This window comes from Pipra filicauda, unplaced genomic scaffold, assembly GCF_003945595.2.
Source record: "Pipra filicauda isolate LSUMZ 115617 unplaced genomic scaffold, ASM394559v2 scaffold390_size662804_pilon, whole genome shotgun sequence".
NCBI classification, from domain to species: Eukaryota; Metazoa; Chordata; class Aves; order Passeriformes; family Pipridae; genus Pipra; species Pipra filicauda.
This window is the reverse complement of record NW_024104521.1, coordinates 1-121,100: the sequence shown is the minus strand read 5'-3', so window position 1 is coordinate 121,100 and position 121,100 is coordinate 1. Positions and strand designations below refer to the sequence as shown.

Genomic DNA, 121,100 nt, shown 5'->3' with positions numbered 1-121,100 from the left:
GTCTTCCCTTGCACTGGGGCTGTGCTTTGAATTCTGCTGCAAGCAACACTACTAAAACACACCTGGTTCAGGAGCAGTGGCCACAAGACCCAGCTGGGGATGTGTTGGGAGCAGAGCCTCCATAACTTTCAGCTTCTCAGTGTCCCCCAGAGATCTCGCACAGGCGGGCTGCCCACATCTGTCATGCCCGGGCAGCTCAGCTCGTGCTGGGAAGCCAGGCTGCCTTTGTCCTGCCAGACACACTCAGCTTTGGAGAGTGAGGCATTGTGTGGGAGCGGGCCAGCGTGTCAGCCCCGTTAGGGCACCTGTTGGACTCGTGCAGTACGACAATGCCCCTGATGGGTTTATTATAGAGTGGTGCGGGCAGCTGAGGCCACTGGGATCACAGTAAATCTCTCCTGGTTAGCAGCAGCAGCAGGCAGGGCTGGGATGTGTTTTTTCCTGTATCTCTCCAGGCACAAGTCCTACCTCACAGGCAAACAGCAAAAGCGTTGCCCTGCAAAAATAGCATCACTCTGTGAATGTGGCCAGCATTGCTCTGCAAACTGCCAGCACCGCCCTGCAAGCATGGTCAGCATCACCCTCTAGACACTACCAACATCACCCTGCCAGTGTTGCCCTAGGAACACCACCGGCATCACTCTGCAAACATGGCCAGCATTGCTCTGCCAATGTGGCTGCAGGAGTGGGGCACCTCTGCTGCCTGGGGACCTTCACCACTGGGACCAAGTGAAAGGAACAGCATCCACTGGGTGCTGTGTGATGATGCAGGAGATGCCAAGGTTCCCAAGCAGGTGGATTTGGCCCCAGCCTAACATAAAAGGGACTGTCCAGGTGGGGGGAGCACAGCCTGTCTCACTGCCTTGAACAATTGCAGAACAGCAGGAGGGAGACTGCAGCAAGTCAGCAAGGCACTGCATCCCTGCTTTGTAGCATGGCTGAGCGGAGGGGCTGAGCCCTGCAGCCTGGGCTCCTAAAACCAGCTCTATCCCACAAGGAAAACATTGGCGCCAAGCAGCCCAGATACAGATGGGGAGATGCTGTTCCCGGCACGGCTGGACACACCAACCGCCTGGGAGCTCTGCGGCGCAGTGCAAGCTGGTTTGAATAAACCACACGCGAGGAGGTGTTTGTGAAGTGCCTTGCACATGGAAATGCTATTGTTGGTGTAGCGTGGGATCAGGGGCTCCAGGGTCTCCAGATGCAGCAATTGTTCCACATCCGCACTGTGCATACACACACTCTTTCCCACTCACTCTGCCTGCAGCCACTCATTAACCCTCCTCAATGAAGATGCATTGGAGGGATAATTTACTGTTTAATAGACTAACTTTCCATTTGCTGTTGCCAAGCGCATCCGACATATTTCTCCATGGTGCCATAAACTGCAGCTCTTCTGCCATAATACCCTGCCTCCCAGAAGGAGCAGGTGGGTTTTCAGGATTCAGCTGATGACCTTGGCCATGGGGTAAGCAGAGACACTGGGCTCTGTTGTTAGAGAAACAGGGCTTGTTCCCACCAAACCCTTTCATATATTGAAATCCCCACTACACTGACGTTCCTGAACTGGGAAAACATCTAACCTGAGAAATAAGGAGTGCTTCAGCCTGATGGATGAGGGAGGCAGTGTCTCTGTCCTCATTTTGTTAATGAAGATGCCCTGGGTGCAGACAAGCTTGCCTCTGCTCCATATTTATGGCTAGCTGGCGGCTGGTCCCACACTGGGATGTAATCAATAATCTGTGTGCCCACTTGGGCTCATTGTGCTTCCACAGTTGCAGGTGGCCTTTCTGAATCTTTTCAGTCCCAAAATTGTACACATGTGTCTCTGTGTCCTCTCTCCTTCTCCCCAGCCCTTACAGAGTCACAAGCTAATAGAGGCTGAAAGAAAGTCAGATTCTGGACAATGTGTGATAAGGGAGCTGCTTCCACCAGACCCACTTTGCCTCCATCATCCAACTTTCCACACTGTAGAAGAGGCACTTTCAGGGTGCAGGTTCTGCAGAAGGACCAGCAGGAATGAGCAGAGGAACAAATCTGATTGACTGGCTACCAGGGTCTGGCTCTGGAGGACGCAAGAAGATGCCAGTAGCTAAAATAACTTGAAAAGGAGATAAAAAGTGTTTAAGCTTGCCTTGTGAGAGCTCTAATTGGCCCTGGATGTGGGCAGGGACTCTCCTTAGAGCTGGAGGACCATGCTAGGGGCTAATTTTTGATTTTGAGGACATCCCTCCCCAGCTTCTTTCCCCAGACTTTCTTTTCTCAGTGCTCTTTATGTTTTTCTTCACTTTATTTATAGTCCCAGCTTCCCATCTCCACCATCCCTCAGATGTAACCAGGGAGGAAGAATCAGGCGTCTCCAAGCCTGCCCCTCAGGCACATCTGGGGGGCCCCCAGTGCCTGGGGCAGGCAGGGGGGCCCGTCCCGCAGCGTGTGCTGTCAGCCCCCTCTTGCGCTGCCGCTGCAGAATGGCCTGGGAGAGGCACAATGGAGCCAGAGGCTTTTGTGCAGGAGGTTGCTGAGATCCTGCTCCGCAGGGGAGCAAGGCCCAGGCTTTGTAAGCGAAAAGAAGATTGGAAGAAATAAACCCTAGAAAGACCGCAGGCTGACACAGACACCCCCACATCATAGACCTGTGCACGCACCCAGTTACACACAGCCACGGTGGCCAAGGCAGGTTTGCACCTCCATTCATCACAATCTCCAGCAGCACAGGAGCTTCAGCCAAAAGCAGAGGATCAAGTGGGACACAGTTCTCTCTGAAAAATCACATAAGGCACTGCATGGGAGGGCTGGGTGGTGGATTTGAAAATCTTCCCAAGAGCAAGGCATAGGAGGCTGTTTTAGCCTGGGAGAGGTAGAACTGTGGAGGGGGCCACAGTAATGCCCATTCCAGTTGGGACTCAGCAGGGAAAGCAAAGCTTAGCCCCCTCTGAGCCAGACCAAAAACAGCACCTCAAAGGCTGGTGCTGGGAAATATCTGAACTTGCAATATGTGGCTGGGGACAGCTTCTCCTTGCATCAAGGCTCCTTGCACAGGAGCCCAGAAACAACCCTATCACATTCCTCATGTGTAGGCACTTCCCAGGAACAAAGCTGGACTGGAGCAGGATGAGGCCAGAGCGCTGGTACCAGTTCAGATCGCACTCTGGTCTATAGCACAAGTGGAAGGTCAGTGTGGGACCCAGCATGGAGATTTTGGCATCTACATGCCTGCATAGTTTATGAGCTTCAACACAAAACCCTCACTGGAGGGATGAGCAAACAGAACTAAACATGGTAATTTATTCGCTCCATGAAAAAATATTAGTTAATCCAAGCCAATGAGATTGTAAAGCCTGATAACTGGTCTGGCTGGTGCCAACATCTATCGCTAGCACTACTCATGTTTTTTGCCTACACTGTTACCCTAGGCAGTGAGATGCAGCAGCAACATGACAGCTCCCAGCCACACATGATAATTTAAGAGAGAAAGAATATCTTATTTCAACTCTGAAACAGGCCAGAACAGTTTATAAAAAAAAAAAAAAAAATCAAAACAACTTGCAAAAAATGATTTAGATAGCAGTGACACTCTGCAGAACTTATTTGCAAGTCTGTGCTGTGCAATTTGAGATAAAAACTGTTTAATGAAATGAAGGTGAGCACTGCTTGTTTGTTTTGCAACACCACTGCTGTGCAGGAATACTAAAGGCCAAAGCAAACACTGAGAGCTGAGTGATCCCCCTCTAAATATGTACCTTCACCCAGTGTTTGGTCCCAGTGGGTGCTGGCCTTTCACTTGCAGTAGAGCATAAGTGCTTGGCTTGTGGCTTCAGGAGCCAAAAACTATTCCTTTTTTAAATTATATGAGCCAGATAAAGCTGCTACTTTGAATCACAGCTTATCAGGGGGACGATATTTGGATTTGCAGTATTGAAAATAGCTGTTGTGAGTTTTTGCATTCCTTTGTTCAGCATGTTCAAGAAGAGAAATGTCTCTCTGGACTCTCATGACCACTTTGAAGTGCACAGAGGCCCATCGCCTCCCGCTCCCTGAGCTCCAGGGAGATGGGGTTCACCAGTCCCATGACACCCAATTGCAGCCCCGGAGGAGAAGGGGGCCCACTCAGAGCTCACCCTGCAGGAAGGCAGCGCTGGTTTCAAACAGACCGTGCTGCTTGCTTCTCCTGCTTGTTTTTCAATTGCATGGCAAGGATGTTAATGAGTGTCTGAGCCATGGCAGGCAAGCCCAGGGCATTTCAAACGTGGAAGAACTTCACAGAGAAATAATCTGCATAAAATCTGAGACGCCATTATTAAGAAGGAGGAAAAGAAAATGCAAGCAGAAAGCATCCTCTCTCAGCAGCCAAGAGTGGCAAGAGAATAATGGTTCTACAGAGAAAAATTTATTCATTTGATCCATTATTTATATAAAGTGTTCTTTGTAAACCTGATTTCCCATCTCCCTGGATGACAGCAGGGGGAAGACAGGAAAAGAAGAGGTCCAATTTTATACCTCTGAGAGAAAGACAGCCTGTCTGGGCACCCTATATCATGCTAGTATCCCAGAGGGAATGAGCCCTAGTGCCATGGGAGGCCAGTGCCATCAATGCAGGTGGGCAGTGCCTCACCAAGCACCCCCACACTTGTAGCTCTGGGCTTCTGAGCAAACGTTTCCTTCCTTTTAAAGGTGGATACACCACCAAGTTCTTGCTATCCCAATGAAACTGCTTAAGCCATCAAGCAAAAATCACTAAAAATAAAAGCATTTAATGTGGGGTTTTCATATGAACACACAGAAAGGCAACAGTCTGCAACAGTACTTACATAGCATATATAAATAAAGACAAAGATTAAAAATACTTTGGAAATGACAGACTCTGGGAACAGTTAGCGGCTGCTCTGGGAAGAAGCATCCTTATGAGTCATTGCACAGGGCAGACAAATGAGACACATTCAAGCATGACTAAAACTCTCCTGTGCCTGGGAGACAGTGTGAACGCATTAGGACTGCAACAGCCAAAGTCCTAAAGGCCAAATCTGTTACCCACCACCATCCTCAGCATAGGGAGCACAGCACCACAGGCTACAGCCAAAGGCACCAAACCCCTCCTGGGACTGCCCTGTCTGTAGACAGCATCCACCATCCCTTTGGCAGGTAAGGCATCTGACACATGCAGAATGCCTGGACGATGCGCCATAGGTAATTTTTCTCAGAGCTAAACAAATTTCAGCTGTGCCAGGAGCCAGACATCAGTAAGGGGGGACAGTAGGAAGTTATATTCCTCTCATCCATGTGGGAGAAGGGTATTTAGTCTTAGGAACAAGACTACCTTGCCAAGCAGACACCCATAGAGAGAGATATGCCCAAGTAAGTTAGGGACAATAGGAAGAGGAATGAACAAACACTTCACCCAGCAACTGCTACTGATGCAAATAAGAGCAGAGGTAGCAGAACCAGACCCAGCTCTCCTTGTACTGCCACTTGACTTTTGGCTGTGCCTCTTCTCTGTTCAGAGGCAAAGCCAAGATCCCCAGGTCTCTGCTAACAGTGGGTTGCAGGGACAGGGCAGAGGTGCAGTCAGCAAAACACACAGTGCCCTTTGGAGAAAAACACATAGACAGCTTCATCCCCTGGAGGGAATGATTACAGACACATTCAAAAAGCACATACTACTGCCACAGCAAACAGCCTCTGCTCTTCCTCACAGCATCCTTGCCAGCCTGGTCCCTGAAGAACCGCAGCTCTTTCTTTGCTGTGACAGAGGCTCCTAACACCAGCAACTCACATGTCGGTAGTTCCACTACCCCCTACATTTTCAAGGTTCCAGCCTGGGGTCAGACTGGGGACAGGCCCCCTCAATAAAGGACCAGAAATCTCCCTTTATACAGAACAGCAAAAGCTTTGTATCTAAAAAAAATAAATTTAAAAAATCAGAATTAAAGAAAGTGACAAATTCCAGCTAAGCCACACAGGTCTCCGATGCCTTGTTCTGACAGCTCCAGCCAGTTGGACTGAACTTTCTGCTCCTATCCCAATATTCACACCTCCTGTCACCAGATGTTTCAAAAAGCTGTCAAGAACAGAGCTCTAACTCCTGCTAGCTGCTGGTTCTTAAAGATTAGAAGACAAGTATAATTGGATTCCAGAGATTATTTGCTTTGCTGAGAAGGGCTGAGAAGTGTTTAGATGGTTCCCCAGCTGATTAAATCTTTATTTCACAGTAGTGACCCTATGTGTATCCTACCTCAGAGTGCCTGCAGACACGTTCTTGGCAAGATCGGCTTACTGGAGTACTTTAGCTTAACAAGACCACTGCCACTGGCCAGCTGTGATGGGGGTTTATCTAGATGGTTTAATCTCATTTCTGCAGCTCAGACCAAAGAGCTGAATCCACCTTCAGCCCTTTCCCCCAGTTTAATGACTAATGAGCCAGTTGCCTTACCAGCCGTCCAGATATCTTGAGCCAAAGCCTTTGGCACAATTTGCAGATGATCACAAGTGGCTGGAGCCTTCTCTCACCTCTCACGCTGCTCACACTGTTTTCATGCTTCGCACACAGCCACAAGACTCTGCCTGCTCCAGGCACCGTTACTTCCAAAGACTAGGTTGTTCTGCCCCAGACAGCTTTTGCCAGCCTCCTGCTCTGCTCAGCTTAGCCTCCCTGGGTGAATGCACAGCAGAGATACTCCTTGCTCAGAGTTGTGTCACTGAGATATGAAGGCAGTGAGCAAGGGCTGCCTCCAGCTCTAGCTAAAACAGAGGGATGAGTTTATTGGGGATGCTGCTTTGCCCACTTGAGATGATGGCATCCAGAGCCTCTCCCCTCCCCCCAGGCCCATCCTGTGCTATGTACCATTTGTGCACTCCAGCCCTTTGCAAACAGCAGAGCAAAATGGAGCCCAGAAGAAGTAGAGAAGGGCCTGGCTCCAGAGGAGGACTGGAGGCAAGCTGTCAGGGTGCAGGGTAAAGGTTGCAGTCCAATGTTCTCACTGCTAGCAGAGGGGAGGAAGCAAAAACAAGGCAATGTGTTAAAAACTCAGAGCAGAAAAGCAAAAAATTACAGCCTAGCAACATTGCAGAGAAAGCTGGGAGTGCACGCAGGGCTCTGCAATGAACAGGGCTCTCCTTGTAAGCAAGCACTCCAGCTCTTCCCAGAGTCAGCAGGTCAGACATGCTGCACAAGTTTTGGTTAGATAGTGGTTTGCCCCATAGTAGAATGAAATATAATTTATATACAGAAAGAAACAAGTCCCTGCAGTCTTTGCAAAGGTCCAGTTTCAAGAGTGCTGCCGTGTTGCTGAGGGTGCCGTGAGCCTGCAGCACTCCCCTCTCAGTGCAGCGCGTTATTTATTCACAGCTTGCGAGGCTGGGCAATCCCCACCCATGCGTTGGTGCGAGGCGATTCAGAGGGATGATGAATCCTTGGAAAGCAGGAGGGTTCGCATGCGTCTACAGGATTCCTGTAGCAGAGAATTAGAGCAATTGATTGCTTGAGACACAGAATGCTATGCAAGAAAAGGTTGACATTCTCCTCCTGCAAGGACCCTCCCTGGTATCCACCTGCAACACCTTTTATTAAAGCAGAGGTGAGGCAGTGAGCAGACAGGAACAAACACAACAGTCCATCTTGGGCTGCACCAAGCTCTTGTCCCACTGCTACCCTGACAGGCTGTTAGCAGTACCCTGTGCTGCCAGCTTCCCTCTGCTTCCTGTAAGTGCCAGCCTGCCAACTCACAGGTAGAAGGGCTGTATCCACCTGCTGGGTGAAACCCTTCAGGGTCTGGCTTCCAGAATGCCACCTGCCTGCAGCTCAGCACAGAGCAGACTGCTGTGAGCTGGGGCACTGCAGCTGTCATAGAGCCTCGAGTGTGTGCTGTCACCTCTGCAGGTGTCAGAGCCCAGCACATCAGGTTCCCCACAGGAAGAACTGGGGGGAGAGGGAGTGTCTCACCTCTTTCCGGCCCTCCAGAGTTTTCAGCTTCGCTTGAGACACGTGAGCTGGAGAGCCACATTTCTGTAACTGGACAAGAGAGGGCAATAGGAGTAAAGAGCTGGTGAATGAAGTGGCATCCACACCCTTCCCCAGGAGCAGCCTGTACCACCAAAGGGCATCTATCACCCAAATATACTCTTAGTTTGTCCAAGCCATGGGACAGCCTTACTGTATGCAAGCAACAGGTTCTGTACAACTTGTGGAGGAGGATGAGAGAGAGGGAAGGGGGCACAAGCCAATGCCCTAGGGCAGAACACAGCCAGAAGGACAAAACTGGAGTAGAGGCCCAGTGCTGCTACCCCTGCCCTGATGCTGCCCTTGCCATCTGCTCTGCTCTTCTCTCCTTTCCTCAGAGCAGCTTCCCAGGACCTTATTTTGTCATACAAAAGAAAGTTGGAAACCTCTTGAGCACAGAACAGCAAACAGTTCCCCAAGGATTGATGAAATGAGTGCCCAAGTTGCACTCAAACTCCCCTCACACACTTCCCTACCAACAGCTTCAGCAGTGCTGAGAGAAGTTTCTTACCAGTTGGACATTCTCTTTGCTGACCCGTGCAGGCTCTGGTGTGGTATCCCTGCTCTTCCTCTCCAGGATAACTGGGGTTCCCAAAACTTTCCGCTGTTGTAAGAAGAGAGGGCTGTTGGCTAGTGCTTTGAGTGCAAAGTGAAAAAGAAAGAGAAGGAGCAGGATGCATTGCTGGTAAGCAGTTGGATGCTGGGAAAGAAAAAAGGAAGCCAAGCTGGGACAAAGATTGCAAAGCAGAACCACCTGAAATACCACGTCATTAGGCTGGGCCTGCCTGACTGTAAAGGGTTTGGGAGCTGACCTGAGGCCCGGCCAGGAGCCCAGCCTGTCAGAAGCAGGTACATGCTGCTGTGGAGCAGCCCATCATGTGCTAAAACCTGTGCTAACATGCTAGATTACATGACCAGCTTCCTGTCAATTCTCATCTCATCTCAGGAAGCAATCAATTCTCCAGAAAGATGCACAGATCCTACAGCCATGTGTTTCAAGATAATTACACTTTATACTAACAAGACATTGTCACTGTGATGCCTTTTCTGCCCCAGTAGATCTATGTTGTTTGGCAGACAATACTTTGAACAGTCCCTGCCTTTGAGGGTCTCATTCAAGGCAGGACAAGGCAGAAGCAGAGAGCAACATCAGAAACTCACAGCAGAGAGCATGGGTAAGAGGCTGCTTTTACCTTAATGAGGCCGCTGAAGGAGCGCGAGCGGGCACGTCGTGGTGCTGGGGATGTGGGTACATCAGAGCCAGGAGTGAGAGCTGTAGGATGCTTATTAAACTAGGAGGAAACATGAGGGCAGTATGTTAGCACAGTTACACCAGTCTCTTACTGCTGTGTGCTGCTCTACCTGCTGTCCCAGAACTCAGTTTGTCTCTTTCACATCCCAGAATAGAGGAGCAGCTCAGAGCCGCAGGGATAAGAAAGCAAAGGAAGGCCATATTTCCCACCCAGCATTACAGGGAGTTTGGGTGCGAAGCTGCTTTGTGCTGGCTACTAGATTAACCAAAAGCAGCAGGTGTTGGAGTAGAAAGGGGGCTGGGCAGCAGCTGGAGGCTGGCAGCCATGACTGGTGCTGACCATATCAAACAGTCTGTCTGGAGCAGCAAGTTGTCTTGGGACCAAGAGGAGACCAGTTTGTCCACTCCCTGGAGGCAAGAGGGGACAAGACTTTTCCTTTTCTGAAGGAGGAAGCTCAACAAGGCCATGATCAGGACTGGAAAACTGCTTGAAAAACAGAAAGCCTAAAGCACAGCCTGATGCAGCAAGCTCCAGTATCAGTCACATCCAGACATATCCTCCTTCCCTGTCTTCTTACAGCTCTGCCCCTTACACAGCCCAAAGTCCACAGTCCACTCTCCCCAGCCCTCCCAGGATTAGGAGCAGCTCTCAAGAAGGCGCTGCCTTTAACCCCGTGCCCAGGATTGTGCTGACAAGCACACCCCAAAGATATCTTTTTTTCCCCACGCTACCTGCCGGATAAGCTTCTTCTTCTTTGCCGAGTCAGGCATATTGTGGACATGGCGGAAGAGCTCCTTCAGTGCCTCCTCTGTGCGCTGCTGGGTCTCCTCCTGATGGCAAGAGTCCAGCCGGCTTCGCTTTTGAGACTTGAGGGGCTGCAGCTCCTTGGAGCCAGAAGACGTCAGCAAATCCAGGTCATCCTGGGAAAGCGGAGACAGCAGTCGCTTGCCATGCTTTAATCCCAATGAGCCACCCATCTAAGCCAGGCTAGGAAGAGTCTCGTGAGCTGCCTCAACACTAGTGAATGCACAGGGCTGTGTTTTCCCTATCCTTCTGCAGCAGCACTGCACCAGCAGGCCCCGTGCCAGGAAAAGGTGACAACAATACAAAGGTGACCCCATTGCTTCTTCCTTCCCCTCCCAGATGCCAGCTGCAGAAGCCCTTCCAGGTTTGAGAAGGATCAGTGCAGCTCCTCACAATGCATCTTCTCTCTTCTGCAGCTAAATGAGGCAGGGAAGTATTTGCTAGCAAGACACAATTGTCCCAGTGGCAGCAAGTAGCCTTTATCCCAGCACCTCTTCCAAGCAACCTGGCCATGGCAGCAGGCATGTCTGTCTGTTTGGAAGGCACAAACCCATCAAAGGAGCAGGTGCTGCATGAACTGGACACACGGAGCAGGTTTGCTCTAAACAGGGGCCGGTGGCTTTCTTTCCCTGTGCTTTTGATTAACAGATGCTGCAACTCTGTCCAATTTCCCTAATGCAGCCACCTGCACCAGCACACCATATGCTTCCCTCGCTCCTGGCTTCTGACAGATCCTCTTTTGTGACTTGGTTTGTTTGCAGCTTCTATCACTCACAAGGATCCCTTCATAGCATCACAGCCTCTGCCCTTTAATGGAGGGCACTGCATTTGCTGGCCTTACCTTTGATGTGTGGGCTCTGGATCCCAGATAGTGCAGCCTGGCACACTCCCGGATGTACACTGGAGCCTGTGACGATGAGCAGAGAACAGGCCAAATATATGTTTAGCATGTTTGGCCTTGGGGCAAGAGTGGCCACAGCAAGAGCTGCTTTTCAACCATACCACACAAGCTACTTGTATCAAGACTCAGCTACTTAGGGAAGACAAAGCCATGGAATTTCACGTCCCCAGTGCAGTCCCTGTTCACAGCTTCCTTTACATGCAGGCAAACAGCAGAAGTGAAACTCACAGTAGGAAAAAGTTCCTGTGGAACCCTGCTCTAAATGATTCCCCTAGCTCTGAGCTGGCCAAGCAGGGGCCTGACAAAAAGGGCAGAAGGGGAACTTTCTATGGGAGGACTTTCTGCAGAGAGCAGATACCTACAGTGACCAGGAAGGTCCTGAGAAGTCAAGAGACTGCCTGTTGTAGAAACATTTCCTGACTGCTCTACAGCACCCTGCTCAGAGCTAGTCAGTGCCCGTAACAGTGGGCTGACTACCATTTGCAGAGAAGTTCACAACAAAACAATGCACTGTATTAGGTATTCGGCTCGTGGCAACACTCAGCCAGGACAAGTCCCTTTCCTTATCCTGCGAGAACCCTAGTGCAGCCCGGTGAGTACCTGCCCCAGGAGCCACGCTTCCAGCTGGGCAGCAGGTGCTGGTGTCCAGCAGAGGGGAGCGTTACACTGCACCGTGCTGCTGACCTGCCCAGGCAAAGCCATCTCTGGGGCTGCCTGCCCAGCAAAGACCTCCCTAGTCACTAAAGGAACAGTTTCTTGTAGAAATCCTCCTTCCTGCAGAAGAGAGCCCCTAGAATATGCACTTGACCCCTGGAATCTTTCTGGACAAGGGGCATTCAGTCTCCTGCTGACAGAAGCAGGGAGAGCAAGACCCCAAAGCACACTTACCTTGAAGAGTTTCTGAGAATGTTTGATCATGAAGGTCACTCCATTGTTCAGCTTTGTGATATTTTCCTGAAGGTCATTTGCTGTCACCTGGCAAGAGGACACAGTCAAAAGTGCATCCATTAGAAGGGGAGGAGGAAGGATCTCTGCTGCCCTTGCTGTTTCTGGGACATAGACACACAGTGCAGCAGCAGGAGACCTGCTCTGAGGTGACAGGCAGGCAGGGTTCACAGCACACCAACAAGCAGAGCTCACAGAGCCAAAGCTGCTCTGAGAGGAGAATCTGACAACTCTGGGGCCAAACAGTTCACCAGCAGCACAGAAGCTGGAGCTGACTTTCTTAAAAGAAGCATGACTGTACTGTGCTTTCAATTTTACTGAAAAAGATGATGCCTAAATTGCAAATGAGACCTATGGCAGGCCTGGACTGAACACTAGGACTGAATCCTGCCAGGAAGCTTCACCTCTCCATCGCAGTCTCCAACCCTCACATCCCTGTGTCAATACTTAACCTTCCCATCTTGGTTCTTCCCCTACCAAGGAGACCTGCCAAGCCTCTGCTGTCTATATTGCAATATCCCACCCACAGACACCGAGGCACTGCTCACATTTCTGGGCCATAGGATGTGGGGTGCAAACATGAGGGCAAGATTGTGGGCAGACATCTTGTTCTTGTCCTGCTTCTTGGCGGTCTGGTAGAGCAAGTCCAGGAGCAGTTTGAGCAGACTGCGGTTGGGAGCGGGAAGGATCAAAAACAGCAGCTGGAGGGCTTCAATTTGGCGCTCTTTGTCTGGAGTGCTGGTCTTATTCCCCTTCTCATCAAACAGTGTCAAGTCTGCCAAATCAGAAGGCAGAATGTGAAGGACACACATTACCTTTCCTAACAGCAGTCTGTGGCAACCAGTTATCCTTCCCTCTTCATATTCAGATCTCCTACAATCCCCTACACAATTCTTGGCCCTCCATCTCTTTTCCCCCCAGCTCCCAAGCTCCCCACTTAATGTATTAATCTGTGCTACTCCTCCCACAGAACAACAGAGCTGCTAAGAGCTGTGATGGCTTGAAGGCAATATGGAGGAAGTTCACATAAGGTAGTTCAATAACAGTTATTAAGTACACAGAAACCACAACTTGCTCAGGAGAACCCCAGACACAAAACAGATGGAGACCCAGGTTACCAATGTGGGCTTTACTCCTGAGTTATCTGAGAGAAGACTAGCTAGACAGACTTGGTCTGATTCCTTAGGATTTTCAGCTCCAGTCTTTCCACCATCACACTGAGATGGCAGGAAGATTCCTTCTTATCCTGCCTTTAAGGAGTACCCTTCTGCAGCCTAGAGTGCTTTCTAGGAGGCTTGTTCCAGTCCTTCTGCTCATCACTGCCTCTTGCTGCTCACTCACCTGCAATTTTGAGGTGGGCATGGAAGTGCTTGTGTGTCAGCAGTGGCTCTGGTAATTCCCCCAGGAACATCTTAAGCAGGGTAGCCACATCATTGGAATGAAACTCCCCAGAGTCCAGGTCAATATCTGTACCACTGTTCAGAGCATCCTTTAGGATCTGTTGCCTGATGCTGTTGCCAGGCACTCGAAACAAGCCTTCTGCTCTCAGATCTGCTTGGCAGAGGGGAGAAAAAAGGGCACTGAGTAATCAGAGGCTGATTCCCATCTTCTTACTAAAGCAGTTCCCTCCTCTTTCCAGAGCTTGACAGCAAACCTCAGTGAACTGCATTCAGATATGAAGCTATGACTTCAAGCTAGCTCTCATCAGTAGAAAAAGTCCTTGTACAGAGGGAAATAAACTAACATATCTGCTAGGCAATTCTGGGGAGTAGTGCAGTGCAGTTCTGCAGTGCCGAACTCCTGATGCTGGAGAGATCATAGCTTTTCACTCTGCACCAGAGACCTGAGGTGGGCCAGTCAGATACCCATTGGGATGGGAAGACAGCAAGACAGAGCCACTTACTTTTGTGCAGATACTCGATTAGCTGAGAAACCTGTGCAATGCCTTCTTCTGTCAGTGGTGAGCCAAACACCACCCCTTTCTCTGCAGAACAGAAGACAACATGTTCAGGCAGCTCAGAGCCCAACAGCCACAGAAATTAATGTTTCCCAAAGAACAGGATTTCAGCATGCAAAGACCAGTGCCCCAAAATGCTAAGGGTGAAGGTCACAAGGACACCCATACACGTGAGATATCACAAGCACTCCAAAATAAGACACTTTATCTCACCATGCTGTACTTACATGGGCTTGATCATCCTGCTTCTTACCTCAGTTTAATTACACTTTTATCAGCTAAAGCAAACATTCTCTAGCCCTTTAAAAGAAAACAACACCAAAACAGATGCTTCAATTTTAAATGGCACAGAATCTGCATGCCTGAACTTTATGGGAACAGCTAAGTGGGAAGGGCAGATGTGAGAGCCTGGACTGCCCAGGCGCCTTCCACATTGGCACTCTCCACACCCAAGAAGGAAAGTCCAGATTCATCCTCACTGTGGCTTGACATGAAGTGGAGCAGAAAGAAGAGGTGCAGCTACTAGTTTATGGGAGAGGAGAACGTGCACTTCTGGGGAGATCAGACATGATCTGACTGTCTCACACTGGCCTCCTTTACAGGGATGGGTAATCCCTGGAATTCCCTCATCCCAGTGAATCTCTCTTCCATGTCAGCTGCTCTAGCCTAAGTATGAAAGTATGAAGACTGAACAAGGAAGAACTCAAAAAAAAAAAAAAAAAAAAAAAAGGAGAGTAGGGAAGGAATGAGCTGGGTCCTTCTCCATAGGGAGCACTGGCAGGTCCTCTCACTCTTGGAGTCTGCTCCCATGTCATGGGGTTGTTACAGATTGAACATCAGCTGTCAGCTCCAGAACTCCACTAAATAACACAGGCTGCAGCCCCAAAACGTGGAAGCAACTGAGCTGAAAGGAAGGAGATCCCTGCATAGAAGAAAACATTAGATGAGAAGCCCATTTAACTGAAGGGCATTTGTTGAACCAGTGCAGAAAACTGTTCTTATCCAGAGAGGGACTTCGCAGGTAAGACAGTGATTATCCAGGAGGACAGTGTTGTCTAATAAATGCAGCCTTGATAGTGAATGGATTTTTCTGTCAAACACACACACAGCCAGCATGCTCTGCCCCTCAGAAAGCTGAGACAACTCCCAGGGGCTTCACTGACAGCAACCAGAACTCTGAGCACCACACTTCTTCCCTCAGATGCACGTAGGTTTGGACTGCAGCTGTAGACGAGATACTGGATAGACCGTACCACAACATGCTGACTGGGACTGAGAACTGGAACCAGGTACAAAACTGATTTGTCCTACCCTTGCACTCAGGCTTCAAAGAGCAAACAGATTTAAGAAAAGAATATTCCTCTCTTCTCCATGACCTGACTAACAGGAGCATGGATCACTTATGAGGGCAGGCTGGACATTTGCACCATTTGCACTGAGGATTTCCCTCCTTATTGTTACAGGTGATAGCCCATCAAGAAGTGCATTGGCTGGTCTGATAAAAGTTATCTCTGCTGCAAGCTTTGTCTTGCCTCTTCTTTTTCCCCTGCCACAGCACATTTTGATTTTACTAGCTTTTGGTCTGTTGTACTACAGATCTTACTACTCTGTGGTGTTGATGCTCACAGCATGTGGGAGAGACCTGGTTAACCCTATGCTCTTCTCTAGCAGCCTTCCTGTGCAACTAAATTTATTCCGCCTCAAGAATGTTCTGCTTTCTTCCAGGACTTCTAAAATACATGGTAAGCCACCAGGAACTCCAGCCTCCTGTTAAATCAAGAACTTTCTGACCTCACTCTGATAAAGCACATGCTTCAGTCTTGCAGGAGAAAGGAGGCAAATGTGAGCTCTTGATCCACGTGAAAGATCTGAAAGGTTTGAGTGCAAAGGGAGAGAATGGTTGGCAAAGATTCTTGTCCTTGAAGAAAACTAAACTCATTAGACATTCAACAGATAGAATCAACAGTGGCCAGGAATAGAAGAGGAAAATACATCTTCTTGAGACATGCAGGGCCTGACAAATTTGATTTAGTTTTGAAGTCAGAAGCTGGTATCTGAATGAGAATTTGATTCTCAAAGAAACTTGAAAGACGTGTCTGGAGAACGGATGCTGCGTTACAAAGGCTTAGATGTTATTGTATGACTGCTTCTGAAACTAAGCAGCAGCATGAGATTGAGTTTCCTATGCTCAAAGAAGTTGTATTTGCAGTTTGATCAGCTCTGAGCTCTGCGGTCCTTGGCCTCTGGCTTTGAAGAAATAAAACCTGTTTGTTCTATCTGGTCTATAACATGAAGAAAAACAAACGATGGCTCCAAGATGAAACACACAGTACACAAAACTGATTTTCTCTGTAGGCACAAACTTCTTTTTCTCAGAGTTTGGCCAAGGAGTTCACAGACAGTGCCTGTCAATGCTGGGAGACACTGCCATTGCAGCCTGGGAGTGCAGCCAGCAGACTTGGAAACATCTGCTAGCTGTAGCTGTAGTGAGACACACGGCCATGGAGACATCTGAATGGGGGAAGACAGAGCTCTCGGGGGAAGAGAACGAGTCGGAGATGTCAGGTCTGCTAAGAGCAGTGCTCCAGCAGAGTATAGATAATTAAAAAAAAAATTAGCTAGATAGAGAAGGCTCACCAGCCCCTGCTGGAAGGTTTTGACAAGAACATGGAGGTTTCCAAACACACTAAGAAAACACTTCCAGCTTGGTTACTCACTTGTTTCTGTTTGTCAAGTGGCAAGTGTTTGAATTTAAGGTGTCCTGCTACTCTCTGGGAACTGAGGCAGGAGCAATAACAGGTATGAGCACAGTCTAACTGCAGGTTAGGGGCAGCACAAAGACCTGTTATTATGGAGCAGCAAGGTAAGTCATGGCAATATTAAGTAATTCTCATCTGAGGATGCTAAAAGACCTGATTTGCAGTATTTTATTTTCCCAGGGTGTGTGTATCTATCAGGATTCCTGCTGAGTGAACCAGAAGTGGAGGGCTGAAGCTGGCACCTGAAAATTCTGTCTGAGCAGTGAGACTGCAAAGCTTGTCCTTATGAAATACAACAGAAGAATAAGTTTGGTAAAATCAGAAGCACTTAGAGACACTATATAAAGGTTGGAGACAGAAAAAAGCCACTCAGACACAGCAATAACTCCCTTCTCAGAGGTACTCACAGTAGCAGAACTGCTCAAAGGAAGGGGAAGACTAATCAGAAGTGTTCAACTTTAGGCTGCCAACATCTGAAGGCAGCTCCTTACAGCTTCTCTGCCAGCAGCCTGCCAGTCTAAGCTAGGAAACCAGAGCTGAGGAGGGATGTGAGGTGCCCAGATGGAGTCAACTTCTGTCTAGATAAGTGAGGAAGTTTAACTGAACTTATCAGGAGAACCACGTTCCCCTTGAGTGTGGGCAGAGGTGGAAGAATGCACACCCACTGTAGCCACCCTGCCCCGAAAACACCTTTTTAGTTACAACAAAACAGAGTGGTAAATGCCAGCCATTGAAGAGGAGAGGATCTAAACGTAACAGTGCTCAAAAGCAGATCTCAAACTTCTAAGAAGGGCCTAGGGCTAATGTTTCATAATTAAGACAGCTGAACTTGAAAGAGAAGATAAGAATAGTCAGTTTACCAGAAGAAAACTCCAGCTGAATCCTTGTCTAAGAGAAAAAGAAATATGTCACCTCCCAGGGTTGAATCTGAGCTTAATCAGAGTCAGTTTGCAGAGCTTTGTCACTGGATTGGGATGTGGATCTGAGCAGCACTAGCATTTGGATGGGAGATGCTTACAGATTTCTGAGCTGCACAGTGGGCAGCTGACCCACTGAAGCCAACCTAACATACACCACAGCAATAATCCCCAGAAAAAGATACTCTCAAAGTGCAGGGCATTTATAGGATCAATCCTATGGCCTGTTTCGCTCCTTTCTAGAGGTTACATTCCCAATGTAATCAGAGATTACAAACGTATAATATTAAGCATTCCACACAAGCTCAAAGCAACAGGCTGAAAGTTTTGTAAACTACATGTAAAAGATGATTACAGCATCACCCTAAAGGTGGGCACCAGACATCATGCCATACTCACCCTTGCGCTTCAGAGACATCAGAGAACGAAAAAATCCAGAGGCTGTGCTGTTTGCCCCAGGCAGCTTTGGGTCCTCTTCTCCCATTAGCTGGGCCAGCTCTGCCCCAGGCAAGTCAATGAGCCTGGTAATATTGCTGACAACCAGCTCTGTGAACACCTCTGGTTTTTCATGGCGCAGCTTTTCCACAAAGAAGTCAGGATTGAAGATGATCGGTTGGCTGCGGAAGGAGGAGTCATTGCAGATGACAAAATTGCAGATGGCATCACTGGGAAAAAGGGAAAGAGGAAAAAAAATACTCTTCATCACTTTGTTTTTTTACAGCCAGCTGGTCTGCCCTGAAGGAGACATCTGCTGACACAGGAGCTACCAGTCTACACCAACAGCACTGTCTGACTGGTGAATGTTCAGCACAGCACAGTTACATTTCCCTATGGAGCAAAAACATTTCTGGACTGTTTGTACAGCACAGTCCAAGACTAGCACCTCCATAGCATGATGATGACATATGCAACACATTGCAACATCCAACTAAAACTTCAACTACATCTACATGTCTACTACTAGTTTCACTGAATCTACTTCCTACTAGCTCAGGCAGATATGACACCCAATATTTTACAATAACTTACCACTCTAAGTCACGAAGAAGTTTGGTTCTATCTCCCTTCCTCCCCAGAAATTCATTCCCAGTGGCCTGAAAGTCTGAAACACAACCTAAACTTTTTCATGGCCAGCCTACACTCATCAGTTCCCACTATTGTTACCTCATCCCTACCTCCCTATCAACAAATAGAGAGTTCCCACATCCTGGGACTTTGTTTTTGAGATCATAAACATGCAATAACATGAACCCTCAGTTTTGCTGCAGGTGTGGTCAAATGTTCCCAGGTGACACGTTGCCACCTCTTTGGTTACTGCCCTCTGCCAGCTCTGCACTCTGAGTCTGGAGTGAAAAATCATTGGCATGCATCATGCAAGATCAGTCCTTGAGGAACCCCTGGTAGCCTTTCTCCTAGAATATCTCTTTTTGGCTCATCCAGTTCTTGCCTCTTCTTCATGCTGTCCTTTATCCAACCTCCCTATTCTCTAGTGACACCTACTTTCTCCATTTCATAGTTTCTCACGTGGCATGGGAAAAGAGATGCACCTGAAACAGTGCTCTGCTAAGGGTTATTTATAACAGGTACATAGCCCAACCAGAGGATAGGTACATTTACCATGTCAAAAGTCAAATTAAGGAGTTATCAAAGAGATACCTCACTTTAATCAGAGCTCTTAATGCTCACACTTAACTCTTAGCCCAATTTCCATCTACTTCTAGGTCCACCATTACCATCTTCCCACCACTATTTCAAACACCTTTCTGCTTCTGATGTCAAGCCCACAGGCTAGAGTTGCCTAGCTTGCTTCTCCCACCACTCTTTTACTTAAAGGTGAGGGTTAGTATCATTCTTCAGTCACGAGCTACTGCCCTGAAGTCATACTTGGCTATAAAGTGCTAGCCTGGCCCTGGTAATGCGTGTGTCTGTTCTTTCAGGGCTCTGGGTGTAGGCTGCCTACCCACCCGTTTACATACTACGTGCTTTCACCATCTGACATTCCCAATCCTTTAATCACCCTTGGCCTCTTATATAAATTCCTTTCCACTCTTTCTACGTCCATCCTCATCTGTGAGCTCTCGTTGGACACCATTTTCCAATGGCAGCTGCCACAAGTGCAAAGGTAATAAGAGATCCTGTGCTCATGCACTGGGGATCACACTAGTCCCTTAGGTATGGTGTGGAACTTGGGCCACAGAGCACGTGCTCTGCCGAACACCCCCAAGCCCACCAAAGGCTTTCCCTTCAAAACAAGCTTTTCCATACAAGATCGGAGCACCTTAACCTTACTCTCCTCTCTGCTGAAGGGTGGAGACCATGTCAGCATGTTTGGGCCATGCTGGGTATATCCATGCTCACTGTCCAACACGCCTGCCACCGAATGCATTTGCAAACCACTGAATGTTATGTCCATTGGCTCAAGCAACAGAACACTTCAGCTACTAGTTCAGAGATCTCAGCAACCTCCTGTTCTGATGTAAATCGACCGTAGCTCACGATGGGGAGGACATCAAAGCTCGTACTGCCAAGTCACCTGAACCCTAGCCCACCTCCATGCAGCATCTGCGAACCCAAAAGTTATCTGAGCTACTGCTGTACATCTTTGACCTGAAAGACTATCTCCAGGATTTTCGGGATGCATGATCAGAATATGAGAATAAAAGCTGTGACTCAGGCTCCACAAGGAGAAAGATACTTGCTGAAACAAGAAGAAACCAGGCTCTCAAGTAGCACTTGCATCGTGAGAATCCATACAAAGCCCTCTCCCCTTGCCACTGCTCTCCATGGATGTCAAAGATGCCTTCAAGAGGATGGAAAGGAAGAAGGTCTGCAAGGCAGACTGCAAGGCAATCTGCCAGGTCCTCTAAAATTTTAGAAAGCTCTCAAAGGCTCCCAGCTGCATGGCTCAGAGTGGCCTAGCAAGCACGCTGCTGACTCCAAATGGGGGCCATATTTTTCTGAGCACCTCCCAGCCTGTTTTTCAGCAGTTTGTTCTCTGCAATAAATCAAGACCAGAATGCAACAACTTGGTATCAGCTGAAAAAAGCAATTGCCAATTGATCTGATCATATTCGCATTTCATTGCACACGGCTAGAATGCACAAACAAGTGCCAGCTCTGCCCATAATGTGGAGCAAGCCCTTTGCCTGAAACCCATGACAACTCATTCTGTCGCATTACAGATCCTGAGAAGGGTTAATAGCAAGTGTATAGGCCCAGTGACCCTGCCTGCAATGATCCGTTCACTCTTATTCACTCACTAGCAGTTTTGTTTCCCCACAGAGAAGATATGCAAATACTTTGCAGCAGTTACATCAAGCATCACAGATTATCTGTTCCGTCTGACAATTAGATATCTAGATTCAGAGAAAGAAAATTAAACAATTTTGTCAACTAGAACTGACATGACTTCTCTGCACAGCCTGTATTACAAGTTGCACAAAGTTTAACAACATTTAATGCAAAAATAAATAGAAAAAAGTAAATTTCTTACATGAGTGCTGAGAGCTTTTGAAGAGGCATTAGGAAGCAGAGACAGGGAAAAGAACTTGCTCCTTGTTTCCAGCAACAAAAGAAACCTGCCTGTCCCAGCACAGCCTATGCAAATTCCACGCATGCTACAAGACACAAGGGCGCATTATTGGGTCTGAAAGGCCCCCTTGGCACACACTGGGCATCAGCCTTCACACAGAGACAAAACAGAAAAGAAAAGCTGGACAAATTGATTCATGTCTCTTGCCAAAGGCTGCGTAGCTGGAGTTTAACGGCAAATAATTCCTACATAGAAACCGGGGTTTTGAATTAGGACCAGCGTGGTATTAAGTGCTCTCCACCTGTATCCAAGAAGAATCCACAAAATAGCTCCAAATCTACCCTGTGTTTACCATGAGTAAAGCCATGCAAACACATTCCCAACAGCAACCAAGCACAACCAATGTTATGGCACTGGCAGGACAATAGCTGAGAGCCTTAACTGCACAACCCCATGCCCAGAAACCTTGCTAGAAACACTCTCTGCTCCTGCCTTTCACATTTTCAGATCCTTTCAAAGACAAAGCACATAAATCGGCCCCTCCAGAGCTGGAAAACAGCACCTGGCCATTGCTCCTTGCTACCATTACTGTGCCACCATGGGCTGTTCATCCACTCCAGGATACCCCATTCCATGTTTCTCTGGATTCCCATCCAGTTTCCCTGCCTGCTGCAGCTGGGACCAGCCTTGTATACTCTTATTGTGGTATGGCACTTCAATGAGCTACTTAATTTTCAAAGGTCACTTTATTAGCAGCACTTCCTCGCACAGAAAATTTGCCTTTGTATCATTATTGCTAATCAAAATGGAAATGTGAAGCAAACCCCTATTTCTGAGCAAAGATAAAGCCCCCACTGGCTTCACACATAATAACCCTGCCAATCCTCACTGCTGCACACCATAACCTTCATAAAGAGCCATGTGCCCCATCTGCTGTTTTCATGTCAAAAAAGGGAGATGGATGTACTCTACCTACACTCACAGTTTATATAACAGCAGAAGAGTGGAGACAAACGTATTCAGGGAGTTTCTTGCCTTTTTTTTTGCTTTGCTTGCAATTACAGTTACATTTTCTATATGCTGTGATCTCAGATTGCTTTATGACACGTCAAAAGACAGTAAAATAAAGGAATAAATAGCTTCTTCTCCAATCCCAATGAATAATAAAATCTCAATGAATAATAAAACCTTGTAGTAATAGGGTTGTGATTAAGACAGCAGATTAAAAAAAATGGGTCTTATATTGTGCTGAGATTCTTGCCATTCTAGTATCTTTCAGAGCCAAAGCCTGTGATCCCAGCCAAGTCACAAAGAAAGCTGTCTGTCACACACAACGTTTTTGCTTCAGGCATGACAGCCCCATCATTTCATGGGGAGTGGATGGTGCAGGAGGTCAAAATCATGATGGATCAATTAATCCCTAAGGTAACTAGATCCAGGCCAGGGAAATGCCTTGGAAACCCAGACAAAAATGAGACTTTAACTGCCAAAACCTGATGAAACCTGTGGTGCAAGAGCTCTGCAAGCAGGCAGATCACCTCATGTGACAGCAAGCTTGCATTTGGATAGGTGAGACTGAGCGGTTTAGTAGCTTTCACAGATCTGACATTGTTCTAAGTCCACCCATGTGAAGGAAGAAAGAGGTTCAAGCAACATGAAATAGAGCATAAGGAGAACACAAGTAAGCCAAGAAAAAAGAAAAGGAAGTGATACCTTTGGGGCAAGGCATTAGTCGTGTTTGTCTAACTGGGAAAAGTAGATACACTGGAAGCTGCAGATTTCAGAGGAGCCTGATTTACCTAATTCAGGGGGCAAAATCCATCTCCGGTGCCATTTTGCACACTTGGTATGTCATCACTAGGGCACCTGCACTTCAGACACAGCACAGTAGACAAGTTTTACCATACAGGAGTAAAAGGATTAAGAAGCTTTTGAAAATAAGGCAGATAATTAAAAAAAAAAAATCTCCCTCTATAATAACAAAATCTTTAGATTATAAGAAAGAGCCAGACTGCTACCAAATACTGAGAGCAGGGTGATAAGCAGGCAGTGCTGAAGAGCACAAAACATGAACAATTCTTTGCCTGGCTAAGCACAAAGGGAGACAGGACAGATGCGCACAGGCTTGGATTTCCCCAGGGAGGGAGAAGTAGCATCGTTTCCTATGTTGTGCCAGAGTAAGGAATCAATTAATGAGGATGTCTAAAGACAGTATTTCCAGAGTCAGATAGGAGCCATCCCAGATTTTGCAAAGAGATGAAAGAAGCATAGTGGAATTATATGGAATCATTTTAAGTACAAAAGGACTAGAAGACAAATTATTTCCTAGATTAAAAAAAAAAAAAGTAGTCTAATGGGAATGGACTGCAGAGACATTAGAAATGACTTCACAGTTAAAGTTGCTTTGAGGACTGTACTTCAGACTGACATTCTTGTAAGATGGTGTAACAAAGATCACATTCAGGCCTCACACTTGGCACCCTAACTCTTCATAGGATTACTGATTTGCCTCTGAAAAATGTCAAGAAAAACACGCAGCAATTTTTGCCTAGGGTTATACTCATAAGGTCTTCAGGGGCAGAGTCCTTTTGTGATGAGTACACAGTGAACAGCACAGTGGGTGCTGATCCTTGCCTACTGTCTCTAGCCTTGAGACAAGAAAGTCGCATGAGATAACGCTGCCTTTTAAATTTTGCTTTGCTTTCTTCACATTTAAATAGCTTACACAGAGTGATTCAGCCTTTTGGCTGTGGGAACCAGACAATTATATACAATTTAAACAGCAAGGACTTGGAGAAGAAAGCTGCTGTTAAGTGATGGTAGCCTGTGCTGGACAACCTGGAATTAACGTAACTCCTGGTTATCTTTTGGACATCAGGTAGATTGGTTATCCAAGTCACTGCTATCATCTATGAATTCAAATTCTGTCTCTGTGAAGGATTCAGACCACAGCAACATCAGCTACACATCTGTGATGTGAACCTGGATGAGATGGACCTATCTGGGAAGATAAAAGGGTTGGAAGGGGTGGGGGGACCGTGATTTGGAAAAACCTGAAAATGCAATATATTACCAGTGTCAAAGAAAACTGCAGTAGCGAGACAGCCTGATATATGTGAAACATCAAGAAATTTACGTTTCGGCATGAAATTTCTGAAGTTTGACCTGAGTGAACTCTTTGTGATATTTTTAATAATAGCCACTGAAATATTTTAGAATCAATCAAGCAGTACTTCAATCAGCCATCACCACAACATCAAATGCCTTCTAGTGCTAGGCGGAAAAGAATGGAGAGGAATTAGAGAGGAACCACACGTTCACTGTGGTGCTCTTCACCAAGTTTCCTTCCCAGTGGCACCATCACAGCTCTGGATGCTCCCACGTTCTGTGATGGCTCAGCCTCCTATCCAAAACCCTGTAAAAGATGCAGAAACGCAGCTACCACCAGAAATCCAGTAATTTTACATTACAGATAGGGAAGCTCATATGTCTGCCTTAACATCAGAATAACACAGTTGAACAGTGTTAAATAGCAATGCTGCTCTGATTCTCATGATTGTCAATGCAGTCTAAAGTTTGTGTCTCTATTTTAATATAAACCCCTACTGGGAGCAGCTATAGAAGAAGAGTCTTAGATCCAATCCTGATTTCACTGAAACCAGCACCAAAACTGAATTTTTTTAGATGGCAGCAGCTGCCTCTTCTCGTTACTGATCTACTCACTTTTATCACTGTGGCATTGGGAACCTCGGTCACAGCTGGGGACTCCACTGTGCTCGGTGCTGTACAAACAGAACAAAGGCAATACCCTGTCTTTAGAGGGCTGATAGCTAAATCTGAAATGAATGCTGGAGGGACAGAAAAGAGGAGGAATCCCAAGAGAAGAGGCAGCACTATCAGTCAGCATGACTGATATAACTGAACTCTGCCAGCTTTTCTGTAGACACTATTAAAAAGGAGGGCGAGGAAGGACAGGAAAAATAATCAGGTCACACTGCAGACATTTAGAAGAAATCCAGCTTCTGCACGAGGGGCGACATGGGACTGAGCACAAAGGAGCTGGTTTGAAAGCTATCAGGCAGGGATGGCTGGGACACAGGCTGAGGAGGCAAGAGCTGAGCTCCAGGCGCTGGCTGGGAGCCGCTGAGGAGGCAGCGACAACAAGCCAGCAGTGCCAGGTAGCTGGAGGAGCCCAGCAGCACCACAGGGCACTGAGTGCCCACATCCCAACCCTTGCCAGAGGGCAGAAGGGCTGCAGCCTGAGGAAGCCCAGCAGCCATTTCCCACCACCCAGAACATGCCAGGAAGGCATGCTGCCTTCTTTGAGAGGTCACCATAGCCTGAGGCGACTCTGTACAAAAACTACTGATGTATTTTGCCTGCCCCAGTCACATAGTTATAACCACGACAAAACAATGCATCTTTTTTGCTTTATTTTACCAATTTAAGCCATTTGCTTTGTGAATAATGTACCATAGATCTGAGGTACCCTGTGGGGCCACGTGGTATTTGCCCTCAAAGCTGTGTCCCATGTCTAGGACAGGAATTTTGGGCCTTTTCTCCCTGTGTGCTGCAAAATTACCCACCATGACCTTTGACTATGCGTCTACAAACTGTAAAGACACATCCTCTTCCCATCGACCCTAACACCTTTCTTGTGTAATCTAAAATTTTTTACTAAATATCTGTCCATGGACTCTTGCCAACTTACTGCTCTTCAACTACATCCACATCCCAGGTAGGAAGTTTCTTCCCACTTTTGCCAGCTTGGTCCTTAGCTGAGTGGACTTAGCAAAGGCCACATGTGTCTGCTGTATCCCTAGAGTGTGCTGGTGGTACTTTCCAGTTGCCAACAATGATAGCATTCCCTTACTCTCCTCATTTTAAAATGTCTTTAACTTCTTTACTTTCCCATTTTGAGTGTACTGGAAGTCAATAAGAGGCATGACCCAGTCCTACCTATCTCCTTGGCCTCTAGCACTCAGAAGTTGCTGCATGCACCTCTGACACTTGAAGATAACAGCCCTAGGGCATCCTTCAGAGGCAAGCTAAGATGCAGTTCAGAGACAAGCAAAGATACACCATGTAGGTGCTTCTCAGTCCCGTAGCTCCAAGCTAGTGTCCAGGCCAGAGCAGAATTACCATCTATAATAAGCAGTCCACAACAATCAGGTTTACTTCTGACATGAAAAAATCAAGCAATCACACAAAAACAACACAGCAAAGTTAATAAGCTATTCCCAGTCTGGGAACTCAGAGAAAACCAGCAAGGTAGGACGAGTGCTTTCCTCCAGCTCTACCACAGTTCAATATGCAAAATTGGTAGCCCTAACTGGCACCCAGGACACATTTGGGAATCCCATTCCATCAACAGTTAGTACTCGAGCAAAGCATCACAATGTGAGTACAGTGTGCTGCAGCACTCACAGTTGTTTGACTGCAGTTGTTTTTTATGGACTGAGAGGATACTAAGACCTGGGTCAGGACCCACAGCCAGCTCCCACCAGCACTGTTGGGTGAGATTTTGTGGTCACAGCCTGGCAAATAGAGGACAAAGGTACTCAGGAACCACAGCTCTTGGTTTTTTTCACTACACTTCTGTAATTCACAACGCTCTGGAGGTGCAGTGAGCAAGCTGCATGCTTGCATCTGTGTTTTGTATCACAGTGGTGTTTGGAAAGGATGACAGCACATCAAATCCCTTCTCATCAGCAATCCTCTGCAGACACCGCTGAGTATGTCAGAGGCCACATCCCTTGTTCCAGATGTGTAAACTCTCACAAGCTGGAATTGCGATGAGGAACACCTGGATGCACGCCAGCATTTAAATAAGCTGGTGACATCTGCTCAGGGCTGCCGAGGCACACAGATAAACAGGCTGGGCCCGCCACAGAGCAGCACAGCATGTGGTACCAGAGAGACAGAGATGCACAAAGCAGCCCAATTAACTCACCAAACTGAGCAGTGTGGGGGCCTAGGGCTTTTGAAGGGGATTTGGGCAGGCTAGGATGTCAAAAACTGGAATAAAGTAAACAGACACCAGAATTCATATGACAGTAACCTATACTGTCACTTTATGCAACTCTCCCACACTGATCAGATACAGCTTCTCTTCCCATCCTGCCTGACAGTTCGTCTCTGTCTGGATCCACCCAGTTTCACCGCAGACTCCAGGGAATAGTGATATATTTATATACTGCTCCAGGGGCCACTCAAGAGGATGCAGAGTGGCATGTGCATGAGGAAAGCTCCAGGAACCCCTGAGAGCTTGTGAGGATGTTCCCTAAAAGGTTTCCTGCTCTCCAAGGCACGGACAGCCTTATCATGCTTCTCTCCTGTTATATGACAGCTTGCAAACAGGGCTGTAGGAATGCCCATATGGAAGTCCCAAACCATAAAGCTATGTTTCAACCTTGAGTATAAGCTTCAGAAAAACAAAAAAGAAAACTAATACCATCTCCCCTGAGAAATTCCTGCCTCTGAAAATCAGAGCTGCCACATTACTACTCGAGAAGAAAGGATGTTTTGGCTGGACTCCAAATCATTGAGCTTTATAGGCCAAAAGCAAACACATTAAAAGTTCTTGTAAGCCAGCTGGCAGGCAATTATTTAAGCAGCTTATCACATTCCCTACTATCTACAGTTTCTGAAAATAAAATTTATGAGAAAAGTCCAGATAGCCTAATTGCAATTACCTAGCGTAGAGGGGAGAAAGGTCAAGAGTCGGGGAATGAAGGTTTTGCACCTTGGAGAAAAGAGCCCAACACTCTTCTCAGGTACCATGGTAAGTGTAGCGCATTACCTGGACAAGAGGCCAGGAACACACCAGATGTGAAGCTCTGAAATGCAGTATCAGCCGCAGCCACGGTTCCTCCCATTTCTCTGCCCGTGCTGGCTCCTAGACCCCTGTGACTTAGGAACATGGGAATACATAGTGTCAGTCCCAAGGATCACAGTGCAGGTTTAGTGACAGCCTGCACAACATCAGTACAGCAGGTCTGTGACTGCACCCAGCAGACCATAGGGCAAGGAAAGGGCTTCAGCTCCCTGTTCTTGCCTCCAGCTAAAGAACAAGTAAAAAAAGAGATCCTAACAGAAAGAGCTAAGTCCAAAACAAGTGGAAAATACAAGGCCTCAGTTGTGACCAGGAGCCCAACACAGTGTACAGAGGGACAGTATTTCCAAGAGGAACTTGACTTCAGTGCAACCATTTAATATTAGCCAACATTTCCACACTGCCCCATCTCCTTCCCATCTGTTCATGCCACTTATTAAATCAACACACAGTGAGGACTGTTGACCTTTAGGACAAGGAGTTTGGTTTCTCAGCAGTGTCCGGCACTCAGTGCTTCAGTTTCAGAGTGAACTGAGTGCCCAGGCACCTTTAAAGGTGACATTTTCACAGGCATGTAAATGTGCACACAGCAACAAGGCACTGGCCAGACTGGCAAGGAGACGCAGAGCTGCTTTAGGCTACGTGGGAAGCAACGCTCCCCCTTCATACAAACAGACAATAAACTGAAGTGTAGCAGAACAAGGATCCTGTTGTCCAAGCCCACCCCAGGCCCTGGATGAGAACAGGACAGAGTGTTACACACAAACATACAAAAATACTGCAAATGCAATACAGCCTTGGTTTTGGATCAGATGTACACCTGGCAGGACTTGGACCGAGTACAGGGTCAAACACAAGTTTAGGTCTCAAAAATTCTTATGAGGGCTGTGGAAAAGGGAATGTTTGAATAAGATTGTCTGCTGCTCCCAGGATATCTTCAGAGAAAAGTAGCCATGTGTTCAGACTTGGCCTTAACTCTGAAATCAACCATTTTTTCTGCATGACCCTCAGCAAGTCACTTTGACTTTTTGCCATTAAGTCATGTTTACAGTGAACATTTTCCTATTTACAGTAAAACACAGATGGTAATTGTGTCTCCTTTCATAACCTGTTTATGGTATGAGCTCTTGATGTCCAGTTGTGCAGTGACACTCTATCAGGCCATTTCAGGAAGATGCCTCATGGCTTTTTCTCTTCCACTCATCCCACCCCTGCCATATCAAATGGCGGACACAAGTGCCTGGCAAAGCGTTTAGGCTCTGCTTGAATCAGACCTTGTTAAAAGCATTCATTAAACAGACAGATGTTTCTCTTTTGAAATTGAGCACTGTGGCACAATGCAATCATCATTCTCAGTTATGATGAGCCAGGCAGAGGTTAGAAAGACCACAAACAGAAGAGAGGCCCACACAAATCACCTTTTGTCATGGTCAGTAACATTTGGTAAAGAGTTTAAGACAACCAGCTTTTATTTCCAGTCTTTAAGTCAGCATGCTAAAAACCACACACACAGCATGCAAGCTTTACTAGCTAACCTGCACTTCTCTCCAGATGAGAGTAAACGGGGGCAAAAGCACAATAGAAGCAAGCTTTGTGGTCTGTGTGGTGATAGAGCAACAAAGCAAGAGATCGATTTGCTAGCGCTACCTGTGGGTGACACGCAGTGCTGGAAAAAAACTTGTACTTCAGGCTTGGCTTTAACACAATCACTCGCTTGGTGTGGGGGGAGTACATCCTAAGGACAACTGCCAGCATAGAAAAAATAAATTCAGTCATTTGGGCTGATCCAGGCCACGTTTAAAATGCCTTATCCAAAAGGGCATCTTAAGTATTAGCTGCATAGAGCATACCAGGTCCAGCATTTCAGGCACTCCCTGCTCAAACACGCTGCAATGAGCACCATCTCTTCATCCCTCCTTCCAGGGCAACTCAGGCACCACAGCAGTGCCGTCAGGATGGGTCCCACTCCGCAGAGAACAGGAGAGCACCACCATGAATCAGGGTGGGTATGTATGAGGCATCAACCCTCAACTGCATTTATTTATCCACAAGAATTGCCATTCAAGTGATAGGCAGTTTGCAGCTCCGCACCACATATGCAGGGAAAAAAAAAAAGAAAAAAAGGAAGAGATGATGCAGCCTTTTATCAGTCACCCGACAACACTGTTCCAGCGAGATGCTCATGCAGTCCCCACTATTTTAACGGCAGCAGTCACAAAATGGTTATGCATCCAAAAGTACTCGCTAAAGGTGAATTACGTGAAGCTGACATCGTTTGTGTATTTGGAAAGGCAGAATAACGCACGCAGAGTGCACAAAGCAAAGGAGAAGGAGGGTCGGATGCGAAGCGAGTCTATATAGTGCCATCACCCTACCAAACCCTGCAACTGCCGAGAGCTCGGCGCCGGCTCTGCGGCTGCAGGAGGAACAAGCCGGCCCGACCACAGCACAGCGGTGCCGCGCGGCAGGGCAGAGCTGCACGGCGGGCACGGCGCCCGGCCGCCCTCCCGAGGGAACAGCCCTTGCCCGCGGCGGGCGGCTGGAGAGGGATCTCTGCCCTTGCAGCGGAGCGGGCAGCGCTTCCCTGCAATGCAGCACCGGGATGCTGCGGGGAGCCCTCCTGCTCCGCCCGGCCCGCCGGGACACGGGCACCGCGGGGACACGTGGTCCTACCGCGGCCCTCGCGGGGCTGCCCGGCGGGTCGGCCGAGCTCCGGAGCCGCCGGGGCGCCGGGCAGCGACAGCTCCGTTAAGGCGCCGGGGCCCCGCGGGCGGCGCAGCAGCGGGGACGGCGACAGCGCGGCTCGCACGGGCAGCGCCGCAATGGGCGGGCCGAGGCGCACCGGACAGGGCCTGCCCAGCGGCTGCTGCGGGACGCCCGACCCGTAACGCGGCAGCGAGGGGCCGAGGAGGGCCCGCCGCCGCCGCCGGCCCGGGAGGGTGCGAGGAGGTGCCGGTACCCGCGGTCCCGGTCCTACCTGCCGCCGCCGGGCGCCGGTGCTCCCGCCGCCATCTCATACCTGCCGCTCCGCCTGCCCATTGGCCCGCCGCACCTCCCCCTCGGCCCCGCCCCTCCTGCGGCGCGCGGAGCCATTGGCTGCGGCCCGCCACGCCCCGCCGCGATTGGCCGGTTCGAATGGGCAACTGCCGATCCGCGCGCACGGCGGGGAAAACGGCCGCCTGTGCCGCGCGCGGCGTGCTGGGAGTTGTAGGCCGGCGGTGTAAGGCCGTGAGCGCCCCGGCGCCCCGAGTCTCTCACTGAGCACCAGAGCAGAAACAACAACCCTTTTATTGCAAGGAAACTTACAATGCGGCTGACGTACCCCGAGCCTGCAGAGCCCACGCCAAGTGCTCCAAATAGCATGAGTTACACCATAACCCCCAACTTGCAACTTGCTCTTCATCGAGGAGAAATCAGAGAACACAGGTGCTAGAAGAGCAGTTTTATTCCCTCTTTTTTTTTTTCCCTTGGTGAGTTGAAGCACCTGCCTTGCCCTCAGCCAGGGGCCCTGTGACCCTGCACACTTGGTGCACCCACAGCGTTCAGGTAGCAACCATGATAACTTATAATCAAGTGAAACTGTAGATCAGAGTGCTGAGGGGACTAGGAACTAATCTGGTATTTTTTTAATTGACTAGATTTCAGCTGGAGTGGTCCCTTGGCATTTTAAACCTCCACACTTAATTATCTTGCTGCCAATCATTTCAGCTGAAACACCAAAGTTCCTTTTATACTGCTGTTCCCAGAAGGGTTTTCCCATCCCTGCACCTTGGTGTGTGACAGATCCCAACTTTGAACTGGGGAACCCCAAAAAGGTGCTGCAGTGTGCTTGGAGGAGATGGTGGTACATCTGGATGTTGCACGGGCACAGCCCCCTGGGGCACATCTGTCCCTCTGAGGGACATACCACTGTGGACAGAATCCTAGGAGACAGCTTCTAGGGTAAGGACACAGTGATGTTTTCATCTTCTTCCTCTTTTTGAGCCTTAAGACTCAGGATGGGTATCAGTAACTACCTCAGCCAGTCCAAGGGCCACCCAGCCAGCACTAGGGGAAGCCTGTTAGTCCTGCCAGCCTCTTCTCAAGGGTGCTCAGCACACCTGCAGCCCACAATGTGGAGAACTCCCAATTTGCAGCTGGTATCTACAAGGTAAGAGCTCTTTGTTACAATGTCTTGCACAAGTGTAGCTCAACACTGGTACACTGTTGGTGCCCACCGTAGCCTTTGGGAAGGAGTTGCATGATTAAATGGCATGCTGGGTGAAGAAATAGCTTCCAGCCACCTCCCAGCTTGAGCAGCAAAAGCCAAGCATCACTCTAGGTCCCCCTCTTGTGCTTCTCTGTGTGTAACTGTGAAATATTTGTGGCATGTAGTTGCTGGAGACAGGACCCACATCCCCCCTCACCCTGCCCCATAACCGAGAGCTGTGCTCAGGCTCCTGAGGGCCCCCAAGGCACAGCTCTGCTCCCTGCCAGGGATAGCTGCTAGTGGGGAGCAGGCTTGACTCGCAGCCAGCCTTCCCAGGCATGATGACATCTCGTCTCCGAGGGTTTCCATTGCATTACATGATTAATTAGCTGATTAACAAGATGTTGTTGCAGAAGAATCTGTTCTCTGGACACCAGCTCAGGCGAACACCATCCTCTGTGCTAATGAAACTCTTCTGTTCCATGCAGGCATGCACTAATTTAAGCAACAACATGCAAATGAAGAACAATACAGTGAGTAATTTGGAGCTCTTAAATGAATTAGCTACAGTCTTGCCCAGGGAGTCTCCAAGGAGAGAAGAGAAAGCAGGAAGACAGATAGCTCTGGTGGGCCTGGAGCCACAGGTCACAGGTGTGGGGGGCTCAGAAGGTGACTGCTGCCTGTCTGCTCCTGTCCTGCAGAAGAAGGGAGGGCATCAGGCCTAGGCTACAGGCACCAGAGGAAGATGGATGTAGCTCCAGCTGACTGAACATGGTCATGAGGTGCTGCTGGAGACACCTGTCCCATAGGCCAAGCTGTGAGCTCCCCTGTGGTGGGATTAGAGCAGCAGCAGCTCAGCATGGTCCTGGGGCTCAAGGGTCCAAGTGAGAGCCCTGGGTGGGAAAGCATGAAGGGTACAATACTCCTGACAAGGCAGGACCAATATCAGTACAAGAGCACCTCCTCCATCTCCAGGCTTTTAAAAGGATCTTGAAAAAAACCAAAAAGACAGCACATAAGAAAGCCACAAAACTGGATTTGCAGCCTCCAGGAAGAAGCCTGCAGTAAGAGGCTGAACAAGCACAATCCCTTTAGCTTATTAGAGAACTGAGAAGCGTTGCAATTCCAGCATGTAAGCTGCCACAAGAGGAAATTACAAAGGGTTGAAGGCTTTTTAATATGGAAGAGGAAAGGAGTTCCTTGTAGTGCAAGCAATGGGACCTGTATCCACTACCCTCAGCTCCATTCTTTTCAGCACACTTTGGCTAAATAGCATCTTCTGGATGTGCAGATCTTTTGGATCAGTGCAGATGTAGCCGGGCCAAACAAGATGCTCAGTCCAATGTGAGGGGGCTGGGCAGCTAAAAAGGTCCACGATTATTTGCGCTGCTCAGATCTAGCTGGCAGGAGGTGGTCAGAGCAGAGGAAAGGGCTTCTCTACAGGTAAGAGAAATGGCTAGACACAGAGGTTTGCTGTAGCAGTTTTCCATCCAATTTGATGAAATTTGCAGTGAACTGTTCCTGCCCCACTATCAGGCACGGCTGATATGGGAAAAGCTGAGGCAGGAGAGAAAACACTGGCAGCCAAACGGCAGACACTTTCCCCATGGCACAGATTCCCTGGCCACGGTTTTAGGCAGAAGATCCTGCCAAGACGGAGTTTGTAAAAGAAAGCTGGATGTAAAGGACTTCACCCTCTCTGGCTTCGTTGCCATGCCCTAGCCACAACGGGCATGTGTGCCAGAAGGGCACAGGGCACAGGCACTGCCTCGCTGCTCTGTGCCACAGGACTGCTTCTGGCAGCTCCCAGGCAAGCCCAGTGTGGGAGAGAGGGCCCTGGCTCCAGGTCCCAGGCTGATGCTGGTGTGAGCCCTGTGGGATTCAGTGCTGCAGCAGCAGCAGGACCCACTGCATCAAGACAGCAGGCAGAGCATGGGTGTGCACAGCTCTGAAGAGAAGGACAGGAGGAATCTGGGCTGGGTAGGAACAGTGGGTATTTATCAATATAGAGAATTCTTTACACATTACTTGCTCTCACACACACCCCCACATCTGCACCAGGCAAACCAGCACTTCCTCCAGGCACAGGAAAGCATGGCTTGGGTCATCAGTCCATAATATGCTGGAGTGGCCTCCCAGGGAGTCTTAAACAAATGCAGGTCACCTTCTGCAGAGGAGTCCTGGCTGCTCCACTCATGAATCCCCCATCCTCCAGAGGCCACAGAGTGTTGTCTGTCCCTGGGTAGGGGCAGGTCAGGCACCTGAGGCTCCTCAGGAGCGCTGGGACTTCACACGGTTCCTGCGGCCGGCTTTGGCCCCACGCTGAGCTCCCTTCATAAGGCCCTTGAACTGGCCCTGCATTTTTGCCCGCTTCCTGGAGGGAGCAAGGAGCAGGAGACTGGGTTGGTGCAGGCACTGGGCACACCTAATGCACAGGCATGCTCCAGGCTCTGCAAGGAGTGGCACAGAGAATGACAGGGAGCTCCCAAACCCACCAAAAAAACATAGCAACAAAAAGCAAACCCGTTCCCATCCCTGTGCCCTCCCTGATTAGCCTCACCTTCTGTTGAGTTTAGCTCTGTTCAGGGGGATGTAGGCATAGGGGTCGAGCTGGCCCTTCTTCTTCACGTCGCCTTTACCTTTCTGTGGGAGACAATGACATGTGAGAAGATGCAGCACCAGGGGAGATGCAAACGTCCTGTTCCGGTGCAACCCTGCCACCTGGCCATCCCAAAGACTATGATGCAGGGGGGTGCCAGCTGAGCTATCATCACTCATATGATGCTACAGACACCTGCTTTGAGCACTGAGCAGGAACTGTACACAGCAAGAGCAGTAGAGGAACTCCAAGATGGGCTGGCAATGTTCAGAGATACTGAGTGTCTCTTGCAGCTCCTCTTGCAGCAGAGATCCCCTTCCAGCCTTGGTGCTACAGAACCAGACTCCCAACAAACAAATGGTGCTTCCTGCCCCAGCAAAGCCCCAGGTATCCCCCCACCCAAACCCTGCAACCCCCTGGGTCCTTCACCTTGGATCTGTACTCTGCACCGAAGGCTGGCTCCTTGTTCAGTGGACGGTGGATCCCAGAGCCTCCAGCTAGAAAACAGAGAATGTGTTGGAAGGGGGTCTCAGGGCTCCCCCTGCTCAGTTCCAGGCTGCAGAAGGTGTTCCTGTTTTTGCCTCCAGCTCTTGGGTGTGAGGTCACCAGAGAGGGGTGGCCGTTTCCCACAAGCAAAGATCTCTGGAGAGATGGGCAGAGAACTGTCTGAGATTAACAAAGGCAAATGCAAGGTCCTGCACTTGGGGAGGAGTAACCCCCGGCACCAGTTCAGGCTCTGTAGAGAAGGACGTGGGGGTCTTGGTGGACAACAAACTGTCCATGAGCCATCAGCGTGCCTTGTGGCCAAGAAGACCAGTGGTATCCTGGGTGGTATTAGGTCGAGGGAGGTGATCCTGCCCCTCTACTCTGGCCTAGTGAGGCCTCATCTGGAGTGCTGTGTTGAGTTCTGGGCTCCTCAGTACAAGAGAGACGTGAGCTCATGGAGAGGGTCCAGCAGACGATTAAGGGACTGGAGCATCTCTCTTGTGAGGAAAGGCTGAGACAGCTGGGCCTGTTCAGCCTGGAGAAGAAATGTCTGAGAGGGGACCTCATCAGTGTCTCTAAGTATCTGAATGGAGGGTGTCAAGAGGATGGTGCCAGACTTTTCTCGGTGGTGCCAAGCAATAGGACAAGAGACAGTAGGCAGAAACTGATGGACAGAAGTTCCACCTGAATATGAGGATGAACTTCTTCACTGTGTGGGTGACTGAGCACTGGAACAGATTGCCCAGAGAGGTTGTGGAGTCTCTCTCACTGGAGATATTCCAGAACCATGTGGATGCAATCCTGTGCAATGTGCTCGAGGATGACCCTGTTTGAGCAGGGAGGTTGGACTGGATGACACACTGTGTCATCCTGTGGTCCTTTCCAACCCAACCCATTCTGTGATCTCTGCTCTAGTTGTCCTGCAGCAACACAGCAAAATGGGTCCGTGATTCTGGCCCTCTGGGCTGGACTGGGCACAGGCAGAGAACTTACCTCTGTACTGAGAGTAGGTTCCAGCCTCGGCTTCCTCATCATCTGGCTCCTCTCTGAACCGACGCTTCTGGTTTTTCTTCTGCAGAAGCAAGCAGCAGGGACCCTGCAGCTGGCTTGTCCTTACAGTTCTGCCTTCCCACATACCCCCAACCTCCTGTTTCCTCCCATGGGCACCCAGCTACCTTCCAGACAGCACATCCCTATCCCAGACAACCTCCTGCACCCCTCCAACCAGCTGATGCTTGCCTGGTGTCACCATTAGCCTCGGGCACAGCTGCAGCTGCCATGGCACAGGCAATGGTTTGGCACAGCCGAGTTCCCCAGCATCTCCTCAGGACCACAAGCCCTGTACTCACACTGCGGAGACCCACATCTTGCAGCACATCTGCCATCTCCTCGTCTGCTCCTACGGTACAGGACAAGAGGGTCAGTGCAGGATACGGGCACTGACCTGGTATCTGGGAGAGCCCCAGTACCATGCCAGCCCCTGGAGGGGGTTGCAGTAGCAGGGTCCCCTACTAAATCAGTACTGGTGGCCGTGACCCCTCCAACCCGCTCCTGATGATGGAGGGGGCTGTCTCTCCTGGGCAGTGGCCCAAAGGAGAGCCACTGGGTGTGACATGCCCTCAAAATCTCACATGCAGATGGCAGGAAGAAAACCATTCAGAAGTCCAGAACAAGTCTAGTGTAGCCCCTGACAGCCCAGGCAGTACCTTTGGCTTCATCATCATCCATCTCCTCCTCCTCTTCATGGATGATCAGGCGTCCGTCCTCAGACATCTGGAAGTCGTGGCTCACTCCTCTGGACTGCTTGGGGCCTGGTTTGGTGGCTGCTCACAGAGGGAGGGGTCAGGGCCTGGGGAAGAACCCACTCCTGGGGGCAGCTGTACCCCCAGGACCCCTGTGCATCACATCAGCCCCTGCCCCATCTATCCCACCCAAGCTCTGTTAGAAGCTTCACTCCTTACCCAGCACCCGCTGGGACACATTGGGGTCCAGGAAGTTGAGGGGCTCATCCTCTTCCCCTTCCTTCAGCCAGGCCTGGCCCTTGTGCCGTGCTTGCTTCCTCCGCTCCTTACTTCGATGCCGTTCCTCCTCTTCCTCCTCCTCATCCTCCGAGTCAGCCAGGATCTCCTCCATGCTGTCAAAACACAGAGAGGATGATGGAAACAGAACAAGCCCAGGGGTGCAGCCTGCCCCGCAACACACAGCAGCCTCAGAGATGTCTCCAGCATCTCTAGAGGCACCAGCTGAGGAGATCCAGCACCAAGCCCTCTGTGAAGGCTGCTCCTTCTTCACCCCAGCCCATCTTCACCTGTCTCCTCTGGGCTGTGCTGGTGGTGCCTCCTCCTCATCCGTATCTGCAGCCGCCCGCTTCAGGGCGCGCTGCTTGCGGTTCCGGGCTTCTGCCTTGCGGATGTTCACCAGCACCTTATGGTACTCAGGTGGCAGCAGCCCCTTCACCAGCTCGAAGCTGAGGGGCACACAGAGAGCAGTGAGCACCCACCTCCTCCTGCATCGCTTCCCAGAGAGCTTCCTCACCACCCCAGGAGACCCCAGCTTACCCGAACTTGCGGATGAACTTGATAAAGAGGTTTCGCAGCTTCATACGAAAGTGGCGTCTCATGTCATCTGAAAGGTTCCCCACGGCCTCCAGCTGCCAGGACAGAGACCCTCAAGACCCAAGCACTCTTGCCTTGGGCACTCAGCCTCCCACCCTTCACCTGCATGGCCACCTTGCTCACCCTGCTGCCATTGCCCCATGCACACTCCAGGCAGGGTCTCCCTGCTTGGCAGGGCTGGTTCACAGAAGTTCACTGACATGTTCATGCCAGCATTCAGGAGAGAAACCTCCCCACTGCCATCTCAGCCACTGAGATCAAGGTTGTTCCCTTGGTTCCCAAGCAGAAGCAGGGTGCAGCTGGAGATGCCCCCAGCTGCCCAGGGCAGCCCCAGCTCTGCCCTGCCACCCTCCTCAAGGCACCCTATATGGGATCTCACCATTGCCTGCACATGCTTGGCCAGCAGCTTGGTGTCCACCAGCAGTAGTGTGACCTTGAGGAAGCCCAGGGCCGCCTTCACCACATCCCGTGTGCGGGAGGCCAGCAGCAAGCAGATGTTCTGCAGGAGCTGCTCCACCACACTGAACTCCAGGTGATCTGCAACCATGGTGGGACTCAGCCACAGCTGGCCTCCTTCCAGCACCTGCCTTTGCCAGAGTGCTCTGCCTCGTCCCCCCAGCCCCCTGCTCACCTTTGAACTCAAAGAACAGGCGGGTCAATGCCAGCACGGTGCAGCTGATCATGGTGACTGAGCCAGTGAGCCCCACGTAGATCAGGAGCAGGAACCGCTGCATGGCCTCTGCAAGAGGGGGATGACTCAAGCTTCGATTCACTCCGTGACCAGCAGCATCCCTGGACCATTTCAGTGGGATGCTGGGCATGGGTCTGATACCCCTGGGGCCAGAGCAGCCGTGGGGCTGAGCAAGTGGAACAGGAGCTCACCTTCAGGGTTGGGCCCAAAGCGGATGAATGCATGCCCCATCTCCACAAGCAGCATGAAGGCATTCTTGCGGGCCCCCACCGAGACCTCCTTGGTGCATAGGATGACCTGCAGGCACACAGGCACGTCACACCACTACTGCCACCACCACAGCCAGAAACAGTTGGGTGCTTCCAAGGACCATGCTCACCTCTGGGACAAGGGCAGTGACAAAAGGCTCGTGCTCTGCAGAAAGCTGCTTCACGATGTGGAACAGGCATTTCAGCCGGGGCTGGGGAAAGAAACAGCCCAGCACCGTTACACCCAGGGACACACACATGGCTACCCCTACCATCCACTCCATCCCCTCCCTCCCAGCAGAGGCTGATCTCCACCGCTGCAGCCCTTGCTCTCACTCTCTTGGCTGGGGATGCTGCGCTCTTGAGCGAGTCCAGCAGTGCTGTCTGCAGGTCCTGCAGATGGGAGCGGACAAAGGCCTGGCAGGGAGCATGGGGAGCGGCGCACACCTCCTCCAGCACACGGTATGCCTTCTTCTGCACGCTGCGCTCTTTGCTCTGCAGGGACAGCCAACACGCTCCCACTGTAAAGGCAGCCCCTCACCACAGTGTCTGAAGGGACCCCTGCAGTACCCCACGCCACCCAGCAGAGACTGGCAGCTGTTCAGCCCCACAAAAAGTGAGTCCAAGCTGGCAGCAAGCAGAAGGTTCCCCACCGCACCCCCTGCACCTGTCAGGGCTGGGGGCCAACTGACCTGGAGGGAAGGCTGGATGGTGCGGTACAGGGAGTCCAGGGACTGCTCATCAGCGTAGGGTGCCATTGCCACTACCAGATCCAGGATGGAGAGTCTGCAGCAGACGAGGACACGCAGGTGATTAACTCTGGCATCACTAACACTGCCCGACCAATCTGGGACTCTGGCTCTGAGTCTCATCAAACGCACAAGAGTGGCAAAGCCCACACAGGACAGTGTCCTAGCTCTGCTCACCAGGAGCATGCCAGCAGTTTTACCCTTTAGCATCAGCCCCTGGGCGTTACCTGGCAAACTCAGAGCTCTCAGGACTGGTCAGCTTCGCACTGGCTTTCTCCAGAAACCCACACACCATCTGCAGGGCAGGCACACAGAGCAGGATCAGAACTGACCAAAGAAAGTGCTTTTACAAGAGTTTGCAACCTACCAGACAGACATCTTGCCACAGGATTTTGTGGAGACAAGAAGCATCAGCGGGTCCAAAAAGAGATGGATAAATTGCATCAGAATTTGTACATGATGCACCAGATGTGACTGCAAAATTGGGAAAACCCAGACCTCCGGCTGGAAAGGGCTCCCTTCCCATAATGGCAGGAAGGACTGCTCTCTGCTCAGTGTTTTTCTTTCTGTCCTTTCCAATAAGCCCTACCAGACTGGATCTGGCTTGGAGATGCTGGCTCGAGCCAGCACAGCTTGTCCCACTGTCCGAGGGCCCCCTCACCTGGGGGTCGGTAATGGTCAGGTAAGCACGGACAGTGTCCAGCACGGAGCGGCGCTGAGCACTGCTGCCCCCATCCTCCTCAGGCTGGCTGTACACGTTGAACAGGATGGGCAGGAAATTTTTGGCAAAGCGACCCACTTCTGCCCGCTCCGCATCTAGGGAGAGGATGACAGGGAGGTATAGATCAGCATATCCCTTCTCTGCGTCACTGCAGGGCACAGGGACCCACCAGGAGGGTTCATCTCCCCCCAACCTGTCTCGCAGCCTTTGTGGATGAGGGTGCGCAAGGCCTGGCACACGGTGGGGCGTAGGTCTGGGCGCTCGCTGATAGCCATGCCCAGGGTGCGGGCCAGCCCCTTGAAGGCCCCCAGCACATCTGTGGGGTGGGTGCAGAAGCCAGGCAGCAGAGTCCAGACCTGGAAGGCAAAGGCGGGAGACCAGCAGTCTTCACCAAGTCACAGCTACCCAGCCTGGCATGGGTACATCATAGCAGTGCTCCCTGGGCACTCGTTGTTACCTGCCACTGCAACGTGTCGTAGAGCTTGGCCTCCACACTCTTCCCAGCCTGTGTAAACTCCTGGGCTACAGAAAAGAAGGAGAGATGAGCGGAATAGCAGATGTTGCAAAGCCCTACTACACTCCAGGGAAGGGAAGGGAGGTCCCACAGAACACCCTGGCCTGCTGGGTGTGCCACTCTGCTCACCTCTGTTTTTCAGGGCAGCTGCCAAGGGCAAGAAGTAGCTGGTGAAGAAGCCGAGCCGCGTTCCCTGCACATAGTCCCGCAGCACCGGCAGGAGCCAGCTGCGGGGGAAATCCAGCGTCTCCCTGGGGAGCGAAGGCATGGGTGAGGCACAGGGCACTGCTGGCATCAGCCCCTGGACACTGGGCACTTCCACCCAGCCCCAAAGCTGGGCACAGGTAGGCTCGGCAGCCAAACACCTCCAGCACTGCATGAGGACTGAACAGGAACGTAATGAACAGCTGCAAAATTGCTACCCTGTGACTATACTCACTCCTTGCCGTCAATCTCCACGGGCACGGCTTCCAGCAGCACCTCAGGGCCCATGGTGCTCACCGCAGCCCCCACTGCCTGGTCCACTTCAGCGGTGTAGGGAAAGTGTGGGGAGAGACGCAGGTCACACAGCGACCGGAGACACTGCCGGGACAGGGCAGGACAGTCTCAGAGGAGCCATGGGAGCAGGTCTGGCATGTGTCACTCACTATGTCTTCCCAGGGGTGCCAACTGCCCTGCACGTCCCTGTGCTGAGTCCCAGAACTGTGTAAGCTCTGTCCACATACGGGCAGGACAGCAGGCACTAGCACAGCCCTGCTCCACACCTGGAGGGGGCAACACAGCCTGGACAGCAGTGCAGCCACCCCACCCTGCCTCTGTGAATGAGTCTGTGCTCTCCCAGACTGGCTCACCTTTCTCATGATGGGATGGCACTGCTTCCCACACGTCTCGAAGAAGACCTCCAGCACCCGCAGCACCTCGTCCCACGCTGCGTGGAAACGGTATGTCAGCCCTTCTTCCACTGATCTGGGGAGAAGAGAGCAGACGGTCATGCTGGTAGTGATCAGGGTGCCCACCAGGCCTGCCAGACCCCATTGGGGACCAGGCAGATACTGGTCAGAGCTCAGCCAATCTCATGGGGACAGCCCCTCCCACACCATCGCTCCTCACTTGAACATCTTGCACAAGTAGGCAGCAGGGGCTGGGGCAGATGCAGAGACAGTGCCTAGGTCCTCCATGTGGGGAGCAATACACTCACTCAGGAGGATCTGCAAGGACAAACAGGGAGAATGGGACAGCCGTGGACCATGGAGCCCTCAGCCCAGCAGACACAGAGGGGCACACCACTCCCAAACCCCTCAGCAGAGCCCCCCACAAGATACAGGGCAGCAAAATAAGCAGAGGTGCCTGCATGTGGTACCTCCAGGGTCTGTGCCGCTGCTGACACCACCTGGGAGTGTGAGGAGAGGAAGCAGTTCATGGCAGCAGAGAAGAGCCGGGGCAGGTGAGCCCAGCACAGGTCCTTCTGCAGCCTAGAGAGGAGAGACAGGGCAGGTGAGAGACCAAGCAGCTGCCTCTCCCCCTGCCCAGCCATGGCCCCTGCCCGCACCTGCCCAGGTTGATGTGTGCCCGCTCCATGGTGGACAGCCAGGTCAGCAGTGGCTGCAGGTCATTTGTGCTGGGCACGTAGTCATAGAGGGCCTGGGGAAGCAGAAGATGGGGTGGGTGGCATGGCACTGCCAGTTCTGTCCCCCCTCACACTGCCACTCCACACTCACGGTGATGATCTGGGCGTTTAGCTCGGCCGGCAGGCAGGCCACGCTGGCCTGGGCGCTGAAGAGGCTGTGGAAGGCTTGCATGGCACACGCTGTCACCAGCTGCAAAGGACATGATGTCAGGAGAGGGCCTCTGCTTTGCATCCACTGTCCCCCCACTCCAAAGCAGGCTCTGCCCTGGGAAACCCAGCACTGCTGTAACTATGACCCATGTACACAGCCTCTCTCTTCCACAGCAGTCAGGCCAGCAAATACCAGCTGCCCTGGGCTCCTCCGTGTTTGCATCCTGCATTTCCACAATCCCAGTGGGCAGCCAAGGGAGTTTGATTCCTTCCAGAGTGCAGCCAATGAGGAAACGGTCTGCCCTTGCTATCCCTGCAGCAGCAATACTCACCACATGGCTGAGGGTCATGACACGGAGCAAGGTCTCACAGCAGGTCTTGACCATGGCCGCAGGGAAGCAGGGCAGTATGTCCCGCAACAGGGCAAGGACATGCAGGGTAGTGGTGGCCTCCTTGGTACCTGCGGGAGCAGAGCAACCTCTGAGCCTGTGGCATCCCATGGCAAAGCCCCTGTGACAGCGCTGGGGCTGACTCACAGAGCCAGGGTGAACACTCCCCTGACTCCTGAGAGGAGCAGAGGTGACAACTGAATAGCTGAGGACCCTTCAAAACACTTTAGATGCCCCAGAGGTGTCTCAGACACTCCCCAGCAATCCAGGATGCTGCACCCTCCCCTCTTCCCTTCAAGTCCTTATTCTACCACAGTGGCAGAGTCCCCCAAACTCAGCTGCAAACCCCAAGCTCCAGTGCCCCACACCTCCAGCTTTTTCAATCTCCTGCACACAGAACTTGGCAGTGGAGGGTGCCGCGGGGTGATTCTCAGGGGCTGCATCGCCAAACATGAACTCGCTGCCCCTCAGAACAGAGCACACACCATACTGTGCTGCTTTCCGCACCTGGGGGAAGAAGAACCCAGGTGAGTAGAGGATATAGACCTGGGAGGCAGAGCCAGCCCCAGAAACATGATCCAAAAGCAGTGTCATCTTCTGCCAGGGGCACTGGGTGCTCACCTTGGGCTTAGTATGGACACAGAAACTCAGCAAGCCATGATAGACCTGGAGGGTGACAGGGTAGCTCCAGGCTGCCAGGTCCTGCTTCCGCAGCAGCGTGGCCAGGCAAGAGAGAACCTATGACAAGACAGCAGCAGGGGTGTTAGCATCACTCCACAGAGAAACCCCTGCTCACTGCAAGGCCCTCAAGCTGAGCATCCGGCACCACCCTACAGCAGCAGCCTTGACCCCAGCTCTCAGCAGACTCTGGGCAGAGCTGACACAGCTGGCTACCCCTTGGCTACTCACCCAACGTAGAGCAGAGGTAGAGCTGCTGCAGGCCTGTGAGGACACAATACTCATGAAGGCTTTTGAGGCGTCTGAGAACTTTTTAATAAGAACAGGGCTTGGGACCCTGCCAGGAAAAGAAGGCATGTTAGTGGGGTGAGGAGCAGACAGCTGGTGGCAGTTACATAGAGAACTGCATCACCAGCTTGCCCTGGTTGGGTCCTTTCCCCAGCCTGGAAGGGAAGACAGCACCAGTCCCTCTTTCAAGATGGGGTCTGTAGCTCTCCCCACTCCTCTGTCAGCCACTCACCGCTTTAGGACAAGGTTAAGCAGGTAGGCGACAGCAGACAGTGACTCAGGGGACTCCACTGCCTCCAGTGTGGTCATCTGGGAACAGAAGATGGGTAAGCAAGGGGGATTGATGATTCACATCAGGCCAACCCTCGGGGAGGGGGCAGAGAAACCAGGAGCAGCCAAACAGCATCTCTGCTGAAGAAAGACACTTGGGGCCTTGGTTACCAGCATAGAACCTTCCTCCACCAACCTTCCTGAGAGCCCACCCCTTGCTGCCAACAGCAGCTCCCCCCATGCCTCCTCCCCATGGCCATCACTCACCAGTGCGGCAAAGTACTCGGTCTCGCTCTCCCTGCCCCCGCGGGAGCGGATCACCTCTGTCACAGCCGCCAGCACGGCGCAGATCTGCGAGAAGCAACCGCAGCAGGTCAGTGCTCTTCGGCCTCACATCCAGGGGGCCACCCTTACCAGACACCCCCTTCCCCAGCCCAGCCCCTGCCCCTACCTCTTTGTGAGCGGCGGAGTTGGACTCCCAGAAGCGCTGCACCTTGCTGAAGGTGACGTTGGTACAGTCGCTCAGCCCACTCAGGAAGGTGCCAGAGGACTTCTCCGTGGCCACCTCTGCAGTGTCATCCCCCTCCATGTGGAGCTGAGCGCTGTCGCTTGCCCGCCCCAGGCGCAGGGACCCCGACTGCAGCTCATTGTGCAGCTTCACCGCATCCACCGTTAAGTTGCTTTTCTCTGTGGGGGTGAGACATGTCAGACCTCCAAAGTCATGTTGCTCCACACCCATCCTGAACCCCCCATGCTCCCCTCCTCTCTCCTCCCAGGCAGACTGGCTTGGCTAGAGCTCATCTCCAGCACGTGAGACACTGGTGCTCCTTCACCCCAGTGGGATAAAGCACAGTAATAATTAGAAAGAGCTTCTCGTTCCTGTGAAAACAAACCAGAGCACAGTCCAGCCGCCTCCTGTGATGGAGGAGAGCATCATATCTACACAAATATGTCCTGGTGTGCCAAGGCTTTAATGCTGAGGTGCTTCTCGTACTCTGCCCTACACATCTTTCACGTGGAGCCATGGCAATCAGACAAGCCAGAAACACACTGCATGTTCCTCATGCAGCCAGCTGCAAGAGGATAGTACATGTTGCAAGACTTGTTTCTTCATGTGTAGGAGAAAGATCTTGGCCAGCAGCAGCCAGGGCTCTCGTAGAGCCGGGCAGATTTTGGCTTGCTTTCCCCATCATGAATGGAAGTCACGTCACTCACCGCACTAGACGCCACACCAACACTTACAGGTGTGGCCAGGAGCTTTGGGGAGCCTCTTAGAGTGACAGGCGCTACAGCATACGGTGCCCCGTTCCGCTCCTCAGGCCCGGCGCCACGGTTACGGTAACGAGAACACACTTGTGTCCTCCTCTCCGGTTTGCTGCCTCCGCCTCCCCCGGAACTGTCAGCGCCTCTGGGCCCTCCGCTCCCCGCTCCGCCTCTCGAAGGACCCCATGCTCACCCCGCAGCCCCCCCGCGCCTCTGCATGCCGCCGGGGAGAGCCGGGCACAGGTGGGGAGCTCCCCGCCCCGGGGCCCTGTCGCCCCGCCCGCCCCTGTGCTCACCCGCGGGCCGGCTGTAGAAGCGGCTCCGGGCGGCCAAGCGGTGCTGACGGGTCTCGGGGTTGCAGTCGCTGCTGTGGCCCTTCCGCCACCGCTTGAGCTTGGCCGCGGCCCCCGAGCGGAGCCGCCCGCTCCGCGCCATGCTGGGCCCGGTTCCACGTGCGCCCGCTCCCTTCCCGCCCCTTCCGCTTCCGGCGCCTGCCACCATCTTGAGTGAGGGCAGCCCTAAGGGCAAACCACCTCCCAGCGGGGCGGGCGGGGGGCGGTGACGGGGCTGGGATGGGAGACCTGCCGGGCGCGGGGGCAGCCGCCGGCAAGAGCCTGTCAGACACCCTCGTGCCGGGGCCGCGCTTCTGTGGAACCGTCCAGAGCACGCCCGTAGCCGCGGACGAGCGGCCGCGACACGTTACGCATTACCGAACGTACATTACGTCACGGTGACGTCACGCCCTGAAGGTCGCACCGCCCTTCGCGGCCGCGCCATGTGCTACGTGCGCCTCCGACCGGCACCCGCTCTGCGCATGCGCTCCCCCCCGCGGCACCGCGCGGGGCGGGGCAGGGCAGCGCGGGGGCGTCATTCGCGCGTGGCAGCGGCGCGAGGAGCAACGTGCGCCGGTCCCTCAGCCCGCCATGGCCGCCGCGTACCGGCTCGTCCTCGTCCGCCACGGCGAGAGCGCCTGGAACCTCGAGAACCGCTTCAGCGGCTGGTACGACGCCGACCTCAGCCCCGCCGGGCAGCAAGAGGCGCGGCGCGGCGGTGAAGCCCTCCGAGGTACCGGTGACCGGTGAAAGGAGAGGGGGAAGGAGGGAGGGGGAGTCAGCCGAGGCGGGAATCGCGGAGGTGAGGGAGGGGTGCGTTGCGGACTGGTGCGACCGCCTCGAACGTAATGGGGCGGGTCTGAGGCTCTCCGATGCCCGGGAATGGCCTCCAGTGCGAGGTTGGCGTTTTGGTACCACGGGGAGAGCCGCCGGTACCGCAGTGTGTTAGTTCTCCGGTGCTGGTCGCGTCCTGACCGCCGCCGGTTCCTATGAGGGCGAGGGTGCGTCCGGTACCGGCGCGGCGAGGCCACCGCCCTTGGCCTTTGACCGGTTGCGTAAGGCCCGGCACTCGCCTCCCCGGTCTTCCCCCCACCCCGCCTTCCCCTGTCTTTTCTAGATGCCGGCTACGAGTTCGACATCTGCTTCACTTCGGTGCAGAAACGGGCCATCCGTACCCTCTGGACCGTCCTGGATGCCATTGATCAGATGTGGGTGCCCGTTATCCGGACCTGGCGTCTGAACGAGAGGCACTACGGGGCTCTCACGGGTTTGAACAAGGCTGAGACAGCAGCGAAGCATGGCGAGGCGCAGGTGAAGATCTGGAGGCGCTCCTACGACATCCCTCCGCCTCCCATGCAGTCTGACCACCCTTTCTACAGCACCATTGCAAAGGTAAGACTCATTGCTCTTTATGCTTTTCAGGGAGGCTCCTAAAAGTCACCTGCATTATGGTGGCCTGGCTTCCTCTATGGGGTCTCCTCTGTTTCTGCTGCAGTAGTGGGTCTGTTGTGTGTGGTGGTGGTTGGATTTGGGATGAGTTTGTCCTGCTCCCTCCTTGGGGAGTTGAACACCTGGGCATTGCATGAACAGATCCAAAGCAGAGAAGATAATACCTCTATTAATCATTAGTGCCATGACCTATTCACAGATGTTTGATCTGGTCTTTTCATCCAGAACAACCAAGGTGTGACTTTCCCCATGAAGGGGTTCACGGCCCTGACTGTGGTTCGTTGTAACTCCAGACATCAAAGGTTTTCTTATTTCCAAGCCTGGCTTCACTTACATGTAGCAGATCCTACAGGTGGAGAATTTGGGGGAGGGACAAAAGCCTTGCCACCATCTTCCTGCACTGGGCTGCAGCGTGAGTGTGGCTGTTCTCCCAGGACCGTCGCTACGCCGACCTGACGGAGGACCAGCTGCCGACATGCGAGAGCCTGAAGGACACCATTGCCCGGGCTCTGCCGTTCTGGAATGAGGAAATTGCCCCACAGATCAAAGAGGGCAAGCGAGTCCTTATTGCTGCCCACGGCAATAGCCTGCGTGGGATTGTCAAGCACCTGGAAGGTAGGTCAGCCCTGCAGAGGCATCATGGGGATCCCCCTGCTTCCCCAGCTGGCACCGCGGGCAGGGCCAGGAGTGACGGCGCTGCTGTATTCACAGGCATGTCGGAGGAGGCCATCATGGAGCTGAACCTGCCCACTGGCATCCCCATCGTCTACGAGCTGGACAAGAACCTGAAACCTGTCAAGCCCATGAAGTTCCTGGGGGATGAGGAGACCGTGCGCAAGGCCATGGAGGCTGTTGCTGCTCAGGGCAAGGTTAAGAAGTGAGGGCAGGCAGCAGGCCAGCATGTAGTAGAGCCCCCTGGCATCCCCAACCCCTCTGTTCACACCCCCCACAGTTGTAGGAACTTGGAGCTGCCGAGGATTAGGCCCATTCCCTCAGACCCGGCTCCCTTCTGCAGACAGCCTGGGGGCCAGGGGTGAGGGCTGTGTGAGTGGAGGTCTAGTGTTAAAGGGAGCCCTGGCTCTGCCAGGCAGCACCCATACACCTCTCCACGCTAAAGTCCCAGCCCTCAGATCCCGTCTGCAGGGGGGCGGGCCGAGTGATCCCTCGCCGTGCCAGGCTCTTCCTTTGCTTTGCTTCCCTGGCAGCTCGTGTCACCCGGTTATGGTAGTTTTGTCACTTGATTTAGTCCTACTGGGAGCAGTGAGGCGAGTGCAGTGCAGGCAGTGACCAAGGTGGGTACCTCGTCCCCTTGTGGGTGCATGGCACAGGGACCGGGGTGCCACTGGAAGGGTTGTGTTCTGGTGCCTGTGGTACAGCACCCCAGGGCAGTACTCGCGACTCTGGGCCCAGCTCTGCCAGCCCCTGCTTTAACTTATTGCCTTCAGACAAGGGTGAGGGAGGGAGCCTGTTGCCTGGAGGTCTGTGTCTGCCACGTACTTCCCCCAGTTGATATCCATCCTAGTCCTGCTGGTGAAGCAGGTGCTGTTGTGTCCCATCCTACACATGTGTACATGGCCTGTCACTGTGGCCTCCCCTTCTGCCAGCGCTGTGAGCCTGGGCTTGCACGGGGTCAGTGTTACTGTCCAACCATAGCAGCTGTCTTGTTCCAGTTCAATAAAGGAGTAATGCGCAATAATGAGGTGTCCATGCATCCCTGGGCCATGTGAGGCTCCATGTTCCTGGTGCACGTGTGAGGCACCAGTCACTGCTGGGTGCAGATGGGGCTGCAGAAGCTGTGCCGGGCTCGGGGAGCAAAGCACAGCTCCGCAATCCCTTCCCGAGGGTGACGCCCTCCCTGCGGGGGTTTTTCACGCTCTGGGTGTGGCACACCCTCATCCCCAGAGCAGGGCAGGGCACACGTGGCCTGGGGAGATGTTGCACTGTGGGGTTATCGTGCACAGAGACAGGCTGTGCTCCAGGTTTTAGTCCAACGTGGGAAAACTAACTGGCAAGGCAAGTGCCTGGTGCCCAAGCAGCCCAGCCACAAATGGGCTCTGTGCCATTAGCCTCACTGCAGCAAAGGCACTGGGGTGCTCCCCTTCCCCAGCAGTGAACACATGCTTGCAGTGAACACATGCTTGCAGTGAACACATGCTTGCTCCTGGCTGCAGTTCTGCAGAAACCGTTCCCTCAACAGCTCCGCTGTGGGAGCCAAAGCAGTGTGGGCATGCTGCAGGCAGCACGAGCCACCTCCCAGGCTGTACTGAGCAAAGTATGGAGCTCTCAAAAAATATTTATTATCCAGAAGTAGAAAACCCATCCTGCCAGTGAGGGCCTGGCTGGATGTGTGGAGGAGGTGGGAGCCCGGGGGCTGCTCTGGCCCCACAGGCACCAGTCCCAGTGGTGCTACGTCTGCAGGAACTGGGGCTGCACCCGGGCCACCTTACGGAACTCCTTGGTGTGTGTCCGTGGGCACTGCATTTCACACCAGCTGATGGGCACCATCTGCACCCCTAGGAACACCACGTGGTCTGGGTTTCCCCTTCCCAAAACTGCCTTCCTCCATATGGAGAGGGAAGCATCCACAGCATATGCCCCTCGGGCAGGGATGAAGCAGGACTGTCCCAGCTGGGGCCCTGCCTGTCCCATCCCTACCTGCTTCACTGCGTGCCACCACCACGCCCAGCTCGTTCTCGGCCGTGCTAAGCAGGTAGTTGGACTGCGCGTCCCCCAGGGAGATCTGGTCGGACAGGGGTTAAGGGAAAGATTTTTCCGAGGGGGCTTGAGCCAACCCACTGTCCCTGAGGGGGAAGGATACGACTTTGGCCAGGACGATGTCACTGGGGCGGAAGCTCTTGTACACTTCTACCTGCACAGGAGAGAGCAGGGAACACCGTACAGCACAGGGGCACCGTCAGCAGGAGGGACTGGGGCCCCCACCAGCAGAAAGCAAGGGCAGCTGTGGTAGAACAGTCACTGCCAGTGCCTCACTGACCTTATCCTTCTCCGTGGCTCGGATATCTTCTCTCCTGAAAATGAGACGGAGGGATCTGAGTGCAAAAGAGCAAAGGTGCCTTGACAGCCTGTGGCAGGAGCTGCCACGGCCTCCCTGGGCACTGGCCAGGACCTGCTGGACACCTGCCCAGTGCTCAGGGCAGAGCTCCAGCCAGGACACTCAGCTGCACTGCTCACAACAGCCTTTCTCTCCCATGGAGGGTGGGGGATCCCAGCCTTCTCCCTACCGTATGGTCCCTCGGAAGGTGGATTTCAGTGGCGTGGAGCCGACGTACAGGATGTGCACCTTGGCAAAGCGAGAGTTAATGCTGCAGACCTGCCCATGAGAAAAGGGGAAATCAGTGCCAGCACCCCAGTCTAGGCAGGGAAAGGGCAGGGAGCAGGCAGGATAGGGCTGCATGGGGAGCTCAGGTCTCACTCCACCTCCCTGTGACCAAGCAGTGGTGGGATACCTGGCAGTGAGTTGAGCAAGGAAGACGATACTTGGGCAACTCCAGGCACTCAAATAAGGCAGAGACCTGCTGTGACCCCAGTCCCTCTCCCTCCCATCAAGAATGTAAGGAAACTAATCCCTGGTCTGTGCCAGCCTTTCTCTAAGCTGCCCCAGGCAGTGACCTGCACACCCCCTGCCCTAGAAAGAGTTCTGGAAGGGAGAGCAAAGAAAAATCTCCCCTCAACCTCAGGGCAGGTGTCCCCCATGCCAATATCAACTTCCTTTGTGAGCGAGGGACCCAAGGGAGGCCCTGGGCTGCCTCTGCCCTGCTGGAAGTTGTATAGGGGGGACTAACGAGCCAGGGGCTCTTCATCCCACCCCATCCATATGCAGCAACAAAGCTCAACATGAGGCAGAGAGAGCCGAGGCAATTTGTCACCGCAGCGCTCCGGAGCCCCACCTTGCATGTCACGACAGCCCCCACGTTGGGCAGGAGCTGGGACTCACTGTCTCTGACCACTGACACCACGGGCAGCTGCGGGGCAAGACACGAAGTCAGAATCACCGGCCGAACCCCGTCGCAGTCCAACTCCCCGTCAGAGCCCCGTCCCCGGCGAGGTTGTGCAGCTCGGGCGCACGGCAGCCAGCCCCGGGGAGAAGCAGCTGAGCCGCGGCCGCGCTCACCCCGCTGTCCTCGCTCCTCCGCTCCAGGCAGCCGGCCAGCGAGGAGAAGATGAAGCCGTGCCGGGTGTAGGTCCCGCTGCCAGCCGTGGCCTCCTCCGTGCTGCACAGCCGCTCACCTGCGAGACCGGGGCTCAGGGGCTGCCAGGGCATCTGGGCCCCGCACCGCCGCGGGCACAGCGCCCGCTCCCAGCTGGCCCAATGCTGGACATCGCCGGGGCAGCCCCCTCCCCAGTGCCTCCGCCCGTACTCCTCGCCCGGGCCACCACGTCCCCCTCCCCGGGCAGCCCCGGCCGCGGGAGCCCGTGGCCGCACTCACCAGGGACGCAGTACCGCGAGGGGGGCGCCATGTTCACTACCGGCAGGGCCTCCCCAGAAAGCCCTCACCTCATTGGTGACTGGCGGCAAGGCCGCGCTGTAAGCGGCGCGGCTATTGGTTCTCTCTTACTCAGCACGGAGCCCGGGCGCGCTGCCTGCTGGGGGCTGTAGTCCGGCGGCGGGGGAGGGCGCTCCCGGCGTGCCGTGCGCGGGCGCTGCCCGTGGGTCGGCGGGGCCGGGCATGGAGGCGGCGGGTGGCGGGCGCCGGGCGGCGGCGGGCGCAGGTCGGCGGCACCGGGCAGGGCTGGCAGGGCCCTGCGAGGGGCTGGGGGCCCGCAGGGGCTGCGGGTGCCGAGCGGCTGGGCGGGCTGGGAGGCGGTACAGCGGTTCTGTGAGGCGGGGAGTGCGGGGGCCGGGAGGCGGCGGGGGATGCTGGGGATGCTGCGGGTGCTGCGGGGCAGGAGGTGCTGGGACGGGCCCGGGGGGCTGTGGGGGGCTATCGCCCTGGGGTTGCGGTTGGGATGGGATGCAGTGCGGGGCATGTTGCGGGCCTGGAGGTGCTGCGGGGCGAGGAGCGCCTGGTGGTGCGGTGGGGCTGAGGGATTTCTGCTGTCGGCGTGGGCATCCCTTGAGGATGGGGCGGAGTGTCGGGAGTGTCACGGCGCTGTAGAGCTGGGTGCTGCGGAACAGGGGGAGCCGGGCGCTCTGGAGCCACCGGGGGGTGCCACAGGGCTGCGCTGGACCGGGCAGGAGCCAGGGCCCCGTCTGTGCCTGGGGTAGGGCTAAAGCCACAGCTCCCACCCCTGGGCTGTGATGTTGCCCGTGGTCTTGGCTCTGCTGGTGGTTGCTGTCCCATCCCCGTGGGCTCGGTGCACCGCTGGGATGTGTGGAGGGCGATGGGGAGGGCGAGGGCCGGATGCCAGTGCCTGGCTGGGCAGAGGAAGATGTGTGGCTCTGCTGGAGCCTCCTCCCTGTGGTTGTGCTGCTGTCTGCAGAGGTGTCTGGGGACAGAGAGGGATCTTGCCCTGGAGCAGGGTGGCTGCCTCCCCTGTGGGCTCCCTGCTCAACAGCTGCTGGCTGTTATAGGTGAGGAAGCCTCTCCAAGGGACAGGGACATGCTGTATCTTTGGAGGGGAGGGCTGACCTCAGCACTTGCTGCTGGGTGCAGCATTTTGTCTCTTACCACAGTGACAACACAGGCACATGTGCCACCCAAAGGCTGCAGGGCAGGAAGTTGTTGCTCTACTTTGCACCTGATGAGTTTCAGGGAAAAGCTCTTGGCAGACTCATGAGAAAACACAGAGGAGAGGGTGGTGCTGGGATTTGTATATCCCACCTCTCCCTTGCCAGGGAACAGAAAATATGAGCAGGAGCCATACCTGGGACCTGGAGTGGGCTGCTGAGTCTGGGGTCCTCATGTCCAGCAGCTCCCAACTGTGGGATCAACCCTACACTCCTCAGGCAGGGCAGAGGAGAGCCCTGGCTCCTTTGTTAGTCCATCTGGATGGTGGAGAACCTGCCCTCGCCCTCCTTGCTGCTCCCCAGGGGCTGTGCTGGTGGGCACAGCAGTGCAGAGAGATGATCCCTGCCAGAGGGACTCTGAGCTCTGGCACCACTACCTGGCACTGCTCCAAGGCAACTGCTTGGCCCAGGCTCGAAACGTGCCTTGGCAGGACCCCGGGGCAGCCTTGCTGCTTAATATTGATGGTACTGCCCATACGGAGGCCCGGGGGCACCAGCCCTGCAGATCGTTTTCCCAGATCGGGTTCCTCGTCACTCCCAGCAGAGCTCCCGGTCAGGATGGGGGCTCAGCAGCCAAGGAAGCATCGGCCTGGGGCTGCCCCGGGGCCACTCCTTCACTGGTGCATGGCATTGTCTGAGGATCCAGGCAAGGAGAAGGAGGAAGTGTTGGGACTCTTGGAGTGGGGCTGTGAGGTTGAGAAGGGCACAGGGTGGCCTCTGCTGCTTGGTCCAGAGGCTGAGGTGAAAGGAAGTAGCATCCTACTTTTTGGGGTTATGGAGGGATTAGGGGAGGAGGGGTAATTCTGTACTGGCTTCTCCGTGTATGTCTTGTGTGGGTTCTCCTGTTCCTGAACCTATTGGGAAGTGCTGGGATCATCCCTGGAGCTGGCCCAGTATCCTGGATGCTCATGTCTTCTCTGGTTTCCTTTGAGTCAGACTCTCCGTGTCACTCCCCCGGCCCCCTCCCCGCTGGGAAAGACGAGATGGGACCAGAGAGCACCTGAGCCTAGATGCTGAGGGGCCTGTGCCCCCCGCTCTGCGCAGAGACACATCCCAGTGACACTGGCCCCACAGCCTCCCAGAGCCTGGGCTCAGCTCCTCTGGCTCTGCATCCTTGTCAGCTCAGGAAGCTGCTCAACTGGCATCAGCACATCTGGGAGGGGAGACCCTTCTCAAGGGACAGCCAGGCAGCAGGGCGGCCTGCCCACACCGAGCTCCTGTCCCCCCCAGGCGTGGTGTGGCAGGGATGAGGAGCCGGCAGCGGATGTTTGCCGCGGTGATGCGCCTGCTCCTCAAGTGCCTGCGGCTGGGCCGGCGGCGACGCTTCAAGCTGGTGCGGCAGGTGGAGCAGCTGTGGCACTACGGGCACCTCTGCCTCCGCTCCTTGCTCTACAACTCCTTCACCAACGGTGATGTGGTGCTGGACTCCCTCTTCGAGCCTGTCTACTGGCTGGTGGACCACGTCACCCGGTGGTTCGGCGTGGTGAGTCCCCTTGGCATGGTGACCACCTCTCACTGGGCAGGGCACACCCAGCACTGGGGCTACTGTGCTGCTGGGGCAACTGAGTCTCAGGAGTGCCTGTGCTCCAGGCAGGAAGAGAGCTGGGACCTCAGTGTGTACTTCATATTGGTTTCCTGTGGCCATGTCCTGCCCATGCCTCTCCCCAGGCAGTGAGGGGCAGGCACTGCCCACTCCAGTGACCCAGGCCCCTTTCCCATAGGTGTTTGTGGCACTGGTGATTGGGCTGACGAGCTCCATTGTGGCCATCGTGTACATCTGCCTGCTGCCCCTCATCCTGCAGACCTACACACCTGCCTGGATCTGCTGGCACCTGGCCTATGGACACTGGAACCTCATCATGATTGTCTTCCACTACTACATGGCCATCACCACCTCACCAGGCCACCCACCACAGGTGAGGCACTAAGTGGCAGCGTAGCCTCTCCCAGCTGGACACTGGGGACTAGCTACAGATGGTCACTGGGAACAGCCTGGTGGTGGTGTTGCAGGAGGCCTCCTCCAGATTGGAAACTAGGCTGGGCAGTGCAGAGAGGGGAGGCAGAGGGATCACAGGGGAGGTGAGGAGTGTGAGGTGCAGGGGACAGGTGCAGGGTTTAGGTGCACAAATCTCTTCTGACCTGTGCACAGGCCAAGAATGACCTTACCGGCGTCTCCATCTGCAGGAAATGCATTGCCCCCAAGCCAGCTCGCACCCACCACTGCAGCATCTGCAACAGGTAGGGCACCCTTCCTCTGCCCCTTTCCTTGCCTCCTGTCCCACAACAAGATAGGGGCCCTTCCCCTTTGCTCTGCTGGCTCATTGCCCTGTCTCTTGCAGCCCACAGAGCTGGGGGGGTGCCTGTCTCCTCCCAAACACAGCGCTTGCGCTGGCTCTGACACTGATGCTGCTCTCTTCCCTCCCAGGTGCGTGCTGAAGATGGACCACCACTGCCGTATCCTTCTGCAGTACTGACCAATGGCACTCTCCTGGGGGCAGCTGGCCCTGCTTTCCCCTTCTCTTGCTGCCCTACTCCTCTTGTGGAGAGTCAGCAAGCACAGGGATGAGTGGTCCCTGGGGTGGGTTTGAACCCATGGTTTGTCACGGTTAAGTACCTTTAACCCCAGAGGCAGCCTGGTTAAACAACTGTGTGGGACACTACAACCACCGCTACTTCTTCTCCTTCTGCCTGTTCATGACCATGGGCTGCATCTACTGCAGCATCAGTGGCTGGGAGATGTTCCGGGATGCCTATGCAGCCATCGAGGTGAGCAGGCAGGCCCCGGCCCTTACCTGCCATGCACTGAGGCTGCCTGGGCTCCCCAGGCTGAGCTTGCAGAGCAAGGCTGGGCCAGGCCCAACCATGTAGTGACTTTGCTTCCTCTCTCCCTCCTCCTGCGAGGCCCCCAGCTGCTCTGGTCCTGTGGGGGTGTGAGGGGAAGGGCCCCTGCCCCTCTCCTCTGAGACACATAACTGGTGCCGTTTTCCGTCCCCCTAGAGAATGAAACTGCTTGACAAGGAGAGACTGCAGGTGGCTGCCAACCAGGTGGGACATCCCTGCCCCCCAGCTACTCCAGGCTGTGTGGAGCAGAGCTGCTCTGCAGGCTGGGTCCTGCCTGGGGCCCTACTCTCAAGGAGTACCCCACATCAGAACCAGCCCCCATGCTCATCTCACATGTCAGAGAGCTGCAGCTGGCCAGGCAGCTCTGCTACAGACACTGCCTCCAGCAGCTTGGGGTCTGCCTCTCTGTGCACCCAGCTTCCCGGGGCTTGGGCTGGTGACAGCTGCTTGGCATGTGCTGCTCAGGCCACGGTCTCCTGGGGAAGCTGCAGCACTGGGTACACATCTCACCCTGACCGTCAGCTGCAGGGTCCTGACCAGTCCCATGGCTGCTCCCTTACTCCTTACCTCCAGCCCACTGCTCCTCATGCCTGTGCCAACTCTGGGTATCTGTCTGTCTGTCTCGTGGCTGTCTTAGGCTGCCTCTCCCTCACCCTGGCTGTTGTGTTAGTTCCAGTTGCAGTCCTTTCTTGCTGTTCAAGCTCTGCAGCAGTGAGAGGTGCAGCAGTCCCTGTCTGGCTTCAAGCCATAAAGCATTTTGGGTAATCCCCCCTCCTCTGATCCTTTTTCAGACCTACTACCAGACCCCACCACCCACCTTCTCCTTCCGCCAGCGAGCTTTCCACAAGAGCGTGGTCTACCTCTGGGTCCTGTGCAGGTGAGGGGGCCCAGGGGCTGGGGGAAACAGCATGAAGCCTGTGACACTGCTCACCCTCCATCTGCCTGCAAGCTGGCCTCGCTTGCTCTAGTGCAGACATCCCTGCCCTGCCAGCCTTCAAGCCACAGAGGAGGAGAAACAGTATCGCTCTGTCACAGGGGATTAGACAAGCCGACCCACTTATGCAGCTGTGGGTGTTGGGAGGCAGCCTCAGCTCCCGCCAGCTGCAGCACCAGGAAGGGAAGGCCTGAGGCCAACCTGCAGTCCCTTGTCATTCCCAGCTCGGTTGCACTGGCCCTGGGTGCCCTCACGCTGTGGCACGCTGCCCTCATCACCCGTGGGGAAACCAGCATCGAGCGGCACATCAACAGAAAGGAGAGGCAGAGACTGCAGAAGAAAGGCAAGGTGAGCACAGCCCATGGCTTGCGGGGCTGGCCAGTGCAGAGCCAGACATGATGTACCTCTCCCCATCCTGCAGGTCTTTAGGAACCCCTATAGTTATGGCAGCTGGGATAACTGGAAGGTGTTCCTGGGTGTGGATGTGCCAAGGTAAGAGCCCTAGGGAAGCCTCTGCCCGAGAAGGTGGTGGCTCAGCAGCTTATGGGGGTGTGGGGACAACAGGGACTTTCCTTGGGTAGCTGGGGGAGAGCAGCTCTGCACTGCTCTGGGCTTTGTAACGCACAGTAGGCCACATCTGCCCTGTGGCTCCTGAGTCTTGCCCAGTGACAAGGTGTGGCCTGCCCGGCACACCTTTGCCAAGAGAATCCCAGCTGAGGAGCTGAGCCATTGCAGCAGCTCAGGACATGGCTCACAGCCCTGGCTTGGCTCCTCAGAGCACAGAAGCACCAAGATTTCAGGTTTCGTCTGTGGCCTCACTCCTCTCCCCACAGGCACTGGCTCACCCGGGTCCTGCTGCCCTCTCCTCACCTGCCCCATGGGACAGGCCTGAGCTGGGACGTGACGGAGCAGCGCGCACCGCTCCTGGCCATCTGAGGCCCAGTGCTCCAGACGTCCCTCCCCGCAGGAGGGGAGCGCACGGGGACCCGCTCCACTGCTGCGGCTCCCTTTGGCCCAAGTGCCTGGCAGAAGGCTGGTGCTGGCACATATTGCTGACTGGGGCCAGAGCCACGGGAAACTCCATGGACAGTGTCGGTGCCTGGATGCCTGCCCTCTTGGCTCTTGGTGGCTGCAGGCAGCCCCGGGGGAAGGCAGCAGAGCTGCTGTTCCCCGCTCCAGCTGAAGGTGCTGCCCTCACTCATACAGGTACCGGCCAGCACAGGCCCAGCTCAGCTCTCCAGAGCGCTGGGCACAGAGGATGGCACCCCCGTCCCCCAAGTACTCCCCAGGGAGCCTTTTTGAGACCATCCACTAAATACTGTTTTTTTAAGAGTGTCTGGCTTTTTTTCCTTGTTGTGGGCACAGACTTCTGGGGATGAGAGGAGAGGGAGCCCCATGATTCCCCAGTGTGAAAAGAGGATAAAGGGCATATAACCAGCAGCACCTTAAGCTGCTCAACATACAGAAGGGCACTGAAGTCCCAGCCTGAGCTGCATGGAGACCCTGGGAGCATTACCAAAACAGATATATTTATTCCTCTGGCACGTGGGTTATCACACACCACATGTGTACACAGACCTGTCCTTTCCACTCACATGTGGTGGGTCTGTCCATCACTGTCCCTGGCTGCAGCAGAGGGTGGACAAGCCATGAGCAGCACAGCTCCTTCCCTGCTGTGGGTGCCGGGAAGGTGCTGCAGCGAGAGGTGTTTTCTGCTGGCCTCCATGCTTCAGCCCTGGCACTCCGGGCAGCACTGGGCTCCGAGGGTCCATGGCATCAGTTGGATGGCTTGGCAGGTTAGCAGGGCACCAGTCAGATTGTCGGTCAGCACAGGAAGGGGATGCAGGGCACTCACCTGCCTGGGCTCCCCAGCAGGAACCTGTGGGGACAGAGAAGGTGCCATCAGCTGTGTTCTGTAAACGCGGGCACCCTCCCCCTCAGCAGCTCCTGCCACACACACTCACCATTCCCCCCGTGCTGCCACTGCCTCCTTCCGCACCAGTCTCTTTTTGTCATCCAAAGGCTTGGCCAGTGCCCGGATAACTCGGGCCTTATATGGGAGTAGCTGTAGGACAGAAGGGGATCTTAGTGAGAGAACTGGGTGCTGGCTGCCCCCCAGGAGGTTTGGGAACCCCTTGCCCCTCTACATGCAGGAGCAGGCAGCAGGGCGCTGCAGGAGCACTTACCACTGGTGTGGGCAGGCAGGTGAGTGCATGGGCACAGCGCAGGGCAGCGATGCGGACAGCCTGGAACAGACAGGGCTGAGGGCAGCACAAGGGGGTGGCGGAAAATGGCACGGCAGGGAGGAAGGAGGGGGTGCACGCACCATGGTGGGGCTGGAGGTGAGGTTGAGGAACTTGGTGACCAGTGTGTCGACATGCAGGCTCATGATCTGGGGAGCTTCGAGCAGCAGCGGCTGGAGGCAGCTCAGTGTGGAGAGCTGAACCACACGGTCTGAGCAGGACAAGGCCTCAAGCAGGAGGGAAAGCAGCTGCAGAGAGGGAAGGATACAGGAGTCATGAATAACCCCAAACCATACACTCCGCAGTGTCACAGCTCCCCCTGCCTGCCGCCAAGGCTGGCTCTTACCGTGGGCAACTCTGTCACCAGCACAGGTTTGGGGAGGTGGTTGAGCACATGGGACAGGCCCTTCAGGTAATTGGCCTTCACGTCTGTGGAAAGCAGAGATGGTCACAAGCAGCCAGGAGAAGGGGGGGATGCTGGCTCAGGTCCCCTGGGTAAGGGGTCAGGGATGGTGAGGCCAGGCTAGGGGTGGCCTCTCACCGGGACCAGCCCTGTGGAAGCCCTGCACCAGCTTGGGGACGTTGTCAGTGAAGAAGCGCTGGCGGAACATGATGCGCACATCAGCATGGCAGCCCTTGTGCAGCACGTCCGGGGACTCCGCCATGAGCAGGGAGAAGCCGTCGGCCGCAGCTGGGCCCAGCTCCATGTCACCCAGCAGGCCCAGCAGCTGTGAGGGAGAGAGCCCTGAGAAGGAGTGCCCTGCTGCTGGGAGTCCGCAGCCAGATGTGGGGAGCAAGGCAGGTTTCTCAGACACTACCCAGCCCCACCACTGCCTACCTTGTCTGTCAGGCAGGAGCTCAGGGGGTGGTAGCGCAGCACCAGGGCTTTGGTCACCTGTGCAGGCAGAACAGTCAATGCCAGGCTGGCCCCTCCTGCCCCTCTGGCTCACACATCCAGGGTAGGCCTTACCCAGAGCAGCAAGGTGAGTGCCTGCGTTCGGCAGGGTCCCTCCGCAAGGCTGGGCTCCATCCTGTTCACTGCAAGCTGCAGGATCTCATCCAGCTGCTGCCCTGAGGACACAGAAGGGACAGGCTGAGCCATTCCCCCTGCCAGCAGTGGGCAGGGACCCACAGCATCTACCCCAGCTCACTTACCTGCGGGGTGCTTGTTCACCAGCCCTGCAAAGCACTTGGCAGCTGTGGTGGCTGTGAAAGGGCAGTTGCAGGAGCAGCTCAGTGCCAGCAGCTCCCGGAGCAACCATTCCTGCTGAGGAATTGCCACCTGGAAGAGACATGGATTGTTTTATGGCCCAGGGCTACAACTGCTCTCTCCTCCTGCCTGTGGACACAGGCTGGAGGGTGCTTGGGCAGGGCTCCTCTCCACCCTGCTCCCCACCAACATACATTGCGGGGCAAGGAGCAGACGAAGGCCATGAGGAGGGCGACCAGGCGTCTCTGTGCCTCCAAGCACTCCCCATCCTGTGAGGGAAGAACAGTGCCCATGTCAGAGTCCTTACTGCCAGCCTATGCCAACATCCTCATTCTCTGCCCATTCTGGTGCCCCAGCCCCAGTCACCAAACACACCCCAAAAGGCTGGAAGGAGCAAGGAAAACTGTTCTGGGGTAGGAAGGAGACCTCTCCATTCAGAAAGAGGGGGACCACATGAGACACGCTCTGGGCAGCCAGCCTAGGAGAAAAGAAATGTTGCAATGTGCTGCTCTGGGAGGGTTACCAGAGCTCCTGAGTACCTCCCAGGAGGCACAGATGGCAGCAGGGGGCACACAGCCTGCCCTCTCCCCATGATGGAGTGTCCAGCTTCCCACCCAAGCATCACTCACTCAGGGCTCAGGTGAGTGGTGGCAGCGCTGATGACAGGGACCATGGCCGCCAGCACCTCTTCCTCCAGCAGTGCCTTGCCCAGCAGCTGGTGGGTGCTCTCTGCAGGTAGTGGGAGGAAAGGAACTTGCTGGAGCCTGCTGTCCAGAGGGAGGAGGCAGGCACAACTCACTGAACCCACACTGGACTGGGGCAGGGCTCTGGGGCAGTGTGATGGAGCAGCAGGGCCCACAGTCACCCATGGGTGCCAGAGGGCATCAGCAGTAGTGCTGACTGCAGAGTCAGGGACTCCAGAGAGCCTGGGAGCTGCCTGCCCTCCCCTCTCCCACTCCAGCCCTACACTTACCTTGCATGGCTGCCTGCACAGCCATGGCCAGGAGGCATGGCACCACCGTCTGGTGGAAGTACCAGCAGCCCTCTGCATCCTGCTGGCACTGCAGGGCCACACGGTGCAGGCTCTGGCACACAGAGACCACGTCCTGGGTGTTCCCAGCCTTGCTCCCTGCAGGGCACAGTCACCATCACATCAAACAGCCTCAGCACCCAGCCCCCTGATTGGCACCAGGAACCCAGGACAAGGCAGCTCTCCTGACTCCCACGCCACTGGTGGGATTCACAGCCCAGCCCTGGGCTCCTTGCACGACTTCCAATCTGACTCTCCCAGCCATCACCAGTAACAGAGGTAGCTCCTGCCCAGACACACTCCATGGAGCTGCCTGCTGTGGCTCCTTTACCTTTCTGCACCTTCTGGAGATGTTGCAGCAGGACAGGGACAGTCTCCCTCACAATGCTGGTGTGGGTGGACACGGCTGCCAGGGCCTGCAGGCAGCGCTGCTGCAGGGAGCAGTGGCTGTGGGAGCTCTCCTCCCGCTCTGAAGAGGAAACACACCTCAGAGAGGAACTGGGGTGACCCCAGGCCGCCTCGCCCAAGGGCAGTCAGGGACCAGACCCTGCCAGGGTGGATGAGGTGAGGCAGCACAGCAGACCCAGCCTGTGCCAGGCCCAAGGCACTCTGCCTGCTGCAGCTGGGCAGCTCCTCCCCATGAGGGTGATCCTGGCCACATGGGCTGGCTGCCTGACAGCCACAGCCTTCGCTGTGCCAACACACTGGGAGTATCCCAAGGAGAGCCACCAACCTACACCGTGTGGCACAGCCCCACTGCCTGGCAGGAACTGAATGGGGACAGGACAAGCTTCACTCCAAAACCAGACATTGCTCCCTCTCAGCCCTACCTGACTGCAGCTCCTTTTCAAGCCTGGGTACCATGTGTCCAGAGAAAACATTTGGGTAGATGGGGGCCAAGGACCCAGCTGCCTCCATCGCTGCTTCACTGCCAGGATGGGAAGAGAGTGGGAAAGATGACACGAGGAATACAAACTTGGGCCTGCTTGTACACCAGCTGCACAGACCTGAATGTGCCTCCAGAAACTCATTTCTCAGCAATTTGTCTTTTTCACCCTTCTGGCAGGCAGAGCAGAGCTCCCTGATTTGACAGGCCCAGACTTTCTAATTTCCAGCCCATGAATTGCCTGGTTTATCCCACATGGTCTTTTAGTTCAGAGAGCCCCTGTGCCTTCCCCAGACTATAGCCCGTCTCTGCAGCAAAGCCAGGATTTGTTCCTCCTCCCAGAATGTGGGTGACTGCAGTGGTGCCAGCCCATCTCTCACCTGCTCTGGGAATCCTCCTCATGAAGAGCGAGACGGATGAGGTGATCCACAACCAGCTCCAGGTCAGAGGAAGACAAGAAGCCTGGAACAAGAGCCGTAGAGGAATACTGCCCTCAGCCAAAGGCAAAGATGCCGATATTCTGGCCAGCATCCTTCCCCCTCATCCAGGCTAGCAGCATCACAGCAGCATACGAAATGCCAGAGATACAAAGTACTCAGCAAAGACAGGCAAGAGAGTGACCGAGTGTCCCTAGTGCTCATGGCTTAGGTAGAAAATGCTGCGACTACTACAGGCAGCAGACAAGGACATCCCATCTCCCAGAAGAGTGTGACACCTCCCTCTGCCTCCCCAAGGGAAACAAGGCACCAACCTTGTAGGGAGCCCAGGAGAGTCAGTGCCTTGATCCCAACCAGCTGCAGCTGCACACTGGGATCCGTCAGCGCCGAGAACACCACAGAACAAACCAGGCCTTGGAGTGACAGCAGAGTGCTCTCATCTGGAGAGAGAGGCATGGTGTCACTGCACAGCCACCACCACCGCACCTGACAGACCCTTTCCGGGGCCCTGCAGTTGACACCCAACCATGCAAGGATCCCGGGAGATGGCAGGGGGTCGTACATGCAGCCACCCTTATCAGTGAACTTTCCTTGTCTGTCAACATACAGGAAAGTGAGGTCAGAACCAGCAGTCCCCGGGACACGGGTGCCTCCAGAGGAACCAGCCACCCTCACCTTCTTCCACATGTCCCCACTTCTGCTGCAACTCAAGGAAGCCCAGCAGCATTTCCAGGATTGTCCTCCTCTGGCTGCTCTACAGGGACACAAAGGCATAACCCAGATCACCCTCGCTGCTGGGACACAGCTGCATCTTGGCCCAGCGCTGAGAGGCCACAGGGTGCCCATGGGACAAGAGAAGGGCATCCACTTAGACACCCTGCTCCCACCAAGCGCTGCATAGCCGATGGATGCACTCAGCCCCACTGCCTGTGCTGGCAGAGCCCGGGTGCCCCTCACCTGCGTGTGCTTGGTGTACTGCTCCAGCAGCAGGGGCAGGACACTGTGGGTGACACGGTAGTAGGTGCGGAGGGAGGCACCTGCTGCTGCCTGCAAGAGTTTGGCACTGGGCCACACCAGCTTCATGTCAGGCTCGCACAGATGGTGCCTGCAATCTGAGATAGGCTGGGCGTCAGCTGCACCGGCGCAGAGCTCCTCTGCCTCGCGTGCAGGGAGGCAGCTGATAGCTGGGCTGGGACGTGCTGCTGGGGCGCAGCTCTGCACTGCAGCACAGCCTTCCTATCTGAGCAGCTTCCCACAGCTGCAAGCACATAGCACAGCTTTGGACACCCAATCCCAGCAGAAAGGAAAGCAGCTCAATCCCCTTCTCCTCCCTTCCTGCTGCCCACGGCTTGGACAGGGGCACTCAGTGCTGGGTCAGGAACTGGCTTGAGGGCCGGGCCCAGAGTGTGTTGGTGAACGGAGCTGCATCCAGTTGGCAGCTGGTCACCAGTGGCGTTCCCCAGGGGTCAGTGCTGGGCCCAGTCCTTTTTAACATCTTTATCGATGATTTAGATGAGGGGATTGAGTCCATCATCAGCAAATTTGCAGATGACACCAAGTTGGGAGGGAGTGTCGACCTGCTGGAAAGCAGGAGGGCTCTGCAGAGGGATCTGGATAGACTGGAGAGATGGGCTGACTCCAATGGAATGAAGTTCAACAGGGCCAAGTGCCGGGTCCTGCACTTTGGCCACAACAACCCCCTCTAATGCTACAGGCTGGGCACAGAGTGGCTGGAGAGCAGCCAGGCGGAAAGGGACCTGGGGGTGCTGATCGACAGGAGGCTGAACATGAGCCAGCAGTGTGCCCAGGTGGTCAAGAAGGCCAATGGCATCCTGGCCTGCATCAGGAACGGTGTGGCCAGCAGGAGCAGGGAAGTGATCCTTCCCCTGTACTCTGCGTTGGTGAGGCCACACCTCGAATATTGTGTTCAGTTCTGGGCCCCTCAGTTCAGGAAGGATATTGAGGTGCTGGAGCGGGTCCAGAGAAGAGCAACGAAGCTGGTGAAGGGACTTGAGCACAGGTCCTATGAGGAGATGCTGAGGGAGCTGGGGTTGTTTAGTCTGGAGAAGAGAAGGCTTAGAGGTGACCTCATCACTCTCTTCAACTACCTGAAGGGAGGTTATAGCCAGGTGGGGGTTGGTCTCTTCTCCCAGGCAACCAACAATAGGACAAGGGGACATGGGCTCAAGCTCTGCCAGGGGAGGTTTAGGTTAGATGTTAGGAAGAAATTCTTTACAGAGAAGGTAATCAGGCATTGGAACGGCCTACCCAGAGAGGTGGTGGATTCACCATCCCTGGAGGTTTTTAAAGAGATTGGACGTGGCCCTTAGTGCCATGATATAGGAATTGGAGTTGGATCAGGGGTTGGACTTGGTGATCTTGGAGGTCTTTTCCAACCCAATCTATTCTATGATTCTATGATTCAATTACCTTGGAGAAGATGAAAGTGGCTGTGAGGGCTAGAAAGAGAAGAAAGGCTTGAAAGAGAAGTGGAGGGCAGATCTCTAGCTAGGAGGATGCTTTCAGGCCTAGCTGCTCAGGACAGGGTAGGTCTCTCTGCTAGCTACCTTGCAGGATGCTGCTGAGGAAGGAATCCAGCAGATCCTCGGCATCGGAGTTGAGCACGGAGCGGGAGAGGCAGGCAGAGAGGGCATGCAGTGCAGCCAGGCATTCCGTCTCAATCTTTTCACTCGCTGTCTGGAACACCTGCAGGAGAGGCCGTGGAATGACCTGAGCTCCATCCTGATCCCAACCACAGGCTTCAGGCTTTGAACACAGGCTGAAGGGTTCAGGCTCTCGCCTCACTTCCCACGTGATTTGAACACGTGATGTGAGTGTGGCACATCCAAGCCCCAGGGACATGCTGATAGGGCTGGCCTGTCCCCTCCACTTCTCAGTTGGAGCTGTTCAAGGTCACAGGGGCAGGTTGCTGGGAGATATGGGGCCCACCTGGTCTGGCCATGAGCTCCTGCTCAACAGAAGCCCAGCTGTGGTAGAGCCCTGCAGTACTCACCTCTCTGCGCAGGGATGACCAGAGGCTGGGGAGGAATTCCTGCAGCTCCTTCTGCCCGTAGATGGCACAGCAGGCAGTCTGCAAGAAGGAGCCAGGAGAAAACATCACAGAGAAGCCAGTATCAGGAGGACACAATGCAGGGACACTGCCCATCCTGGCAGGCTCAGATTGAGCTGCACGAATCACTCAAGAGAGAGAAAAACAGGAAAGAGTGATGCAGGCCAAACCAGGACTCTGGAACTTGTGGGTCTGCAAGGGAGAGTCTCTGGCAGGCAGAGACAAGGGCTCAGAGCTGGCTGGCAGCTGCTGCTGCCACAGGCCAGCTGTAGGCTGAAGGGAGTAGGGGAGCCCTCCTTACCAGAGTCTGCAGGGAGTCAAGCTTGGCACTTTGCAGTTCTGAGTCCAACTTCTCAATAAGCAGAGGGAGAAGAAACTGCAGAGAGAGGCACTTACATTCAGTCCACCCTTTGCACCACCTCATCCATGGCCCTGCAGGACTGCAAGCTCAGCCTCTGCCAGGAGAGCAGAGGTGGAGAGGTAGCTGCAACAGGCAGATCCTTCCCAGGAGCACTCTCTCCATGCCCAGTCCTAGCAGAAGACAGAGTGCCCTACTGCAAGCTCCTGGTCCCAGTTGCCTGCATCCCACAGAGCCACAGCAGGAGCTGAAGCACTACTAAAGGCAGCCTGTGCTCAGGGAACAAGGGTGCTCAAGAACCCCCTACCTCAGCAAATTGGGGTGTAGAGGCCAGTACAGCTCGGAGACTCAGGATCAGGTCTTCTCTCTGGATGCCATGAGGATCATTGGGGGGCTGGAAAGGAAGCAGAGAGCAGGTCACCCACCAGTCAGGAAACATCCCAACCCAGCCATCAGCCGAGGCTGCATCGCCTCATCTCTAGCAAGGCAGCAGCGATGCCAGTCACTGCAGTCAGCTGTGCACCAGCCTGTCCAGCTGGGTACCACAGCTCAACACTGCCAAGACTCTTGCCCACCCTCTCCTCCCATTCCACAAAGGGGACACAACCCCCTGAGAAAACACCAGAAGGTATAGGCACAGGGCAGACTCACTCACTGGAGTAAAATCAATAGGGAAGTAGCAGGATGTAACTTCAAACAGCTCCTCCACAAAGGGACCTGCAGGGAGGAGAAGAGGGAGTGAGCAGAGATGCTGGGCAAAAAAGGCCCAGCAGCTGTGTCTAGCACCCATGACAGGCTGGCTCTGCAGCTCTTAAAGCATGTCAGGGACCACCCCGCTCTTGGCCAGACCCAAGAGCCATCCCTCTAATGGCTCAAAGAAAAGGGACACGTCTCCCAGTCAGCTCAGCAGCAGGCTCATGCTCACCCAGGGCATAGTCCTTGGTAATGAGATCACGCACGATCTGGAAGGCCACCAGCAGATTGCGGGGATCCTTCTCTCCGTCCATGACCTGGATGAAGCCAAAGGTGAAGTCGGCACCCAGGCCCTTCAGCTCTGCAGAAAGAAGGAGCATGAGCAGGTGCAGGACACCAGACCATACCAACATGGCATTAAATCAGCCCAGTTTCCCCAGCCCCACAGTCCTTTTCCAGCTCTCCCAGCCACAGAGCCCTTGGAGAAGGCAAAAGTGAGCCATTTTCCCAGTCTCAACAACCCCAGAGTGGTTCTGGCATCTACCCCCTCACCTTCCTCCCTGGTGCTCATGAAGTTGGTGATGATGCTGTAGACTGTGTGTCGGTCCAGCTGCAGCAAGGACTGGAGGGAGGAGCAGAGCAATCAAAACCAGCCTTTACACAGGGCAGCACCACTGCCCACCGGCAGCACACGCCCTTGAGGAGAAGGCAGGACCCCCAGAAGCTCAGCTGCTGCTTCCTGGCATGCAGATCCCATTTATCACATGTAAAGTGTGCACATGCCTATGCAATGGCACCTGAACATGACTGTGTCCATCACTGCATGAATGCACCATCAGTCACATCAGGGCCATGCATTACGTTCAAGGCACTGCCAGCATAAACAATCCTAAACTGGAGGAGAATTGGGCTGGGGGCACTTAAATATAGCCTGGAGAATGGAGCCAAAGGGCATAATTCCCCCAGGGCTGAGAGAAGAGAGGACAAGAGCCAACCAGGATCCTCAGCTGCTGTCTGCCTCTCGCTCTACAGTGACCCAATGCTGTCTCTAAGCTCTGCAGAAGCACTGCACTGAATGTGGCCTGTCCTCAGGGCAGGCAGGCCATCCCCAGACACACAGGGAACAGGGATCAAGGAAGATGAGAAATCACATTGCTCACCTGCACATGTACCTCCTGGAAAATGGCTTTGAGCACAGACACCGCTAGCCCTGGGGACAGCACCTCACACATGCTCTGGGAACAGGACAAAAAAAAGCAAGAATAGAAAACCATTATGGCAGCCACATAACAGAGCTCCTGCCTCCACACAGCAGCTGCCTGCAGGATCCTCTCCCATAACAGGGAGAGCTCACCACCCCCTCCCCAGACAGGACAGGACAAGATGCCCATCATCTATGCTGTTCCCCAGGGTAGCCAGGGAATCCTTGCCCCAGTACCAGAACAGGGCAGGAAATCCAGGTAGTCTCCTCTCCCTGGCTCCTCTGCAAAGGGCACAGCAAGAGCACAGAGGAGACAGGGCAGTGCTGCTAGATGGGCTGAAAGAGATGAACCCTGCTTGACATGCTGCTCCAACCTGTACCCAGGTGTTGCACCTCCCAACACCATTCTGGAGTGCATCCCTGCACTGTGGGCTGGGGAGCACAAGCTCACCAGGGCTCGGAGTCCCTGGAGCACTGATGGGATCACCAGGTGATGGTCCTGCAGCCGGCTCTCATAGAACAGGACGAGATGCAGCACTGTCAGAAAGAGACACCAACGTGTGTTAGCCACAGGAAATGCAGCTGCTGTGTGCTGCCCCCAGCTCAACTACAAGCTGACAAATTAAGAGCGAGCACATCTTGCATTGCTAAATGGGAAGAACTGCCACTGTTGGGTGCACCCACCTGGCTCCAACAACCGCGCCCTCCCCCCGTGAGCAGCCCACGCGTGACCACAGCAGGGCAGCAGCAGCCTCTGGCTGCTGCAAAGATGCTGGAGCTGCCCGAGAGGCGTTTGCCCTGGCCTGTCCAGACATGTGCGGCAACAGAGCGGCAGACGTCTGCTCAGCAGAGGCTGGAGGATATCGTCGGGTGGGGCTCAGGATTGGAGCAGGAGCTCCGGCTTCCCAGCTTCCTCGCACTTGGCTCCACAACACGTTCCCAGCCCCTGAGTCACGGCCACGGGCACCTTCACACCCCGGCCCTGGGGAGTGGTAGCAGGAAGCAAACTGGAAGAGCCGGCTAGCAGCATCCTGTGCCCACAGCTGCTGCAGAAACTCACCCCTCCAGGAGGCAGCCTGACGCAGTGCTTGAGAAATGAGCTGCGTGAGGAGGGACATGAGGCCCTAACCCAGCTCACTCCCCTTGCTCAGCTGCCTGACTCTGCCAGGCATCCCCACTGAACCTCCCCTCTTCTGGCTGCCCCTCCAGAGCACCCCAGTTCCCACCACAGTCATCACACCCGACTCCAGCTACTCCAGTAGATAAGTCTCTATGCACAGCTGCTCTTAGCCCTGCCTGGCTCATGTCTGAGCCTTACAGAGAGCCAAACGCTAAGGACTAAGCACCTTTTACTTCCATACTTCCCTTCCTCCACCTTACTTACTAGCTGGGCCCCAGTCTTGCCAGCCTGCTGGCAGAGGTTCAGCTTCCCATCTGCAAGGCTCCCAGGTCCAAGCTAAAGTCTGTCAGCATTTACTGGCCTCCCCCACTGCCAGCCAGTTGCTATGGGGCATTTAACAGAGCCAGACCTTCTCCTTGCCTCCATGAACAGGGCATCTTCCTCTCCCCACTCCGGTCCCCCACTCCACTCTCATCCTTACACTGATCTCCCCTTCTTCCCAGACCCCCGAGTTAACTGAGGTTCCCCCTGAGTTAACACGGGCAGGCTGCAGGGCTGCAGCATGACTTGCTGTGTGAAGGGCTGTTTTCCTGCACTGAATCACCACCCAAGGATTTTTGACACAGAGGTGTGTCCCCAAGGTGTCCCACGTGGCGCTGAGCACACCGGGGTATGCAACACTGTCACACTGTCAGGGGCACCCTCTGTAGCCCAGGGCTTTGGCGTGTTCAGAAAGTGACCCGAATTGCACGGTGAGGTTGGCAAAAAGGCTGCAGCGTGAAGCCTCATGCCCTCCTTGAACTTTGATTCTTGACAGATGTGTACAAAGTTGTCATGGTGCTAAATCAATCCCTTTGCCAACTGCAGGACAGAAACTTTAGTGGCACAGGCTTTACCCCCAGCCAGCCACTCGAGGGCCCAGAGCAGCCCTTACCTTCCTTCTCCTGGAGCATGGAGTAACACTGGAGCAGGACTTGTGATAACAGCTGGATGCCTCGCCCTCGCGTCCGAGGATCTGTGTTCTCCAGGCAGAACCTAGGCCAAGCAGGGAGAAAGCCCAAGGGGCCTATTGTGAGCAGGGACACCCAAGCAGGAAGTACATCCTGAGCAGACACATTACAAAAACAAAGAGGTGCCACTCTCTGGGCAGGGTGGCCCAATCCTGCCTGACTTTCCAGCAGGGTGTGAGCAGACTCCTTTGCCCCTGATGGTGCTGCATGCACCTGGCCCCAGAGCCACACAGAAAGAAATCCAGGTCCCAAAGGAGGACCAAAGAAATTGCCCTTGCATGATGCTCCGAAGATCACAGGGGTCAAAAAAGAGTAAAACCTCTTACAAGCTGGGCAAACTCACACCCCCCCCCTTGGGAGAAAAAAGGCCAGGCCATGACAGCTTGGAAACAGAAGCAAAAGCTGAGTGCCAGCCAACTCATGACACGGTGCTGTGCAGCTGTGTGCTCAGGCAGCTGCTGCTGGGGACAGCCCCAGCTGAGAAGTGCCCTGCAGCTCGCTGCCTGCCACAACACCTCCCCTCGGTCCTGGGAGAGCATCAAGAGCTGCTCCAGCTCTTCTCTTTCTCAAACAGCTCCCATGTCTAGGGAGGGTAAAACACCCTCTGCTGTGAGCAGACAACATCCTGCGCACTGTGCTGTGTCTACCAGTGCTGAAGCTCGTCCTGGATGAGCACACTTTTCCTTCTAACTGTGCCTCCTCCTGGGAATGTCCCCTGCAAGGCCCTTACCTGATGTATAACATGCATAAAGCTTTTCTTACCCCAGGGCTTCCACAAGCTGCAGCACTGTCCACTTTCCATCTTTCACCCCTGGAAAAAGGAGGTAATGAGAGTGAACCAAAGAGACTCCCAGACTATCAGGCAGGCATGGTGCTGGAGATGGATGCTGGGAAGCATCCTGGCACCATGCTGGGAAAGGCTGTTTGGTGCTGGTTCTTCACTAAGCACTGAACGAGCCATGTGCACTTAGTTGGTGGAGCTGCCTCCAGCCCTGCCTGCAAACACGTCTGAGACCGAGAGCTGCCTCGACTGGATCAGAGCTGAGAGCAGACAGCCAGGGGAGAACCTGCCTGCATTTTGCCTCTACCCTCTCCCCAGGTAGGGAGAGGGTACAGCCTGGCTGTATCCATTACCAATGTGTGGCTTCTGAGAGAAGCCTCACTGTGCTCCACTTTGCTGACACACTAAAAACCACTTGTCCAATGTGAGCAAACTGGGAGGAGACAGAGGGCAGCTCCCCAGGTGCTTCCTGAGGGAGAACTGGCCGAGCAAACAGCCCAGACAATAGTGATCACCCAGCTTCCCACTTTGGCTCCATCACCTCCACACTGTGCTGAACAACACCTGCACAAACTCCTTCCAAGATGGTGGGCAGGGAGAAAGGCAGAGGTCAGAGGAAGACAACATGCTAGGACTCCTGAAGCCTGTTTCCAGCTCTGACTCAGACACCTCATCAGGTTGCCTCATTCACCTCCTGCCTCCATATGCTTGCAACTCAACTGGGGGAAGAGTCACTCCTCAGGAGGCTTTGGTAAGGACCTGCTGCATCCTACAAGAACCTTTGCAGAAGGGCAGGTTGTCCGTTCCCACCCCCCACTGCCATTCCGTTACCTTCCCAGAAGGAAAGCGCTGTGTGTGTCCTCTGGTCTGACGTGGGGTGGGAGACAAGGGATTGCCTTACCTTCAAACCCCCTAACCTGCAGCTCAGGTGGCAAGGGACATTGCTGGGAAACAAGCAGCACCCCTCACTCGCTATGCAGATAAAACAGCACTCTGCCTCCCCCAAAAAACAACCACCTTCCAGACACCAAGACTCACTGTCTTTTCCCAGGAGTACTTCTGGGTATTCCAGAGGGCCCTGCTTATCCTTCCACCCTGTTGAATCTACATGACTGACAGGGCACACCCTCTCAGAAGCCCAAGGCTTTCCCAGGCCTTGTCCCAGCTAGTGTCTCCCACTCTTGCAAGCATTTATTGTCTCTTCCTAAGCAGTTAATTCCAGTATTAAGTCACACTGTTCATCAGAGAGCTGTCTCTGAGGATGGGATGACAGTGTTTTCTGACAGCAGGCAGCCCAGACTCCAGAGATAGAGCTTCCAATCCCACCTGATGCAGCAGGGAGAGGCAGCCTGGACTGAGGGACAGAAGAGATAAAGGGAGCTGTGCAGAAGAAGAGCCCAGCAGGTTTCAAGAGTCGACAGGCCCAGACTGAACAGGGGGTGCCTTGACTGACAGCCATAAGGTGCTGGCAAAGTTTCTTGCAGAATAACAACAGTGAAACAGCAAGCAGATGCTGTGCACCAGCTAAAGCAGAGTGGGCCACTGGGAGAGCTTGGATGGCCCCTCCACACCCAACATCCCACTCTGCAAGCTCATGAAGAGCCCTCAAGTCTCTATACCACCATGGAGAAGGTCTGAGATAAACGCTGTCTCTGCAGCCAAATGCTCTGCCTCTCTGTGTCTGCAGAGACCAAAAGCAGCTTCTACACAAAGCTGCTGGTTCCCTACACAACAGGAAAGAGTTGCAGTGTGATGATCAAATCACAGCCGGGTACTGTGAGCAGCAGCAGCGAGGTCAGCAGCCCCTTGGCTCAGCTCAGGGAGGGAGTTCACTCTGTCCTCAGGGACCTGGCTGTGACCACCTTCACCTCACGTGGCGTGGCCACCCGGCCCTGGCAGGACCTGCGAGCACAGGCTCTGCTCCCAGGCAGTGCCGTGGTGTGAGCGCAAGCACAGCTGACTGGACCTGCCTCATCAGCACAGCAGGCACATGGTGAGCCCGAGAAACTGCTGCCTCCACATCTGGCAGCAGCATGTATGTCCCCAAGGTTAATGATGCACCTTGAATCCCAGCTCTCCCTGTACCAGGAGGGGTTGCCTTCCTGCTCTGGGATTCCTGTAGTCCCAGAGGCAAAACAGAAGCGTATCAATCACCCTGTGCTAGACTGCTACTCTGAACCAACCTGTTCCCTTTCCTAACAGGTCTGTCCCCCCTTTCACACAGTGTCCTCCTAGGTATTAATCACTTCTGCAGGCCTTCCATTCTTGTCTTCCCCACACCCTCAAAACACGAGCACAGCATTCACAGGGAACGTGTGATGAATTCTGTAACAGTGGTATCCTTCTCTCCCCATCTTTTAATAAAGACAAGTTCAGTCTCCTCCTGCTACCCACTGACCTGTGCAGCCCAAGCTGCCTGTGACAGCACCAAAGCCTTTATGCCACTTGCCAATTTATGCTCCTTTTAGTCTTCAGCAATACACAGGGAAGCTCAATGTGTTTCTTCCAACAATTACACAACAGCCATGAGGTTAGAAAAAAACCTTCCCTTTTACTCAAGGTGGTGCAATTTAATCCTTTCTGATGTGTGGTTCTGTGTGAAGTCAGAAGGGCTGAAGGACACTTCCCAGCCCCCCACCCCGTTTGTCCAGGTGGGTTTGTCACAAGTGCACAGTCTGAGGAGAGCTGAGAGGGGAGGATGGGCAATTCCCTTTGTATGTCTTCCAAGAGACAAAGCTTTCTCTGGGCATTTATGTAACACAACCACAGATGACAACAGCAGTTATAAGGTTATCCTTCCCTGCATCCATCCTAAATATGCCACAGACCTTGTGCAACTCTTCTACAATTTCTTAAATGTCACACAGTTCATAGCAAGTGAATTTCTCCAAATTTCCTCAGCATTTTCTTCACTCCATGTCACACAGGCCACTGGGTCACCTTCCCGTTTTGCCAGCTCATCTCATCATCAAGATACCATGGATCAGTTCACAATCCATGAGCTTTGGGAAAGGTCTATAAGCTACCCCTCTGTATAATGCAACCTACATACTCTTTCTCTGCTCTCTCAGCTCCTTCCTGAAACATGCTAAAGCCACTGCCTAGAAACACAGACATGTCGCCTTATGCTTAGAAAGCCAAGGTCCAGAAGCTACAACTTCCCTAATGTAACAAAGTCACCAAATTGCTGCTCCAAGCAGAAAGACAAATTATCCAAAAGCCTCAAGCCCTGCTAGGAAAGGAGGAGAAACCGTAGTGAGGGCAGTCAGAGCCTGGGCCCCAGAAGCAGGGGCCAGTACAGCAGTCACCTCCCACAGCACCTCAGCCAGGCCAGGAGCTCCCTCCCCACTGGCGTATTCAATGCCACCCTCTTTTCCCTCACCACTGGAGCCCCCCGCTGCTGTCCCACTCCTGCCCCATGTGTCCCTCCCAACGCCCAGCTCGCACGGCAGCACAGCCTATTCCCTTGTGCCCTGCCCCACACAGCAGCGCAACCCACGGCCACGCTCTGACTCGCTCCGCTCCGCTCCTCCCCTCCCCTCCCCTCCCCTCCCCACCCCGCCCCACCCCACCCCGCTCCGCCCTGCCCCACGCTCCCCCTCAGAGCCCTCCCCACACCTCTACATGACCCGCCCGGCCGCACCCACGCCCGCCCCAGGCCCAGCCCGGCCCCGCCGCCGTGCTCAAGCCCAAGCCCGGCCCTGTGGCCGCACTCCGCCCGCTACCTGCCGCCACCTCCGCGGCGCGGCCGTCCTGCTGCCCGGCCACGAAATCCCGGACGGAGGCGGCGAGCGGCTCCATCCCCGCCCCGGCCCCGGCCGCCGCCATGACACCCGCGCGCAGGGCCGCGGCCTGGTGTACCCCCCGTGGTCCCGCCGTGCGCACGCGCGGGGGGGGCGGTGCCGGCGGTCACGTGTGCCGGGGGGCGGGGCGGCCCCGTGCGCACCGGGGGCCCCGCGCGCACGGGCGGGCGCAGCGCGGAGCCGGCGCGGCCCCGATGCCGAGCGCCGCCGCTTGGCCCCGCCATGGGCGGCTGCGTGGGGCGGCAGCGCCGGGAGCGGCCCGCCGGCGGCGGCAACACCCGCAAGCGAGCAGGTGAGCGGGGGCCGTCCCGCCCGGGCACCCCCGCGGTCGCGGACACTGGTAGGGGGGGCTGTCCCGTGTGCCCCTGGGGGTGGCGGGCGCGGGGGGGGGAGAGCGCGGGCTCCGGAGGGGCGCAGTCCGCAACGGGACAGCTCCCCCCGCGCCCGAACCCGGGAGCCTCTTTGTGCCTTCGGGGGTCCCCGGACAGCGGGGGTCCCAAGTGCGATGCGCGGCCCCGGGAGCGGGCAGGCACCTCGGCTCCCGTCCCAGAGGCTTTGCGGGGTCAGAGCTGGGGTGCGCGGCGCGTCCAGCCCAGCCCTTGCAGTTCCCGGCTCCTCCCGGTGAGCTGGTGTCCCGGGGAGGCTGCGGGCTGGCTGGTGTCCCCGGTTTGGGCTCGGCAGGGTCCCTTGGCACGGCGCGGTCCTGCCTGCCCAGGATCCGTGCTGCCCCTACACTAGGCTGCTGCTGGCGGTCGCGACCCCGTCCCGGCTCTCCCGGAGCTTCGGGAGGTGCGGGGCTGGCAGGGAGCGGCTGCGCCGATCCGGAGAGCAGCGGCGGTGCGGGGGCACTGGTGCAGCCCCGCGGCCCCCCGGAGTTACCGGAGCCGGATACCCAGGTGCCACGAGGCGCTTCCCCGTGATGCAGCCCTGGGGGGTCCCGGAGGCCGCGGGGACTGACAGGCAGGGCTGACTTTCGACGGAGGGGCCGTGGGCCGGCGGGATGAATCACGCCTTCCCCTCGCCGCCTCCCCGGCCGGTGCCGTCGCAGCCGGTAATTACCGTGTTTATGGCAGAGCGGTGGTGGGCGGCGGGAGAGGAGGGGCAGGAAGCGTGTGCCCGGGACGGGGCGCCCCGGCCCTCGCCCGCAGCTGAGATGCGGGAGGGAAGGGCGTTTTCCCGTGGGACGGTGCCCGCTGCTCCGGCAGCACGTGCAGAGTGCCGTGGGTGCCGGGCCCGGCTGTGCCCGTGGGCAGCCGCCCCCACCGCACGGGGCTCCAGATGTGCCAGCCTGCCCCGGGGACGTACAGCTGGTGTGGGTTGGGGTGATGCCCCCCCCCATGCAGCTGCAGCCCCCCCACCCCGGCACACTTTGCCCCCAGGGGTGCAAGTGCCTTCTTGTGGGTGTCACTGAGGCCTGAGGTCCCTGACCGACTGTTCCTTCAGCTCAGGGGGGATGTGGGGGCATTGCCTCATAAGGCTGCTGTGGCAGGGGGTGGGGTTAAATCCCAACATCTGGATCTGTGCGCTCCCCTCCTGTTGCAGGCAACAACTGACTGCAGAGCCCGTGTCTCCATCCCCATTTCTTGCCCCCTGTCAGGCTTTTCTGGGATGGATCACAGTCCCCTCCTGGTACCCCTGGCAGCTGCTGCTGCGTTCTTGCAGTGTGTCCCTTCCTGGCAGAGCAGGGCTGTCCTCGATGCCCAGGCTGGATCCCGCTATTGCTTTCATGGTGCTACCAGCCCATGGGAGCTGCTCAGCAGGTGGTGGAGGATGAAGCAAGGCTACAGCTATCCTCACCTGCAGTACAGGGACACTGCTCTGGGTCAGCAGGTCCCAGTACTCAAGGATCTGCCACGGGTGGGGAGGGGGCCTCTGCCTGCCCACCTCTGCTGCCAGAGGGGCACTGCTAAGCAGCGCATCTGCCTGGCTGGCTCCTGCCCTGGCTGGGGCTTGCTGTGACCCCCTGCGAAAGGGTCCTGTGAGGGCTCCCTGCAGCAGGTGACAGTGTTGTCCCTGGGGTGGCCAGCTTACCACAGCAGGAACAGGGGATGCTGGTGGCGTGCAGCATCCCAACCCTGCCTGGCCCAGGAAGGGACCAGCCAGCACTGCTGGAAGCGGTGTTGTGTACCATCTGGCTGGCATGTTCTCCAGGGCCTCCTCTAGGACCTGTTGGCTGGGGCTGCCTGGGGCTCCTGCTGGGCAGGGAGCAAGCCCCAGGGCAGGGGAGCCTCCTGCTTGGAGATCTGCACACCAGGGCACCATGGGGGGCCAAGCTGCGGGTACGGTGCTGCAGGCACAGGGCAGGAGGCAGGCAGGCTGCCAGCCAGATCCTGTTGGCTCGAGTCCGGGCACAGCGAGCGGACGGACCTGTCTGGTGGTGCTGCTGTGGAGGGTTGCACAAGGGGCCAGGAATAGAGCAGCGGGAGGTGATTAGAAGGTGTGGAGCCCGACTGGGTGGCAGCAATAAATAGACGAGGCTTAAGCCCCTGTCTACCTGGGCAAGGCTGCTGGGCATGCCTGTCCACACGAGGCAGCCACAGCCTGTCCCTGCTCCCTGCCATGGCTGAACCCCATGGTTCTGATCCTGCTGCCTCCCCTGGGCCAGCCTCTTTCCTTTGCTGTGAGCAGAGCTGAGGGAATGGTACTGGTTGGGAATCCTGGCTGTGAGGACACGTGCCCCAGCCAGGTGGCCACAGCAGAGTGGGGACATGATCCTGGACATGTCCTTCAGGCTGGCTGTGGCCACTTCTACACTGCCCTCCTGGGGCAGGTGCCGCCTCTGACCTTGCTCTGTCCTGTGGTGCTGCAAATCCCTCTGGCCCAGCACCGTGACTGCTGAATCGGCAGCACTGGCTGCTGCTGGCTGCCCTTGCTGCTCCAGGGATGCGGGCAGGATGCTGCCTGCCAGGGATGCTCAATGCCTAGCCCTGGAGTAGCTGAGCTCCTGTGCCCCTTGAGGATCTCTGGAGTGAATGCCACATGTGTGTCCAGCTCTGGGATGGGTTCTCACTGGGAAGAAGATGCTATGCTGGCTCCAGTGGTCTTGGGTGGGGTGGGACAGAGCTGGTACAAAAAAAAAAAAGGTCATGTAGTTCTTTGTGTCACCACACACTTGCCCCAGAACAGTTGCCTGGGGAACATGGCTCAACCCAGAGCTGGCAGTGGTGGCTGTCCCCCGTGGCTGTGGTGTGTGGCATCACCTTGCCTGGCAAGTCACTGTATGGGCACAGATATCCTTCCTGCCTGACTGGAGCCTCAGTTGCCCTGTGTCCTGTCCATGCAGGACGGGTGCTGCCTGGCCCCAGGGAGAGGGGTGACAGGAAGGAGCTGTTGTCACTCTTTGTCCCCAGCTCAGCTGGGAGTGATAACAGCTCCTTCCTGCACCATGCATCCGGCCCAGCCGTGGGGCCGATGGGACAGGGCTGTTCCCACGGGGCCACAGCCCGGTGCAGGAAGGGCATGGTGGTATTGGACTGGCATGGGAGTGGCCCAGATCCCTGAGCAGTGCTGGCTGCTGAGGGTCTCTGGGAACTTGGTTGGGGGCTGTTTTGTGGGGAACCAGCTCAGTTCAGCCTATTGCTGGGGCAGCTGTGGGCTGGCAGCCCTCCACCTTCCATGCCCTCTGCCCCCCTGATGCCCTGGACACTGTGTGCCTGCTGTCTTGCCTGCAACTGGTCCCTGTCATCCTGGGGTGGGCAGAGGAGACTGTGAAGTCCTGACCCCCCTCTGCTGCAGCTCAGCCTCCGTAATCCCCTTCTCATTCCGACTGACCAGCTTATTTCCTGGCTAATTCCCCAAGCTATAAATACTGCTCTGCCTCAAAGGGCCCTGAGGCCCCGTGGCCACCTCATGGGGCAGCAACTGGTCCCCCTAACATAGGGGCAAGAGCCCTTGTCCTTTCTGAGGGCAAAGGGTGTCACTTGCGGGAGCAACTGCTATGGGGCCAGTGAGATCTTGGGCAGGGCTAGCTCTAGCCCAGTTTGCCCGGCTGCAGTGGGGACTGTCCTTCACCAGGCAGGGTGATCCCTCAGACCCTCGCTGGGGTGTGAGGGGTCCCCAGTTATATGTGGATATGGGGAAATGGGTGGCTCAGGGCCCAAGGGAGAGCCCTGTCCCTTGGCTGAGTATCCCCCCCTCCCCAGGCCGCAATGAGCCCCTGAAGAAGGAGTGTCCCAAGTGGAAGAGCGATTACCCCATGACAGATGGGCAGCTGCGCAGCAAGCGGGACGAGTTTTGGGACACAGCACCCGCCTTTGAGGGCCGCAAGGAGATCTGGGATGCCCTGAAGGCAGCTGCCTATGCCGTGGAAGCCAATGACCACAGCCTGGCCCAGGCTATCCTCGATGGAGCCAGCATCACCCTGCCCCACGGTGAGGGTCAGCTTTGGGGGTGTGGGTGGGGTGGGTGCTGAGTGACTCATATCTGGGCACGCGAGGATCCTAGGCTGGAGTGGAGAGGGACACACAACTGCCATCCACATGGCTCAGCCCAGCCAAGGGGGCCAAGGCAGGCTTTGCCACACTGCGTGGGGTGGCCCTGTCCCTATTTGGGTGGTCCATGGGGATGACCTCCCTCAGCATATCATCCTACTGTCCCCAGGGTCCCTGACGGAGTGCTATGATGAGCTGGGCAACCGGTACCAGCTGCCTGTCTACTGCCTGGCACCTCCCGTCAACCTGATCCTGGAACGGAGTGAGGAGGAGGCCGTGGAGCCGGCTGAGCCCCTGCCCAATACCCGGCGGGAGTTCACCCTCAAGGTACGGCTCTCCACCGGCAAGGACCTGCGGCTCAGCGCCAGCATGGGCGACACCATCGGGCAGCTGAAGAAGCAGCTGCAGGCACAGGAGGGCATTGACCTGGCCTGGCAGCGCTGGTTTTTCTCAGGCAAGCTGCTCACTGACCGCACACGACTGCAGGAGACCAAGATCCAGAAGGATTTTGTTGTGCAAGTGATCGTCAACCAACCCCTGCCACCCAGGAACTGAGCCACCCCCCACTGGTTGAGGGGAGAGGGGAAGGGGCTGGGGGACAGTGGCACCTCTGGGGATGTCCCATGCTATGTTCCAGCCCTGCTGGAGGCGGAGCAGCCCCTGCTCCCCCCTGAGGCTGCCCCCTGCCAGGGGGACCCGCCAGGAAGGTTTGCATGGGGCTCTGCCACCTCAGTGGCCCCTCTTGCCTGGGAACACGGGCAGGCGCCGTGTTTTCTGCAGGAGGTTCGAGACCAAATGTTTCTGGGGCTGGGGCTCCTGCCAGGCTGTGCCGGTGGGGAGAGGCTGTGACCCACTGGGCTCTGGCTCCCCCTGGCCTGGAGACCTGTGGGATGCTGGGCTGGGTGGAGATGTCTCCCCTTTGTACATAGTCTGTATTTATCAATAAAGCCTTTTCATCCTTTCTCTGGCCTCAGGAACAGGCTGGAGGGGGCTGTCACCCACAGTGCCAGGAGGTCCCCATGCCTGTCCTATATCTGCTCTCATGTCAGGATAAGCATAGGGTGGCCGAGGGTAGCCTGGACACCCCAGCTCTGCTGCCTAGTGCTACCCTGATCCTGTCCTGCCAGCTCCAGCCCTTTGCCTGCCTGGACCCTTCCCCAGCACATCCTCCCACTGTCATCCTGGCTGCTTCTCAGTGTGGGATGACCACCTCCCTTTCCCAATGCTTCCCCTCTGGAGGTTTAAGCCTGTGTCTGCCCTGGGGCCAGGTGGGACAGTCCATGGAGGGGGAAAATCCCAGGACCACCTTCATGGTCTGTCCTGGTAAAAATAGTGCCTTTGTCACCTGAGGGTGGCCCTGGGGACTGCTCAGGACGGTGACAGTGACATGTTGCCATCTGTCCCTCCCCCAGGTCCTGTGTTGAGGGATAGTGCCCAGCGCATTAACTGTTCCGGCACAGGGCAGTACTGGCCTCATCTTACAAGGGGAGAGTGCTCAGAAGGGTTGAACAATGTTCCTGCTGCCGGGAATAGCTGCCAGCTCTGCCTGTTATCTCCATGTGAGGCCAGTCCTGCTGCCAGGCTGCCGTGTGCAGTGGAGGAGACCAGACAGCCACAGAGACCCTTGGCAGGGCTGCTCGGAATGTTCCACACCTGAGGTCATCCTCTAAAGCAGCACAGAGGGGCCATGACTTCTGGCATCCCATGCTGCCTGCTGCTGGCTGAGAGGCTTGAGAGGACCACTGCCTCCTGTGGGAGTGGGTAGCCCCCCCAGTCCCAGGTGCCAGGAAGCCTTGGGCAACGCTGGTAGCTGCTGCAGCATCTGGTTGCACAGAGATGGGGTAAAGGGAACCATGGGAAGCTTCTTGGATGCCCAGAATGGGTTGCACAGGCATTGTGCCTATGGGATGACCCCGGATCATGTCCCTGCTCTGCTGAGCGCCTCTTGACTGGCTGCCATGAGTTCTGTGTACCCCAGCTCCCTATTACAAATACAGGAGTACTGGACAACCCGTGGGGTGGCAATGGGTCTCTTTAAGAGCGGGGCTGGAAAGGTGAGTCAGGGCCACCAGAAAGCAGGAGGGTGAGCTCATGGCAAAGCTGCCCCAGTCATGTGGAGCAGCCACAGCTGTTGGTGCCTTTGGGCTGTGGAACGGAGGGGCCGGCAGCATAAAGCCCCACAGCCAGTGGAGCTGCCGGCAGCACCAGGAGCCAGGACCGGGCACTCCCTGCCTGTGGTGGCAAGGAGAAAAGGATACATCCTGCACGGGACTGTGCGCTGTGGGCAGACATGGAGCTGGATGTGGAACGGGCCAAGGAGCTCATCGAGCAGAAGCTGGCAGAGGAGGAGGAAGAGGAGAAGGTGGGTCCGTACCACAGGGGGACCTGCCTGGGCTGTGGCAGGGACCCCATTGCGCGGTGTCCATCCTTAGGGACTCAGTTGTGAAGAGGCTGGCACCGACCTTGCCATCCTGCGGGATGCAGTGAGGTAGCCAAGGGCTCTTGGGGAAATCAGGTTCCCAACTTGGCAGCTCTTGCCCGTGGGGCAGAGCTGAGCAGCGGGCAGGTGCCCAGCTTGCCAAGTAGAATGGGTGGGCAAGTGCAAACCCAAGGGCTGTCAGGCAGCCTGTAGAGCTCAGTGGTGAGCTGGGAGCTGTGTCCAGAGCCACGTGCACCGGCAGGCTAGGGATGGAGACAGTGGGGCTGCTCTGTGCCCAGCCGGGACCATGCAGCCCCCACTGCCTGTGCAGAGACCCAAAGGGAATGGTGCGTGGGAGCCGCCGGCTGTGGAGCGGATGAACACACCTGAGCTGGAGGAGGAGAAACGCCATGGCCCCAGGAACTGGGGCCTCGAGGCCATTAAGGTGAGGGGGTTGGGGTGTGGGGGGGCCAGAGGTAGCTGGGCACAGAGAAGTCAAACGGGGCACTGCATGTCCTCGCTAGGGCCAGGAGAGGGTGCGGAAGAGTTCCGTGGATCTGCGGCGAGAGATCATCGATGTGGGGAGCATCCAACGACTCATTGAACTCCGCAAGCAGCGTCGACAGCGCCAGGCAGAGCGGGCGGCCACCCCCGAGCCCCCCCAGCCACCTGAACCCCTGGAGATTGTACGTCAGTGGGTCCCGGGCTGTGGGAGGGGGCTGGAGCAACCACGGGCCACTCCCAGGTCACCCTGCCAGTCAGGGACCTCCCTGGGGAAGCAGGGCAGGGACGCCCAACGTTGTCTCCTCTCCTGCACCCCTGTGATGCCCCATCCCTGAGCCTGTCCCACTGCCAGGTGGGTCCTGTGGAGCCAGAGACCTTCCTGCGAGCCGCCGTTCAGGGCAAGATGCATGTCATTGAGAAGTTCCTGGCAGATGGTGGCCCCGCTGACACATGTGATGAGGTAGCATCCCCGACAACCACTGTCTGCCCTCTGCCTGTGCCCTGGCACCATGTCCCACAACCATGCCCCGGCATGCCTGTGGGCAGGGACTGTGACCCGTGGGACAGGGCTGGAGGTACAACCAACCAGGGGAGGATGGATCTGTCCACCAATGTGGCACCTTGTTCCCCAGTTCCACCGCACAGCCCTGCACCGCTCCTCGCTGGAGGGACACATGGATATCCTGCAGAAGCTGCTGGACAGTGGGGCCACAGTTGACTTCAGGGACCGGGTGAGGCTGCATCCTGAGCCCAGCTCCATGATGTCTGAGCCTCTGGGCATGGTGCAGTAGGAACTACAGTAGGATTGAGGTCCCTGCTATGGGGCAATGGGGCAGTGCTGTCCCTGTCACAGAGGTTCAGCTGCAAGTTCAGCTTGGGCACAGGGACCAGCTGGAGTGGGGGATGGACACCGGGTGGGGGTGTCCCCTGCTATAACATACTCCTGTGTGCCCAGCTGGACTGCACTGCCATGCACTGGGCCTGCCGGGGCGGGCACCTGGACGCTGTCAAGCTGCTGCAAGATCGTGGGGCAGACCTCAATGTGAAGGACAAGGTGAGCAGGGCAGAGCTCGGGGTCACAGGGTTGGGGGCAGGGGCATACCCTGGGCGACTGGGCTGGCCCTGTGCTGAGTTAACAGGAGTGGGTGATGATCCCCCCCTTGATGTCCACCTCCCCTCTCAAGCTGCTCAGCACACCCCTCCATGTGGCCACCCGGACCGGACACCTTGACATCGTGGAGCACCTCATCCACTGTGGGGTGGATATCAATGCCCCAGACAGGGTAAGTGCTGGCACCCCTGGACAACACTGATCCCCCTCCCTTGGTTGACCCCTCCAAAGGCTCCTAGCACCCACAGTGGGGTACATCTGGGCACACACATCCCTGCCCCAGGGTGGTGGCAGCCACAGCCAGGGCTGGGACAAGCACTGTTCTCCTTGTCCTCGTGCGGGGGTGGGTCTGCTGGGAGCTGGGGACAGTCAGGGCATCCCTGTTCCTGGACCACAATCCCCAGTGAGACTGTGTCTCTTACAGGAAGGGGACACTGCGCTGCATGATGCTACACGGCTCAGTCGCTACAAGATCATCAAAAAACTAATCCTGCATGGGGCTGACATGATGGCCAAGAATGAGGTGAGCATGGGGGGCTAGCACCAAGGCCATTTGCTGACCCACCGTATTGCACCACCCCAGCCCCAGCTTCTCTCTGCTTGCTCTTGCAGGCTGGCAAGACCCCGACAGACCTGGTGCAGCAGTGGCAGCTGGACACGCGCCAGGCACTGGAGACCAAGGAGCAGCCACAAGGGGAGATGGAGGTCCCTGCATGATGGCACCAGGAAAGGACCAAGGATCAGGCTTGGCTCCAGGGATGAGACTTGTCTGTGTCAATAAAAGTCATCAAAGAGCAGCATTCAACTCCAGAGTGCTGTGGGGCTGGGCAGCCTGTGCTGGTGTTGATGGGCCTGGGGAAGCTGGGTTATCCCAGGAGCAGGTTACCTAGCAGCATGATGAGCCCTGCCTCCTATCACAGGAACTCAAGTGTTGGTGACACCATGACGCCAGAACACAAGTGGTTCAAGGGCAGGAATCCTTGCTGCAGGACACCCTGGTTGCTCACAGTCCTTTGAAGTACCACCTGGGCAAGCTCAGGGAGGAAAAATTCATGGAGGGCAGCTCAACTCAAGTCCACGTGGTGCTGGCAGCTGGGACCGTGCCAGAGAGCAGCAATTGTACCCCTGCTGGGCAGCCACTCTGTGGGGCTGGATGGCTGCTTGTCCTCCTGCCTTCCCCACTGGAGCCATTCCTGGGGACACATGACCCCTTTGCAGGCTGGGACCTTTCTGTTCAGTACAGTACTCACTACTCCCAACCCAGAAATGCTCCCACTCACCTGTTTACAGGAGACCCTACACTAACAGCTGAGGCAGGTGATCCCTGCCCACAGCCCCTGGACTGCCTGCAATGCCTGGTCCCTCCCTGGTCCTGCAGTCCAACCCTGTAGGAGGCAGAGGGACGGCTGCCAGGGCTGGCAAGCAGAAAGGAAAGCACAGCTGGAGTGGCTGGGGCTCACCTGGATGGTTGCTGAACTCCTGCAGCCAGCTTCTGGCGTGGGGAAGAGCATCCGGAGCTCACCTGGTACCACCCCCCATGTCATCTGCCCAGCAGGGTTGCGGGTCTCTCACGTGCCCTGTCAAACATTAACAGGGGCAGGCAGCACAGCCAGCGGCAGCACCCGGACCACCATGGCATTCAGCACCCGCCTCGCCTCGTCTCTCTGGCCCACCCTGGCAGCTCTGCACTGGACAGCCCCCAGGCAGTGCCGGGGGCTCAGCACTCCTCAGGGACCAGAGCCCTCACTCGACCTCAGGGGCATCTTCCCACCCCTCGCCACCCCCTTCTCACCCAAACAGGAGGTGGACTATGCCCAGCTGGAGGGGAACCTGTCCCGCTACGCCAGCATCCCCTTCCGAGGTAAGCGTTGCCTGCGCTCCCTCTCTGTGGAGGCTCCTGTCGGATCCCTGCCCACCATAGAGGCTGTGTGGCAGTGTGCGGGCAGCCTGCCAGCTTCCCAAGGGTGCTCAGCCTCCAGCCGGACTTTGCTCCAGAGCTGGCAACCCCTCGGGTGACCCATCTGGGGCCCTTTGCATGGCACGTGCCTGGGCACATGTGTGTGTCCTTGCATACCCCCATCGCATGCCAGCGTGTGCTTGCATGCACACTCCACACATGTGCAGGCTTGCACACATCCTCCACATGTAGCTGTAGCTGCAGGCTTGCATCTACCCTGTGCCCTATGGGTGTGCTTGCACTCCTGTGCACACTCACACACATTCATGGGATATGTATCTGTTGATTGTCCAGGGTGGACTGATGATAGGACAGGGGCTGCAGAAGAGGCTGGGGGTTTCAGGGATGTGCCCTGGGGTCTCCTCTCTTCTGACCAGAGGATCTGGGGCTGCAGGGATGTAGGCGGAAGAGGGCACACTGTGGGCTGGAGAGAGCCCTGATTGGGTGCCAGCAGCAAAGAAGGGAGTGAGAGTGATGGGGGTACCTGGAAGTCCTGGCACTCTGCCCATGTGCCCAAGCCCTACTCTCCCCACACTTGTGTTCCAGGGCTGGTGGTGCTGGGCTCCAATGGGGAGTATCCCTACCTGGCGCCCCGTGAGCGGCTGGAGGTGGTGAGCAGCGTGCGCCGGGCTCTGCCCAGGGACCGCCTGCTGCTGGCCGGCTCGGGCTGTGAATGTGAGTGCCTGCGTGGGCAGTGCCGGGGGCATGCGTCCCCTCCGGAGCACCCCTCACCCCTCTGCCTCGTCCCCAGCCACCCAGGCCACCATTGAGATGACTGTCAGCATGGCAGAGGCGGGGGCTGATGTGGCGCTGGTTGTGACACCCTGCTATTACCGGGGGGCCATGACCAGTGCTGCCCTGGTCCATCACTACACGGAGGTGAGCCATGTCCAGGGCCTGTGGCAGACTCAGCTGGGGCAGCAGCATGGGGAGCATGTTCAACGTGTCTCCAACCCACCCAAGCTGCTGAGCTCTGTCTGGCTGCCTGCAGGTCGGTGATGCATCCCCCATCCCTGTGGTGCTCTACAGTGTCCCGGCCAACACCGGCCTGGACCTGCCCATGGAGGCTGTCATCACCCTGGCTCAGCACCCCAACATCATTGGGATCAAGGACAGCGGTGGGGATGTGAGTGGAGCAGGGCTTTCCTAGGGCTGGCTGCCACCAAACCTGGCCCCAAGCTGGAAAGAGGGAGCTGGGACTTGCAGCCCTTCCCCAGACCCCAGCGCTGCTGGCAGGAACCATGTGGCGAGGGGGACGGGTGATGCCTGCTCCAGGGCACAGCGTGTCTCTCCCCAGATCACCCGCATGGGGCTGATGGTCCACAAGACAAGGCAGGATGATTTCCAGGTGCTGGCAGGATCAGCTGGCTTCCTGCTGGCAAGCTATGCTGTGGGTAGGTGCAGCTGCCCCTCCTTGGCTGGGGGCACAGGGTGGTGCCCTGGGGACACCGGCAGAGACTGTGCATGCGGGCAGGGGGAGGCAGGTAAGGGGTGGTGATGCCTGGGAGGTGCTGGCTGGGCACAGCATGCCACGCTGGCTGCCAGTGTGCCCTGGTGTCTTTAGGTGCATCTGGGGGGGTCTGTGCCCTCGCCAACATCCTGGGGGCCCCCCTGTGCCAGCTGGACCGCCTGTGCCGTAAGGGCCAGTGGGAGGAGGCCCGTGACCTGCAGCACCGTCTCATCGAGCCCAACACAGCAGTGAGCAGACAGCATCCCTGGGATGCTGAGGGGAAGGGGTGCCAGGCCATGGCAGAGCCAGGGGGAGGCAAAAGATGGAAGTCCCTGGGGCTGCAGGGGGTGGAGCAGTGGTCCAGGGTGACAGGATGGCACAGCACCTGGCCAGTGAGCTGAGCCGGGCTGGAGGTGACAGGGTGGGAAATGCCAGCCCTGCCATGTTAAGGAACTGCATGTCCACTGGCAGTGGGCACCTGCCTGACCCACTCTGAGAGCCTTGCTGGTTATTTATAGGCAACAATAGGGGGAAGAACTGCTCCTTCCCAGGCCCCCCAGCCCACTGTGGAGTGGCCTGTCCCTGTTGCAATGAGCCCACCGTGCCACAGGGCTGCTCCCTGGTGGAGCTGTGCTCTGCACCCCCATCCCACGGTGGGCAGTTCATGGGGTGCTGCAGTCACCTCACACCCTGCCCAGCCTTGCAGCCCCAGATGTGGAGGGTGGGAGCGATGGTGAGCAAGGAGCAGGGGCTGCAAAGCAGAGCCCACAAAGCATGCTGGCCCATGGGAGCAAGCTCCTGCATCCTCCCTCCCACAGGTCACCCGCCAGTTCGGAGTTCCGGGGCTGAAGAAGGCCATGGAGTGGTTTGGCTACTACGGTGGTCCCTGCCGTGCACCCCTGGCCCCACTGAGCCCTGTCCAGGTTGAAGAGCTGAGGAACACCTTCAGCACCAATGGCTGGTTGTAAGAGGTCCCCCATCTTCCCCTTCTCACACTGGGAAGGCACAGGAGTCAGGGACCCCAGGAACGGGGGACATGGTGGGGACACTGGGACATGGCTGTGCTGGGCAGAGCGGGTAAAGGGGGCAACCCCTGGCCAGCCTGCATCCCTGCCAGCCCCCAGGGGCCTGTTGTTCTCACCTGGGAAGGGGTGGATCCTTGTGCCATGAATAAAATGGCTGTCCTCCCTCTGTGTCTGCAGTCCTGCCTGGACAAGCCCCCTGCCCCGTCCCTGCTCCCGGCAAAAAGGACATGGCACAGGCGTTTGGCAACATGGTTTACTCAGCTGAGGCCCGTGCAGGCAGCAGCACAAGGCAGGGTCACGGCAAGGCACGGGACCGGTGTGGGTAGAGACTGGCAGGGAGGGTATGGCCCCTGCGGCCCCGCACCAGGCAGTGAGGGCTTCCAGGACCCCTGCACCACAGCCAGCCGGAGCACACCGGGGTGAAGGTGAGCATGCAGCAGAGAGATGAAGGATGCATGTGGAGGGCAAAATGGGGAGCTGTGTTCCCCCTGCCTGCCCCTTCGCCATGCCTCTATACCCTTCCACCCTGCCCAGGCCTCCTGCTCCAGTCCTGCCACCCCACTCAGTCCTGCTTGTGACCCTCCTACCAGGCTCCTGCTGACCCTGCTCCTTGCTCCCACCCTCCACCAGCATGCAGCAGATATGAGCCAGGTTGGGCATCTCCCCATCCCCCTTGGTGGGGATGCTGCTGCTGGTGTTGCCAAGGCAGTGGGTGAGGCGGATTAGCACAGGGATGAGGGGAATCGGCTGGCCTCGAGAGCAGGCTGGGTTCTTCCAGGACACCATGCCACCCTACCCAGGGCATGCAGGGGGATGGCCAGTCACCCAGAACTGAGGGTACAGACCACAGCGTGCCCAGGGTACCCATCCTGCCTCCAGACCAGGGCAGCGAAGCGAGCCAGGAACTGCCCTTCTGGGGGCACGTTGTCCAGCCAGCAGCTCCCAGCCAAGGCACCCTGGCAGTGGGGTCAGGGACCAGCCCCTGTCCCACTGCTCCATCCTCTGCAGCAGGTTTGCAGCCCTAGTGGTCCACAGTCTTTCTGGGAGACAGAGAGGCCAAGCTCCAACCACCCTGCCCTCCTGCTGCTCCAGCAGGTGCCAGGGCTACAGCCAGAAAGAGAAGGCACCATGGCTGCCCCAGGGCACTTGGGTGGAGAGCGGAGGGTCCCATCCCCTCCAGCAGCAGGGGTTTGGCAGGAGGATGCTTGGTGGGGACAAAGGGCAAGGAGGCACCCAGCAGTGCCACATCCCTTCTCCAGGGCCAGCAGGGCCAGCCAGTGCCCAAGCAGAGGGGTCCCTGCTCTGGCGGAAGGGGATGTGGGGCACCGTCATGCTGTCAGGTTGTGGGCAGACTTGGAGGCACCCTGGGCCCTCTGGATGATGGCTGTGCATTTCTCCCGCCGCAGCAGCTTGTTGTTCTCAAAGAAGCCCTCGTTGCGGGGCACCCCGTGGGAGCCGTCAGGGAAAGTCAGGAGACCTGGGAAGAGGAGGGAAGGGCTGGGAGTGAAGGGGCAAGGAGAAGCACCCACTGGGGATGGGGGCAGGGGATGAAAGGACAAACTGGGAGATGCTGGAAGGGGCTGTGCTGAGCAGGGGCTGTGTGGATGCCTGCACCACGCCACCAGGCACTCACCGAAGCCGTACACGCGCCCGCCTTTGAACTCGCCCTCAAAGGTCATGTTGTCGCAGCGTGTAAAGACTCCAACGCCATTGAACTTGCCCTGCACAAACTCCCCCTCGTATCTGAGTGGGGAGGAGCTCCTGAGGCAGCAGCTCCCCACAGCTAGTTGGGGTGCCCGGAGAGGTGTACGTAGGAGTGCCCACCTGGAGCCGTCAGAGAAGGTGAGCACTCCACAGCCGTGGAACAGCCCGTTCTCAAAGTGCCCCACGTAGGCGGTGCCGTCGGAAAACGTCAGCTGCCCAATGCCGTGCCTGCGACCTAGGTGAGGGCAGAAATGGGCAGTGCTGGACAGAGGCAGGACCTACCCCGATGTGGAGCTAGGCAGGGATATGGGGGCTGCTTGTCCCACAGCACAGATGGCACCGTCCCCTCCTGCCCCATCTCACCTTCCTTCCACTCGCCGCGGTACTCCTCCCCGCTGGAGTAGGTGAAGGAGCCTTTAGTCAGTGTCATGGCAACAGCCTCCGGCAAAGCAGGGCAAGAGCTGGCGGGAAGAGGCACAGAGAGCTGCTGGGCAGGGAGAGCAGTCTAGCTTGCCGAGAGCCCCTGCATCTCCTCATCTCACAGAGATGAGAGGCACCTGCCTGCCCCGGGGATGACTCTGCTGAGGCATGGTGCAGATGAGGAGGTGACCCCAGGAGCACAACCACCCTGCCCTGGCTCTGAAACCCCAGCTGCCAGGTTCGGGTTGCTGCCCGCCCCACTGCAGGGTTCAGAGCAATGTGAGCCCACGGGGGTCACAGCCCTGTGAAATGTGAGTGAACGGCAGGAAGAGCAGTGTGGCAGGAGCTGTCTGTCTCTGGCCTGGCACTCAGGCAGAATCCCAGGGGTCCTGCATCATGCAGGCTCAGGCCAGGGGCCTGGGCAGTCCCAGGCAGAAACAGGAATTTTGGAGAGGAGATGCTGGGTTGTGCTTGGTGCCAGCTCTTCACGGGAGGGAACAGAGAGCTTGTGGCGTTTCCAGCTCCAGCATCAAGGATGGGCAAACCCGGCTCACTCCCAGGGATGGGAGGCCACTCCTCCTAAAAGGGACAGCGGAGAGAGGACCCTGAGGCTTCAGGGCTTTGCTCCACTACTCAGGCTTACAAACCTGCCTGCAGACAGCAAGCAGCACTCGGAAACTGTACTCCCCTAGAGCCGCTGCCACGCAGCACAGCCCTCCCCAGCACACAGGGAAGGCACCAGCACGGAGACAGCCCCGCGGGCGGGCTGGGCGCTGCCTCTCCCGCAGCTGCCGGTGCGGCTCAAGCAGTGCCCGTGATGGGAAGGGACTCTCCGCACGTAAAGGGAGTGTATCTGCTCACACTCTGCTGCGAACCACCCGAGCGGTGCGTGCTGAGCCACACGAACCCAGGAGCACAGCACGAACTTGCCAAGGCTTTGTGTCCAGAGAAATGGCCCCAGGCGAGGCGAGCAGCGACTGAACAGTGCTCTCTGCCGACGGCAGCACCCAGGAGCTCATCGCCGGCTCGCAGCCCGCAGCCTACCCAGCCGTGCCAGGCGGAGGGGCGGGGGCTGCCGGGGGCTGCGAACTCCGCCAGCACGGCCTGTGACACTTCACGGGGGACTTCACGACGTGGAGCTCCTGAGGCCGGGAGTGTGCCCGGAGGCGTGACCGCGCCCACGGTGAAGGCACCCACATCCTGTCGTGTCCATGCACCCACGGGGGATGCACTGGCACGCCGTCGTGTCCATGCACCCACACCCTGCCGTGTCCATGCACCCAAGGGGGATGCACCCGCACCCTGCAGTGTCCATGCACCCACACCCTGCAGTGTCCATGCACCCACACCCTGCAATGTCCATGCACCCACGGCCGATGCACGCACGCCCCACCAGCGGGACGCTCGTGGCGACGGTCGCGGGCCCGGTGCCTGCCCGGGGGCGGTGCGGGCGGTGCGAGCGGCGCAGGGGCCTGCGGCCCGCGCTCACCTGGATCCGCGCTGTCCGCCCGCACCGCTCCCCACCAGGTCCGCCAAGGGGCGGTGGCCGCCACCGCCCCTTCCAGCACCCGCCCCGCCGGGCGGTGCCACGCCGCCAGCGTCCATCCCCTCTCGCCGTTGGCTGTCTCCACGGCAACCGCTAGCAACGCGGCTGTTAATTGGCCAACTCCGTAGCACACCCTCGCTCGCCGCCATCTTTGTGTGGGGCAAGGCGCTCCCCACCCCGGGCGTGTCTGCCGAGGAGCAGCACCCCCTCTGCCTCCGCCATCTTTGTGAAGGGCAGCAGTGGTCTCTGCCGCTCCGGGGCGGCCATTTTTATGTGGGGCACTGGCGCCAGCCGCCACAGCGGGGGCGTGAGGGCGGTGAACCCCCGCACGGCTCCCAGGACGGGCGGTGAGAGGCGCAGGGGCTTCCGGGCTGGCCCCACCGGCACCACGGCCGCACTCACCGCCCCGCTTTCCGTCGCAGCGCCTCAACTGGGCGTGGCGCGGCGGGGGGCGGGGCAGCCAACGGGACGCGGCGGCGCGGTGACGCGCCGGAAGCGGCAGCGGCAGCGCGGCGGGGCCGGGCGGGCGGCGCGATGGACGAGACGAGCCCGTTGGTGTCGCCGGAGCGGGCGCAGGGTCCCGACTACGGGCTGCCGGGGGGCGCTGTGCGCGCCCTCCCGCCCGCCGCACCCCTCCCGCCCTCCCCTCCCGGCTCCCCCGGCGGTCGTGACCGCGAGCGGCAGCCGCTGCTGGAGCGCGGGGCGCGGGGCCCGGCGACGGCGCAGGCCCAGGCTCAGGCCCAGGCGGCGGCGCAGGCCCAAGCCCAAGCGGCGGCGGCGGCCCAGCGAGAGCGCAACGACTTCCCCGAGGATCCCGAGTTCGCCGAGGTGGTGCGGCGGGCTGAGCTGGCCAGCGAGCGCGGCATCTTTCCCGAGCGCATCTCGCAGGGCTCCAGCGGCAGCTACTTCGTTAAGGACCCGCAGGGGGTAAGCCGGGCGCGGCCCCGCGTGGTCCTCGGGGCCTGCGGGCTGCGGAGGGGTTTCCTGCAGGGAGAACTCATGGTGCTGGTCCGGGGGTTACCGGCCGTGGGGAGCTGGTCTGAGCTTCCCTGGCGAGAAGTGCAGTGGGACCAGCAGCCAGAATGGGGGGTGGGTGTGTCCAAGTGCTGATTCAGCATCTTCTGTGGCTCTCGTGCCCACAGAGGAGAGGTCACACTCTCTCCGAGGTCTGTGCATCTCCTAACCGTGGTGACTCCAGCTCTAGGCCTGTGACTCTGTGAGCTGAGCTGGTTTTGGCCTGTGAGAGGAGTGAGATGTCTCCTCTGTGGCTGTATTGTTGCTATAGTGGAGGCAAAGTCCTTGGCATGTAGCTGGTCCCCCACAGACCTGGTCAGCTGTGGGGCAGCCATCTCTGTGCTGCTGACTGGATGTATTGCAGCACAGGCTGGCTTGTCTTGTGACCTGCTGCACCCAGACCAATTATTTGAGCTGCTGCTGCTTCCTGTGACTCCCTCACCACGTTGTGTGTGGGATGCTTCCTGAGGAGCAGGACTGGGCTCTCTGGTCTCTGATGTGCTCTAGTTTTCCTGCCCTGAGTGAAGCCTGGCTCCTGGGAGCTGTGACAGGCAGGTCCCAGCTGAGCTGGTGGTCCCTGGAGAAATACACAGTTCCTCCTGACACCGCCTTGCTCCCTCCTGCTCCCTCCTGTTGCCCAATATGAGACCTGGAGTCACTGGGGTGGGTGGCCGGATGAGCTGCCTGGGGGTGGCAGGGCAGAGGCTGCCTGGCTGTAGGAGACCCGAGCTCAAGGAGGGCTGGTGGAACATAAGTGCGAGGAGCCAAAGCCTGTGTAATCCCGGCCTTGTCACCTGGCAGGTCCCCTGGACTGCCCTGCTGTCAGCAAATTTGGTGTGTGACTGGTTTCTGTCTATGGTTGCCAAAAATGTCCCACTACTGGCATGGGAGAGAGTGCAGTGTGTGGATGTTGTGGGCAGCAGGGGGAGGATATTGGGGGGAAAACCTTTCCTCTGTGTCTGCTTCCTTCAGGGCTTCTGGGGTCTGAGCTGTCCCAACCAGGCTGTGCTACCCAGCCCTAGGGTTGTGGTCACCCCACTGCTGACTGTGCTCCTGTGCTGGCTGGGCTCCCTCTGCTCTGCTGCTGGCACCAGGCAGACCTGTTTTCCCTGCCAGTGCTGCTCCCAGCACAGGTCTGTCTGGAAGGGAACACTGCGCTGCCAGAACTCTGGCCACCGCTTTCCTGCTGTCCCTGCCTAGCTGGGCCTTGCTCTGCTGGAATGGCTCCATAGAACACAGGGCTCCGTCCTGCCAGAGCTCCTGACAAGCCTCTTTGCAGGCTCATATCCAAGGACGTGTTGGCAGTTGTGTGCCTTCACGTGGGGCTGGTGAAGGGGATTGCCTGCCTGCCTGCCTGCCTAGTGGAAGTGGCTCCACCATGTGATCTGGGCTGTGATCCTGGCTCAAGTGATCCTGTTCCCTCAAACCCTTCCTGTCCCTCTTCCTAGTGGACAAAACCTTGCTTCTGCCTGCCCTGGGCTGGCTTTTGGCCCTTGACAGACTGGGATTGCACTGGGGTTCCCTGCTGAGGTGCCGAAACTCATATTTAACTTCCACATTCTGACAAGAGCTCAGCTTGGGGAAGTGTCACCCACTCAGGCCATGACTGGCACCAGCCTTGGGGAGGAGGGCTTGTGGCATGTGCTCCTGAGTCACCCTGGAGCGGGGGCTGCCAGCCTGGAGCTGCTGCGCAGCCCCCCAGGGATCCCTGGCCTTTGGGGACAGGTAGTCTTTCTCCTGCCCTAGCCCTTGTCTCATCTGTGTGGCTTTGCAACCCTGGCTTGGTGAAGCACAAGGCTTCTGTGCCCTCTGTGCTGTTGCCCCCACTGTCGGGTCAGTGTGTGCGAGGCTGGATTGAGGGGCTGAGTGTGCTGCTGGTACCATCTGATTGCCAGTTTGAAGCCACCTGTGCTCTTTCATACACAGCTGACTGGGAGAGCCAGCCCCTCTGCTGTCTCTGCTGGGTCCCCAGCACAGAGCCCTGCCTGGGCTGGTCCCTTCTCTGGTCAGTTGGGGATCAGCTCTGTTCCATGGACTTTGGAGCCGGGGCAAAAATTGCTATTCCCTCCCTTTTCTGTGTGGATGTAATGACCAACAATGAGCAGTACATTCTCTGGCCGTCCAAAGGTTACTGGAATGGGACTGGTGTGTTTACCAGGGGACTGCATCATCACTGGTGTTTTTTTCGGACAAGGTCTTTGGGCAGTACCCCACTTTTGTGGAATGGGTCACTGGTTGGGCAGGAGTCCCTCCCATCCCCTGTTTGCCTCCCTCCTGGGAGTTGCAGGGTTTGCCTGGTCCCAGGGGTTGGTTATTGGTCCCAGTGAAGGGCTGTTCTGGGCCTGTTCCTGAATGTCCCCACTGTGGGCTGGGGGAGGTGTCCCACCTCTGCCAACTGCCTGGAATCAGCCTTCCTCCCTCCCACTCACAGAAAATTATTGGCGTCTTCAAGCCCAAGAATGAGGAGCCATACGGGCAGCTGAACCCCAAGTGGACCAAGTGGCTGCAGAAGCTGTGCTGCCCGTGCTGCTTTGGGAGAGACTGCCTGGTCCTGAACCAGGGCTACCTGTCAGAGGCGGGTGCCAGCCTGGTAGACCAAAAACTGGAACTCAACATTGTTCCCCGCACAAAGGTGAGAGGAAAGCTGCTGGGATCTTTTTCTGGGAAGGCTTTTGTGTGCTTCCACACAGCTCTGCTTGTGTCTTGTCTTGTGGCACTGCTGACCTCGTAGATTGAGAGCTCTAGACCAGGACTGTTCCTGCTCTAGCTGTGGGGATGCTTGTCCTGGGCAGAGCTGTGAGAAATGCTGTGTCTTGGTTTTATCAGGCAGTCCTGTGACTGCGCTCCTATCCCCCCAGGTGGTGTATCTGGCCAGTGAGACCTTTAACTACAGTGCCATCGACAGGGTGAAGTCCCGAGGAAAGAGGCTGGCCCTGGAGAAGGTGCCAAAAGTCGGCCAGCGCTTCAACCGCATTGGTCTGCCACCCAAGGTAGGGCTGCCAGCCTGCACACCTGCCTACCGGCACCTCCCTGCCCTCTGTGGCCTTCCGTGACACAGCCTCTCCTTGCCTCAGGTGGGCTCCTTCCAGCTCTTTGTGGAAGGCTACAAGGATGCTGACTACTGGCTGCGGCGGTTTGAGGCTGAGCCGCTCCCGGAGAACACCAACCGGCAGCTGCTGCTGCAGTTTGAGCGGCTGGTGGTGCTGGACTACATCATCAGGAACACAGGTAGGGCCAGCTGCCTGGTGTGGGATGCTGCCTGCTCCGTCATGTCCTATCATGTTGAAGAAAGGGGAGGGAGATAGGGTCTTGGCTTTTCCCAGCACCTGAAATTCTTCTCAGTGCCACTCAGTTGCTGCCAGATGACATCTGCCTCTGGGCAGAGTGCAGCTGCTGCGGCCATCCAGCACTGGGGGCTCTGGCTGCTGGCCTGCGTTCTAGCAGATCTGGATCCACCACTGTGCTTGGCTGAAAGTTTCCCAGCTGTGAGGTTCCAGGGACATCCAGAGATCCAACACCTGGCTGTGCCTCTATATCGCATCTCACAGTGGGTTCCTGAGTTCCTGCCTGGCTGGAAGGGTCGGGGTTGCACTCTGGGGCTTGCAGGCTGACATTTCTCTTGCAAGCTGGGAATACGTGGACCTCCAGGGCTAGCTTTGTGAGGGTTGATGTGACTTCCCAGGCCCACAGCAAATTTAAGGTCTCTGGGCCTAGAATGTCTCTGTCTCACTTCTGGGTCAGAGGAGGAATAGTCTTCTGCCCAGCACGGTGCAGGGAGGCCCTGGTGGTGACGCAGCTGGTTTTATCTCCCTGCAGATCGGGGCAATGACAACTGGCTCATCAAGTATGACTGTCCCCTGGACAGCGCAGGCGTGCGGGTGAGTGGCTCCTCCTGGGCAGGGGCAACATGAGGACTCTGCTTCTGGAAGCTGACTGCTTGTCAGGCCGGACAGGAATTTCCCATCTGGGTTCCAAGCGTGTGGACACCTGATCTTGTCTCCTGGGCCTTTTGTTACCCTTTGTGTTGGTGGTTTGTGGCCTGGTGGGACTTTGTGAGAATGCTCTGTGGGGGAAACTGGTGTTACTGGACCTGTGAATCCTGAGTGAGGCCTTGGGGGGAAGCAGCTTTGTTCCCCTCCCACCTGAAACAGATAATGTTTCCCTGTGGGCAAGGGGCTATGCTACAAGGCAAGGGGCTGCTGTGCCTCTGTGGTAGCCAGGGCAAAGATCCTGGCAGTGGCGCTGGAGTGGGAGAGGGACTCTTCCTGCTGGGGGGGGCCTCCTTATGACATGCTTTGCTTCCTTCCAGGACAGTGACTGGGTGGTGGTGAAGGAGCCCATCATCAAGCTGGCTGCTATAGACAACGGTTTGGCCTTTCCCTTGAAACACCCAGACTCCTGGAGAGCATGTGAGTCCCTTAGGCTGTGCCAGGACACTGTGGCAAGCCATACAACTCCATGCTTGGGCATCCTCCTTAAGGACTGTAGAGGAGAGGACTAGGGCTGTGCCTCTGCAAATCTCTGGGTTCATGGGAAGTTCCTTCTCAGCAGAGACTGTAGGAGGCTGATGCTGGACCTTGGGTCCCAGATGCAGGGGATCAAGGGGCATGTGGCACTGTGCTTTGCCTTCCCAACTTCTCATGTCTTCTGCTTCCTCCCACAGACCCCTTCTACTGGGCGTGGCTTCCCCAGGCCAAAATCCCCTTTTCACAGGAGATCAAGGACCTGATTCTTCCCAAGATCTCAGACCCCAATTTTGTCAAGGACCTGGAGGAAGATCTGTATGAGCTCTTCAAGGTGTGCTGGGGAAGTGGGTGAAGATGATATGGGAGGAAGGAAAGTGGGAGTGGTGTTGGGGAGCTCCCAAGGCTGCAGGGGAAAGAACGGTGGCCAAGCTCCTGACAGTGTTTCCAGGCTGAGGCATAGCAGGGTTTTCACTCTACCAGGAGCTGAAGATTAAGCATGGGGAGAAGCAGGAAACCCATGGGACAGGGGGAGAGGCTTACTTGAGGAGCAGTCATCTTGTGCATGGCATGAGGCAGTGGATGGATCCCACTGTGTTCTCTCTTTTGCAGAAAGACCCTGGCTTTGACAGAGGACAGTTTCACAAGCAGATTGCTGTCATGAGAGGCCAGGTAAGCTGTGTGTAGGGAAGGCAGAGGTGGAGTCTCGTCCTGCCTGTGTGGCAGGAACGGTGCTGGAGTGGATGCTCTCTGTTGCTCCTGCAGGGCAGCTCAGGCTTTGCTCTGTTGTGCCATACAGATCCTGAACCTGACGCAGGCGCTGAAAGACGGGAAGAGCCCGCTGCACCTGGTTCAGATGCCGCCTGTGATTGTGGAAACAGCGCGTTCCCACCAGCGCTCTGCCAGTGAGTCCTACACGCAGAGCTTCCAGAGCCGGAAGCCTTTCTTCTCATGGTGGTAGCTGCGGGAGCCACAGACAGGGCTTGGCCATCTCGGACTAGCACTGCAAGAGGAGCTGGGCCATTGCTGGCTTCTGTGGCTGGGACTTGACCTTCAGGGTAGAGCGAGCAGGTGCAGCTGGAGGAACCTGCAGCTGAACTGGAGGAGCCAGGCAGGTTGGGCATGGTCCCTCCCCAGCTCCATTGGAGCTCGGTGCCCTGTCTGGGGCAGAGGCCAGGGGAGGTGTGGGAATCCGCTGGGAACTGTGGCGTGGCTGGGACCCTGCCCCTGCCTCCCTTCCTTGGCCTGCATGCGGTTCTGAGCACCTCTGCATGGGGCTCTGATGAACAGGCTTGCCCAGGCCAGGATCCGTCCAGCCCTTTACACCAGCCACTGGCCCTTTTTTTTTCCCACCGTGCCAGCCGCTGGGCTGGGAAGGCCTGTAGAAGGTGATACCCCCTCCCTTTTCCTAAGGGTGTGGTGTACTCCTGCACTGTCCCTCCTCTGCCCCAACCCCGTGCACACTGCTTTCCTCAGGGGGAGTTCCTGCTGCCCACGGGTGCAGCGGGGACCACAATGAATGGCTGTTCTCTGGCTGGGGGCTCGAGGAGGGGACATAAGAGGGACAACACATGGGCCTGGCTTGGGTGCAGTTAGACACTAAGGGGAAAGAGGTGCTGGATTATCCTTGTGAAGAGCAGGTGGCTCCCCCTCTGCTACCCCAGTCCATTTCTCCTGCCAGGTTTCCACAGCTGCTCTCGCTTGGCTTTTTCCCCTGCTCCCAGCAAGCTGCCTGGCTGCTGTGCAGCCAGCATGGTGCCAGCCTTGTCTGTGCCTAGGGACCCCCTCAAGGGGCAGGGGTCTGCCAGGGAAGGGCTGGAGGGGCTCTTCTGCCACATGGGTGGGTGCATTAGGGGACCAGCATGGACTCCTGGCTGCCTTGGAGCTGACAATCTCACAGGCTCGCTGTGGGTGGGGGAGGCAGGGAGCCCCCCTCTCCCCAGCAGCTGCTGAGCTTGTGTTGTACGGAACAGTATCAGGGCTGCTGCCTGCACTTGCTTGCCTTGAGCTGTGGCTTCTGCTGCTGGGGGAAATTGGTGTTGGGTCTTGTTGTCCTGTTAGCCCATCCTCGGGGAGTGAGGGGGATGATGGCAGGTTGGGGCTCTGCTGTGTGGGCCTGGGAGGGGAGAGCAGCTCCCCTGTCTCCTGCAATGGGTAGGGTGCTCAGCACTGGCTGTGCAAGCACGGGGGGGGCAGCAGTGGAGACCCCAGCTCCCCGGCCAGGCCCAGCTGCATCTGACTGACCCAAAATGTATTGTTCTAATGCACTGTAGAAATGTATGTAATGTATTTAAACCATGCAACTGTCTGAATAACAGCTGCCGTTCAGCCGGCCACATCTGTGTCGCTACTGCACCCTAGAGCAGGTTGGGGCTCCTCGGACAAGGTGGCCTGGCTGGTATCCATGGATACCTGCTCAGGGATGCATTGGTCTCTCACAGCTGCAGAGTTGCTGCTGGGAAGACCCTTTCCCACAGGGTCTGCTCATGCTGGGTGTTGAGGGGGGCCAGCTGCCCAGCCTGCCCCTCTGCACCCTGTGCCTGCAGGTCCTGCACCAGCCTCTCCCAGGCCCAGTGGCTCTTGGAGAGGGAGCTTGGCCAGCTGGTCCTCCAGCAGAGAAATCTTTCCTTGGAGAATCTCTGTTTCTCTTCCGAGCAGTTCTTGTCCTGCAGGGCAGCATGCAGCTTGTTCTCCAGCTGTCCCTGTGACTGTGCCAGGGCAGTCACTGTGAGTGACCGTGCGCTGGAGCACACTGCCCCTAGAAGCTGTGGAGAATCCCCCACTGGAGATATTCAAGAACTTCCTGGATGAAATCCTGTGCAATGTACTCTAGGATGACCCTACTTAAGCAGGGAGGTTGGACCAGATGACCACTGTGGTCCCTTCCAACCTGACCCGTTCTGTGAGGCTGTTCCCATTGCACTGCGTGCAGTACAGTGGCCTGGACCCCAGTCCTGCCACCCTGAGGGAAGGCCAGGATGGGCAGGACACAGCCAGAGCCTCACAGCCACCACTATCCACCCTTTATTAACCATTCATTGCACCCTGCCCAATACACTTAGTGTCCTCGGAGAGCCCGGCAGTGCTGACACCCGCTCTCCAGCAGCCGCCCTCCACTGCCCCGGCCGCTCAGCGCTGCTTACACGGACCCCAAGCCTGTCTGGGCCCTGCAGTCGCTCTCCAGCTCCTTCTCCGCGATCCTACAGGGAAGAAACCTGTGTTAGGGGCGTGGTCCGGCCGGGCTTCCCCCGGTTTCCCCGCTGCCCCGGCCCACACCTACCGCAGGTGGCCGAAGCGCCGCAGCGCCGCCATCCCGCCGCCGGGCCGGGCCGTTCGCCGCCGCCGGAGCCGCCGCAGGGCCCGCGCCATGCGCCGCTGGCCCGCATACCGCCAGACGAGGCGGGCACGCTCCTCCGGCCGCTCGGCTCCGCCGCTCTGGAACAGGCTCCGCAGCTCCAGCAGTCCCACGCCCTGGAAGATGTTGGCCGAGGCCCGCTTACGGCCGCGGGCTGCTGGCGCCGCCCGCCCCGGAGGGTCGCTCGCCACAGAGGCCGGCGTGCCCATGGCCCCGGCCGCTGCAGGCACCGAAGAGACGGTGTCAGGCTTCGCTCTCGCCGCTCGGCCCGGCCCGCCTCCCCGGGGATCCTGCGCGGATGCCCGGTGAGGAAGGGCGGGCGGTGGGGAAGGGCGCTGGGCAGGAGTCCAGCCGCGCGGGCGGGGCCGCCCAGGAACGCGGGAGGCGCCCCGGCTTGAGCTGGCGCACGCAAGTCCGGTCCCGCCCTGCCCTAGGGCGCTGGGCCCCGCTGTGACCCACTTTCGCTCCGCCGCCGCCCCGCGCCCGACGGCCCCTCGCACAGACCTGGCGGTGGCGGGTCCGCCCAGCACTCGCTGCGCTCCCGGACTCGCTTCGCGCCACCGCGCCGGGGTCCCGCCACTGCCCCGCGCGCCGCTCATTCACGCCCGCCCCGCGCCCGCCCCGCACCCGCCCCGCGCCCGCCCCGCGGCCTACCGCGCCCCCCCGACGCCCCCACCCCCCCCCCCCACCGCCCCGCACCCGCCCCGCGCCCGCCCCGCGGCCAATCCCCGCCCGCCCCCCAGCTACCAGGGCCAATCGGCGCCGAGGGGCGCGGCCGCACCGCCTGTCGGAGGGGGCCACGTGGCGCAGGTGACGTCACGGGCAGCGGGCGAGCCCTCGCCCCTGGGCGGAGCCACGGCGCGCGTCACTCCAAGGGGAATCCCGAGTGACGTAGGGGGGGAACCCCTGAGCGCGCCCCCCGCCGGCCGCCGCGCAGCGTCCCTGTGCGTTGTCCCCGGGACTCGCTGCCGACACTGGCCGCCGCCTCTCGCGCCCTGCGGAGGGGCTCCCTCGGCGGCGGCGGGACGGAAGGGGCACGGCGGTTCGTGCCTGACGGCGGCATCCGCGGCGGCCCTCGGGTGTCAGGCGGGAGGCGGAGGCGGGGCGGGGAGGAGAGGAGAGAGGCCCCGCGCGGGGAGGACCGTAAAAGTGCCAGATGTTTGGCAGCGGCCGGGGAAGGAAGTCGCTGCCGGGGCCCTGAGTCCCGCCCGAGCCGCGCCGGAGCAGTCAGGGCCGCGCCATGGCTCGCACGGCTCCCCCGTCAGTGCCGCCGCCCCCGGGGCCGCCGGCCCGCGGCTCGCTCAGCCTCCACCGCGCCTACCTGAGGAGCCCGCTGGGCTTGCTGCGCCTGGGTCAACTGGCGCTGGGCGCTGCCTTCTGGGTGACGGTGGCGGCTAACAAGTACGAGGGGGCGGCCCACTTCGCCCTCTTCGCCGCCGTCCTGGTCTGGCTCCTCACCCTGGCCCTTTTCGGGCTGAGCCTGCTGGGGCGCTGGGAGCTGGTGCCCTGGCTGGGCTCCCGCTGGCTCCTCACCAACCTGGTGCACGACCTGGCGCTGGGTGTGGGGCTTTATGCAGCTGCCACTGGCATCATGGGCCACAAGGCCGGTCAGAGAAGCTATTGCAACCTTCCAGGCTACAGCCAGCACTGCCTCTACGGTGCCTACCTGAGTGCCTCTGTCTGCGGGGGCATCACTGCCTGCCTGTATCTCTTCTCCGGGCTCTACTGCCTGTCACGGCGTTGCCGGGACCAGCGTGACATCATCTGAGACCTTGAGCCACTTGGCTCCCCTTCTTCTCGCTCATGGACAGAGCACAGCCCCTCTCTGGGACAAAGTGACCCTGCTGCCCCATCCCCTCCTAGCTGACTGCACTGCAACTCCTCCAGAGACCCCTGCACAGATGGATGGACAGACAGAGGCCTTCCCCAAGCACACCTTTCCCTGCAACGCACCGAGACATCATGGACACCCAGCCACTGTACAGGCCCTTCTCCCACCTCTGAACCCAAGGAAGGACCCAAGTGGAGAGCCCCTAAGAGGGATATCAATTTTTGGGAGCCCCTCCAGGACCTCTGCCAAACTCCCCTGCTCCCGACCTTGCAGACGCTGCATGCTCAGGTGGGTGCTGACCTCTCCCCAGGGTGGAGGGGAACTGGCCTGGGAGAGCTGAGAAGGGGGCAGTGGTGCCTAGTGGGGTTGGGTGGGCATAAAAACCACCTCAACCCACTGGCAGCCCCTTCTCGCCATTCCAGCTGCGTGGCGCCTCCGCAATTCCCTAACAGAGGCTCCGAACTCGGCTTCCCCAGCCCGGGCCCCTCCTTCTGTCTGGCCTGAAAACATCCTTCATCTTATCGGATCCCCGCGGGGCTCAGCCCCTCCCTGCCCTGCACTCTGGGAGTGTGGAGACACCCGGGTACCACACAACCAGACCCAGCGTCACCCCAGGCCCCCGGACACAACCCAGGTCCAGTCTGGGGTCTGAGCAGGGCAGCAAGGCCTCCATCACTGCAGGACAAGGGGAAGGACGAGTGGGGTCTTACCCTGGGCGGGGGTAAATTCCTCCAACCTTGGAGTTTGTACAGCCCCAGGATGGGACCAGGTGCCCCTGGGGGTTGAAGGGGCCAGTCTTGGGGTCATTCTCCTGCTGTTCTGCAGAGAGGTTTGTGGCTCTGAGCCACCCAGAGCCACTGAAGCAGACTGGGGCCAGGCTGCTCCAAAAGGGACAGGCACAGCCTCGCTGATGTTTCTGGAGGCTGGCCTGCAGCCCTGCCTGGCTCTGCTGCACTTGGTTTATCATCCCAGAAGATTCTGATCTCTGGACTCTCCGACTTCATCTTGGGACCAGGCAGCGCCTGGAGACTGTGGCAAGGTAGAAGGGTGAGCATGGCAGCATGGCAGTGCTGGGCTGCTGCTGGCACTCTGGCCATGGGGGAACTGGGACCGGGCATTGTGGGGGGACAGCCTGTCTTGGAGAACAGGAGAAGAGAACACTGCCACTGGAGCCAGCCCAGCCTTGGATCAGCCTCCACAATCCACCAAGGACCAAGCCCTGAGGAGGCCATGTAGGGCCAACTGGAGAAATAAGCAGCCAGAGACAGAATTTTTGGAGGAGCACCACACCAGGGCTGCCCTGCCACAAGCCCTCCTTGCCCTGCCTGGAGGCAGATCCTCTCCTTTGGTCTTGGTGCGAGGGAGGGTCTGCCCCAGTCTCTGTATGGGCTCAGATCAGTGGGGTGGGTGTCCCCAGCAGCTGGCCACAGGGTCTGGCTGTTGCTTGGGGTTCCCTGGTGCCTTTTTTGGGGTGGAGAGCAGCAGCTGTGATCCTCCTGGGGCTTGAAGGGGCTCGGGGTTGGTACTGGGTCCCCGCTTCCATCATGAGGTGCTGTCCCAGCAGATATCCGTTGTGCTCAGGGGCCCTGCCAACCCCTGGGCCATTGTCTCTTCACTGGGTGGGATGTGCCATCCCTGCCCTGTCAGGGCTGGTCCCTGACATCACCTGCCTCCGCCTGTTCTGGTGCAGTCCCTGGCCCAGGCTGCCCAAAATGCCCTCTGTGCTTCTGCCAGCACAAGTGCCTTTCTCTGGCTTTCTGCAGCCCTGTCTGTCATGCTGGCTCTGTCCCCCTACAGCCTCCTCTCTGGTGCCCGTGGATTCACATTCCAAATAAAGCAATGTTGGCGCTCACTGGGTGTCTGGGGCTTTGTGCTGGGGCTGGAACCTGCTGAGTACGAGGTCTGAGCTGGGATCACTCCCAGCTCTGTAGTCTTGTAGCCCTTTCTCCTGGGGCCTCTCTGCTTGGAGCCCCTGGCCGTGGTCACAATGTCCTGGGGTGCTCTGGGGTCACAGGCAGGCTCCACTGGCACCTCTCAGTGCCTGGCGGAGCAGAGGGAGACTGAGTCCCCAGGGCTATGTGGTTGCAGGAATGCACTGAGGACAGGATGGAGCTGCATTCCTATGGGCTTTGTCACTCAGGGCTGAAAGAGCCCTCTGTCCTTGGGCCAGGATACTGCTAGGCAGTCATGCCCACGCTGTTGGGCCCCCAGAGGATCAGGGACCGGAGGGTCAGGGACCGCCTAGGGGCAGCTGGCATCTCCCAGGACTGGCTCCAGCCCTGTGATGCACTCTTGGGATGGGGTTGAGCCTCCCCTGTTCAGCAGAGGCTGTGGACAGCCGACAGCATTGTTGAGCCCTCATTGCCCAGGAGTCAGCACAGGGGTAAAACAAGGTTGCATGGAGTATTATGAGATCCCTACCTTTTGGCATCGGAGGAAACCCAGGATCCCCAGAGCATCCCTGGGAGCCAGCAGCCCTGCTCTACTGCAAGCACCTGTCAGGACAGCTCGTGGTGCCCAGGGAGATGGGGAGCTGCTGTGCAGGGCAGTGCCCGTGCACCCAGGGCTGGGCTGCTGCGGGGGCACGAAGGGGCAGCAGGTGAGCTGCCAGCCACGGTTACGGGCCTGGAGGGAACCTGTCGCTCCCTCGCAGGGCCCACGCGTGTGGGGCTGCGCCCTGGTCTCTCCCCGGGGAGAGGTGCCACAGCAATGGGCTCACGGGGACAAACCCGCTGTGCCCTACACGGCTAGGTGCAAGCCATGCCAAGACCCAGTCTGGGACTGAGACTTGGACCAGGACTGAAACGGATCGTGCTCAGCCCCGGACTCGGACAGGATCCGGGCTGTGACTGAGCGCTACACCAGAGCAGAGGCGAACCGAGACAGGGCCAGGACGCTGATTAACCGTGGGTCTGGGCCGAGCCTCGTGTCTAGACCAGACCCATCCACACGCAGGACCCACGGAGCGCCACGGGCAGGGCCGGGCGGCACCGGGCACCAGAGGAGACGCCGCCGCTTCCGGCGCCGCCCGCTCCGCCCCGCGGAGGCGGGGCCTGTGCGCCGCGCCCCGGCTCGGCCCTCTGATTGGCTGCGCGCGGCGCCGCGCCCTGGTCCGGCTCTCCGATTGGCTGCGCTCGCGGCGCGCCCGCCGCGTCACGGCAGCGGCCGAGGGCCGAGGGCGGCGGTGCCGGTGCGGCCCCGTCCCGGTGCGGCCCCGGTGCCGTCATGCAGGCGGTGGAGCGGGACGGGGCGGCGGGAGGCTCCGAAGGGGTGGCGGGCGGCGGTGAGGCCCCACCAGAGCCGTCGCCGCCCAAGGCCGCCGCCGCTTTCGACCTGCTGGAGCTGGTGCGGAGCTACCGGCGACTGGAGCTGTACCTGGAGCCGCTGCGGGACGCGGCCGAGGGCGTCCGCTCCCTCCTGAGGTAGGTATGGGATGGGCTGGGACCCGTACCGAGATCGTCCCCGGGGCCTCACGTCCCTCGCCTCCCCCTGTCTCGGCAGGTGGCAGCGGCCCGTGTGCTCCCTCCTGGTCTGCCTCGGCCTCAACTTCCTCCTGCTCACCCTCGGACAAGGTGCGTGTCGGGGGTCGAGGCCGGTCCCCTCCCCGGACCCCCCGGGCTGACGCTGTCCCACCTCTTCCAGCCGCCTGGTACTCGATGCTCGCCCTGCTGGTCGCGGTGCCGGCCCTGCTGGGCTACCTGCAGGAGTCGTGCCGGGCCCGGCCCTCGGAGCCGGAGCTGGTGCGCAGGAGGTACCACAGCATCCGCAGGGAGGACCTGCGCAAGGTGCAGCTCTCCCGGCAGGAGGCCATCGCCCAGGTCAAGAGCTTGTGAGTCCCTGGGGCCGCCCCAGCTCTGGGGCTGTGGGGACCTCTGCAGCCGAGAAGGCTTCTCTGGGGTTCTGCAGAGAGTCTGGGTTTGTGCCAGGCTGGCCACTGTAACCCGTGGGGGGGAGTCAGAGTGTGTGTTTGTGAGGCTTTTTTGTGACTCTGAGGTCTTATTCACAGCCTGATCCAGCTGGAGGGGTTTCTGAGCGGGATGTGTTGCAGCTGTGAGGCCGTGTACCGTGTGCTGTACTGGGAGAACCCCACTGTCTCTTCCCAGTGAGTAGTACTGGGTCAGACACCCTGTGGTGGGCTTGGTGGGGAGAGGGGGCCTCCGGAGCTGTATTTGATGTGTTTGGTACTTGGAGAGAGCAAGTGGAACACCAGATGAAGGAAGGGGTTTTATGCTGTGGTGTGAGTTGCTTCAACTTGACCGCAGTATCCTGCTGTTTTTTGTAGGTTTTATGGGGCACTGCTGGGCACTGTTTGTGTCCTTTACCTACTGCCCCTCTGCTGGGTCCTGGCCATCGTCAACAGCACCCTGTTCCTGGGCAACACCCAGTTCTACCAAGGTATGAGAACTCTCTGGAAGTGTCCTGTGTGGGATGGTTTGGGGAAAGGCCCTCTGAGGCCAGGGATCCTGCCCTGGGCCTCTCCCAGCACCCTCCCATGCGCACAGTGTCAGGCTCTGCTTGAACCCCCCTCCCAAGGGCAACAGTGCCCTGTGATGGTGCTCAACAGCCCAGGGTGGGTGGTGTGGTCCCAGGGCTTAGCTGTTGGAGGTGAGATTCTCTCCTGATGTGTGTCCCAGCCTGAGTGCTGTTCTCTTCTCTGCACTGTGGCAAACCATGGCCTGCTAATGCAGCCTGTGCATGAACATCACCACCCCTCTCAGTCCCTGCCCCTGCTCTTCAGGACTTGAAACGTGTTCAGTGCCTGTGGCAATGTATGACACAGGTCTGAAAACATGCCATTGGAAGAGAGAGGAGCTGGAGGCACTCCCTGTTCTGTGGCACATGCTGGAGGAGCATTGGATGTGTCTGAGCTGTAACTAAGGCCCCTCCTGTTCCCTATCCTGAGCTGGGGCAGGTGTTGGAGGGGTTCCTTACTGCCCTAACTTTGATGTGTGAGCAAAGAGGGGCTCGGAGTACCTGAGGGGTCAAGGTTGTATGTGCCAATGTCCCACCTTGGGCCCTGGAGATCAACTCTTGGAGACGACTTTTGTGTGGTGGGGCTGGGAGAAGGGAAGTGCCAGCCTACTCCAGCTGCTTTCTCCCCTTACCAGTGATAATGGAGCTCAAGGCCTCGATTGAGCAGTGCGTGGGCACCAAGCCCCTCGAGAGCGCTCCAGAGCCTGCTGAACCCCTGCCAGCAGCTGCTGCCCCAGATCGGACCCCCACACCCACCAGCGCAGAGGTGAGATAGGGACAGGGCTGGCAGCTGGGCCGTGGGAGTTGCAGAGTCAGCCCCTTGGGGCTGACCGTGCCTGTGTCCCTCTACCCACAAACTTGTTTGAGCTGCCAGCTCTGCTGGAAGCCTGTGAACTACTCTTGAGTTATTGGGAGGCTGTTCTACTGCCCTGGGGGCTTGGCTCAAGTCCTTTTGCCACGCGTTAGGATGTGGTCTGGGGAGACGGGGCCTCATCTCACCTTCAGGGACTCGTGTCGTCTCATAGGGCTGCCCAAGGCCTGGTCCATTGTCCTGGAACCTCCTGCAGGAATGTGGGTCCACCTTTGAACAGAGGCAGGAGAACAGCTGGACTAGCTATGTGAATCTCTTGCAGGACCTTACCCCTGGCAGCGTGGAGGAGGCAGAGGAGGCAGAGCCTGATGAAGAGTTCAAAGATGCTATTGAGGTTTGAGCCTGGTGGGAGGTGGGCTGTGCCTGAAGGGCAGCTGAGGTGGGAAAGGGCCTTGGTGGGCAAGCTGGGTGCTCAGAGAGGGTGGCTGTGGGGCTGGGTGCCTCTGACTCCGTCTATGCTCACCCTCATCTCTTCCCATGCTGCGGGAGAAGGAGAACCAGCTGCTGGTCATGGTGAGTACTGCCATGCCAAGGCGTGCAAGAGGAACATCTCCTCCCACTGGGGCTGGCAACCTTTTCTTGGTTTGCCAGTGGCTTGTGGTGATGCCAGGTGGAGCATCCTGCTTGTTGGGTACCCGTCTCTGGGGTGGGCTGCCCTGCAGCCCTCGGCATGGCCCCAGCCACTGCTCTGCTCTCTGCAGGAGGATGACGAGAGCTCTCAGTGCTCAACCGATTTTGACCTCAGCCTCCCGGACAATGGTTTTATGAGCAAAAACGAAGTGATCCGCAGCAAGGTGTCACGTCTGACCGAGCGCCTGCGCAAGCGCTACCCCAGCAATAACTTCGGTAAGTTTGGGAGCAGGTGCTTCTTGGGGGAGCTCAGCAGAGGGATCTGTGCTGCTTGCAGTGGTGACCATGAGACTTGAAGTGGACAGAGTGGTGCAGTACCTGCCAGGGCTGTGCTGACACCTCCAGTGACCTTCCCCTCTCTATGGGGAGTATGTTCCCAACCCTACCTAGGAAAGGCAAGGATGGGAAGGTGCAGGAACGTCATCTCCAAGCGGAACCTTTACAACAGCTCTGGGTGTTCCTCTACCACTCACAGCTCCAGGCATCAGAGCCCTGTCTGACCTCTGCTCTCTTTCTTTCAGGGAGCTGCACGGGCTGTGCAGCCACCTTCTCTGTGCTCAAGAAGAGGGTGAGTCTTTGGCTTCTACCCCAGCTTGCTGGGTGCACCTGGGGCAGAGGTGTTGCCCATGTCTGGCTTGCCCTGGCTTTCTCCAGCAGCTCAGGTGTCTGGCCTTGGTCTCAGCCCAGATGACCTCAGCTAAGTGCTGGGTGTTGCCATGTGCTTAATGGTGCCAGGAATCCCTTGCACTGTGGAGCATTTGTCCCTTTACTCCTTTGGAAGCTGACTCAGACCAAACCCACATGTGCTGTTGTAGCTCTGTGTCCTGGTTTAGTCCATGACTTGTGGCCTGAGAGATTTCTGGTGAAGCAGAGCATGGGTCTGCTTGTGGGAACGACAGAAACAAACGCCACCCTGTTGCCTTATCTGAGCCCCTATGTGTGACACTTGGCACACAGTCCCTGGGCAGTTCTGGGAAGGATATATCTCCTGTCCCCTCCAGGCTCACATTGCTGTCTTCCTGCTGCCTCCCCTTCTGCAGACTTGTGGCGCCCTTCCCTTATTCCTGAGTTAGTCCGATATACACCTGGGACTTACCTCCATCTCTCTCCACAGAGGAGCTGCAGTAACTGTGGGAACAGCTTCTGCTCCAGGTGTTGTTCCTTCAAAGTCCCCAAGGCTGTGATGGGAGCCACGGGTAAGTGGAAAGGTGGAGGAGGGCAGAGCTCCTGCTTCCACCTGTGCTGTCTGCCCCAGGATTTGCCCCAGCCCTGGTGGGGAGGGTAGACAGGACCTGCCCAGTGCAGCCTGGCTCAGGACAGAGCAGCAATGGGTTTGCAGCTCTCCGAGCAGCTCTGTGGCTGGGGTCCCTAGCCTATGGTGGGAAAGGGGGAGCATCTCTGACGCCTGCTTTCCTTTCCAGCCCCAGAGGCTCAGAGGGAGACGGTGTTTGTGTGTGCTCTGTGCAACCAGGTGCTCATCAAGTGATGAAACAGACCCAGCTCTTGTGGCCTGCACTGCCTGACACCTGGGACAGCGGGCAGGCACCCTTGCCACCAGGAACCTGGACTGTTTGGATCCCAGTGTGGCATTCCCCAGACAGAGGATGCTTGCACTCTCTGCTCCTCCTGCTAGTGCCAGGCTAGGGCCTGACCAGCTCTCCTTGCCACGCGAAGGCCGAGTCCCTGTGGTGGAATATTGTCCATGGCTGTGCCCCATCCCTGCAGCTGCTCCAAGCCCTGGGTGCTCTCCGGCACTTGCTGCACCCTGCCATGTGCTTGCCCAGGCCCTGTGGCCTGGCTCAGTGATGGAGGAGCCATCTTTCCCTTCACCTCCTGGTTGGGGTGGAACAACCTCAGGGCTCTGTCCCTACCTTTCCCAGCACTGTGCTATAAATGACTGTATTTTTGGGATCAAGTCAGAACTCTACCTGCACCTCCAGGAGATGTGGTCCTTGGTCCTGGTCAGCTGACACTCTGCTGGTCACTCCTGTGCTCCTTGGCCTCACCACCTGCAGGTTTAGTCTTTTACCCCTGGATTTGGCTGTAGTGCAGAGGAGGGTGAGTTTGGGCTGGGCTGTGTGGCCGTGTCTCCAGTGTGAGAAGAGGCAGGAGTTGGTGCTGCTCTGTGCACTTAGTGACTGCTGCTTTCTAATACAGATTAATATATAATTGCATATAGAGAATGACCAATAAATTTCTTGTCCTTAGCTGGCTCTTGTCTTGTCCTAGTGAAAGCTGTCCCAGCCCCAGGTGACTGATACCTCTATGGCCTTGGCCCTGCAGGTGCTCATGGAGAAATGGTGTGTCTCTGCCACCAGCTCTCTGTGCTTTACTGGAGTTTCCATCTTCTGTCCTGCTGTAGCCTTATTTACTCCCTGCTCAGAGCTGTGTGCAGCCACCCTTTGGCTGTGCCAGGGCTGGATCTTGCTGGGCTGGAGCCAGGGAACACCTCAGCTCTGACAGGAGCTGCTGGGCTTCCTCTGCCTTCCGTGGCTGCTCCTTCCCCTGCCCTACCCATGCAGTGGTCCCACCAGCTGCCTGTGTGCACAAGGATGACCTTTTCCTGTGTGAACAGCAAAGCTCCCAGCTATTCCAGGAATGTGACCCTGGCTGCTGTGCAGCTGGGAACCGCCACGACCTGGGTCCCTGCCAGCCAGCTGCAGCTTCCCCCCAGCCGGGGAATCTGGGGGGGCCAGCGCTCTTGGGCTGGCAGTGCCCACCAAGCTGTGACACCCACCAGTCTGAGAAGTCACTGGAGCCCAAACCTCGCTGCAGGTTTTACATCCCACCAGTGTGGGAGTTGTATGGGGCAGCTCCTCTTGGCTGTGGATCATAAACCCCTTCCTATGGAAATCTGAGGGAAAACTGGATTTGGCATTGATGATGAGGGTGTCTGGGTTATGCTGTGTGTGCGGGGGGACTGGCTCAGCAGTTACTGGGGGCAGTGAGGAGGGCTGTGTAGCACCCCAAGAGCTGTGGGGTTGTGTTTGTGTATGTGTCTGCAGTGGGTTAAGTACTGGGCTGGGGAGGATGAGCTGTAGAGCTCAGACAGCCAACCGTGGGAGGCAGAGGAGTTACTTGTCTTTCTAGAGAAAACACTTGGAGCAATGAGCATGATGGCCATGTATGTCTGAACACTCCCTGGAAAGATGCTAATGACACAGAATACAGAGGACTGCGGATAAACTTGCGCTGTGGGAGATGGGGTTTTATTTATGCATTTTAAGTTTTGCAGTTAAATGTCACGATTGACAATGTTTATTCCTGTGGTGGTGTGCTCAGCACTCACTCTCTGAACATACCTTCTAATGATATTTGAATTTTTTCCTCATTTTTTTCCCCAGTGGCTGGGGAGAGGCGGGAGGGCAGTAACTCCCTGCCCCCGGTGTGAGGCTGGGGCAGGGGCTGGCTGCCATGTGTCCCTGTCTGGCTGCAGGGCAGGGGCACTGGCACGTTCCCTGACAGGAGCAGGATGTCAGTGCCATTTGGGGTTCTGGAGGCTCACTGGTGGGGCTGAGACCATGCCAAGGAGGGCAGAGGGAGAAGGGGTCACCTCAGTGCAGTGCAGGGCAGGTGCCCAGTGGTCCTGCCAGCCTGGAGGAGGGTGAGTGCAGACATCCCACAGCCTCAATTTCCCTCTTGTCCCGAGAGGCTCCCTTGTGGCCAGGCCAGGCCAGCTGCGATGAGATGATGCAGTGCCAGGCAGCCAGGCACTGGGTAAATATCCAGGTGTCCACTCTCAGGCCTCCCTCACCCGTTGGGATGGGTGGATACATGTGTGCATTGGGTAAACAGGACTGGGGTGGGCAGGACGCCCCCTTGCTAACTGAGACTGGGGGGCAGCCGGGGGAGTCGAGCCAAGCTAAGGACCAGCACCCTCCTGCCATCAGAGGGGCTAGGCTGAGAGCTGCCCTGGTCCTTGTGATGCTGGGAAGGTCCTGCCTGGTGCAAGTGGGTGGCACCAGAAGTCTTTTGGGAAAAGGTGGGAGGTTGTGGCGTGGGAGGTCTGGCGGCCGGGCAGGGCTGGCAGGCAGCTGCAGGCAGGGCTTTCAGGTGATAGGGTGTGGAGTGGCCAAAGTTGGTGGCTGTCTGGTCCAGGATCTTCCCCCTACTGTGCTCAGTGCGAGGCTGCTCACATGTGCTGCCAGGCCCCAGCCTGCGGATTTGTCCCCTGGGATGACAGAGGGAGAAACCTCTCTGGCAAACACTGTCAGACTCAGCTGTGGGGCTCCAGCAGCAGTGATGCCTCTGTCCCCTCACCCTGCTCATCATGACACCCTCCCAGGGTCCTTGGAGGGGCAGGGGTGTCTGAGCGTCCAACCATGCCTGTGACTGCTGGGAATTTCATCCCTTGGCTTGTCTGGACTGCCCAGCCTGAGGCTCTGGGCATGGCAGCTGGAGCGGGGTAGAGCCAGAGCTTGGGGTGACCCTGCTCCCTTGGGCTGCCCCATTCAGTTGGCAGGACTGGGACCCCTCTCCCATTCTTCTGGGGTCCCTGAGGGAGCCCCAAGGGGCAGTTGCTCATGAACAACATTGAGCTGGACACAGACTTCTCTGAGGTGGAATAATTTACTGTCGTGTGTATGGGCAAGGGGTGCCTGGGCTGGGTCATGCCAGGGTTGTGTGTGAGGGATGCAGCAGAGCTGGTCTGGGGGCCTTGGAGGTGCACCCCTCCACACACTGAGCCATGTGGAATGAGGGGTGAGGAGCCCGGGCAGGGGCTGTGATGTTCTGGTCACTTGGTCTTGAGGGGAACAGTCTGTGGGGACAGTGGGGCAGAAGGGACCTGCCTTGGCTGGGGTGGGTCTGTGCAAAGGTGAGATCCAGGGCTGGGGTGTGAGCTCAAGGTAAGGGCATGGGATATGTTGGTGGGCTGGAGTAGGGACTGCTTGGGCTGAGGATCTGGGGCAAGTCATGAGGGAGCTGGGCAGGGTACACTCATACAGGGTGGGGGTCCAAGGTACAGCCAAGTGGTCCCAAGAGGGCCAAGCAAGGATCCTAAATGAAAACAAGGGGCTCTAGGCAGCTGGGCAGGGAGCTTGGGAGTAGCCAGGGGTCTCTAGTGCAGACTAGGGCTCACAAGCATGCAGAGCAAAGGTCCTGAGTTCAGCCTAAACTCCTAGATGTGGGCAGGGGTCCTGGGAGCAGAACAGGGGTCCCAAGGGTGCAGAAAAAGGCTCTCAGGAGGAGGCAGGGGTCCTGGTTGTGGATCAAGGCTCCCACAAATGCAGCTGGGAATCCTAGGGATGCGGAGCAGGGTTCTGGGGCACAGCCAAGAGGCTGAGGTGAGCAGAGCTGGGATCCTGGGGTGCGGCTAGAGATGCCAGGGATGTGGTTTTGGGCCAGTGCAGGAGTCCTGGGAGAGGGTATGGTGGGTAGAGTGCTAGTGCTGCCCAGCCCCATAGAGCAAGGGGTGGTAGAGGGGGCAAGGATAGGAGAACATGAACTTGACTGCAAACTTCATCTCCTTGTTGTGCTTCTGCCAGGGGTAGATGGCCAGGAGGAGCAGGCGGCCGCCCACCTTGCGGCCCATCACCAGGAAGCTGCCACTGAGGCTGTCCAGCTGGGGGCAGGGGCAGGCGCCTGCGTTCCTCATGTGCAGCACCATCTTCTTGGTGTCCTTGCGTTTGAGCGGGCCCAGCTTCAGCACCTTCTTCTTCTGGGCAGCCACCAGCCGCCGCTCCCCGTTCTCCTCCGTCATCTCCTTGATGCGCATCTTCACCACTGTGTGGGGCAGCCGAAGGGCATGGTTGGGGGAGGGGGGCATTGCTGGGACACCGGGGAGGGGAGGGTCTGGGCCAGGCACCTGTGCAGAACAGGGTGCAGCCCATCCCTGGGATGGGTCTCTGGGGAAGTTACTATGTGGAAAGGGGAAAGGGGTTATTGAGTGACCCTCCCACATGTCCCTTTCTGTCTATCCCCCCACCAATGTCTCCTCTTGTGGTGCACCCATCCATGCATGGTCTGAAGGGAATGGCCAGGGATCTCCCATGGGGCTGTCCCCATACACCCCCACCCTCTGGTCAACCCCTGCCTGGGCTGTCAGACCTGGGGGAGGCAGACCCCTCTCCAGGGGGGCTGGGAAGCAGACCCCAGCACTCACCAAAGTCACTGGAGCACATCTGCTCCATCATGCCATCCGCCTTGTGCTCCATCTCACACTGGGTGCAGATCTTGGACACTGTGGTGAGAGACTAGTCATTGTCACAGCTTCCTGCTGCTGATACTTGTCACCTGGACCATCTCCTCGGGGACTGCTTGGGAGAGTCTCAGCAGCTTCTCTGCTCCCTAGGCAGCTGTGCTGGGGTAATGGGGGGGCACAGAGCACCTCTCTGGCCAGTGTCCCAGCATCCCCCCCAGCAGAGGGGATATGGGGATGCCCTCCCACCAGATGTTGTCGCTTTGAAGCACAGGAACAGCGAGGGTGGCCCCAGCCTGAAGGGTGTTGTAACAGCCCCGATCCTGACCCTGGGCTGCCTTTGGCTGATGTGCCCTCCCCTATCTGAGGGGACAGCCACCTGCAGCAGCAACGTGGGACTGAGACCCACAGATGCAGTATGCTCTTTGCTGCTGGCATGGGACCCAGAGGAAGGAGGATATAGATAGCACTGTGGTGGATCTGCCAGTGGCTCCCACCTCATCCCATGTTCTCCCCTGTCCTGGGGCAGTTCTGTGCAGGCAGCTGGGTCCCCAGCTCCCTCAAGCAATGAGTGGTGTCCAGACAAAGCAGCTGATGCTGCTGGTACTGCACCCACTCGTGCCCTGCTGCAGACAGAGGGTCCTTGGCCAGTACCAGTGTCCCGAGCTATGCTTCGAGGGGTGAAGGGATGGTGGTGCAGGGGCTCCACATGCATCCCCATCCCATCCACAGTACCCTTCCCACTTACCTGGTGGCGGAGTGGCTTTGCTGTTCCCAAACTGGACGGCAATGCAGAGCTCATGGTCAGAGGGGAACTTGCCACAGTGCAGCATCTCGGGCCAGGGGAAGCCGTAGGACTCCATGACAGGGGCACAGGAGTCACGTACCACCTCACAGAGGGAGCGGCAGGGGTAGACGGGCCGGTCGAGGCAGACGGGGGCGAAGAGGGAGCAGAGGAAGAGCTGCGTGTCAGTGTGGCACTGCTTGGCGAGCAGGGGCACCCAGCTGCCAGCCTGCTGCTTGGCCTCGGCCATGGTCTCGTGCTCCAGCAGGTTGGGCAGCCGCATGCGCTTGTAGCCCACGTCGCGGCAGAGCTGCATGTCGGGCGGGATGTCGAGGCACTGCGGCTCCCGCCCGTAGAAGCGCCCATGGGGCAGGTTCTCGGGCTGCCACCCATAGTAGTCGTAGTGCTGCCCGCCGCCCAGAGACCCTGCCAGCGCCAGCGACAGGGCCAGCAGCGCCGTGCTTCCCGAGCCCGGGGGGCTGCCTGCCTCCGGCATCGCCGCTGCCCGCCTGCCGCTGCCGGCCGTGGCTGCCGAGCGGGACGGGAGCGTGTCTCGGCACCTCGCCTGCTCCCTTAGCGCCTCCCACGCTCGCTGCCCTTTCTAAGGAGGCTGGAGGCCTCTCCGGCAGCCAATCTGCTCTGGCTGCCGGGCCCCCCGGGGCTGGCCCCCGGCTCCCCCCCCCCAGCCTGCCCACCCCGCTGCCCCAGCCCTCCCTCTCTCCTCGGTGCATGGTGCTCCATGCCTCCCACCCTCCCAGGGAGCCTCTCTGCATGCACCCCTTCAGCCCACCCTGGCGCTGTGTGTCCCTGGGGTGATGCTGTCTGGAAGGGCTGGCTTGTCTGTCCCATGGGGATGTGCTGTGGGCACAAGGTGCCCCCATTATACACCAGTCCCCCTGCCCGTCCCGACTGGCACCCCAGAGGCATGCCCTGTCAGGTGCCAGGGGATGTTGGTTATTACCCTGTGCCCCTTCTCTGTCCTGTGCCCCATGGGGTCTGGGTTTGGGTATGCTTGGGGTTTAGAGGATGGAGGAATAGGGCATCCCAGAGGCTTCATGCTTCAGCACTGGGGGAGAGCTGAGGTACCCAGGTGCCATGTGTACCATCAATGCCAAGGTGATGCCAATAGGCATGGAGTTTTTATTCTTCATGGGTGGCCCAGTCAGCATGCACTTTGGACAGCCCATGGTCTGCTAGGCACAGGTCTGCTGGGGTTACACCTCCCAGCAAAGGGCTTTCACACAGGCTCTGCCAGTGCCCAGGGTGTGGGCAAAGCTGCAGCCCAAGTGGGGTGAGAGTCCTGCCAGGGCCACATTCCCCCATTCCCTTGGAGATGGGCTGGGCCAGGGGGTGCAAGACTTAAGACCCCATTAGAAGCCCATTTGTCTGCAGGGGTTATCTGGGACATCCCCTCCCTTTCCCGTGATCGATGCTCCAGCCTGGCCAACAGGCTTTGGGCTGTCGCTGGCCCCTGCCTGCCGGATAAGGCAGCTCTGTTAATGGTGATAGAGCAAACAGTCCAGTTCACGCAGTGATAGCAGCTGCTCTTTGCCCTGGGCTGGGGGCAGGGATCGTTCCCCCAGTCCTGGTGGGGTCCATCTGCTTTGAGGCCATGCTGGGAACCTCAGCCACACGACCTACCCTTGCCTGCAGCCTGCCTGCCCTGCCCATGCCCTCTGTGCTGGGCTCAGCAGCCATCACTGCATCACTGATGCTTACTGCCAGCCCGAGGGTGGGCTGGGTTCATCTCACCCCAGCCGAGCCCGGAGATGGCACCATTAATGTGTAACTGCCGGGGAGCCCGATAAGATAGAGCGGCCCTTTATCAGGGCTGCCTGGTAGCAGGAGGGAGGGTGCTGGAGGGATCAGGCTGTCACGGCAGGAGTGAGATTGTCTGGAGATAAATGCTGATAGAAAATAACTAATCCGTGATGGATGGGCTTGGGCAGGGTGTAACTGCCATGAGAGCTAGGCTGGGAAGGGGCTGGCAAGGCCTGGGAGCAGGAGTTGGGAGGTGGAGGCAGAGCAAGGCTGTGTGTGCAGGGTGGAGTTGCCAGTGTGTGGGATGCTGAGCACAGCCATGGGTGTGCCATGATGAAGGTGAGGGGGCTGGTGAGGCTGGGGTTGAGTGAGGGGCTCTCTGCCAGCTGGCCCAGTCCCTCTGTCTGTCACGATGCCTTCATTAGAGCCACTGAATCACCTCCTGTCAACATGGCCATGCTGGGGGGAGCGCGGCTGGCTTCAGGATAGGGATGTCCATTCCTGCTCCCACCCTTCTAGGTGTCCTGGCAGCCTTGTCTCTGAGCTGAGACTTTGCCTCTGCTCTAGGGGTTCCCTGATGCACTCCCATTGCTTCCTTAACCCTTTTCTACCCAGGATGCCTCAGGGGAGGTAGATCTGGGGTGTACCCCAGAGAAGGGTATGGACCCAAGGTAGGTGGATCTGGCACCCTTCCCTGCATGCTGTCTGCACAGGTTGATCTAGTGTCCACATTCCTGTCCTGCAGCCATGCAACTGTCTGGGAGACTGACACTTGTGCCTGTCACTCCAGGGAGCTGGCTGTGCCAGCACTTGTGTCACTGCCTGTGTCGCCTGTCACAGCAGCGAGGACAGAAGCGGGGCCATGGGAGCTGCCCCCTCTGCAGTGGGGACCTCAGGGACGGTGAGCCAGAGTGGCAGGGTAAGAGGACATCCCCCTGAGGGTACCCCATTGACACTCCAGGCCCTCCCTATGGAGGACCTGTGCCTGGTTGTAGCACAGAGGAGATCTGAGCTGGGGGAGCAGGAGGCTCCTGGGAAATGAGATGCTGAGAAGGACCTTGGCCTCCTCTTTCCATCCTTGTGTCCCACTCTCCTGCCTCAGCTTTGGGTGCTACTGACCTTGTTTCTGTGAGTAAAGATGCATCCCCTGGGCCTGGGTGGGCTGACTGGGCTGGATGGGTTCTCTCCCATCCTACTGTCCTTCCCATCCTGATTCTTGGGCTATGTCAGTGCTGGACATGGGATGCACTCGCTGTGGAGCAGGGATGTCTGGGAGAGGACAGCACACTGGGGCTGACCATTCAGGGGCCCTCAGGAAGGGACAGCATGCTGGGGCTGTCTGTGCAGGGACACGTGTCCGAGGGTGTCCAGCAGCTGAAAGGAGAGAGCACCCTGGCTGGGGGGCAATGCTGGGCTGGCAGCACAGCTCCATGGGGGTGGCCCTGCCTGGGAGTACTTGTGGGAGTTTGGGGCATGACTGGGGACACTGTGGGGTCGAGGTAGCCCGGGGGCAATGCGGAACCATCAGGGTGGGCAGCGCACAGGGTCAGTGGTGGCTGTGCACTTGCCCTGCGCCCACACACGCTCACTTGCCCGGCAGCCCCAGGAATGTGCTGGCAGCGTTCCCAGCCCAGCTGCGGAGCTGACGCGCTCTCCCAACCCCGACCCAGCACCTCCTGGCCCTACCCAGTTCCTGCCAGCTTGCAAACAGACCCTCCCTGTTCACTGCCGGACACCCCGGTCCTGGCCCCCAGCACCTGGTCCTGCTCAGCAGGGCAGGGAGGGGGCATGTCCCATGTGGGGGACCCTCTGAGGAAGAGTCCCTTTGCTTCATGGCGTGGCACTACATATAGGGACCTCCTATGTAGTGCTGTTTGCCCCTCCCCACCCCACTGGGGAGGTGGGAAAAGCCACCCATGTCTGCTCCCAGCACAACCCCATCCCTGTGTGGTAGCAATCCTTGCACAGCCTCAGCTCTCAGCTGGCACCTTTGCTAAAGCCAGACCTTGGCAACTGGCTCCAAAACCACATCCTCCTCTGCTTGCCTGTTTGCAGGAGGATGCTGAGTCCCCTAGCACCTGTGGACTTCCTCGGGATGTGCTAGGGGGCTGTCCCCACCCTCTGCAGGGGCTCCCAGCGCAGTGGGGTGCACCAGAACCATCCCTTGGTATGGACACAGCTGAACACGGCAGTGCTTGCAGATGCCACAGAGGGGGGCCCACTCTTGGAGTGCTCAGTCGGTAGGGTCAGTGGCCCCAGTTTGGGGCAGTCTCCACGTCCTGCTTGAAGGGGCAGGCTGAGGCACTTGGAGCTGTTTTCCAGAGGCTCACAGTGTGGGGGATGTGTCCCCCTCCCCCCCCACAGGTGCACACACCTGGCATCTCTCAGGAAAGGTTATCAGCTAATCATATGGCCCCGCTGTCTTTGCGCCTCCCAAATGTCACTGTTGTCCTCACTGGATGGTGATCTCATGCTCCCCCACCAATAATGAAAGCCCTCCCAGTGCCGTGGGAAGCAGCTGCCAGAACCTGGCCCTGTTGTGGCCTCTTTGAAGCAGAGCTGGAGCCGCTGACAGCCCCGACAGGCAGGAGAGGGGGCTCAGCAGGCAGTGGGTGCAGGATGGGGCCCCAGGGGTTGGTCCTGGACTGGTTGCAGGACTCCAGCTGTCCTCCATGGCCTCCAGCCACCCTGCTGGGGCTACAGGGAGGGTTGAGATGCTGGGATGGGGTGCAGAAGTGTGCACCCGGAGACACACTAGGGACACGCCCTGTTCCTGGTCTGGGAGCCAAGTGCAGGGGCTGAACCAGGGGCACTGCTGGGGCATGGCTGCTGTGATGTGATGGGCACAGGCATACTGTCTGTGCAGGGTTGGCCATAGGGATCCTAAGTATGTCCTGTGTCTGTCCCATAGGGCCAGGGGCAGGGCCTGTGGGCAGCTAGCCAGAGCCAGAGGCAAAAGGAGATCCATCCGATCCAAGGGGGCTGTGCAAGACAGGTCAGAGTCACTTCACTCCAGGCACAGAGGAAAACTCAAGTAGGGGAGTAAAGGCAGCTCTGGCAGCAGCCATGCCTATCCCTGCTTCAGGGCAGCCTAAAAATAGTCCCTCAGGGCTGAGCAGATGGAGCAAAAGGGACAGAGCCCTGTTGCTGCAGGCACCTTGCCAGCCCCCCTCACAGTGCTGGGGTTGAGGGAGCAACAAGGCCATGCAGCATTTTAGGGCTGCCCTGAGCTCTTACTGTCCCTGATCCTACTGCCTGGGATCCCTTTGGCTATGCCAGCCCCCTCGACCTCTGACCTGCCTTGCTGGAAGCCATGGCACAGCATGGCAGGACCTGTCATGGCATGGCATGGCAGCAGCCTATTTCTTCTGCATGGGAACCAGCAGAGTCTATCCCTGCTCTGGTTAAAACTGGAAAGCCCATGATGGTGCACCCTGCCTGGGGGAGCTGGTAGACCCTGGTGGGCTCTGGAGGTGCTGGGGACCACAGATACCATAGGTAGGGCCAGGGGCTGTATGGTGATGGGGAACACTTTGGGTCAGGTCAGGGCTATCCGTGTCCTGCCTGTCACTGGGCAGTATGGCTGGCAGAGAGTGGCTCCCCATAATGGGGTGATGTCAAAGGGATGACAAAGGATACTTCTTGACACGTGCCCTGGTCCTGCAGACAGCAGGTCCATGGCTTATGAGACAAACGGAGCCCAGAACCTGGGTTGGTGCAGCCAGAGAAGAGACATCCCTGGGGCAACACTACAGGTGGAGGATGATGGGCAGAGCCTGGGGTGGCGGGGACAGCTAAAGCCCCCTGACTGCTCTTGGCCCCTCACTGCAGCACGGGAGAGCAAACTTCATCTCTTGGCAGGCACAGCATTGCCATGGCAACTGGCAGGACCTGCCAGGTGGGCAGGAGAGCACTGACGTGGCAGTGACATGCAGCATGGGAGGGAGATGGGATGCAGGGTCTCGGTTTGGGGACATCTGGGGACATGCTTGGGAGTGTAAGCACAATGCATGTGCATCAGAGTGCATGCCTGGGGTACATGGGGTATGTGGGCAAATGTGGGCATCTGATTGCATGCACGAGTGCCTGTGCCAGTGTGCATGCACGTGTTTGGGTGCATGGGAGACTTCACACGCCACCCCCTGAGGGGGGTCCTTTGGTTTTGTGGCACTGTCAGGGCAGGGTGTACCTCACTGCTCCGGGCTGTGGGCTGGCAGGGCTGCTCTGAACCATGGGAGCAAGAGGTTTCCCCAAAAACTATGGGATCCATAGCTTTGTGTCTGTGGGGGAGATGTGTCCTCCAACTGGGGTCCCTGACTGCATGTGTCCTTTGGTCCCTTGGTAACAAACCCTGCCTGCTCTAGAGAATGGGGACCGCGCACCAACCACCCCAGGGCTCTGCCTCTATTTGCCCTGCCCAAAGCCTGCACTGGTGCTCAGGGCAGGGGGATTAGAAGTCAGACAGAGCTGCCCCTGCACTGCAGGCAGCTGGCCATGCTGTGTTTGCTGTGTTCACTGTGTTCTTTGTATTAGTTGTGTGTGTTAGCTGTATTAGCTCTATTAGCTGTGTTAGCTGTGTTCCCTGACAAGGCATACACGCTGGCAGGGCCCTGAGCTGCCTCCAGCATTGCCCAGGTGTTGAGGGATGGGCTGGCTGCTCTCCTGCCTGCCAAGGGCCCTGTGCCCAGCTACTGCATCCCTCTCACCCCACCACGGTCCCAGCCAGGAGCCGCCCCCTCCTTCACCTCTCGGG

At 57.3% G+C, this 121,100-nt stretch overlaps 15 protein-coding genes across 26 annotated transcripts; 8 read left to right on the top strand and 7 right to left on the bottom strand.

Annotated features, from left to right (window-relative positions):
- Positions 1-4,731: 4,731 nt before the first annotated feature.
- On the bottom strand, positions 4,732-30,951 carry ARHGAP19 (Rho GTPase activating protein 19). Of its 3 annotated transcripts, none has more exons than XM_027721537.2 (12): positions 30,874-30,951; positions 17,929-18,194; positions 13,800-13,880; positions 13,238-13,447; positions 12,445-12,671; positions 11,840-11,926; positions 10,892-10,957; positions 9,978-10,166; positions 9,187-9,285; positions 8,505-8,597; positions 7,937-8,005; positions 4,732-7,445 (listed from the first exon to the last, which is right to left on the bottom strand). In XM_027721537.2, exons 1-12 carry the CDS (start codon positions 30,933-30,935, stop codon positions 7,389-7,391), a joined length of 1,506 nt encoding a protein of 501 aa, XP_027577338.2. In that variant the 5' UTR covers positions 30,936-30,951; the 3' UTR covers positions 4,732-7,388. The 3 variants fall into 3 exon arrangements, with proteins under 3 accessions (XP_027577338.2, XP_039240988.1, XP_039240989.1); XM_039385054.1 differs by lacking the exon at positions 30,874-30,951 and adding an exon at positions 29,747-29,814; XM_039385055.1 differs by lacking the exon at positions 30,874-30,951 and adding an exon at positions 21,023-21,065.
- A 1,496-nt stretch (positions 30,952-32,447) lies between these two features.
- On the bottom strand, positions 32,448-46,101 carry RRP12 (ribosomal RNA processing 12 homolog). 2 transcript variants are annotated; one of them, XM_027721525.2, is made up of 34 exons: positions 45,670-46,091; positions 44,562-44,797; positions 44,378-44,461; positions 44,073-44,149; positions 43,784-43,889; positions 43,496-43,612; positions 43,243-43,381; positions 42,818-42,945; positions 42,427-42,525; positions 42,258-42,349; positions 42,069-42,180; positions 41,819-41,916; positions 41,560-41,674; positions 41,148-41,290; positions 40,838-40,959; positions 40,652-40,716; positions 40,388-40,550; positions 40,135-40,289; positions 39,701-39,768; positions 39,417-39,510; positions 39,061-39,219; positions 38,856-38,936; positions 38,668-38,773; positions 38,417-38,524; positions 38,165-38,322; positions 37,729-37,820; positions 37,479-37,637; positions 37,132-37,304; positions 36,877-36,993; positions 36,520-36,569; positions 36,164-36,242; positions 35,114-35,181; positions 34,646-34,728; positions 32,448-34,459 (listed from the first exon to the last, which is right to left on the bottom strand). In XM_027721525.2, the coding sequence occupies exons 1-34, from the start codon at positions 45,872-45,874 to the stop codon at positions 34,357-34,359; spliced, it is 3,954 nt and encodes a 1,317-aa protein (XP_027577326.2). In that variant the 5' UTR covers positions 45,875-46,091; the 3' UTR covers positions 32,448-34,356. The 2 variants fall into 2 exon arrangements, with proteins under 2 accessions (XP_027577326.2, XP_039240977.1); XM_039385043.1 differs by lacking the exons at positions 32,448-34,459; positions 34,646-34,728; positions 35,114-35,181; positions 36,164-36,242; positions 36,520-36,569 and having other exon boundaries at positions 36,879-37,019; positions 45,670-46,101.
- Positions 46,102-46,235: 134 nt separating this feature from the next.
- On the top strand, positions 46,236-48,850 carry PGAM1 (phosphoglycerate mutase 1). The gene is made up of 4 exons (XM_027721555.2): positions 46,236-46,438; positions 46,823-47,097; positions 47,589-47,769; positions 47,866-48,850. Exons 1-4 carry the CDS (start codon positions 46,297-46,299, stop codon positions 48,033-48,035), a joined length of 768 nt encoding a protein of 255 aa, XP_027577356.1. The 5' UTR covers positions 46,236-46,296; the 3' UTR covers positions 48,036-48,850.
- Positions 48,851-49,427: 577 nt separating this feature from the next.
- Positions 49,428-51,643, bottom strand: EXOSC1 (exosome component 1). Of its 4 annotated transcripts, XM_027721503.2 has the most exons (8): positions 51,603-51,643; positions 51,287-51,402; positions 51,063-51,137; positions 50,397-50,485; positions 50,150-50,183; positions 49,973-50,023; positions 49,810-49,894; positions 49,428-49,667 (listed from the first exon to the last, which is right to left on the bottom strand). In XM_027721503.2, the coding sequence occupies exons 1-8, from the start codon at positions 51,631-51,633 to the stop codon at positions 49,561-49,563; spliced, it is 588 nt and encodes a 195-aa protein (XP_027577304.1). In that variant the 5' UTR covers positions 51,634-51,643; the 3' UTR covers positions 49,428-49,560. The 4 variants fall into 4 exon arrangements, with proteins under 4 accessions (XP_027577304.1, XP_039240983.1, XP_027577313.2 ...); XM_039385049.1 differs by lacking the exon at positions 51,063-51,137; XM_027721512.2 differs by lacking the exon at positions 51,603-51,643 and having other exon boundaries at positions 49,428-49,659; positions 51,287-51,450.
- A 2,331-nt stretch (positions 51,644-53,974) lies between these two features.
- ZDHHC16 (zinc finger DHHC-type palmitoyltransferase 16) lies at positions 53,975-57,948 on the top strand. Of its 2 annotated transcripts, XM_027721479.2 has the most exons (10): positions 53,975-54,326; positions 54,565-54,759; positions 54,993-55,081; positions 55,269-55,297; positions 55,476-55,609; positions 55,841-55,888; positions 56,476-56,561; positions 56,843-56,966; positions 57,040-57,110; positions 57,452-57,948. In XM_027721479.2, exons 1-10 carry the CDS (start codon positions 54,090-54,092, stop codon positions 57,552-57,554), a joined length of 1,116 nt encoding a protein of 371 aa, XP_027577280.2. In that variant the 5' UTR covers positions 53,975-54,089; the 3' UTR covers positions 57,555-57,948. The 2 variants fall into 2 exon arrangements, with proteins under 2 accessions (XP_027577280.2, XP_027577289.2); XM_027721488.2 differs by lacking the exon at positions 55,841-55,888.
- A 343-nt stretch (positions 57,949-58,291) lies between these two features.
- On the bottom strand, positions 58,292-74,526 carry MMS19 (MMS19 homolog, cytosolic iron-sulfur assembly component). The gene is made up of 31 exons (XM_027721469.2): positions 74,383-74,526; positions 70,639-70,687; positions 69,801-69,901; positions 68,198-68,283; positions 67,706-67,780; positions 67,098-67,167; positions 66,778-66,906; positions 66,508-66,569; positions 66,160-66,246; positions 65,796-65,870; positions 65,438-65,515; positions 64,992-65,130; positions 63,382-63,536; positions 63,100-63,178; positions 62,739-62,864; positions 62,368-62,449; positions 61,932-62,029; positions 61,433-61,570; positions 61,045-61,200; positions 60,701-60,800; positions 60,447-60,549; positions 60,266-60,340; positions 60,017-60,143; positions 59,832-59,932; positions 59,700-59,756; positions 59,403-59,589; positions 59,208-59,290; positions 58,945-59,109; positions 58,805-58,864; positions 58,583-58,683; positions 58,292-58,497 (listed from the first exon to the last, which is right to left on the bottom strand). The coding sequence occupies exons 1-31, from the start codon at positions 74,483-74,485 to the stop codon at positions 58,470-58,472; spliced, it is 3,075 nt and encodes a 1,024-aa protein (XP_027577270.1). The 5' UTR covers positions 74,486-74,526; the 3' UTR covers positions 58,292-58,469.
- A 110-nt stretch (positions 74,527-74,636) lies between these two features.
- Positions 74,637-79,893, top strand: UBTD1 (ubiquitin domain containing 1). Its single transcript, XM_027721825.2, has 3 exons — positions 74,637-74,752; positions 78,603-78,830; positions 79,060-79,893. The coding sequence occupies exons 1-3, from the start codon at positions 74,683-74,685 to the stop codon at positions 79,443-79,445; spliced, it is 684 nt and encodes a 227-aa protein (XP_027577626.1). The 5' UTR covers positions 74,637-74,682; the 3' UTR covers positions 79,446-79,893.
- Positions 79,894-81,043: 1,150 nt separating this feature from the next.
- On the top strand, positions 81,044-83,702 carry ANKRD2 (ankyrin repeat domain 2). Its single transcript, XM_027721814.2, has 9 exons — positions 81,044-81,252; positions 81,641-81,754; positions 81,834-81,995; positions 82,166-82,273; positions 82,446-82,544; positions 82,769-82,867; positions 82,998-83,096; positions 83,349-83,447; positions 83,537-83,702. The coding sequence occupies exons 1-9, from the start codon at positions 81,181-81,183 to the stop codon at positions 83,639-83,641; spliced, it is 957 nt and encodes a 318-aa protein (XP_027577615.1). The 5' UTR covers positions 81,044-81,180; the 3' UTR covers positions 83,642-83,702.
- An 822-nt stretch (positions 83,703-84,524) lies between these two features.
- HOGA1 (4-hydroxy-2-oxoglutarate aldolase 1) lies at positions 84,525-87,522 on the top strand. 2 transcript variants are annotated; one of them, XM_027721376.2, is made up of 7 exons: positions 84,525-84,785; positions 85,428-85,556; positions 85,633-85,760; positions 85,873-86,007; positions 86,179-86,275; positions 86,446-86,579; positions 87,150-87,522. In XM_027721376.2, exons 1-7 carry the CDS (start codon positions 84,557-84,559, stop codon positions 87,297-87,299), a joined length of 1,002 nt encoding a protein of 333 aa, XP_027577177.1. In that variant the 5' UTR covers positions 84,525-84,556; the 3' UTR covers positions 87,300-87,522. The 2 variants fall into 2 exon arrangements, with proteins under 2 accessions (XP_027577177.1, XP_039240980.1); XM_039385046.1 differs by having other exon boundaries at positions 86,179-86,365.
- Positions 87,523-87,595: 73 nt separating this feature from the next.
- On the bottom strand, positions 87,596-90,915 carry MORN4 (MORN repeat containing 4). The gene is made up of 4 exons (XM_027721453.2): positions 89,424-90,915; positions 89,181-89,295; positions 88,990-89,099; positions 87,596-88,833 (listed from the first exon to the last, which is right to left on the bottom strand). Exons 1-4 carry the CDS (start codon positions 89,488-89,490, stop codon positions 88,685-88,687), a joined length of 441 nt encoding a protein of 146 aa, XP_027577254.2. The 5' UTR covers positions 89,491-90,915; the 3' UTR covers positions 87,596-88,684.
- Positions 90,916-91,420: 505 nt separating this feature from the next.
- On the top strand, positions 91,421-98,839 carry PI4K2A (phosphatidylinositol 4-kinase type 2 alpha). The gene is made up of 9 exons (XM_027721432.2): positions 91,421-91,953; positions 94,472-94,672; positions 94,899-95,030; positions 95,115-95,268; positions 95,857-95,918; positions 96,350-96,449; positions 96,704-96,837; positions 97,116-97,175; positions 97,303-98,839. The coding sequence occupies exons 1-9, from the start codon at positions 91,561-91,563 to the stop codon at positions 97,462-97,464; spliced, it is 1,398 nt and encodes a 465-aa protein (XP_027577233.1). The 5' UTR covers positions 91,421-91,560; the 3' UTR covers positions 97,465-98,839.
- Positions 98,840-99,514: 675 nt separating this feature from the next.
- On the bottom strand, positions 99,515-100,442 carry AVPI1 (arginine vasopressin induced 1). Its single transcript, XM_039385047.1, has 3 exons — positions 100,363-100,442; positions 99,784-100,078; positions 99,515-99,703 (listed from the first exon to the last, which is right to left on the bottom strand). Exons 2-3 carry the CDS (start codon positions 100,065-100,067, stop codon positions 99,643-99,645), a joined length of 345 nt encoding a protein of 114 aa, XP_039240981.1. The 5' UTR covers positions 100,068-100,078; positions 100,363-100,442; the 3' UTR covers positions 99,515-99,642.
- Positions 100,443-100,557: 115 nt separating this feature from the next.
- MARVELD1 (MARVEL domain containing 1) lies at positions 100,558-103,541 on the top strand. The gene is made up of 2 exons (XM_027721846.2): positions 100,558-101,977; positions 102,112-103,541. Exon 1 carries the CDS (start codon positions 101,099-101,101, stop codon positions 101,624-101,626), a length of 528 nt encoding a protein of 175 aa, XP_027577647.1. The 5' UTR covers positions 100,558-101,098; the 3' UTR covers positions 101,627-101,977; positions 102,112-103,541.
- Positions 103,542-104,847: 1,306 nt separating this feature from the next.
- On the top strand, positions 104,848-109,870 carry ZFYVE27 (zinc finger FYVE-type containing 27). Of its 4 annotated transcripts, none has more exons than XM_039385044.1 (12): positions 104,849-105,111; positions 105,191-105,261; positions 105,332-105,518; positions 105,696-105,791; positions 105,972-106,084; positions 106,798-106,928; positions 107,296-107,367; positions 107,526-107,546; positions 107,735-107,879; positions 108,185-108,231; positions 108,778-108,859; positions 109,135-109,870. In XM_039385044.1, exons 1-12 carry the CDS (start codon positions 104,915-104,917, stop codon positions 109,305-109,307), a joined length of 1,335 nt encoding a protein of 444 aa, XP_039240978.1. In that variant the 5' UTR covers positions 104,849-104,914; the 3' UTR covers positions 109,308-109,870. The 4 variants fall into 4 exon arrangements, with proteins under 4 accessions (XP_039240979.1, XP_039240978.1, XP_027577640.1 ...); XM_027721835.2 differs by having other exon boundaries at positions 104,850-105,111; positions 109,085-109,870; XM_039385045.1 differs by lacking the exon at positions 107,526-107,546 and having other exon boundaries at positions 104,848-105,111.
- A 2,346-nt stretch (positions 109,871-112,216) lies between these two features.
- Positions 112,217-115,124, bottom strand: LOC113988125 (secreted frizzled-related protein 5-like). Its single transcript, XM_027721398.2, has 3 exons — positions 114,551-115,124; positions 113,767-113,844; positions 112,217-113,387 (listed from the first exon to the last, which is right to left on the bottom strand). The coding sequence occupies exons 1-3, from the start codon at positions 115,080-115,082 to the stop codon at positions 113,047-113,049; spliced, it is 951 nt and encodes a 316-aa protein (XP_027577199.1). The 5' UTR covers positions 115,083-115,124; the 3' UTR covers positions 112,217-113,046.
- Positions 115,125-121,100: the final 5,976 nt, after the last annotated feature.

What these genes read in the sequence shown, in the direction of transcription:
- ARHGAP19 (XM_027721537.2), bottom strand. Translation starts at nt 30,935, where the DNA reads ATGGGCAGGCGGAGCGGCAGGTATGAGATGGCGGCGGGAGCACCGGCG. An exon ending in AGAAGAAGCTTATCCGGCAG is followed by an intron (nt 9,286 to 9,977) that starts GTAGCGTGGGGA and finishes GTTTCCTCCTAG; the next exon opens with TTTAATAAGCATCCTACAGC. An exon ending in GCAAAGAGAATGTCCAACTG is followed by an intron (nt 8,006 to 8,504) that starts GTAAGAAACTTC and finishes TCTCTTGTCCAG; the next exon opens with TTACAGAAATGTGGCTCTCC.
- RRP12 (XM_027721525.2), bottom strand. Translation starts at nt 45,874, where the DNA reads ATGGTGGCAGGCGCCGGAAGCGGAAGGGGCGGGAAGGGAGCGGGCGCA. An exon ending in CCTGTTCTTTGAGTTCAAAG is followed by an intron (nt 38,323 to 38,416) that starts GTGAGCAGGGGG and finishes CCATGGTTGCAG; the next exon opens with ATCACCTGGAGTTCAGTGTG. An exon ending in CCAAGCATGTGCAGGCAATG is followed by an intron (nt 37,821 to 38,164) that starts GTGAGATCCCAT and finishes CTGTCCTGGCAG; the next exon opens with CTGGAGGCCGTGGGGAACCT.
- PGAM1 (XM_027721555.2), top strand. Translation starts at nt 46,297, where the DNA reads ATGGCCGCCGCGTACCGGCTCGTCCTCGTCCGCCACGGCGAGAGCGCC. An exon ending in CGGCGGTGAAGCCCTCCGAG is followed by an intron (nt 46,439 to 46,822) that starts GTACCGGTGACC and finishes TGTCTTTTCTAG; the next exon opens with ATGCCGGCTACGAGTTCGAC. An exon ending in TCTACAGCACCATTGCAAAG is followed by an intron (nt 47,098 to 47,588) that starts GTAAGACTCATT and finishes CTGTTCTCCCAG; the next exon opens with GACCGTCGCTACGCCGACCT.
- EXOSC1 (XM_027721503.2), bottom strand. Translation starts at nt 51,633, where the DNA reads ATGGCGCCCCCCTCGCGGTACTGCGTCCCTG. An exon ending in ACCTTCCGAGGGACCATACG is followed by an intron (nt 50,184 to 50,396) that starts GTAGGGAGAAGG and finishes TCTCATTTTCAG; the next exon opens with GAGAGAAGATATCCGAGCCA. An exon ending in GAGCCACGGAGAAGGATAAG is followed by an intron (nt 50,024 to 50,149) that starts GTCAGTGAGGCA and finishes TCTCCTGTGCAG; the next exon opens with GTAGAAGTGTACAAGAGCTT.
- ZDHHC16 (XM_027721479.2), top strand. Translation starts at nt 54,090, where the DNA reads ATGAGGAGCCGGCAGCGGATGTTTGCCGCGGTGATGCGCCTGCTCCTC. An exon ending in CACCAGGCCACCCACCACAG is followed by an intron (nt 54,760 to 54,992) that starts GTGAGGCACTAA and finishes ACCTGTGCACAG; the next exon opens with GCCAAGAATGACCTTACCGG. An exon ending in CACTGCAGCATCTGCAACAG is followed by an intron (nt 55,082 to 55,268) that starts GTAGGGCACCCT and finishes CTTCCCTCCCAG; the next exon opens with GTGCGTGCTGAAGATGGACC.
- MMS19 (XM_027721469.2), bottom strand. Translation starts at nt 74,485, where the DNA reads ATGGCGGCGGCCGGGGCCGGGGCGGGGATGGAGCCGCTCGCCGCCTCC. An exon ending in CAGCTTGTGGAAGCCCTGGG is followed by an intron (nt 69,902 to 70,638) that starts GTAAGAAAAGCT and finishes TGCTTGGCCTAG; the next exon opens with GTTCTGCCTGGAGAACACAG. An exon ending in TTGACTCCCTGCAGACTCTG is followed by an intron (nt 65,516 to 65,795) that starts GTAAGGAGGGCT and finishes TCCTTCTTGCAG; the next exon opens with ACTGCCTGCTGTGCCATCTA.
- UBTD1 (XM_027721825.2), top strand. Translation starts at nt 74,683, where the DNA reads ATGGGCGGCTGCGTGGGGCGGCAGCGCCGGGAGCGGCCCGCCGGCGGC. An exon ending in CAACACCCGCAAGCGAGCAG is followed by an intron (nt 74,753 to 78,602) that starts GTGAGCGGGGGC and finishes CCCCCTCCCCAG; the next exon opens with GCCGCAATGAGCCCCTGAAG. An exon ending in CAGCATCACCCTGCCCCACG is followed by an intron (nt 78,831 to 79,059) that starts GTGAGGGTCAGC and finishes TACTGTCCCCAG; the next exon opens with GGTCCCTGACGGAGTGCTAT.
- ANKRD2 (XM_027721814.2), top strand. Translation starts at nt 81,181, where the DNA reads ATGGAGCTGGATGTGGAACGGGCCAAGGAGCTCATCGAGCAGAAGCTG. An exon ending in AGGAGGAGGAAGAGGAGAAG is followed by an intron (nt 81,253 to 81,640) that starts GTGGGTCCGTAC and finishes CTGCCTGTGCAG; the next exon opens with AGACCCAAAGGGAATGGTGC. An exon ending in GGGGCCTCGAGGCCATTAAG is followed by an intron (nt 81,755 to 81,833) that starts GTGAGGGGGTTG and finishes TGTCCTCGCTAG; the next exon opens with GGCCAGGAGAGGGTGCGGAA.
- HOGA1 (XM_039385046.1), top strand. Translation starts at nt 84,557, where the DNA reads ATGGCATTCAGCACCCGCCTCGCCTCGTCTCTCTGGCCCACCCTGGCA. An exon ending in TGGTCCATCACTACACGGAG is followed by an intron (nt 85,761 to 85,872) that starts GTGAGCCATGTC and finishes GGCTGCCTGCAG; the next exon opens with GTCGGTGATGCATCCCCCAT. An exon ending in TCATCGAGCCCAACACAGCA is followed by an intron (nt 86,580 to 87,149) that starts GTGAGCAGACAG and finishes TCCCTCCCACAG; the next exon opens with GTCACCCGCCAGTTCGGAGT.
- MORN4 (XM_027721453.2), bottom strand. Translation starts at nt 89,490, where the DNA reads ATGACACTGACTAAAGGCTCCTTCACCTACTCCAGCGGGGAGGAGTAC. An exon ending in CCGCGGCGAGTGGAAGGAAG is followed by an intron (nt 89,296 to 89,423) that starts GTGAGATGGGGC and finishes GCCCTCACCTAG; the next exon opens with GTCGCAGGCACGGCATTGGG. An exon ending in ACCTTCTCTGACGGCTCCAG is followed by an intron (nt 89,100 to 89,180) that starts GTGGGCACTCCT and finishes CTCCCCACTCAG; the next exon opens with ATACGAGGGGGAGTTTGTGC.
- PI4K2A (XM_027721432.2), top strand. Translation starts at nt 91,561, where the DNA reads ATGGACGAGACGAGCCCGTTGGTGTCGCCGGAGCGGGCGCAGGGTCCC. An exon ending in ACATTGTTCCCCGCACAAAG is followed by an intron (nt 94,673 to 94,898) that starts GTGAGAGGAAAG and finishes CTATCCCCCCAG; the next exon opens with GTGGTGTATCTGGCCAGTGA. An exon ending in ATCTGTATGAGCTCTTCAAG is followed by an intron (nt 96,838 to 97,115) that starts GTGTGCTGGGGA and finishes TCTCTTTTGCAG; the next exon opens with AAAGACCCTGGCTTTGACAG.
- AVPI1 (XM_039385047.1), bottom strand. Translation starts at nt 100,067, where the DNA reads ATGGGCACGCCGGCCTCTGTGGCGAGCGACCCTCCGGGGCGGGCGGCG. An exon ending in CGGCGCTTCGGCCACCTGCG is followed by an intron (nt 99,704 to 99,783) that starts GTAGGTGTGGGC and finishes TCTTCCCTGTAG; the next exon opens with GATCGCGGAGAAGGAGCTGG.
- MARVELD1 (XM_027721846.2), top strand. Translation starts at nt 101,099, where the DNA reads ATGGCTCGCACGGCTCCCCCGTCAGTGCCGCCGCCCCCGGGGCCGCCG.
- ZFYVE27 (XM_039385044.1), top strand. Translation starts at nt 104,915, where the DNA reads ATGCAGGCGGTGGAGCGGGACGGGGCGGCGGGAGGCTCCGAAGGGGTG. An exon ending in ATCGCCCAGGTCAAGAGCTT is followed by an intron (nt 105,519 to 105,695) that starts GTGAGTCCCTGG and finishes TCTTATTCACAG; the next exon opens with CCTGATCCAGCTGGAGGGGT. An exon ending in GGCTGTGATGGGAGCCACGG is followed by an intron (nt 108,860 to 109,134) that starts GTAAGTGGAAAG and finishes CTGTGCAACCAG; the next exon opens with GTGCTCATCAAGTGATGAAA.
- LOC113988125 (XM_027721398.2), bottom strand. Translation starts at nt 115,082, where the DNA reads ATGCCGGAGGCAGGCAGCCCCCCGGGCTCGGGAAGCACGGCGCTGCTG. An exon ending in CAAAGCCACTCCGCCACCAG is followed by an intron (nt 113,845 to 114,550) that starts GTAAGTGGGAAG and finishes CTCTCACCACAG; the next exon opens with TGTCCAAGATCTGCACCCAG. An exon ending in GATGTGCTCCAGTGACTTTG is followed by an intron (nt 113,388 to 113,766) that starts GTGAGTGCTGGG and finishes TGCCCCACACAG; the next exon opens with TGGTGAAGATGCGCATCAAG.